The following is a 144,179-nucleotide window of genomic DNA, read 5'->3' as shown; positions in this document are numbered from 1 at the left end:
ACAACAAATGCTAAAGGAACTTCTCTAGGCAGAAAACACAAGAGAAGAAAAAGACCTACAATAACAAACCCAAAACAATTAAGAAAATGGGAACAGGAACATACAAATTGATAATTACCTTAAATGTAAATGTACTAAATGCTCCCACCAAAAGACACAGATTGTCTGAATGGATACAAAAACAAGACCCATATATATTCTGTCTACAATAGACCCACTTCAGACCTAGAGACACATACAGACTGAAAGTAAGGGATAGAAAACTATATTCCATGCAAATGGAAACTAAAAGAAAGCTGGAGTAGCAATTCTCATATCAGACAAAATAGACTTTAAAATAAAGACTATTACAAGAGACAAAGAAGGACACTACATAATGATCAAGGGATTGATCCAGAAGAAGATATAATGATTGTAACTATTTATGCACCCAACATAGGAGCACCTCAATACATAAGGCAAATTCTAAAAACCATAAAGGGAGAAATCAACAATAACACATTCAGAGTAGGGGACTTTAACACCCCACTTTCACCATTGGACAGATCATCCAAAATGAAAATAAATAAGGAAACACAAGCTTTAAATGATACATTAAATAAGATGGACTTAATTGATATTTATAGGATTTTCCATCCAAAAACTACAAGATACACATTTTTCTCAAGTGCTAATGGAGCATTCTCCAGGATAGATCATATCTTTGGTCACAAATCAAGCCTTGGTAAATTTAAGAAAATTGAAATTGTATCAAGTATCTTTTCTGACCACAATGCTATGAGACTAGATATCAATTACAGGAAAAGATCTGCAAAAAATACAAACACATGGAGGCTAAACAATACACTACTTAATAATGAAGTGATCACTGAAGAAATCAAAGAGGAAATCAAAAAATACCTAGAAAAAAATGAAAATGGAAACACGATGACCCAAAACCTATGGGTTGCAGCAAAAGCAGTTCTAAGAGGGAAGTTTATAGCAATACAATCCTACCTTAAAAAACAGGAAACATCTCGAATAAACAACCTAACCTTGCACCTAAAGCAATTAGAGAAAGAAGAACAAAAAAAAAAAACCCCAAAGTTAGCAGAAGGACAGAAATCATAAAAATCAGATCAGAAATAAATGAAAAAGAAATGAAGGAAACAATAGCAAAGATCAATAAAACTAAAAGCTGGTTCTTTGAGAAGATAAACAAAATTTATAAACCACTAACCAGACTCACCAAGAAAAAAAGGGAGAAGACTCAAATCAATAGAATTAGAAATGAAAAAGGAGAAGTAACAACTGACACTGCAGAAATATAAAAGATCATGAGCGATTACTACAATCAACTCTATGCCAATAAAATGAACAACATGGAAGAAATGGAAAAATTCTTAGAAATGCACAACCTGCCAAGACTGAATCAGGAAGAAATAGAAAATATGAACAGACCAATCACAAACACTGAAATTGAAACTGTGATTAAAAATCTTCCAACAAACAAATGCCCAGGACCAGATGGCTTCACAGGTGAATTCTATCAAACATTCAGAGAAGAGCTAACACCTGTCCTTCTCAAACTTTTTCAAAATATAGTAGAGGGAAGAACACTCCCAAACTCAGTCTACGAAGCCACCATCACCCTGATAACAAAACCAGACAAGGATGTCACAAAGAAAGAAAACTACAGGCCAATATCACTGATGAACATAGATACAAAAATCCTCAAATAAATACTAGCAAACAGAATCCAACAGCACATTGAAAGGATTATACAACATGATCAAGTGGGGTTTATTCCAGGAATGCAAGGATTCTTCAATATATGCAAATCAATCAATGTAATAAACTATATAAATAAATTGAAGGAGGAAAAACATATGATCATCTCAATAGATGCAGAAAAAAGCTTTTGATAAAATTCAACACCCATTTATGATAAAAACCCTGCAGAAAGTAGGCATAGAGAGCTTTCCTCAACATAATAAAGTCCATATATGACAAACCCACAGCCAACCTGGTCCTCAACAGTGAAAAACTGAAAGCATTTCCACTAAGATCAGGAACAAGACAAGGTTGCCCACTCTCACCACTCTTATTCAACATAGTTTTGGAAGTTTTAGCAACAGCAATCAGAGAATAGAAGATTGGAAAGGAAGAAGTAAAGCTGTCACTGTTTGCAGATGACATGATACTATACATAGAGACTCCTAAAGATGCTACCAGAAAACTAGTAGAGCTAAGCAATGAATTCGGTAAAGTAGCAGGATACAAAATTAATGCACAGAAATCTCTGGCATTCCTATACACTAATGATGAAAAATCAGAAAGTGAAATGAAGAACACACGCCCATTTACCATTGCAAAAAAAGAATAAAATATCTAGGATAAACCAACCTAAGGAGACAAGATACCTGTATGCAGAAAATTATAAGACACTGATGAAAGAAATTAAAGATGATATAAATATGGAGAGATATACCATGTTCTTGGATTGGAAGAATCAACATTGTAAAAATGACTCTACTACCCAAAGCAATCTACAGATTCAATGCAATCCCTATCAAACTACCACTGGCATTTTTCGCAGAACTGGAACAAAAAAAAAAAAAAATCACAATTTGTATGGAAACACAAAAGACTCTGTATAGCAAAAGCAATCTTAGAATGAAAAACGGAGCTGGAGGAATCAGGCTCCCTGACTTCAGACTATACTACAAAGCTACAGTAATCAAAACAGTACGGTACTGGCACAAACACAGAAAGATAGATCAATGGAACAGGATAGAAAGTCCAGAGATAAACCCACACACGTATGGTCACCTTATCTTTGATAAAGGAGGCAAGAATATACAATGGAGAAAGGACAGCCTCTTCAATAAGTGGTGCTTGGGAAACTGGACAGGTACATGTAAAAGTATGAGATTAGATCACCTCCTAACACCATACACAAAACTAAGCTTCAAATGGATTAAAGACCTAAATGGAAGGCCAGAAACTGTCAAACTCTTAGAGGAAAACATAGGCAGAGCACTCTATGACATACATCATAGAAAGATCCTTTCTGACCCACCTCCTTGAGAAATGGAAATAAAAACAAAAATAAACAAATGGGACCTAATGAAACTTCAAAGCTTTTGCACAGCAAAGGAAACCATAAACAAGACCAAAAGACAACCCTCAGAATGGGAGAAAATATTTGCCAATGAAGCAACTGACAAAAGATTAATCTCCAAAATTTATAAGCAGCTCATACAGCTCAATAACAAAAAACAAACAACCTAATCCAAAAATGGGCAGATGATCTAAATAGACATTTAGATATATGTCTAAATAGACATAGAAGATATACAGACTGTCAACAAACACATGAAAGAATGCTCAACATTATTAATCATTAGAGAAATGCAAATCAAAATTACAATGAGATATCACCTCACACCAGTCAGAATGACCATCATCAAAAAATCTAGAAACAATAAATGCTGGAGAGCGTGTGGAGAAAAGGGAACACTCTTGCACTGCTGGTGGGACTTTGAATTGGTACAGTCACTATGGAGAACAGTATGGAGGTTCCTTAAAAAAACTACAAATAGAACTACCATATGACCCAGCAATCCCACTACTGGGCATATACCCTGAGAAAACCATAATTCAAAAAGATCCATGTACCAAAATATTCATTGCAGTTCTATTTACAATAGCCAGGAGATGGAAGCAACCTAAGTGTCCATCATGAGATGAATGGATAAAGAAGATGTGGCACATATATACAATGGAATATTACTCAGCCATAAAAGGAAAGGAAATTGAGCTATTTGTAATGAGATGGATAGACTTAGAGTCTGTCATACAGAATGAAGTAAGTCAGAAAGAGAAAGACAAATACCATATGCTAACACATATATATGGAATTCAAGAAAGAAAAAATATCATGAAGAACCTTGGGGTAAGACAGGAATAAAGACACAGACCTACTAGAGAATGGACTTGAGGATATGGAGAGGGGGAAGGGTAAGTTGTGACAAAGTGAGAGAGAGGCATGGACATATATACACTACCAAACGTAAGGTAGATATCTAGTAGAAAGCAGCCGCATAACACAGGGAGATCAGCTCAGTGCTTTGTTACCACCTGGAGGGGTGGGATAGGGAGGGTGCCAGGGAGGGAGATGCAAGAGAGAAGAGATATTGGAACATATGTGTATGTATAACTGATTCACTTTGTTATAAAGCAGACAGCAACACACCATTGTAAAGCAATTATACTCCAATAAAGATGTAAAAAAAAAAAAGAAAATTAGCAAAGACATAAATATTTGAACAATATTGTCAATCAACTAGACATACCTGTCATCTATAAAATACGCCATCAACAAGAGCAAAATATACATACTTTTCAAGTTTATGTGGTATATTCTCCATGTCTTAGACCATATAACCGGTCTCAACAGATATATGTGTTGAAATCATGCAAATTAAGTTCTACTACCAAATTATAATCAAATTTGAAATCAATAACAAAGAAATTGAAAAGTTCCTGAACATTCGGAAAAATAAACAAAGTACCTCTATGTAGCCAATGGGTAAAATAAAGAATCACAGAGGAAATTAGAAAATATTTGGAAGTGAATGTATATGAAGTCAAATTATATTATAATTTCTGGGAGGCAGTCAAATAGTTATTAGAAGAAAATTTAAAACTTTAAAGGTCAACAATAGAAAAAACTGGCAAATCAATTCTGAAGTTTTCATCTTATTAAACCAGAAAAAGAAGAAGGAACTAAACCCAGTGTAAGAAGGGCAGAATTGATAAATATTAGAAGAGAAATCAATTAAATAGAAAAGAGAAAAACAATAGAGAAAATTTGTGAAATTGTAAGTTGGTTCTTCGTAGAAAAAAAAGAAAAACAACTACAAAATTGTTATTTGAACAAATAAAAAAAAGGAAAAAAGAACAAATACAAAAATTAGTAATGAAAAGGAAACATCACTAAGGATCCTACAGAAATTAAAATAATTTTCAGGAAATAACATGGACAACTTTATGTCAACAAATTAAACAATTTGGGTAAAAAGATAATTGCCTAGAGACACATTATAGAATTGACTCAAGAAGAAATAGAAAACTTGAATAGACCAATAGCAAAGCAATTTGATTGAAATTAAACATTTCCCCACAGAGGGAAGCCCAGACCAAAATGTATAATAAATTCTACCAAATATTAAAGAACAAATAATATCAATTATTCACAACCTCTTCCAGAATATAGAGAAGGATGGAAGATTTCCCAACACATTCTAAAAGGTCAGTATTACCCCCCAAAAAAGCTATATAAAGACTTTAAAAGGAAATAATAGATAAATATATCTAATGAATTTAAACACAGAAGGCTTCAACAAAATATTAGCAAACATATAAAAGAGACTATATACCATTGACCAACTATGATTTATACCAGAAATGTAAGACTTATTTAATATCTAAAAATCAATGTGATACATCATATTAATAAACACAGCTCAAAAAGTACTTTATCACCTCAGTAGATGCATAAAAAGACATTTGAGAAAAATCCAGTATCCATTCATGATTAAAGCTCTCAAAAAATTAGAAATAAAAAGGAACATCCTCAACAGTTGAAAGACACTTATGAAAAACCTACAGCTAAGTTTATAGTTCATGGTAAAAAAAAAAAAAAATTGCTTCATCTAAGATTAGAAAAAAAATGCAAGAATGTACACTTTTGCCACATCTACTTAACATGTTACTGGCTGTTCTTGCCTGTGTTAGAAAATAAGTAAATAATTATAGATTAACAGGACTTTGCAAAAATAGCACACAAAGGTACTACTTGTTACCCAATGGTAACATCTTACATGTCTAAAGTACAATATTAAAATGAAGGAAATTGATACTAGTATAACCCACATAACTTATTCAGATTTTTCCATTTGTACTTGCACTCATTTGTGTGTGTGTGTTTCTATGAAATTTCATCAGATGTGGATTTGTTTAATCATGACCACCATTAAGACACAAAACTGTTTGCTTACCATAAAGATCGCCCCTGTGCTATATTTTTATAGTCAATAGTCTCACCCCACTGTCCCAACATCCTTAACCTCTTGTGACTACTAATCCATTCTCCATTTCTATAATTTTATCCTTTGTATAATTTGTATAAATGGAATCATGGATTATGTAATTTTTTGAGATTGGCCTTTTTGCTTTTTGTTTTTTTTTTCTCAGATTAATTCCCTTAAAACATATTTGTTGTGTATATTAGCAGTCTGTTCCTTTTTTTATTGCTGAGTCTTATTACATGATATGGATGTAACAGTTTGTTTAATCATTCCCCCATTGAATGACATTTGGGTCATTTCCAATGTTTGGCTATTACAGATGAAGCAGCTATGAACATTCATGTATAGGTTTTTATGTGTACATAAGATTTCATTTCCCTGTGATAAACGTCCAGGAGTGCAGTGTCTGGGTCATATAGTGAACAGTGAACATATGTTTGGTGTGAACATGCTAAACTATTTATAATCTACATAGGAGTCATTTGCCAGTTATGAAGTTTGCAAATATTTCTCCCAATCTGCATCTTGACTTTTTTTCCCCTTAACCAGAGCTTTCACAAAATTTTTAATTTTGATGAAGTCCAATTTATTATATTTTATGGCTCATAATTTTTATGTTGTATCTAAGAACTCTTTACCTAGCCCTAGGGCCCAAGGAATTTTTTTCTATGTTTTATTTTCTAAAAGTTTATAAGTTTATATTTACATATAAATCTATTATCCATTCTGAGTTAAATTATGTATAAGGTGTGAGGTTTAGGTGAAGGTTCAATTTTATTTTATTTATTTATTTTTATTTTTTAATATATTTTTGCTTGTGGATATCTGATTTTCTAAGCTCTATTTATTGAAAATATTTTATTTTCTATTTCATTGAGCTTTCTGTCGTCTCTCCACTAACACCACCTTGCCTTAAATACTGTGGCTTACACTGTAAGGCTTAAAAATCTGGTTATTACTTCACTTTATTCCTTTTTTTATTTAATCAAAATTGTTTTAGCTATTGTAATTCTTTTGCCTTTACGTACAACTATTAGAATATGCTTATCTACATGAAAAATCTTGCGGGGGATTTTGATAAGAATTACAGTAAACTTATAGGTTAAGTTGTCAAGAATTGTCATATTTACTGTTTAGTTTTCCAATCATAGTACTTCTCCATTTATTTGATTTCTTTCTTCAGGGATTTTTAGTTTTAAGCATAAGTACTGATTACATTTTGCTAAATCTGTTTTATTTAGAGTAATTAAAATAGAATTTTATTTTATTTTGGTTTCCACATTTTCATTGCTAGTTTACAGAAATACAGTTGATTTTTCTATGTTAACATAGTATCCTATGAGCTTGCAGCACTCATTTACTAGTTCTAGAGTTGATATTGATTTTAAAAAATATTTTGGGTTGTTCTATACAAACCATCATGTCAACTGTAAATAGTGTAGTTTATTTCTTCCTCTACAATCTATATGATTTTTATTTGTTTTTCTTGCTTTATTGCAATGGCTAGGGCTTCTAGTGTGTATATATATATATATATATATATATATATATATTAATTTAGCTTATTGATAAGCTAAATTGTCTTTTGAATATTGACTCAGTCTTGCATCCCTGAAACAAACCCCACTTGGTTCTGATTTTTCACTGCATTAAATATAATAATATTTTGTTAAGAATTTTTGTACCTATGTTCATGAGGGATAATGAACTGTAGTTGTCTTATTTTTTTTAATTTTCTGTTTTTCATTTTGGTATTAGAATGATAAAATTCTATTTGACAGTCATAAAGTTAAGTTTGATAGTCTCCCCTCTATTCCCTTTTTTGGAAGAGATTGTGTACAATTACTGTTGATTCTTCCTTAGAAGTTTGGTAGAATTCTCCAGTGAAAAACTCTGGGCCTTGAGATTTCCCTTTTAAGAGTGGTTTAATTGTAATTTCTACTTCTTCAGTAGTTATAGATTTACTTATTTTATATTAGATGAGTTCTGATAGTTTGTGTTTTTCATGGAATTGGTCTATTTCATTTAAATTGTTAAATTTATGTGATTAGCCTTATTCATAATATTCTTTTTTTAACTTTTTTGTGCTTTTGTGTTCTATAGAGATGACCATTACTTAATTCATGATATTGGTAATTTGTATTTACTCTCTTTTGTTAGTCTTGCTAGAGGATTGTCAATTTTATTGATTTTTCCAAAGAATGAGCTTTTAATTTTATTTATTTTCTCTATTGTTTTTGTTTTTAATGTCATTGACTTGTGTTCTCTATTATTTCTTTTTCTTTTGCTTGCTCTGGGTTCATATAGTTCCTCTTTTTAAAAATTATTAATGTGGGTGCTTATATTATTGATTTAATCACTGATTTATAAATTAAGCACTGCATCATAAATGTTTGTTTTAGCTGCATTCTACATGTTTTTTTTGTTTGTTTGTTTTGTTTTTTTTGTTTTTATTTTTTGTTTTTTTTTGTGGTACACGGGCCTCTCACTGTTGTGGCTTCTCCTGTTGCAGAGCAAGGCTCCGGATGCACAGGCTCAGTGGCCATGGCTCATGGGCCTAGCCGTTCCGCAGCATGTGGGATCTTCCCGGACCGGGGCACGAACTTGTGTCCCCTGCATCGGCAGGCGGACTCTCAATGACTGCGCCATCAGGGAAGCCCTACATGTTTTGATTCTACATAATACATTTTCATTTTTAATCTGTTTCATGTATTTTTAAAAATTTTACCTATGACTGCTATTCTATACTGTGTGTAATTTAATTAGCTTTATTTTTTTAATATGTAGTTTAATAAAAGAACAGTACAGTGACTAAGTTTTAGTCATCTTGCCAGATAATTTGAATCCCAAGAAAAATCATGGAAAGTTTGGGGAATGACTCAAGGTAATTCATGTCTGAAGGATCGTTAGTTGATGATTTCTTACCAACCTATTCCAGTAGTTAAACGATTGTCCTAATTGTGTGGGGTTTTTTTTGTCTGTTGGGTTTTTTTGTTTGTTTGTTTGTTTCCAGTTCTTGCTTAGTGTTCTTTAAGAATTTTTTGATTCTTAACCATTTCAAAGAATGGACATTCAACTTCCCACTTATTTTGTGGAACTGTACTCCCACACCAATCATCTCTCATCAAAGTCCATGTTTAGAGAGTAATGATTTATAGTTGTCACAAACAAAACCTGATTGTGATGATAAAAGGATTTTTCTGATTTAAGGTGTGGAGTTGCTAGAAAAATAGTGTATTCTAGTGTTTATAAGTTCAGCCTGTCACATACTACCTGTGAAACCTTGGGAAAGTTACTTAGCCTTCTCATTTTTCAACTGGAATTATTAATACTCTATACTTCAGTGAGCTATATTGTGAGGATGAAATGAACTAATACTGCTAAAGAGCTTGGAACATTGTCTAACTCTTATTAAACATTCAGAAAATACCAGAAACCTATTTCTATCAGTTACTTATGAAAAGCTTCACAAAAGATACCAAATTTTAGAAAAATTTTGAATATAAGAGAGGGTAAAAACTTTTAATTATTATCTTAGGAGATGTTTTGAGTAAGAAAAGATGAAAAATATCAAAACATTAAAAAATTAAATTTCTTAGACAGACATTTAAGAAACTGAGTTAAATTTGAAACTAATCAGCAAGACTCTTCAGGTAATAAGAAGACAAGGTCAGTGAAAATAGGGAAAAACAAACTTTACTTCTGGTGCCAAGGAAATACTGAGGAAGATCATAAAAGATCCAACACATCTGCCTTAGGCATCATTCAAAACCAAGCTTAAGTCTGACTTCATTCCAGACCTTTCCCAACAATTCTACCTTCTTCTTGACCTCATAAAGCACAATTTACCTGGCAATTCATTATTGCCTGAAGGAAATCTCTGGTGAATTTTGGCTCTCTTTGTCCTCTCTCTTTGCATTTATTTACCTCTGAATTATCTGTCTATTCATTAGCTTTTCTTTAATCCCATTATTACTCCTATAATTTAGGCCCCCTTCATTCTCATCTTGACTTTACAATAGCTTCTTAACTCATATTCCCTCTCTAGACTTGATACCCCTTCCCCAATGACTTATCTTTATTTCTATTCCTTTCCCTATCTGTCTGTAGTTTGTCACCAGAATAATGTCACAAAATCCACAATTACCACCTTTCCTCCAAAACCTTTTCAGATGTCTGTCTCTTACTAAACAGAGCTGTTACATTTTATGTGCCCTCTTTAGCATTTAAATAAGAAGATCTATTACAAACTGAAAAAAAAAATTCCAGTTTTCCTACTATTTTTTGGCACATTTTGAGTACTTCCAAGCAAAGAATCTATCCTAGCACTATTTATTTCATAGAGTAGTATTGCCTAAGTTTACCCTAAATTAAAATAAATTGCTGTCTAATTGTTACTTATCTGTGTATCTTATCTTCTTACTTTTTCTTCCTTGAGGTAGGAGATCAGACCATATTTTCTCATTCCTTCCACAGCACCTAACAAAATATTATATCTAAAGACTCATTACATTGTTAAATTGAATTAAGTTGAATTGGAAATTTTAGGAGCTGGAAGAAGAGATAGTCAAGTTCTTTTTCTTTGATTTTGTTTCTTACTTATAGTAAATTTTTGGATCATGCACCTAAATACACAAAACTTCATTTTCCTCATCTCTTAAATGTCAGTGATGGTATTTCCTTTCCTTCCTGGGTCCTTTTGGAAATAATTAATGTATTTTGTAAGGGTTTGGAAAATGCTGGAGAAGAACACTATTAATCATCATCAGTAGCAACAGGAGAAAAGACTTGTTAAGTACTAATATATGAATGATTCTCTGCAGAGCAAGATAAGTAGGCAAGCTTCTTGTCTTCTCTGAGCCCCAAATTAAAAATGCACAACAAATCCAGGTGTGATATAGTCAAAGAAAAATATACTCAAGGGCACCCAAAGATAAATGCCAAAACCAGACTGTGAACTTCCTGAAGCCAGGAATTAATACACAATGCATTAAGAAAATTATTAAACTATATCTTGAGATAATAATTTCATCATTGACATATATTAGATAGACTTGGAACCAACTCATACAGACACTTTAGCAATGAAGGTTAAATGAAGTTAGAATCAAGGCAGGGAAAGAAGCTTCAGATTCATAAACAATCCTGAATTGACTAGGCTGCTGGAGTGAAACCAAAATGAGGTGTGTGTATATGTGTATGTGTGTGTGCCCTGAGGAGTGATGGTGGTGGGGGTGGTGATGAAGAGGGCAAGGATTTAGAACAAACATCAGGAGGAAGCAGGTTCTCTATATAAATGTGGACCATTAATGATTCTTTAAACACAATAAACTTGTTTAAAGAAAGAGGAATGCCCACATGGGTTAAATCTTGGCAGAAGAAGTTCTTTGGCAATAGTGATGTCATAAAGGATTTGGGTTTGAACAAGACTGTAGGGTAGGAGTAATAGGTATTAGATCCTAACCTCCTATTAGCTAAACAGTGAGTCTGTCATTCTAGTTCCATGCCTTGGACAGATCTCTGTCATCTTTAGGAGAATAAGGAATAATCAAGAAAGGGAATCTTTTACTGAACTTATCACATAATTAATTAGTTGCATAAAAGGAAAACAATAATGAAAAGCCAGACTGAATAGTTTGATAGAACCTTCAGTTTCTGACCAGTCATGCTAGCCATGTGTCAACACGTGGCCACTGCACTGCTTCCTATTAATCCTGGTTTTAAAATGGTTCATTACGGTGTTAGTCCCAGAAAAATTGAGTAGGACTACTTAGCCCCTGGCTACAATGGGCATCTCAGGTCCAAAGTGACTGCTTTTTGAGTCTATTCCAGGGGGCTGGCAGGACCCCAGGCATTTCACAACTGAATCACTTTGACCCAAAGTCATTTGTTCAATCATGGTTGACAAAAGGTAACAGAGACTTTCTACTGTTCAGAAAACAAATGGATCTCTTGGCTGTTTTCATAAAGATCGACGGGGACTTAAAGTAGCCTGAGGTTAATATTATAAATCTTTCTAAAAGAGATTTTCAGAACATATTCTTTATCCCAGCATTGGATCAATCTCACAAAATGACATATTTTCAAACTACAGTGAAGCGAAACAAGTTATTCTTGAAAAAGTTGAAAATATTGAGAAAGCTTTTCCTTTCCTGTTTTCTTTTTGTTTATTTAACCTTTTATTCTTGAACATCAGCTAAAGCAAGAGCTCAAACAGAAATGTATGTTGAATATGGATTGACCTTTTCATAAGCTTTGTGCCTACTCATCTAATCTTTATTGGTATCCATAGATTCCTTGGATGCTTACAATGGGTATAACTCTATGGTAGCTGGCGTGAAGTGTAGGCTTTTAAAACTGTATGGAATAAGAAAAACAAAAACAAAACATGATAAAAAAAATCCAATTGTAATTCATGTAATCATAAGCACCTACTGTAAAATTAAAATTCACTGGGAATGTTGACAAGTAAATATTTTGGCAGTATCCTATACATGTCAATTAAATAAGAGGAAAGTTAATAATAAAAAATAACTTTGAACTTTGGATTAAAGGATATTTTGAGGAGACATGAGGGAATCTAAATTAAAATTGAAAGAGTTAGCATACGGACAAGACTTCAGGAAAGTATAAATACTGTAGACAGAGCAAACTATATCGTATTTATACTACTTCCTGATAGGTCTTACAGTTTTATTTTGTAAAATACTAAACATTTGCCCCATTTTCTCTCTTGTATTTTTAATTCAAACTTGTTGGCATCTCCTCTTACACTGGAAAGTTTTTGGAAGCAGAATGATCTGACTTTCAGCTGTAGCAGCAGTACTTACTGGTATAACCAAAATGAATGAATGTTCAAATTGTCCTCTGAATAATATGAAGCCATGTTTACAGCCCTGACTCTGTTCCCCTCCTTACATGGCTCACAGTCTCAGTTTGCTCATTACTCCTGATCGTGTCCTTGTGTGTTCAGAGATATGTGAGAATTGTTCCTATCCCACCTTAAATCTAATTTAGGGCTGAAAGCAAGTTTCAATTTCATTCCCTTTGAGGTTGTAGGACAACATAGTAGCTACAATCATCAGTTATTTAAGAATGCTTTGTCTTTTAGCCAGACTGTCTGGCTGGGGAACTGTACCATGAAAGAAGTCTAGAGAGTATCTTCATCAGCCACTATCGTCTGGCCATAAGAACTTTGCTAGGAAGATGATCCTTCAATTCTTCTTATTTTGAAAAAGAAAACTTGGTCAAGAAAGCTCTCTATGAAACAGATAGATTAAATAAAGCTGTTTTTAGTGATAGTGACAAAATAAAGAGCCAGTAAAGAGGTCTACTAAGAAGGTGGATTTTATACAGAAAATATAAATTTTAGAAAATTTTTAAAAACTAGAATCAATTTGATGGTATTTTGGATTTTTGATATAAAATGAGCCTTCTGTATATGTGTGTGTATATGTGTGTATGTGTTTATGCACACACATACTTATGTGTATGCATATGTGTCAAAAATAACCTGGCCAGTATAAAAATTCTTGTCAAATAAGAGATAAAGGTTGATGAAAGTTGGAGATTCAATCTATCTATAGTATAAAGACATGCATAGGAAACTCTTATATCTCAATGAAAATGTAATTCAAGAGAAATTTATTTTAATGTCTTTAGTCTTGTATTTATAGAGTCACTAATGGTGTGAAGGGGTCCCTTAAATGTGTAGTATAGAGATGGGGGAATTTCCATGACAATAATATTATCTAATTTGGAAATTAAAGAATGATTCTCCTTTCCAAATATCTATAGGGAATGGTCTTTCTTTTCTGAAAATCTGCTCCATTTCTATAGTGTCTATTATAGGATGAAAGGAATGAGTTTTTTTTAATCAAGATGTTATTGACTCTAACAGAGCCTGAAAAGAAGTTGCTCTGACCCTCCTCCAATACTTTGAGATCAAAGTTGTCTTTAAGTTTTGGTTTCCATTCTGGCTCTCTTCTGCCTCTTCCTAGCCATTCTGAGTCTCAATTTTCTCATCTGCAAAATGAGGTAATTGGGTGTAATCATCTCTAAAATCATTCCTAATATCAAAAGAGAAAAATAAAAAAAGAATAAGAAGGAGAAAGAGGACACTTAGAAATACTTGGATACTTTTGCTTCATGGTCTGGTAGAGAGAGACACCATTTGTCATCCACAGATCGTGCACTGCAGTAAATGTGGCGAGGTAGCAAGTGCAACACATAGCTCTGAGGCTGAATGCATACTCATTGTTATGTAATTTTTCTTTGGGGCCAGGTGGGTGCACTGTTTGCCAGGAATTAATACTTCAAGAATACAACAGTGCATACCCAGACAAAGAGCTTGGTTGGGATGTCTTTGCTCAGGAAACAATTAAAATGTATTTGTACTGAGTGATAAAAACCTTCCCCAAATGTTAGGCACTGCAGCAAAGTACAATGTTTGGTTGTGCTTTTCAGGTAACAATGTAAATGCTATTCCCTTTCACATGTTGGATATTATAGGACTAAGTTATTGACATTAAAAAAAAAAAAAAAGGAAAAGTTTTAGAAGAACAATTCATCAAGTGCCCAAATGTTTAATATGTTGCAGTTTTTAACTCCACATGGAATTAGAGACTTATGAAACTATATGAGATAAAAGGAAGGGACATAAGATTGATCATTTGAGAAGCGTTCTTGATCCTAGAAGTTGTCAATTGGAATATTATTCTCCTTTGACAGGATAGGAACTCTTAGTCCATTTCAAAAGGGCTTTTGCAAAAACAAAGGTCTTGCAAAACCCAGGGGCCAAGATGGTCCTTTGACCATGTGTCTTGTTTCCTTTGGCAACTTTACTACTGAGACACAGGAATGCTTAGCCCCAGATCCTAGAGCTAATGAGAACAGAAGAAAGAACTGCACCTCCTACAGATGAGTCATCCTGTTATCAGTAAGGTAGGTTTTCTTCACTTCAGTAAGGTAGGTTTTCTTCACTTCAGTCACCATTTTCAATGTTGGCTCATGTTGTTCTAAAGTTTTCTAGGACTTTCTTGCCTATTGCAGCCTGAAAACAAAAGAGTTTTGGAAAAACTTTCTTGGATCTACAAAGCAAACCCTTCCAACATGATTAGTTTGTCAGAGGTTGTACACTTTGTGCAATGCTTGACAAATTATCTCAGTCATAGCCACCCTTTGTTTTCTTCAGAGCAAATTTTGCAGCATCACTTGTGATAGGAGCCACTGTGTGCTAACCCAAGCCAGGTAGTCTCTCATCCAGAAGGAGAAAATCAATTTTAATTCTTCAAAGAAGAGCAGTAAGTGGTATTTGTTATTTATATTTAAAGAAGAGTCATTAAGCATATTTTTTCTCTCCACCTAGGGGCTTAAAGAGGGAATTTACAGGAAACAAATAGATGTGGGTTAGATTAAACGTAAGACCAATTTAGATATAAAGGCCAAGTATCAGACAGATGACTTTGACATTCTGAGAATAATCTTAAACTCAGGGTTGAATATAAAGGGAGAGTCTATCTGAATATCTACTGTTATTTTAGTGGCAAATTTAGTAGGTCAGACCACTAAACTCAGATCTGGATTGTAGTTTATATTCTTATGTGACAAAATTTAGCTTTCACACATATGAAAATTTTGTTCACAATGGAATGCCACTTTCAGCAATGAAAATTCACGTATGTTACAACTTAGTTACGTTCAGTTACAGAAAATAGTAGGAAGTAGGCACTCAATATTTGTTTGAATGAATGCTTACACAATGCATGTTCTAGGGAATGTGGAATCTCAGGTGCCTTATTTTATGCTGAAGACAGTATGTTATTTTCAGCTTTAGTTAACATTCCATTCTTGATCTTAATTTTTTTTTTTCTTGGAGAGGCTATTTAATTCATCATCTAATGAACATGTGATAATACATAAAATATGAAAACATACTTATAGGCCTAAAAGTACTAACAGAGTTATGCGTTCATTCTGGGACAAGGCATTCCATGAACATATTCCAGAAATATGATGAGAGTTTCAGATAAATATGTTCTGTTGGTGTCAAGAAGTAAAATCCATGAAAAACAATCAGTATAACAACACAGAGAATAGTATAAACATATCTATAGGTGACAGAGAGCAAGATGAGTGGATCAATAATTAGGCAGATGTTTATGCTGAACACTTAATATATACCTGGCTTGTAGTAGGAATATAGTTAATATTTTTAAAGAATGAATAGGTATTTCAATAAATAGATTGATGACTGTCATATAGCATAGCACAACGCATGAGAACACAATTTAGTGTCAGACCTAAAAATTGAGTCTGAGCTCAGGTATTTCATACTTTTGCAATCTAGGGCAAGTGACCTTGAACTTTAGTAGTTCATTAACTATTTCTCTAAATATACATTCAGCATCTCCTATGAACAGTGTTCTTACCTATATGCTCACTGGGCTTCTGAAGAAATGTCCCAGTTTAGTTGAGGAGATAAAAACTAAACACATTAATCCTGTGAGACTCAGCCTGGAGTCCAAAAACCTCCTAAAAGATTCATGTGTAAATTTCAGTGGGTTATGAATTTGGATGGGGAAAAAATTGCATCTTTCTCTTCATTAACTTCTAAATAAAATTTAGTGTTTACTTCAATTGTGAATGTAGGCTACAAACCACAGTATTATTAACAGCATTATTAACTCAGGCTGTCAACAATAGGTACCACAGATATTTTCACATTGCATTACTGTTGCCACAGATACCTTGAGATTTCACTCAAAATTATAGTAGTTATTTGAATTGCTGTTGAATTTTGTTCTATGTGAGACAATCATACACAGAGCTCATCACAAATTTAGATTTTATAATATATTGTAACTGAATTTTAATGTAATTGGTTTCTTGTATAATCTTATATATTTTATTTTATCACTTAAAATTATTATTCTGGGAATGAGTCATAGCCTTCACCCAGCTGTTAATGGAATTCATGGCATAAAAAGGTTAAAAATCTCAGGAATAAAGAGATGAGTTGGAGGAGAAAGAAACATGATTATTGTCTAATGATTGAATTATACTATACAAATAAATTAGTATGCTAGGTAGCTCCAGAAGAAAACCAGACTTCCTGAATGTTGAAAAACAATGGCTACCTGTGAGTGTTAGGGTGACCTAAAAGCATTGGAATAAACTTAGCATAATTGGTAATGTGTTCTGGCAAAGGGATGTTCACATTAATTTGGTTATGTACTCCTTAAAAGAATACTTTAAGTTGGCTTCTATTTTTTTTATTATAAATGTAGTTAAAATGAGTATAAATTCTGGTGCACTGTAGGTAATAATACTTTTATATAAAACTATTAAAGATTTCCAATGAAATACAATGACAAAGTAGTTTAATACCCACCAGTGTTTATTTAACATGGTTTATGAATTAGTTATGATTCTATAGTTGGAAACTTTATATCCATCCTTTAACTTTTTAAAATCACATTTCCATTCCTCTTCCCTTGCAGAATTGTATTTTTAAAAAAATAGTACATATGTTATTATTGATTGATATTTTATTGATCAACAACATATTTTCAAAACAAATTATGTACATAAATTGAATTTTTAAAATATTTCTTTAAACAAGAGCTCTAAATTTTAAAATATTACTTACAGAACATGTTACGATGATTATTATTAGATACTATCAAAGCATAAATGTAATATAATTTTATTTTCATACGAAGATGTGTTTTTATTTACATTGTATGCTGGAGTAATAGAACTTTCTAAAAATACATTTACACAAACTTTTTAAACTTTTTCTTTTTTTGGAAATTATTGCTGTTGCTATCATTCAAAGTGTCTGATGTATTAGTTTCTCACGGTTGCTGTAACAAGTTTACACAAAACTTTTGGTTTAAAACACAGATTTATTCTCTTGTAGCTCTGGAGGCCAGAAGCCAAAAATCAGTATCACTGAGCTGAAATCAAGGCATCAATAGGGTTGCATGCTTTCTGGAGGTCTTATTGGAGAACCTGTTCCTTGACTGTTCCAGCTTCTGGTGGCTGCCAGCATTCACTTTGCTGTACAAATGTAACATAATTTTTATAAATACATTTTCATTAAAAAAGTAATGTACTATTTGAAAGACATCATTTCATAAGATGTTTGGAGGCATGTGGTGAATGGTTTGAAATGATGATCACAATCTTCCCTCCCATCCTGCAGCCCCTCTGCAGTGTGACTTTGTATCTCATTCCATTAAAAGGTAGAGTCTAATTTCCTCCTCTTGGGTATATGCTGGCTCAGTGACTGGCATTGACCATGAAATGCAGGTGAAGTATAGGCAACCTACAGGACTAAGTCTTGAAAGGACTTAGATTTTCTATCATTGCCTTTTTCAAACACTTCCATCACCAAGTTAGGAAGCCCCAATTAGACTACTGATTTCTTAGGAGAATATGGGGAAAGAAACTCTGAAACTACATGAGAGGGTGAGCCCAGCCCTCCTAGGATCTACACTGAGCACCACCCTTGCCAACCCATCAGCTGATTATAGCACCATGAGTGAGTTCAACCAAGACAGGCAGAAAGACAATGTATAAATGATCATAAGAAGTAAAAAATATATACATATATTGTTGGTTTAAACCACTAGGTTTGGGGATAATATGTTTCATGGCATTAGACAACTAAAATAAAAGAGCAATTACAGTTTCAATTACATTACTTGCGATAGGTCAGTTTATATTTTCTAATTCTTCCTGGTTCAGTCTTGGAAAATTGTACCTTTCCAAGAATTTGTCCATTTCTTCGTGATTGTCCATTTTATTGGCATATAGTTGTTTGTAGTAGTCTCTTATAATCCTTTGTATTTCTGCAGTGTCAGTTGTGATTTCTTCTATTTAATTTCTGATTTTACTGATTTATGTCCTCTCTATTTTTCCTGATGAGTCTGGCTAAAGATTTATCAAAATTGTTTATCTTCTCAAAGAAGCAACTTTTAGTTTTATTGATCTTTGCCATTGTTTTCTTCATTTCTATTTCATTTATTTCTGCTCTGATCTTTATGATTTCTTTCCTTCTACCATCTTTGGGTTTTCTTTGTTCTTCTTCTTCTAGTTGCTGTAGGTGTAAGGTTGGATTGTGTACTTGAGACTTTTCTTGTTTCTTGAGGTGAGATTGAATTGCTATAAACTTCTCTCATGCGTCCCACAGGTTTGGGGCCATCATGTTTTCATTGTGATTTGTTTTTATGATTTTTTAAAAAATTTCTTCTTTGATATCCTCAGTGATCTCTTGATTATTTAGCAGTGCACTGTTTAGCCTCCATGTATTTCTGTTTTTTACAGTTTTTTTCCTGTAATTGTTTTCCAATCTCATAGTGCTGTGGTCAGAAAAGATGCTTGAAAAGATTTCAATTTTCTTAAAGTCTCCAAGGCTTGATTTGTGACCTAAGGTGTGATCTATTCTGGAGAATGTTCCATGTGCACTTGAGAAGAAAGTGTATTCTGCCACTTTCTGGTGGAATGTCCTAAAAATATCAATTAAATCTATCTGGTCTATTGTGTCATTTAAAGCTTTTGTTTCAGGAGAGACCTTCAAGATGGTGGAGGATTAAGACGTGGAGATCACCTTCCTCCCCACAAATACATCAGAAATACATCTGCATGTGGAACAACTCCTACAGAACACCTACTGAATGATGGCAGAAGACCTCAGACTTCCCAAAAGGCAAGAAACACCCCCAAGTACCTGGGAAGGGCAAAGGAAAAAAGAAAAAACAGAAAAAAAAGAATAGGGACAGGACCTGCACCTCTGGGAGGGAGCTGTGAAGGAGGAAAAGTTTCCACACACTAGGAAGCCCCTTCACTGGTGGAGACAGGGGCTGGCGGGGAGGAAGCTTCAGAGCCACAGAGAAGAGGGTGGTAATGGGTGCAGAGGGCAAAGCAGAGAGATTTCCACACAGAGGATCACTGCTGACCAGTATTCACCAGCCTGAGAGGCTTGTATTCTCACCCACTGGAGTGGGTGAGGGCTGGGAGCTGAGGCTCCAACTTCGAAGGTCAGATCCCAGGGAGAGGACTAGGGTTGGCTATGTGAACACAGTCTGAAGGGTGCTAGTGTGCCACAACTAGCCAGGAGGGAGTCCAGGGAAAAGTCTGGAACTGCCTAAGAGCAATAGACCATTGTTTCCAGATGCACGATGAGAGGGGATTCAGAGCACCACCTAAATGAGCTCCAGAGACAGGCATGAGCCACGGCTATCAGTGCAGGCACAAGAGATGGGTATGAGATGCTAAGGCTGCTGCTGCAGCCACCAAGAATCCTTTGTGCAAGCACAGGTAACTATCCACACCACTCCTCCCGAGAGCCTATACAGCCTGCCACTACAAGGGTCCCGTGATTCAGGGACAACTGCCCCGGGAGAACACACAACACACCTCAGGCCTTTGCAATGTCACTCCGGCCTCTGCCACTACAGGCTTGCCCCACATTCCACACCCCTCCCTCCCGCCTGCTTGAGTGTGCCAGAGCCCCCTAATAAGCTATTACTTTAACCCCATCCTGTCTGAGGGAAGAACAGACACCGTCAGGTGACCTACACGTAGATGCCAGGCCAAATCCAAAGCTGAACCCCAGGAGCTGTGCAAACAGAGAAGAGAAAGGGAAATTTCTCCCAGCAGCCCCAAGAGCAGCGGATTAAATTTCCACAATCAACTTGATGTATCCCGCATCTACAGAATCTATGCAATACCTGACTAGACAATGAATCATCCCAAAATTGAGGCAGTGGACTTTGGGAACATCTGTAGACTTGGGGTTTGCTTTCTGCATCTAATTTGTTTCTGGTTTTATCATTAGCTTAGTATTTAGAGTTTATTATTATTGATAGATTTGCTTATTGACTTGGTTACTCTCTTCCTTTTTTTTAATATATATATATATATATATATATATATTCATTTCCTTTTTCTCTTTTTGTGAGTGTGTATGTTTATTTGTATAATTTTGCCTGTATAGCTTTGTTTTTACCATTTGTCCTAGGGTTCTGTCTGTCCGTTTTTTTTCTTTTTTTTTCCAGTAGTTTTTAGTGCTGGCTGTCAGTGGTGGGTTTGTTTTTTATTTGGTTGTTCTCTTCTTTCTTTCTTTCCATTTTTTGTTTTTGACTACTTTATTATTTTTAAAATGTTTTATTATATTTTTATATTAATAATTTTATTATATTTTATTCTTTCTTTCTTCCTTTCTTTCTTTCTTCCTTCCTTTTTCTTTCTTTCTCTTTCTTTCTTTCTTTCTTTCTTTCTTTCTTTCTTTCTTTCTTTCTTTTCTTTCTTTTCTCCCTTTTCTTCTGAGCCCTGTGGCTGACAGGGTCTTGGTGCTCCAGCCAGGTGTCAGGCCTAAGCCTCTGAGGTGGGAGAACAGAGTTCAGGACATTGGTCCACCTGAGACCTCCCAGACCCATGTAATATCAAACGTCAGATGCTCTCCCACAAATTTCCATCTCAACTCTAAGAACCAGCTCCACTCAACAACCAGCAAGCTACAGTGCTAGACACCCTATGCCAAATAACTAACAAGACAAGAACACAACCCCACCCATTAGCAAAGAGGCTGCCTAAAATCATAATAAGTTCACAGACATGCAAAAACACACCACCGGACATGGTCATGCCCACCAGAAAGACATGATCTAGCCTCATCCACCAGAACACAGGCACCAGTCTCCTCCACCAGGAAGCCTACACAACTCACTGAACCAAACTGTAAGAAACTGCTGAAAGAAATTAAAGATGACACAAACAGATGGAGAGATATACCATGTTCTTGGATTGGAAAAATCAATATTGTGAAAATGACTATACTACCTAAAGCAATCTACAGATTCAATGCAATCTCTATCAAATTACCAATGGCATTTTTCACAGAACTAGAACAGAAAATCTTAGAATTTGTATGGAGACACAAAAGATCCTGAATAGCCAAAGCAGTCTTGAGGGAAAAAAATGGATCTGGAGAAATCAGACTCCCTGACTTTAGACTATACTACAAAGCTACAGTAATCAAGACAATATGGTACTGGCAGTAAAACAGAAATATAGATCAATGGAACAGAGAGAAAGCCCAAAGACAAACTCACACACATATGGACACCTTGTTTTTGATAAAGGAGGCCAGGATATACAATGGAGAAAAGACAGCTTCTTCAATACATGGTGCTGGGAATACTGGACAGCTACATGTAAAAGAATGAAATTAGAACACTCCCTAACACCTTACACAAAAATAAACTCAAAATGGATTAAAGACCTAAATATAAGACCAGACACTATAAAACTCTTAGAGGAAAACATAGGCAGAACACTCTATGACATAAATCACAAGATTCTTTTTGACCCACCTCCTAGAGAAATGGACATAAAACCAAATATAAACAAATGGGACCAAATGAAACTTAAAAGCTTTTGCACAGCAAAGGAAACCATAAACAAGATGAAAAGACAACCTTCAGAATGGGAGAAAATATTTGCCAATGAAGCAACTGACAAAGGATTAATCTCCAAAATATACAAGCAGCTCATGCAGCTCAATATCAAAAAAACAAAAAACTCAATCCAAAAATGGGCAGAAAACCTAAATAGACATTTCTCCATAGAAGATATACAGATTGTCAACAAACACATGAAAGGATGCTCAACATCACTAATCATTAGAGAAATGCAAATCAAAACTACAGTGAGGTATCACCTCACACCGGTCAGAATGGCCATCATCAAAAAATCTACAAACAATAAATGCTGGAGAGGGTGTGCAGAAAAGGGAACACTTTTGCACTGCTTGTGGGAATATAAATTGATACAGCAACTATGGAGAACAGTATGGAGGTTCCTCAAAGAACTAAAAATAGAACTACCATAGGACCCAGAAATCCCACTACTAGGCATATACTCTGAGACAACCATAATACAAAAGGACACATGTACCCCAATGTTCACTGCAGCACTGTTTACAATAGCCAGGACATGGACACAACCTAAATGTCCAAGGATAGATGAATGGATAAAGAAGATGTGGTACATATATACAATGGAATATTACTCAGCCATAAAAAAAGGAATGAAATTGGGTCATTTGTAGAGGTGTGGATGGACCTATAGACTGTCATGCAGAGTGAAGTAAGCCAGAAAGAGGAAAACAAATATGATGAATTAATGCATATATGTGGAATTTAGAAAAATGGTACAGATGAATCTATTTGTAGGGCAGGAATAGAGACATAGGCATAGAGAATGGACATGTGGACACATGTGGTGGGACAAATTGGGGGATTAGGTGTGACATAAATACACTACCATGTGTAAAATAGGTAGCTAATGGGAACCTGCTGTATCAACAGGGAGCTCAGCTCCATGTTCTATGATGATCTAGATGGGGAGGGAGGTGGGACAGGGTGAGGAGGTCCATGAGGAAGGGGATATATGTATGCATATAGCTGATTCACTTCACTGTACAGCTGAAACTAACACAACATTATAAAGCACTTTTACTCCAATAAAAATATAGAATAATAAATAAATAAAATTGTAAAATAGCTAAAATACTGTTTAATAGGTGATGGTTAAACAAATTGCAGTACATCCATACTATGGAATATAAAACAATACAAAAAGAATGAAGTATTCATACATGCAACAACTTGGATGGAACTTATACATTATTATCCTGAAATGACAAAATTTTTGAGATGAAAATTAGATTAGTAGTGGTGAAGGGGTTAGGGATGGTTGGGCAGGAGGTGAGTATAAAAGGGTAGAATGTGGGAGATCTTTGTGTTAATGGAAACGTTCTGTATCTTGGTTTCAGAGGTGGTTTTAAGAATCTAGACCTGTGACAAATTGATAAAGAACTACACACACATTGTACCAAAAAAAAAAAAAAAAGCAATTACAGTACCCTATTAAAGACATGATCTAATTGCCCTGTTTTTGGTGCTCTGCTGGGTTTCCTTTTGTCAATGAACCAGATTATGACTGTGAAATGGAGATAGGAAAGGAGTAGCTACATCACAAGTAGTTGAGGTTCTGTATACCACAGTGAGGATCTGGAAATTAATTCTCTTAAATCTATCCATGTCTTTTACCTCTTAGAAATTCTTTATACATCCCCAAGTTGAGCACCATTCTTTCAGTCCGACAGGCTGATAAAACAGGCTGTATAATAGTGATAAGGCATTTCTGTTGGAAGAGTCATAGAAAAGCAACAGGGTCTGAACAATTTGTTCCATTGAGGAGATAACCCTGAACTATTCAAGAAAAAGTTCAGAAGCATGAACTACATTTGGGCAAAGTATAAGAAACAGAGGGGTAGAAGCAACAGCGTATTTGATTTTACCCAAAGATTTACTCTGTATTGGCTAGCTTATATCAGACAACACCATGAGTACAATGGATACCTTTCTTAGGGTAATGTTGCAGACACCATGGGGCATCAAATCACAAGTATATTGATATAAATCATTGCCATTTCTTAATCAACTACTTGAGCACAAAACATATATTATTTTTATATTTCAAGACAATTCTTTCTTATGGTGTTATTACCATTCCATAAGTGAGAAGAATCAGAAAATTTTAAATAACTTATCCAAGAAAACACAGTCAGTGGCCAAGATGGACTCAATTCCAGTTTTTTATGATGCCAATGTCATGCTTATGCTACTGTGAGTAGGAGATTATATTCACTCACTTCTAGCTTCTTATCAGATAGAAAACCTATCTTTATGCCGAAGTAGATAATACGCCAGTGTAAGGGAATCATCATGAGCATATGGTGCTGTGTGAGGTCAGCTAAGGACAAGTAACTGTAGGTTGGCTGTCCTGGAGAAGTTTTCTGGAGGCTGTGTGACCTGAAGTACAGTGTGTAAATGGAAAGCCATAAGGACAATTCAGAAAAAAAAGTGATACAGTAAGGATAGGCATAAAACAGAAATTAACCTTGCTTTCTAGAGGATTCATTGAGAATACTGGCCTGACTAAAAAAAGAAGGAATGCATAAGGGAAAGAGCGAGGTTACTTATGATAAACTAAGGTTACAGAGGATCTCGACAGCTAGGTACTTATAGTCATATAAATGAAGGGGGGAATTCGACTATTGAAACATTAATGATTTTAGTTCAGCAGACAGATTTTTTTTATTTTTTAATTTTTGCCAAAGAACTCAAGGAATATTTCATTCAAAAATTTTATTTTCACTTCAAATCTAAGGGTAATGCATAGTGTATAACACCATCAATTTCCAACATTTTATACATACACACAGACACACACATACATATATTTGATTTCTGTTCTTGGAGCAGTGGGTTTGCTCCTGTACCTTTAAGCCATTGAACAGATGAAATCAGCTAAGGGAATTTAAGGTAAAATAAACATAGAATATCTGCAGTCCAAACAAAATCAGGTATTGAAGAGAAAGAAGCCAAGTAAGATTGTGGTAGGTCTCAGACAAACGCCAGGATATGGAGAAGAAAGAACTGCAACAAAAGGCAAGAAAGAGCCAGCAGGTAGCAGTGCTGGGAGCAGCTAAGGAGAGCTCAGGAGAAGGCCAAAATGATTACCACTGTAAAGCAAAGCAATATATTGATGATTGTTTTCTTTTTTTTCGGTTTTTTTTTCGGTTTTTTTAAATCTGAATCTTCCAAGATTAATACGAGAAAAAAATCATGCTGGTTTGACTTTTGTGGGTAAAGCTTTAGGTCTTAAATGATGAAGATATTTTCTTTTGTTGTTCTATGTTTTGCAAGCCCTAAAAACTCCTATTTTAAAGTATGCATTACTTTGTCTTTGTAAAGGGAAAAATAGGTTCCTTTTGGCCTGCTTTTCTGAAAAACAGAGGACCACAGAGCTGAAAGTAACCTCAGAAAGTTATTCTGTCTCCTGCAGAAACGACATGGAAGGCCCTAAAATTTGTCTTTCTGCACACATGTTCATTATTTCACACTATGTATTAGCTTCCATTAACTGAACAACTGGTTTTTCTAGATACCTTGCTTATCCTTTAATTCTCACCATTGCACTGCAATGGGTATATCATTCCCATTTAAGATATCTCATACCTTAAATTCCCTTAGCTGATTTCACTTGTTCAATGTCTTAAAGGTACAGGAGCAAACCCACTGCTCCAAGAACAGAAATCAAATATATGTATATGTGTGTGTGTATGTATAAAATGTTGGAAATTGATGATGTTATACACTATGCACTACCCTTAGATTCGATGTGAAAACAAAATTTTGGAATGAAATATTCCTTGAGGTCTTTGGCAAAAATTAAAAATATAATTAACTTCAGAGAATTAATAAGGCAAAATAAATAGCTACATTTTGTAGCAGAGCTGAGACTGGATTCAATGACAGCAAACTTTCCACCTGTCATGTTGATACCACACGGGGTGACCCATCTTTGCGGTCCCTTGAAATTTCCTGTGCCCTCATGTTCTGGTATTCCTATCCTCCTCAACTCTCCTCTCCTCTCTTACAGGGATGAAAGATCCATTTTGCATACATTTCAGTGAATGTGGTTACCTCTATGAATGTTGCCTGTTGTTTTAATACTGTGTAATGCAAGACTTGACTCTATGCTTTAATTTTAAAATTTCCTAAATCATCCTTGTTTTGAAAGATCCTCAGGGATGGGGTTGCTATATACTCCCTCGGTTACCTTTCCAGTCTTTACTCTTCAGACCAAAGCTAACAAAGCTGTTTTAAGCCACATTCATTTGAACCTAGGGTTGTTCCTGCAGGCATAAGCCTGTCCTTGAAGTGCTATTGTCAGCCCATCCATCTGGCTGACAGCATCTTCAGACTGGCATAGTTCCTGGGTCTGCTTTCTTTTCTATCAAAATTTCTTTCTATTGTCAAAGTTGATCTAGGAAAAGGGGGTGGGTATTCTTGTTAGTATTTGGGCCCCCTTCTGTTCACCAGTATGTAGAACTTACTACATTCTGCCTTGTTTGGAAGTTAGCAGTTAGTTGTTTATTAGTTGATCAGGTGTTTTCTTGCCTGGAAATAATCTCAACACTCTTAAGATGTCTGAGCCCTGCCTGAATAATTTAGGTAGTAGCTATCCGGGTATACAGCAATCTTTTAATCCCATCCTATGAACTATGGAAATTCCTATGATTTCTTTAACTCCCAGGGGATTGTGGTCCTAAGGTCTTCTTTCATTCACATCTCTGTTTCTGATGAACTCTTCTCACTCAAGACACCATCTCCCATAATAGTGTATTCTCTTTGTGTCTACACTTCTCTAAGATGAACCCAAACCATCCTTGGCACAAGATACTTATTGTATTCAGGCAAATACTTCTGCAAGCATGCACGTAGAGAAAGGGAATTCAATCCATGAATAACAGGGCATATTGCAGGACATTTTGTAACACAAATTCTGCTTCAAAATTCTGCCTCCCACCACCACAGGCCTGGTCCTTGGTCTTCATCTGTGGGGATGCTGTTTCTGTCATATTGCTCAGGCTTCAAATGTTTCCTTCCTTCCTCTTAATTTTTTCAGGTGTTCCTTCTTAACCTTCCTTCCAAGACATAATCACTCTTCTCTCCCAGGGCATCTTAAAGATATGTCTAATTTTAAAAAGTGGCAATAATAAATAAATACACACATACATAATAAAACTTTGCAAAAATAATTGTTTAGAACAGTTTTCTTTCCCTTCTCTTCACTTTTCTGCCTTTTCTACCCCTTCTCTGACTGGCTTCCCACAAACAAAACAATCCTTCAAGGTCTTTTATTCTTTCCTTGGTAGCATTATACTGATGATGGAATTTTGTAATCATACTAAAATGGACAACAAAATAATTGTGGTTACATATATTCTATTGATAATATACCCATACTATAAAGTATTTTGTAGCTCTTAAAATTTGTTCTCTCAAATAATAGTCAATTATATTGAAAAATATTATATATATATGTATATATGCCATACCTATGTATTCCACAAAGATATAGGTATATAGTTTTTTCTTAATTTTTCAAATGAATTAAATATTCTATTAAAGAAACATTTAAACTATTAATAAAAGGAAATGTGCAAGTAAGAAAATATATCATTATTCACCAGAACATACCTACCAATTTATATGTCTATCTGTATCTTTTAAAAGTACAGTTTGTCTAAGCACTTACCACAATTGTTTTTGTAATTTGGAAATGTAAATATTTGCCAAACTGATCGCTGGAACTGATTTGTTCTCATAACTTAATTCTTTGATTACCAGTGAACATCCTGAAGATTGAATAATACTTCAAGAATATTGAAAGTTTATATTCCTTCTTTTGTGTTTTGTCTACTCTTTTCCATGAATCTTTTAAGTGGATATTCAAATTTTTTAATTGATTACTAAGTTTTCTATATTGAAAAATGTTAGCTCACTGGCAGCCATGTATATTTACTCATTGCCTGCAAGTTAGTTTTCTCTGTGTGGGCATATAGTCAAATGTATCCAGTGTTTCACTTATAAATGCAATGGTAATGATATTTACAAAGGTTTTTTGTTAGCCAAACACTCTGTGAAGTGCTTTACACTCATTGTCTCCTAAGAACTTTATGATGGAAGTCCTGTTATTCCCAGGTAGCAGCAGGTAGATGGTTTAGAAAGGTTAAGTAGTTTGTCCAAAGTTATATAGTTTGTCAGTAATAGAGACAGAACTAGAATGAATTAGAATGGTTTGACCTCTGAGAGTATTTTTTTTTGAGAGTATTTTTTAAATACTATACAATCCTATCTTTACAGTATCTATTTTTGTGTCATTGATTAAATAAGTTCTTCTTCATCCTAAGATTGTATACAGATATATTCATTTCTTTCTAGCTTTCTATGGTTTGTGTTTTGTATTTCAATATTTAAAATATTTTGTTTAATGTTGGTATAAGCTGTAAAGCGTATATTCAAGTTTATTCAAAAAATTATTTTGGGCAAACCAACTGACCTTGTAGAAGAAAAAAATATCTATCATTTTTGCATTGAAAAAAATGGGAATTCAGTAGAGACGATGCATTAAAATAGAGATAGATATATGTGATAGGATACTTTGCAGTTAGGGCTTTGTGTAAGCTGAAGCACACGATAAATATGATACTATGAAATGAGAAAACTGTAGAAGCCAGCTTAAGTGACATACAGGATTGCACATTAATATTGGAGAGTTAAATTGTAGCCTGGTGTTAAATGCAGCCTTTTCTATTGCATTCTGATTAACTGAGCATGCTACTTGGAATCCATGAATTAACAATTATTCCATGTGTATGCCTAGATCCCTAAAGCAAAGTTAGAGATACATGTATAATGTTTTTGATATCTCCTCTCTCAGTAACTCTAGGAAATGTCTGTTCCTATTTGACTAATCTCAGGCAGAAAATAGGGTAAAGAGTGACCTCCCAAGAGAAACAATTTATTTGGTAACATGAAACAAAAATGGAACTATAGAGTGAATGAAAACATTGGCCTAATATCATTTATTCATGGAAATAAATATGTGATTTTTATGTATAATCATGGCTTATATTTAACATTGATTTTTGGTTTATTTTTTTCTTGAGACCTCTACCAGCATAGTGAAATATGGTAAGAAGCTTTTCTAGTTCTCTATTCCCTTCCTCTTCTTTCCTAGACAAGTAAATAAAGGTAATTTTGCTTCTGTGATCCTGAAAAGTTTGGTTGCTGCTTTAAGTCCTGAGCTTACCTCTCTGTCAGAACCTAAAACACACCTCACTAATTGTAGAGGAATTCTTGCCTCTGGTTATATTTTTAAATATGGTCCTGCAAAGTCACAACTGGCCCTCCCAGAGGCAGTGACAGCTTCCAAATTCATGGCAACCATAAGAAACACAAATCTGCACTCACGGCTTTATAGACTGAGAAAAGGAAACTATTTCAAGTCAAAAATGACTCAGTAAGGCAATTTTTGTTGGGCTGGCTGAAAGGAGGACATAATTTCTATTAGTCACCATTTCTTGAGGAACTTTTCATTTCACCTAATGCTCTGTTTCTATTATAAGTGGATTGTTTGTTTTTAATTGGCTCAGGATATAAAGGCATTTAATTAACACATCAGAATAACTCTGAACAACTTACCTACTATGATGCATGATTTTAGGAAACCTGTGTTGTCATCTTAGGCTGTCCATGCACTATTGTCACATCATCAGTGAGAACAAGTTTTACATTGAGTTACCTCTTGTAGCTATTTAGGAGCATTGTGACAGGGCAACAGAAAGACAAAATCTTTTTATTGAGAGAGAAGGGATTAAATGAAAGAAAAAGAAAAAAAATATGAGGAAAATATTTACTCTACTTTAGTGGGCTGATTCTCACTCAAGAAAAAAATCTTGGTTGAAATGTTTAAACCAGAAGTTGACATGACAGTAAAGCAGAAAACTCAAATCTTATTTATTTCTGTTTGGGTTAACTTTAACTATGTTTGTATACAAAGAGGCAGTACAAAGCAGAATGTGGATCTTAACCTCAAGTGTTTGTTAATGTAATTGGCCAATACGGAGATGGCAGATAATCCTAAATGAGCTCTGTGAAGCTACAGAGGCAGTTTCTTTAGAGAGATATGCCATTTGCATGTCATTTTTTTTTTGGATTGTAATTGCTTCACAGTGTTGTATTAGTTTCTGCTGTACAGTGAAGTGAATCAGCTGTATGTATTTGGCTACAAGAACAATATTATTTTTTCAAGAATAAAAATTTTTCTAAGAAGTAAAAAACCCTTTCTAAACTTCCTCCTCTGTAACCCAAATTAGACTTATTAAAAGTTTTAGACTCTGAGTTGGCCTTCAGTAAATATGTGAGATTGAATGGAATGTGCTGAATCCCCAGTTTTCTAGAACTGGAATGGAGGATTCTCCTATCTCTAACTTTCACTTAGTTCTTTGTTTCCTTAATTTTTTTTCCTACTTTAATTTATCATGTGAAGACAAGCTAATTTCCAGCAAGTGGGCTAATATTTTTCACCCATATGTAGGTAATCAACAGGAAGGGAAACAGACACACTTGACAGCCCCATACTTTTTAAAACTTTTTTTTCCTAGGGATTTTCTTTAGGTGTCTAGAATCATAGTAAAATAAACACATGAACATAGGTTACTAAGTAATTAACAGAAATGTAATTACAATAATAAAACTCACATAGTTCTCATAGTTTTTTCTATCTTAGGGATCATTTCTATGTGAGTATAGAAAATCTGTAACCTCCACTGGATATGTCAGTATAACATGGTGCTTACTGGCAGGATGGAATCTCAGAGCAGGCAAACCACCATGGAGGGTATTCTGATACAGTATAGAAAAGTCATTTTATAGAGGCAATGAAGTGGATTTCTTTTGAAGTCCAGAAGATGACCTGCAGTGGACTTTTACAGTTAAGTAGTCTAAGACTTTGCATAGATAATGAAAAATGGCCTGCTTACAGTGCAAGAGTAGCAATAAAATATGTGTGTGTGTGTGTGTGTGTGTATGTGTGTGTGTGTGTGTGTCTTTTGGAGTCAGGAAAGACTGGAATGACTAAGGAAAACATCCTTGAACAAAATTAATACATATTTTTATCACCCTCAATTTCTAACAGATTGTAAGAAATGACTAGATGAAAAGTCAGTGCATCTCTAAAGAACAGAGAAAAGTAATACTAGGCCCTGGTGAGTTATTAGGTATGGTTGAGTTGAACTGATATTATACAGCCCTTAATATATACATCTATGTCACAGGATTTCTAGCAGATTTGATAAATGTAATGCATAAAGTGAGCCAAGAAGATTTGTGCAAAATAAGATAAGGTACAGGGGTGGAGAATAGTTAGATCCGTTTGAAAGTGTATTTAGATCAAACATATATTATCTGGCTCCAAATTAAAAAACAAACAAACAAACAAAAACCTAGAGAGTACTGTTTTGCTGACAATAGTTTATAAGTGATATTAGAATCTGTCCATGTCACAACTGTACTTAGTACAGTTCCCGTCAGGTCAATGTGCTGCTCTTACTTTCACCTACAGACTAGGGGTTTAAATATATATATTTTTGAGTAGGTGACTTATTCTTGAACTCTTAAACTTAAGATGACTTATTCTTAAACTCTTTTCATTGTGGCAAATTTCCATCAGATTCCCGACCACTCTTCACCCACGTGCATTGGCTTGACCTCTGAGACTTTAGTATTTCTAATCAATAAGAATATATTCTGATATGATTATTTACTTTGAATCTTGAAACCTACCTGTTTCTAATTGCTGCCTGCCTGCCTGCAGCTCCCGATTCTGTTCTTAAATAAAATTCTAAGAACTCCTTGGGTATGGTTTATTCTCATGATAGGTCACTTCATTTTATTTTCATCTCTGCCTGGCAACGTTCAACTGGTAATTGAGATCACAGATGTGCCATTTTTTTTTTTTTTTTTTTTTTTTTTTTTTGTGGTACGCGGGCCTCTCACTGTTGTGGTCTCCCCCGTTGTGGAGCACAGGCTCCGGACGCGCAGGCTCAGCAGCCATGGCTCATGGGCCCAGCCGCTCCGCGGCATGTGGGATCCTCCCGGACCGGGGCACGAACCCGTGTCCCCTGCATCGGCAGGCACACTCTCAACCACTGCTCCACCAGGGAAGCCCAGATGTGCCACTTTTATTAAGCAGAATATATAAATAATTTTAGCTAAATTGATATCCTATAATAGACATTCCTGTTGTGCTGCTAATTTTTATCCAAAACAAAGCATTATCATTCTCCATCTAATCATTTGCTTACACTGCCTCACCTACCTGAAATAATTATCTTTTAACTCCCTTTATATAACTTCTTTATCTTCTCTTTTTATCTCTTCTCCCCCGGTCTTCCTACCTTCCTTACTCCATTCTCCTCCAACACTTTTGGCGATTTACTATTTCATGCCCCTATTACCTCACTCTACCTTGATTGCAGATGTACTACCTGGAGCTATAGCAATATCGAGTAAACGAGAGGTAGTAGTCATGGAGCAGAATCCAACACACTTAGAATGTGACTACTGATAAAAATGATCTGTGTCCTTGATGGCATAGCTAGACCTACCATTTGTTCTTATTATGGAAGAATAACAACAACAACAGCGAAAACTATTTATTTTAGCCAATCTTACATTTTCCATTAATTTCAGACAAATATATTTCTAACCGATAAAATAAAACATTGTTGAGCAGATGAATAAATGAATGAATGTAGGCTTGTCCATTGTTCTCTTTAGCTCCCAATGATGTCTCTTCCATAAACTCCTGTGCATTTTGTTTGATATCATTCTATATAGAATCATTACTGGGTCTTCTATGCATATGTGCTATCCCTTCAAAATGACTTTTCAGAGGCAGAGGATGGGATTTAACTCTTCTTTCTATCTCTAATAGCTCAGTGTGTAGCAAGAACTTGACGATTATGATGAGAATGATGGCGATGAGGCTAATAAACATAATACCAATAAAACATCTGCAGTGAAAATAATTCTACAATCAACTGCTTCAAACCATGATTGACTCTATTCTATTATTTCCAAACAAAGCCATTATGATACACATTGGAGTTTGTTGTAACTATAACAACAGCAGTTGACCTTAAATTTGCTTCTTCAGTCCCATGTTGACGAGATCTTAAAACAAGTTATCTGATGGAAACCAGCTTTGGCATGACCCTCAAGCCTGCAAAGATGCCTGTACAGGCTTACAGATAGCCTGGTGATCTTCAGACAAAACAACAGTTAGTCTGACTAAATTTATTACCAGCACAGCCTATTCTTTTAATTAAAGGGTTTTTACTCTCAGTTTTGCTAGTAAAAATATGGTACTTTTTTCCACTCTATTTAGGGTCATTCTGCCTTGCATAGAATAAACATGAATAATGATGGATACAGAAATATAGAAAAATGAGAAGACTTCTTCATTGAAATATGCCAGATAAATCAGAATTTTTTTTAAAGTCAGTGTCTGTTGAAAATTATTCTATACTTTCCTCATCTCTCAGTCTACCACACATTATGTCACAGTTCCGTTACCCACAAATAGTTCTTAACTAGGTTAGGTTAAAGAGTTAGCACAGCTTTCAGTGGACATTTTTAAGTCTGAGTCTTTTCATGAAACCTACTCTACAAATACCAATTTAGAAAAAATGGAACCTTCCAGAGTCACTACTTAAAGTCATTTAGAGGGAAAGGTTGTGGGTTATTGATTCCCTTTCGCCTTTTCTGTTAGTTCTTTTTGTAAGGTATACATTAGGCCTTGTTAACTTTAGACCAGACATAGTCATCATAAGTTCTGTTCTTGACCAGATAATTTTACCCCAAGTGACTATTAAACTCTAGAAATAAAGCTATTTAAGGACAAGAGGTTGTTGGGTTGCTTAGAAAAGACTGAGGATGAGGTTTTAAAAGTTTGTCAATTTGGAGCAAGATTTAATCTTGCTAATCAACTCAAAATGTTATCTTAAGCATGAAGCAGATGTTTCTCTTTGCATTTACTGGTTTACCACATTCACGTAGTACAAATACAGGCAGTTTTTCTCCAGCTGCCAGAAGAGCTTGGCCACCTCCTATTCTACCCCATCACATGTCTATTTTCTTGTGACTTCTAAGAGTTATGCCTTTTCTAGTTCCTGAAAATAAGCAATTTCTGAGCCATTGTAAATGGCTCAATATAAATTTTGAACTTTTAAGAGACCAAAAGACAAACAAATGAATTTAAGATATTATGAAGCAAAGCACATGTGCATTGAGGATGATAATGCCTTACTCTATTCTGTCTTTTAATAAGCCCCCCACAAAAAAAGTTTCTTTTTTGTTTTTTTTTTTGATCCTCAAAACAACTCTGGGTGATAGTTAAAGAAGAAAAGCTATTCTGAGACTCTAGCTGAGGAAGCTGAGATTCATAGAGGGCCTTTTCAGAGCCTCACAAATATTAAGTGGTGCAGCTGGAACATCACCTTGGTCCTTCTGTTGCTGAAACTGCTGCCTGTGCCACAACCTGTGCTGCCAGTCAACCTCCATGAGACACTGGAGTGTTTGCTCTCAAACATCTTGAAAAACAAACTGCATTTTAACTACTCTTCCATGATTCATAAAAGCCAATAGTTGTTCTTTTCAGTCCTTCACAAATAGCAGGTGTTGAGAGTATACAACCGTCCCAAATACTTAGTAAGACACTTACATTAAAGTAGTTTGAATATGCAAAATTGCACACCACAGAATTCAAATTCATCAGCATGCTTTTTGTGCCAGATCATAGCAGGTTGCTGATGCCCCCTTTTCTGTTTCTTCTTAAAGTTTTCCAGGAAGAAAACAAGGCCACACCGATTCTAAGTTGTCAATATAGTCATTTCCAGACTGACAAACCAGTTGGAAAAATGGCCCTTAATAAAAACTGTAACAGTTAATCTCTCTTCTACTATGTGTATGTGGGGATACGTGTGTATAATTATTACTATTTATGTAGGTGATGCAAATGATAATTAATGTTCCATTACATTAATTTAAAATTTTTAATTGTTTAATAAATGAAAATAGAAAAGAGTATTAATTCTGTCAATGCAATTTCTATAAATGTAAAAAAGGTTTATTTGATGAATAATTACATAAAATCAATTAGCATTACCTATAGAAAGTTTATTTTCTTTAAGTCAGTTTATCATAGTGTGTTACAAACAGTATATAAATGGTGGGACAAAAATACTGAAGGCAGAGGGCAATTTTCCATTTTTCCTGATATCTAGTGTACTTCTTCATCACCTGTTCACAACAAGCATGTACTATTTATGTTCAATGCATAGGTAGAATCATATAATTTTGAACTAAAAAGGACCATGGAAGTCTTCTCATACAACCCTTCACCAGAGCAACACTCCTTCACAACTCTACACACACACACACACACACACACATATATGTGTGTGTGTATATATATATATATATATATATATATATATATATATATATTCTATCTTTGCTTGAATATCTCAGAAAGAGTAGTTCCATTCTGCATCATACAGAGGACAAACTCTTCAATTGTTGAAAATTCATTTGAGTCAAATCCAGAATCCTTGTAAATTCCTTGCCATGGTTTAAGATAAGTTGTTTGGAAGAGAAGAAATAAAACATTTGCCTTTCTTTTTGTCAGTGTTTTTTTTATATTAATGACCCTTAGTTTAATCTTCAGGCTGAATATACCCAGTTTCTTTGATAATAATTAGAGCAATATAATTTCTAGACAGTTTGCAATATTGAGCAACTTCCTCTGATTCCGACTCTTCATTTTGCCAGTGCTTCCCTAAAATGCAGAACCACTAGTGAGGCATGAGCTTCAGAGGTGATATGATCTATGCAAAATGCAGCAGAACAATGACTTCTCATTACATCAACAAAATCCATACATTAATGAAGTCTAAGTTCAATTTCATTACAATATGGTTTCTTATTCGTTGGCTGTGAGCTAAAAATCTCAGATCTTTCTACATGACAGCTTTTAAACCAGTTTTCACTACCCAAAACTTTAAAAATTAATCTTTTTGGAGCTAAATTTAAAACTATGAAATTTATTCCAATTTTATGGTATGCTATTGATGATGCGTTAATACCTCAGTCAGGAGAACAATTTTGAATTTAAAATCACCTATGGCATTATTTATTTTTCTTATAGTTTGTATAACCACAATTTTGATAAATAAACCTTTGATATTTTTATTTAAATTTTTGATGTATCTTTGTTTTGCAAGGCGAAGGGCAGAACTGTAGTAACTCTTAGGTTGGTAAAGACCTATTTATGACATTTTTTTTTTTTTTTTTTTTTGTACGCGGGCCTCTCACTGCCGCGGCCTCTCCCGTTGCGGAGCACAGCCTCCGGACGCGCAGGCTCAGTGGTCACGGCCCACGGGCCAAGCCGCTCCGCAGCATGTGGGATCCTCCCATACCGGGGCACGAACTGGCGTCCCCTGAATCGGCAGGCGGACTCTCAACCACTGCGCCACCAGGGAAGCCCTATTTATGACATTTTAAATGGGAGAGAAGCTGGAGTAAATTTTTCACTAATTATGAATCTACATATTGGTTCTGTCATATAACTCACATTTTCCCACTTAACAATAAGGATGTTACGTGAGACATTGGGAGAAGTTATACAAAAGCAATACAACCTAGATCTAAGGAATTCACTGTTTCTAACAATGTACCTTAGAAAATGTTTGCAAGGACAGTTTGCCATAACATATCCAAATGAATTCATCAATTATCTATTTAATAATATACTATAGAATTTCAATATAATAAAACAATACAGCCTTTCTAATTCCCAATATCCACTTTTTTGTTTGTTTCTTTATATTTTGTTTCAACAGGGGATAAATTTGTATAAAGTGGAAGTGATATAATTGTTGTTTGACATTTTCTCTTCTCCAGTTATTAATCTTTTTTAAGAAAAATATCTTTCTCTTCAGGATTTAAAAACTTTTTGTCAATGATCCTATAATATAGTATTGTCAACATTTATTTTTTATGTTTGTTTTTAATTTGGAGAGTTTAAGCTGATTAGATGCTGAACAACTTTCCATTTCCTGGTCTCAATTTTTCCTACAGCATAAAATGTGAATAAAAACTTTGTTGTGGGAGAGATCCATATGCTTTCTCTCTAACATGTTTTGAAGTTACCTTGTTTTCTTCAAGTATTAGAAGAGGTTTTCTTCTTCCCTCTAATATAGGCTTGTTTGGCTTTAACTAACTAACCAACCATAAAAACAACACCACCTCAGCATTACCATACTTATTAAATCTTTCTCAAAATAGTCAAAAATAGTACCTTAATCTTCATATATATATATATGTATATGTAAATATATATATATATATATATTCATATCAGATTATTTGAGCATGAAATATGAAACAGGGAAAAAAATATCCTCTGCACCTTTAAAGTTCATTTTTGTATCGATAAAGATAAGAGTAGAAGTAAAGGAGAAAAAGCATGTATACCTACATGCACAGATTAGGTGACCAGGTTAGTAATATAAAACTGCTTAGAAAATGTGAATGATGGATGTTCACAGCATTACTAGAAAGTACAGGTGAGAGGTCTCTTTTGGATATGTATTGGCAGGTGAACATTTCCTCTCCACTTTATGCCCTGGTACTGTGATGAAGTGTAGTTTTGCAGAAAAGGCAGCAGGGCCATGGAGGAAAGTAACAGAAGAGGAGAATCAGAGATGTGTCCATATGTCTTTGTGTCTCAACTTTCCAACCATTATTAGGTCCAAGTTTATGCTGTGGGGCAAATGGATAAGCCTCTAGAGTCCAAACGCTAAACAAACTGCTGTGGTTTGGTTGCAGAACTCTAGTTTTTCAATAATTAGGACAGTATCCAAAGAGAATGTAAATAACTCATCCAGTAGTTTTACTGATAATGCAGCAGGAAAAGGAGGCAAGCAAGGAGGCAACGGGCTGCAAAAACATTGAAAAATACATGGTGAAGAGGAGGAAGAAAGATGACTGCATAGATCTAGGTAAGAAGCAGAACTGAGTGTCATCTACTGAAATACTACAAATCTATATAACACTTCAAATATTTTTGGACTAGATTTCTTTAGGGGTTAAACTTCTTGGCTTTGTGTAAAATTTGGTGTCTTATACTGGCATTGCAAATGGATTTATCTGTGTTATTATCTTGATTTGAACGCACTTATTCTTCTCTTTCATTGTGCCCCCAATTTTGCCAAGAAAATTCACTTTCAATTACACATATATCATAACACTTAAACATTAATTTCACTTGCCTCTGGTTAATAACTCACCTTATATTCAAACATCCATCAATATAATATCAGCACAACAACTTTTATGAATCCCTTTATCATCAGCACATTCTAAATGCTTAAACAATTCACTCTCTGGATTCATATAGGAACTTGCTTAATAGCCCTTAAAGTTACTATAAACCTTGGTTGCTTTCAATAATAGGAATATTATTCATGTTTTAAGAGTGAGCACAATTTTGGTAATTGTTAAAGTTTAAAACCACTGGGATGTAGACACAGTTACGCTTATGATACAAAAAAAAATCATTTTTTCAAATGGTTATAGAGTCTCTAGAATTTTCAGGTGCCTTCCATCCACAAATAATTCTTCACATGTGTTCTTGAATCTGGAGATATATATATATATATATATATATATATATATATATATATATATATATATATATATATATAAATGAGAGTTTTCAATGGAAGAAACTTCTGAATGTCTTACATTCTGGTTTGGTAGAACAGTGGAGCAGGAGGTTCTGTTTTGACTTGAGATTACCTCAGTTGCTTCATGGTGGAAGGAACATGTTCAAGTGAATTGGTTTTCAGGTAGCCAATAAGCATTAAACAAGCATTAAGTGTGGACAAAGGGATATTTCTGGAAGGATTAAAGGAGCATGAAAAGGGAACACAGAAAGATAGCTAATGGCATACTTTTCTTTCTTCATTTATACACGGGGCCATTCTTGAATGATACTAGCTGTTTTTCTTGAGTTTCAGCAATGATTCATATGGAAATGGTGTAAGCTATTTCAAAATAAGTACATTCATTGAAAATGGCAATAAATATGACAACAATAGATAGAAAATAAATTTTACATGTCATAATTTTTCTGCCTGCCACTAGCATTTTACTTTATCTAGATTGTCAAAGAGTAAGAAATAATTTACAAAGTATGATCCATATAATCCAGTTGTAATATTTCATATTAAGCTCAGTCTATATTTTCAAGATGACATGTAGAAATTGCGTGGGAAGAAATGGAACAAAATATAAAAATTTCACGTTTTCCTTCATTCTTTCAACAAAAACTTGTGAAATAACCCATTGCGTGTCCACTCTATATATGCTTGGATTAACTACTATAGGAAAGTTAAGGGAAGTTGATGTCGAGGTCCTCCTCTTTGAGGTCTTCACAGTTTAACAAAACAATATTTAAACTGGATATTATCATAATCAATGAAATATGTTTACTCTATTGATACAAACTAGTGTGATGACCTTGGGCTAGTCACAGCTCATGTCTGATTTCAAGTTTTCTGTCTCTAAGTTTCCTCCCATACCTAATTTTGATGCTTATATGCTTTTATATCCTGATGAATATTATGTGCAAATGCAGTGCTAATTTCTGAAGAAACAAAGAAGATACTTAAGATAATTGCCTTTAGTTAGGAAGAGAAGATACATGTTTTTCTTCTCTTGTTGTTTTTATTTGCCTGTTCTCTTTTAGCTTTTCTTTTTTTTAAATGAAAGGGTTGTATGAATAATCAGATTTTTTTACTGTAAAATGGGTAGGCTTCCACTGTTTAAAGATAATCTTTAAAAAATATATATATTTCATGACTCAATCAGTGTTTCCACTCTCTGAGACTCATGGTAAATGAAACTGCTTTGCAAAAAAGGTGAATAATTTTGCCCAAAGAGTTTCATTTTCCTAAATGTGTTCTAGAAGTGAAGATTTTTGATTCCTAATGCCCAAGATTTGAAGAAGACCTAGTCACTGGACAGGGTGATTTCCCTCAAAGTTTGTAGAAGGAAAAGACCATGAAACTCTTGTATAAATTGCCCTGAAAATCAAGAAATTGATTCTAGACCTTGGCTTAAGGTAAATGTATAGGAGGCACTGGGAGGAAAGCTGGTTCCAGTCAGGGAAGTGGCTGAGACTGGAAGTTATCTCCTAGCCAGTCCTTTTGGCTAAACCAGACCAAATGTGGTAAAGAAGGGTAACTAAGACTAATCCATTATTTTGTGATTGTCTTGTAACAGAAGAGAATGGGGGTATACACGGGCCTGTAATACATAGAGAGTTTGACAATAGTGCATTGTTGATGAAACTTAGTCTGGAGGCACTGGATCTTTTTCCTTAAGGAAACCCATTGCCTACACAATAAACTAAACGAGTCAGGGAGATATTGCTGCAAGACCCAGCTCTTAAGGGTCACTCTTTAACTGTCACATCATGTGAGAGTAAGAAACAATGTTGGAGGTAGTCTTATCAGACTCAGTCCCTACTCTACCTCCAGGATTGGGTTATGGGGATGCAGGGTGGCTGAGACTCAAAAAAGAGAACACATTCTTGTTAGGAACTCTTGAGAGAAATAAAATCTTAATTAGAAATATTAAAGTGCTTGAACTGTATTTGTGGTCCATGTTGTGAAGCAGATTGTAACAGTTGTAAAGTTGGACAACCAGATGTATAAAAATAGAGTAAATGGTCTACCTTTAATTGTTGTTCAAGAATTCAATAAGGTATGGATGTTGAGTTCTAAAGCTGCCCAGGGAAGAAGAAAGAAGGCCCCCTGATGAGACTGGAATTTGGAAATAAGTTTGTCTCTCAAAGCCTGGAAGAGTTCAGAAGAGCAGAGAAGATGTGGAAGAATATACTTATCAGGAGAATGACATAAAGAAAGGTACAGAGAAAATAATGTATATACATATATAACATATATTTAGAAATAATGAGAAAATAGTAAAACATAAAACACAGAGAAGTAGTTTATGTGTAATTGCCAAAGAGATAGAACATAAAGAAAATTATGAAAAAAATTGACCAAAATAGATATTTTATTCTAAAATACTATAGTACATAGCACTGATATTACATGTGGTGTATGATTTTACCATCAATGGGCTTTATATATTGTATACATAGTATCCAATCATGTACCAGATTGATATTTATTCATATCACTAGACCAAGCCCCAATTCCACCATTTGAATGGAATAATGACCATTGTTGATTTCAATAATTCAGAACCCAACAGACCCTATTCGGGTAATTACTTTCCCCAGTTTCAAAGGGCATCACTCATCTTCTGTTCTATGTGTGCAGTGCCCCTGGATTGAGCATCTCACACCATGTGTGTCAGTGGGTACTGACGCTGAATGCAACACCTCTTTCGTTACATGTGTGTGTATGAGTGTTTGGGACACCAAAGAAATAGATCTGGCATTTCTTGGACAAAGCATTCTTATGAGCTTTTTACAGATGGCATTCTATGTAATTTTCACAAAATCCTTATTGGGTAGATAGCATATCCCTCATCTAACAGATGAAAAACTGAAGTTTGGGCCATCTCTTGGTCACAATCACAGTTTTGTGCTTGGTGAAACTTGGTTTCATACCTAGATCCACCTTAATCCTTGATATATCAAGATATTTAGTGTGTGTGTTTTCTCAGGAGATGGGTTGCAATTATTATATACACAGTATTATTTTATGGTATGAATAAGATTACAAATGGCATAGAGTAGAATTTGTTCTCAAAAATCTTACCCAGAGAAAACAAACAGATATGATGTTTAAATTACATTGTGAAAAATTGAAAAGAAAAATGAAATTATTATGGAATGAACCTTAGTAACATTAACTATTATGAGGTTATGTCTTCAAAGAGAAAGGGATCATTTATTCATCTAACCAATCACTCATTTCTTGGGTATTATATTGTCATATAAAGATTAGCAAGGCATTTAGTAAAGAATTATTTTTGCTGTTTCTTTTAATACAGAAGTTAGATTTTTCTTAAATTTTTGCATGAGGATATTACTTGAAGGCTAGAAGTCTCAATAGTAGAAGCAGCACTGCAAAATCCCTATTCTCCTATTTTATCATTTTATTGTTGTTGCTTATTTCTTGCAAACATAATGTCCACCTGTAGAGCAGATAAAGCTAGCACAAAGTAAGTTTGTAAATTGAATAATACATACAGCAATTTGTGCTTACAACCATCTAATGTATTGGGCACTGGATGTTTGTTACTTGTCCATCTCTTCCACTAAACTGTAAGCTCTTTAAGGAAAGAGATTGTGCTGTATTAATTTTTTAAGTCTCCCTCACTTTTTGCAGCAGTTACTGATAAATATTGTCTTAATACATAAATGAGCCAATTGCTTGTATGTAATTGGCGGGGCTTTTACTCCACACCTCTCTGTTCTTTTCCAAGTCTTTGTATTGGGAGTTTTTGAGTTTCTGAAATAATAAGTCTATGTTACTGAATATAATATGCAGCTATGTATTATTTTTCCAGTTTTTTGATTTCATGTGCATGCAATTGTCTTCTAATTAAAAAGCAAGTTCTGTGGACAGTTGAGTCTAAGTGATGAACTTTCCTACATCTCCTACCCCACTGACCCTTGTACAATGCTAGACATATGGTAATATATACTTTGGTTGATTCTTTCTATCTCTGTCTGTCCCTCTCTCTATATGTATATATATATACACACACACACACACACACACACACACACACACACACACACACCCCATATATGTACATTTGTACTTGTATATATTTTATACAACCTGAACATAAACAATGGATTTTAACTCAATTATCTGATAATACTTTATCTTACAATGATTAGTGCTCTTTTTGAGTTAAAATAGAAGAGAGAAGGCAAATGAGCAATGCTCTTATATCAGTGTGACCTCCATGGGTAACAATTCTCCTCAAACTGTTTGGGTTTTCATAAACTTGTCTGCAAGACTTAAAGTTCTTTGATCCTAAGGCTCCAGAATATAACAAAGAAAATAAGCAATTTGGTGCACAGGACTGCTGGCATAAATGTGAATTAGAGCTTTGTGATATGAGTAATATTGTGTCTTTTTACAGTTAGCCCCATCTTCGTACGATAAAATTGCCTTATCTGTTGACAAACTGATCCAATCATCCTTGCAGTACACATCTTTTTAAATGTCCTCTGGCCTGAAACAGAGAAATACTGTCATGATCAAATCTTGTTCTCTAGTTTCCTTCAATGTAAACTTTTTCTACTTCAAAGAGAATTTTGTCAAATGAGTGTTACAGTAATTATTCAATTCTTGGCCACAAGCACTATTTCACCAAGACAGTACTTTTCCAAACTGGTGGACAGTATTTTTATAGTTACTTATAGAAAAATGAAGTCACTTACTACAATTTGATTTTTCTGTTGCTATGGTTTAATAGAAGTTGGGGTCAGCCACCTTGCTTTCAGAATTGAGCTAATCTGAAACAGTTCACAAAAGCTGATGTTCTCACAAAGGAAAGAAATAAATATAAACACAAGGTCTGATTATAGGGCAATCAAGACTCTAAAATATACAGCCACAACATGAATACTGAAACCTGTTTTTATAAATTTGAGCTTACTAAACGCATACCTAATTTGATTTTGAGGTGCCATGTTTTTCAAAGTTATTGTCTTTTTTTTATTAAAGTATAGCTGATTTACAATGTTGTGTTAAGTTTCAGGTGTACAGAAAAGTGATTCATATATATATATATACATATATATATGTATATATATATATATTCTTTTTCAGATTATTTTCCATTATAGGTTATTACAAGATATTGAATGTAGTTCCCTGTGCTATAGAGTAGGTCCTTGTTGTTTACCTATTTTATATTTAGTAGTGCTCATCTGTTAATCCCAAACTCCTAATTTATCCCTTCCTCCCCTTCCCCTTTGATATCCATAAGTTTGTTTTCAATGTCTGTGAGTCTGTTTCTCTTTTGTAAATAAGTTAATTTAAATCATTTTTTTAGATTACTCATATAAATTATGTCATATGGTATTTGTCTTTCTCTGTCTGACTTACTTCACTTAGTATGATCATCTCTAGGTCCATCCATGTTGCTGCAAACGGCATTATTTCATTCTCAAAGCTATTGTCTTAAATCTTCCTTATCTGACCATGCAATGTTCATCCCTGCTATAAAGATAGTAACTTCTGGCAAAAGAGGTTTATTAAAATGAAGTGATGATATAGATAATGATTCTGGAAATGGAAAGGGTTAGAGGAAAATGTTGGTGTCCAGGAACAGGGCTCATTGGGATAGACTGTATGGCTTTGGTTACTCCTCCAATTTTTAGGATGAAAACCCTATATTCTTCACTGCATACTCTCTATGCCACAGGATCACTAGTGCGTACCACATCAAGTGTTATATATACTTGGAGTTTGGAGTCAGAGTTTTAGCAATTGTATGTCCTTGTGTGAGTTACTTTCTCTCATTGTTGAGTCCTTATAATATATGTTTTTTGTGAGGATGAAATAAAATATTTATATTAAATAGTCACAGTGTCTAGTTTATGATAGGTGTTCAAATGAATATTTTTTCTTCTTCTTTTTTTAAACTTTAGCTCCTTCGGTAGCTGGTGGGGTGGTTGTGCAGCAGAGATTAAAAGCAAATTGGGTTCAATTCCAACTTCTACTAATTATTAACTCTAAGACTTCAGGTTACACATCTCTGAACTTCAGTTTTTTCATTTATAAAATGAGGAACATAAGACTTTCTATCTTATAAGATTCTTATGGAAAGTCCATGAGGTTACAGGTCTTAAATTCTGATAGTAGTTACTGGCACATAGTATACAACATAGAAAGGCTTACTATCTAAGAGAATGATTATGTGCCCCAGGACCCCATGCTCAGAGTTTGTGATTGATGGGAACAGGAGAGTGGCCATGAATACGTGCCCAGATAAGTCATGAAGGAAACTTCAGGAACTGAATAGAGCCAGGATCCTGAACCAGGAAAAGCAAAGTATTTTAGTCACCTCTCTTTGCAAATTAGTTGAGAATTCAAGATTTTAGAAATGCAGAAAATTGGCCTTATGGAAAGGTGGATGAGAATGCAGATAGGAAGACTCAGAAGTTTTCTGATCGCTGTAAAGAGTTTATGTTGAAGATAGACCACGGTTCAGATAAAACCTTTCACTGCGTTACTTCTTTCTTAGGAAAACTGAGCTACATACAGCCTAGAAGTCCAGCTGAAGAAGCTAGACATCAAAAAGGAAGAAGCTCATCTGGGACAATAAGATTTGAGCAAATTATGCTCAAAATGTGCTTTTGGGTACATGAAATATTGAATCAAGGGCAAAATAGGATTTCTAGAGCTCAGACTCAGATACACAACACTGAATAAAACAATACAAGAAAAATAATGACTTCATAATTTGGGGCCATGAGTTAGATGAAACTGAAGTTGCCTTGGGATTAAGCAAACACACACACACAGACACACAGACACACACAAAGCACTAGAACAGAAGTTCTGGAGCTAGTCACAAAACTATCCAACTTGCCTTATCTAGTGTAATGTTGAAATGAACCTGAAATGGATATTCTTTAAAGGATAATACTGAAGGTAATGTGTGAGATGCAAAGCATTTAATATGCAAGGTCTAACAGTGAAAAGAGATGAGAAATGAGATGACATCAGGATTCAGGTCAAAGTCAAGTTACTTAATCACTCTTTGCCTTATCTTCCACTGTAAGAAACAGAGGTTATCTTTTCCCTCTGCTCCTCCCATACTGACTGAGCCAAGGATGTCTTCCAAATAGATTGTGTGATAATCATACGATCAATGATCATATGTGATCTCTCCATGATGTATGATGCTCACATTTCCACAGGAGACTCTTAGGAAAAGGGCAACTGTTTAAAACACACAAGAATACCCTTGTAATGGACTTCAAAGCAGAGCATCGCCATTTGGGAGGAAGGTGGTCCTTCCGGTCACATTCACTCTGCCTTCCCAAAAGACCAGCTCCAACTCTGGCCACCTGCTCTCTCCTCTCACAGATCCCCTCTTAGTGAGAGAAGAGCATTTAGGTCATTCAGCCTGGAACATTAAAACAAATGCTGATAGTTCAAGGTTAATAGATTCATAAAACAAAAATAATTCCGTGTCAAAGCTGAGATGACAGGCGATTTGACTTGAGGCAGCCTTACAATCACTCTTTTACATGTGCTCCATGCTGAGACCAGGCAAAGGCGTTATGTTTCTGACATTTACTTGTCAGGAAGGTATGACAATAGAGATTGTTTCTATCTCTGCTGCTCCCAGATGTTAACCTTCCAGCTTTAGTTTGTAATTGGGGTTCTGTGGAGCTTTAACATTTTCTATTGATTCAATGGAAGCGATAACATTTCCAATCATAAGACAGCATTATAAAGATATCAGGCAATTCACATATCAGAATGTTTGATAGCTGGGCTCACCACATTAATTTCTGTCACCTTTGCCAGGAACACTTTATCCTCTTTTTAATTCTGAAGGACACCTGGGAGTAGTTGCTGCCACTTTTATTGTTCAATAAAGTAGGCAAAAGTTTCAATTAACAACCAAGGGGCTTCTAGGAAATTGTGAATGAGAATATATTTTACTATATTTCTTTTTTCTAATGGGCCAGCTGTGACTTGGAGGATGTACCTTACTTAGAAGTCACACACACACACACACACACACACACACATACACACACACACACACACACACTCACAGTCCTCCTAATTCCATTTACATTTTATTAAAACATTCAACCAAGGAAAGCCAAGTCAGGTCCAGTGAGGATATGGAGAGCAGTTGGAAGTAAGTAAAAAGCTCACGCAAGTACGGCCAGAGCAATGGAGTCTCCAGATTTCCAGGACTGTGAGGCAAGAGGTTCCTGAAATCCACATCCTTGCCTTTGACCTCGAGACTAAGGTACCCAGGAATCCTCTTGCTCTGAGTAACTGGTACCTCTTCAAAAAGAAAAAAAAAAAAAGTATCCTGTGTCATTTATTCACTTAGATTCCCATTCTTTTATTAAAGATTTGTATTATGGGTTTTTAGAAAATTATTAACTGCATTTTGAAAATAGTTAATAAACAGGGAAAAGCTCTGAGATTTAAAAAATGAAATTAAACATGTGACAATGTTATAATTTTTTAGGTTGCATTGCTTTGACTCAGTTCAACACAATATTTGCATCTCCTTATGGGTAGACTCTTGCATGTTGCTACAGAAGCCATGCACATTTTGATCCTACACCTTTCCTTGTTATATTCCCTTCAATTTTAACTAATCTAAACAAGCACTGTCACTTGTCCATTTGTCCATCAATTCCTTCACATGGACAAACTCCAGCCCCACCTCTTTGATGGAACACATCTCAGCTCTCCTCTCTGTCTTCATATCTTGGACTATTTAAGAATGATTCTTAACTTTTAGAGGAAAAAAACTCGTCTGAGAATCTGATAATTTTTTCCTCATAAAATTATGCATTTGGTTATATGAGTTAATGTATTTAAACTTTGTTGTTGACTTCAAGATAAGAACTGTTAAATAAAAGCATTAATTGCTGTTATTTATATATAGGTTTAATATATGACTTATTGTAACTATTAAAACATCAATCAACTGTATGTATCAGTATATCCACAGCACCTGTTAATAACTTTGCTATCTCTCACAGATCAATGCTATATACAATTTTTGATGCTAATGTCTTTTTTATTATAATTATTATCAAATACATTAACAAAATGTTAAGTAAAAAGAAACATACATAACCCATTATTCTAATTCTAGAAACTTCTATCCAGTCTAACCAATTAATCACCCTCATTTTGATATGATTTTTCAAATAATAATTGGTAAAAACAAATTTCCTTTATTCTTAAATTTAATGAGAGAGACATTGTCGAATGTCTTGTGGAAATCTAGACTTGTTATGTCCACTGCCAAAGAAGCTAGGCTATTGGGATATGACTTGTGTTTAGTAAATTCTCAGGAAGTCCTCCTTTTGTGACTTAGGCACTTACAAACCAGACCTTCAATAATTATTCTAGAATTATGTCTGGAAGTTAGATCATTCTTACTGATCTATATAGTCTGTAATAATTTCTTTGATCCCTCTTTGGAAAATAACAATGACATTTTTCATCTCCTTTTTTTGTATGAATGAAAAAAGCCATGCCTAAGAGAAAGTAAAATAATAATGCCATTGCCCTTGAAGAAGTGGGATTTGATATTGGCATCAGTACACAGAGATGAACTTTGTGAACAGATATTGGAATTGTAGCAAAGAAAATGGAACGTTGTTTTTACTTTGTCAAACTTACTTATTAATACATTATTTTGCCTTATTCACTGTGTGGTGAAGATACTGTACATGGATTTCAAGTTCTTTGTAACATCTCACTTTCTTCAAGTGTGCTGAATGGGCCAGTACCACTAATAGCACATGGGAACAGGTTAGAAATGCAGATTCTTGGGTCTAACTCCTGAATAAGAGTTTGGATTTTATCAAGATTCCCCCAAAGAGTATCCACATTAAAGTTTGAGAAGCACTGGTATAGGTGGTCTCTCTGTCTGTCTTCAAACTTGTTACGTTCACTCTAAATATCCCTGCAACCAATCACCTTCCTAACCATGTTTGATCTGACCAACAAATTTGTCTGCATTGTATAACATGTTCTATATATCGTCTAAACAATCCTCAACAAGAACAAGTCATCCTCCCCAATATAATCTTTACTGCATAATTAACTTCATGGTGGCCTCCCAGAAAATCTCTTTTAACCTCAGGTAAAGGCCAGAGGCTAAAGTCCTGGTTGTTCTTTTGAATTGCTTGACCAGTTTTCCATGAGATAATTCTCTCTTCAAAGGTTAGTTGTACTGATTTAGCCACTGAGAAATCCAGATCCTACATCTTTAGGTTGAACCACATAAGAAAAATATTACTTAATATGATCAATGTTTGGGGATTATGTTAAAGGCAAATTAATCATGTCATTATAAATTCTCAGTGCTCAGAGGATCTTAACAATAATTATGTGCTCAATAAATGCTTATGGAAATAATTAGAAAACTTAGGGGGATTTGGGGATGTAGCAATATAGTTAAGACACAGCATTTCAGATGGAAATACTGTGTGTGGACTTATTCCATTCAATAGTAATTACATAGATAAAGGATCTTTTTCTTTATGGTCCATTCAGTTGGTCTCTTCCACCTTCACCAAAGAGAGAGCTCCTATATCTCAGAAGCTCTGTAATGCAGGAGACAGGCATTTCCCTCAGTCATACTATAGAAACCAGACACCATTTTTTTCAAACCAAACAAATACACAATTTGTCAGTCTGCAGATAGATATTTCTGCCTTCGGATTCAAAATAGTTTTCATTTATTCATGTAAAAAAGAAGAATTTCAATTATAGTTGTAATATTTACTTATCTGGTTTCCTCATGATGGATAACAAATGTATTCAGAACTTCCATGCTTCAGAAAGATGCCACTTCATAAAATGGCAATACAATTCCATATTACAATAAAAACAGATACAATTCAAAATGCCTCAAATAGTTCCAAAAGGAATTATGCCATTTCAGAAGTAAACATTACTTACAAATTCATAACCACCCATCAAAATTATTTCACTAGGGTAAGTTAAGGAAGCATCTGCTGCAATTTATGCATTTGAGTCTTTCTTATTTTTCATAGCCAACTATGAAAAATGAATGCTTCCAGCAAGTACTGCAGTTCAGAGTGAAGTCAAACAGTTTTCCGTTTACCTAGGAATACATACTCCTTTTAAAGTTACAGTTCAATCCTTTTACTGTAGTAAAGGCATAAAATTCACATTTCATCCACAGGAACTAGATCTGTTCAGTACCATCTGCAGGGGAACAGTGTATAAGATTAGCAATTATTTCTTTGCCTAAAAGAATAGCAGAATAAGTTCCTTTTATATGCTGAAAAGATTCATTCTTCATATCCTGTCTAGAATAATTCTGAGTTATTTCTCAAATACAAGTAGTGTTTCATAAATCATAAAAAGAATAAATCTTATTAAATCAGTTGTAGATTACAAAAACCTAAAGGCAAGGTCCTTTCTCCAAAGGACGGTGCTGTTCTCACTGATATTTTATCCTTTTACTTACTTAAGAGGAGACAGCTTCTATGAGACATGCTCAACTGAAGTAAGAGTGTTTTTTCCTTCTTTTTATAAGGTGTCAAGTGACAACCATGGTAGAACAGTTCATCCACTAAATGTCTAAACATTACAAATTTCAAAAATTCAATAGATATGTATAATGGAGAGTGTATATATAATGTATAAAGTCCAAATAGATAATTTTAAATTAAATTTTTGAAAAATTAATTGCCATGTCTGCTCCATTATTCAGAAGATTAACAGAACAAAAAATTGATATACTCTAAGTATGTTGGGAAAAATAATCTTTACAATTAACATAAAATGCTATATTAATATCTATTCTTTAATGGTCAAGATATTTTGTAATCTAGCTCTTAGTCATGCAGTGTTATATTCACAAAAGTCTAGTTTTTATGTTTTAGGAAAAATAAACTCACTTTTACATGTCACAGAACAAAATATGAAGGCAAACTTATGGTTCTTTTAGAAGTGTGAACTTTGCACATTACAAATAACACATTCAACAGGGTAGATATTTTATAGTCAACTTAGTGATGAAAAATTCAATATGCATATATTTATGAATTGAATAGATTTATAGCTAACACACCCACTGCCACTTGGCCTCAGTTCACTTTCACGTCCTTGAAAAGAACACATTTCACACATTTTAAAAAACATTTAGAAAATTTAAAAGCATTTGCCAATGTCACAAAGCAACAGCAAATGGTGTACGCATCTCTAATAACTTAGTCTAGGAATATGGAATATGAAATGTGCGATGAGGTGTTCTGTATTCTGAACTGAAAGTCTTTCTAGCTTTATTGACTCGCATTTAGGGTGATGACTGGTTTCACAGTTTTAGGGATGTATGGGTTTCATTTTGCTCCAACCTGGCACAAATATATCTGCAGTTGAGAAGTGAAGCTTTACTAAGGATACTCCTCCATAATAGGAAATGGTTTGCAACTAGTTTAGGATCATTTTTCACGGCATACAGTATGCTTTTACTCATCATTTTGAAATGATGATGTAGAATGTGACATAATAGAGATCTTTATTGTAAGGTATACTCACCACATATGTAATTAATACTAGCATATAGAAAAATATAGTTGTGGGAAAAAGCTTAACTTTTTCCTCCATTATCAATCCTATCAATGCTTTAACTCTACTTGTTTGCCCACAGTTTATTGTCCTGTTATGTTCCCTGATTCCCTTTGTGATCCAGAGAAAATGTTTTCCCCATTAATGCATTCAACAAACATTTATTAAGCACTTACCTTGTTTCAGCCACTGTACTAGACTTTGGGGATGGAGTTATGAACAGGCCAGTCACAGTCCTGCCCTTAAAGTTTACAGCATAATGAAGAAAACACACATATAAACAGACACTTAGAATATGGGGTGTGATGAATGCTATGTCAGGAGAAGTACGAGGTCTTATGAGGGACAGTTGAAGGGGCACATAACAAGAACTTGGAGGATGAGAGTAAGATTTCTTGAGGAAATAACATTGAAGCTGAGAAGCAGGGGTTGAGTAAGATGAGGAATCATCCAGATGAAAAAAGAAGAGAAAGAAGCATGTTCCTTAAAGAATAGTTGGCATGTGCAAGAGAAAGATGATTCAGAGAGAATGTAACCAAACTGAGATAATGAAAGACATTCCATAAGGCTGGATTTCAGCAGTCAAAGGGAAAAGTTAATAAGAAATTCATGGAGGAGGTGCAGAGAAGGGCCAGATTAGGAAGAAATACTGAATCTAGAATTTTAAAAGTATAGAAGATGTCATTAAGATAGGGAATAAAACAGTGATATGACATGATCACATGTATTTTAAATGGTTCTATCTTGCTGCAATGTGGGGAGTAAATTGGTGGAAGCAGACGATGAAAGGCAATGTAGAGGTAATTTTTGTAACTCAGGAACATATTATGGTGGTCTAGAAAGAATAAAGGCAAAAAAAAATGGAGGAAGGAAAGGAAGACTGTATCACACATGGTTGTTAAGGTTAAGGTTGGAGGAGGATTTGACTGTTAATGGGTAACTAGAGGGCACTTCTTTGTCATGATGCAAGTGGAACACTATAGTATCATTTTTAAAAATTTTTATTGGAGCATAGTTGATTTACAATGTTGTGTTAGTTTCAGGTGTACAGGCAGTAATTTTTGTAACTCAGGAACATATTATGGTGGTCTAGAAAGAATAAAGGCAAAAAAAATGGAGGAAGGAAAGGAAGACTGTGTCACACATGGTTGTTAAGGTTAAGGTTGGAGGAGGATTTGACTGTTAATGGGTAACTAGAGGGCACTTCTTTGTAATGATGCAAGTGGAACACTATAGTATCATTTTTAAAAACTTTTATTGGAGCATAGTTGATTTACAATGTTGTGTTAGTTTCAGGTGTACAGCAAAGTGAATCAGTTATACATGTACATATATCTGCTCCTTTTTAGGTTATTTTCCCATATAGGTCATTAAAGAGTATTGAGTAGAGTTCCCTTTGCTCTACAGTAGGTTCTTATTAGTTACCTATTTTATATATAGTATTTTTAAAAAATAAAAAGTGATAAAGAGAGGAAGAGAAGAATTTTACAAAAAAAGAAATTTGTCATGAGCCTAGTGCAGACAGTTCTAAGTTGCCTCTCCCAGATCTTTCTCAGCTAGACCAACCCCTCTTGCCAGAAGAGGTTGAGGCTCATTCCACGTTTGCCTGCTGTTGGACAGTTGAAGAGGGACCCAGAGGAGGGAACCCTGAAAGAGAAACAGACCATGACTTGATACCTTATCCCAATAAGGGACCTTTACCCTGATCCATTCTTGTCCATGAACCTCCTCATTACATCTGAGCTGGTTAGGGTCAGGTGAAGAGGAACAGGCTGGCGCTTTCCCTAGTGACCTGAATAATGGAAGGGGACATAGAGAGTTACTGAGGAACATTGTAGAGTTGTAGAGAGGTTTGTCAGTGTTTCTAATTCCCTCAAAACCAAACCAAAACAAAACAGTGATGCCATGGAAATGAAGAACTGTCACATTCTTGATGCAAGTTGTATCTGTGCTGCATCACTCATACTAGGTTGGTTTATTCACGGAAACAGACTTTTGTGAAAATTAATTAATTACAATAATAACCAGATTACCTGATGATATTTTTAAACAACCTATTATTTTTCTAAATTTGAGATTTTTTTTTCTTTAAAATATTTCCCATGGAGAAACCAGTAGAGAACTAGAAGTCTAACATTCTTCCTCCTACACTTTCAGATTTGCTAGCAGTCTCAGTTTCTCCAGGGCAGAAGCAAGAGCATGAGGTTGGTCCCAGGGGAATATGCTCTGGAGCCATTCTGAGGGGTTACTGACTGCCTACCTTATGGGTAGGACACCTAATACAAATTCATTTTGATACTTGAAAATCACTCACCTCTCAGTTTTGTTTCTTTCTGTTTGTTTTTTGTTCTTCTGTAGGTCCAGTCCCATGACCTCCTTAGTGAATTCCTTTCCATGGTTAGTAAATTTACACAAATTTCCAGCAATGTAGTAGAAATACTAGCTTTCATAACTATGAATTCTAATACGTAGGAAATATTGTTCTAGTGTGTTGCCCCTGTAATAATATAAATGCTAATCACTTTTTTAAACTACTGAATTCCTTTATTTAGTGAAGAGTTCTATAGTGAGATTCCAAAGGAATAATATAAATACTAATTATTTTGATTAGCACAAAAGAGAGAGTCTATTAAAATTTCCTAACAATAGTTACTTCTTTAATTTTATATGTTTTTGTCTTCTTTTAAAGCCAAACTCAAGCTCTATGTCAGAATTTTTTTTTTATGTAAATAGTTTCACTCAAAATGTTCTCCCAAGTTCTTATTTTAAAATGGTCTCTATGTGAGAGACTGAATCAATATCTATTGTGTATTTCAAATCTCCATAATTGTATTGAATAGAATGAACAGTTAAGTGGAGAAATTGATGAATATTACTTTGGGAGAAGGAGCTGGTATTATCTGAAAATTTGTTTGGTGTGTACATGTGATATGTGATTGTTTAAAATATTTCTAATGAAAACTTCAAAGTATTTAGGATTTTTTTTTACAAAGAAAATCTGCAGGCTAAGAGTATGACTATACAGAGATAAATGTTCTGGGTTTAAATAAATCCAAAATAACACGTAAGTTTGGTATTTTCAATTAAAAAAAATGAGCTGTTCAATGAAAATATAATTTAAGTAGGACTGGGAAGAGGTGGATCAGGGAGGTGTGATAATTAATGGTTAATAGAATGAACTCTGGAATCAGACAGCCATGGACTGAATCCCAGCTTCACCACTTTCTGTGTGATTCTGAAAGGTGTTTTTTCTTTTAACTCTTTAAGTTTCAGTTACCTTATCTGTTAAGATCAAATGGGATAATTCAAGCACCACCACCCCCAAATTACACAATATCTGGTACATAGGAAGTGATTAGCATTTGTGTTACTATTGCTAGTTACACTATGACTAGTGTTAGCATTTGATATTGCTAATATTGTTGTTGTTGTTATCGTCACTGCAACTGCTTTACCATTAGCAAAGTACCCCCAATGGAGCAGTCCTTTGTCTACCTTTTTATTTCCAATTTTCAAGCACTTCTTTTGGTTTTACCAACTTCAATACAATTCATAAAGTATAAATTACTGAGCACCTACTACATGTCAGGTTTTCTGATAGGATGCACATTTACAAAGACACAGGAGATGGGGAACAACCATTTAGACAAACAGCACACTTTGAGAGGTGTGGAATGGAAGTATCTGTGGGGATAAGGAAATAAGAGAGGGCTATCCTAAATCGATCCTTGAAAAATGATAATGAGAAACTCCTTAAGGTAACAAGGGAAGGAGTGGGAATCTAGGCAGAGGGAACAGTATTTTCAAGGCCTTGAAGTTTAATAAAGCTGGCCTTGTTTAAAGCATGTACTGTGTTTAATTGTTATTAAAGAAAACATGCAAGATCAGAAAGCCGTGGCACATGCATTTGCAGACTTAATCTGGGACCTCGTTGTGGAAGGGGTCATGATGAAAGGCTTAAGTTTACTCAATAAAAATACAAAGTAATTGAAAAGTTACAAGTGGGCCAGTTAATGACTGTGGATGACCCTGCAGAAAATGAGGTGAAAGATGTGTTTTGGGGGCAGTACTTAAAATGGAAGAGGAAAAAATTATGAAACTATGATAAAAATCTTGGGGAAAAAAAACAAAGAAGAGAGTAACAGTGAAAGAAAGTAATAGAGGAAGATTCCAGAAAAAATTAGAGGTTGATATAAACAGTCCATGATGGCTGACTTTGCATCAGGGGTTTGGGAGTCTGAAAAATGGAGTGGAACTCTGGTACCAGTCACAGTTAGCAGAACAGGAGGAGTATTTTTAAGTCTATGGCTGGTATGAAAGCCTGAGCCCTCCCTTTCCTCATGCTGAGTAGGGTTTAGGCTGTAGACTGTGAAGCCCAGAGAAGAGGTCTGAACCAAAGATTTAGCTCTGAGAAATACTAGAATGAAAGGAACTGCACTGGGAAAGAATGGAGAGAAAGAAAGAAAAAAGGAATGAGGTTGATACTGTTACTATCACTGAAGCCAGCAACGCAGAGAAAACTCAGGCAGCCATGAAAGATGGTCAACAAAGCCTAAAAAAGGAGTTTCTGAATGCAAGGAGTGGTCAGCCGAGTCCAGTCCCACAAGATGAGATGAAGTTAGGTGTGAAAAATGTCCATTAGGCAGATAGTTAGTGTGATCTTGATGAAGACAGTTTCAGTCTAAAAAAAAAAAAAAAAAAAAAAAAAGTTACTGATGAATCTAGTGGCAGGGCAGGAATAAAGATGTAGACATAGAGAATGGACTTGAAGACACGGGTTGAGGGGAAGCTAGGGTGAAGTGAGAGTAGCATCGACATATATACACTACCAAATGTAAAATAGTTAGCTAGTGGGAAGCAGCAGCATAGTACAGGAGGATCAGCTCGGTGCTTTGTGACGACTCAGAGGGGTGGGATGGGGAGGGTGGGAGGAAGGCACAAGAGGGAAGGGATATGGGGATATATGTATGCATATGGTTGATTCACTTTGTTGTACAACAGAAACTAACACAGTATTGTGAAGCAATTATACTCCAATAAAGATCTGTTTTAAAAAAAAAAGAGAGAAGGGTAGTGAGAAAAATACAGATTGTCACATTTAGCAAATGAATGAAGGGGACTGAGAATGCTGGTAACTCCTGGACATGAGGTTGTAATTCAGTGTCAAGAATGGCACTAACAGAGCTCACTCTGGTTGAAGCCACACATCTGATGTAGCAACTGCTGTGCTGAATCTCAGCTCACTTTTTTTATTGGTCACCGTCGCAGCAAACTGTCAACAAGAGCACTGCTTTGCTGTGTCATCTGCCATTAAGGAAGGCTAGAGGATGGAGGTAAGTGTTCTGGCTTCCAATGTCAATCAAAGATTTGAGTCTCTGGTTACTTACTATTAGCTGTCAACTTGAAAATAGCTGGTCTGGAAATGTTTAGATCTACAGCCATAATCCCAGTTGGAATGTCCACACTGAACGAAGTGTGTCTTTCTAACTTTTCAAACTGTTTCATTGGCCTAGAAGGGTAAAGTACATTATCTCCTGCTCTTTCATTTTTATTAAAACTGTTTGAACTTGGAAATGAAGCCTGATGGTCCCATTTTCAGAAGGCTGAAGGTCACTGGGTGTTTCTGTTCAAAAAGAGACAACAATGTGTAACCCCTCTGGCTCCATAATCGAAAGAAATAGTGCAGTGATTACAGCCCTGCGCTGAGCTGGCGGCTGCTACAAATACTGGAACCGAATTTGATAGGATCTAGTATTACCTTATAACAGAGTATCATTCTTTACAGTTCCAAGGTCAATGTCTCTTTCTCAAATAACATTTTGGACCTATAATTGTTCATATACATGCTAGCAATTATGGGGAAATTGATCAGCCAGTAATTAATGCCATGCTATTACACTTTTTAATTTGTAGATTATGCAGCTGCAAGCATTCTCACATTTTTAATTTGTATATTATACAGCCACAAATGTTTACAATGCCCTTTTTAATCTCCTTACACTACCACTGCCATTATTCACTATAGATTAATGATACCCCGGATGCTGGGGTTTATTTCACTTACTACTCTTACCAGGAGAGCAGTTAACATTACTGTGCTCTATTACTTAATGTCTTACTGCAGCTGCTAGTGAGCATTGGTTACCCTTTAAAATATTACCAGTTAGTTATTTATTCCTTATTGTTTTAGCTCTCTTGTCACCAATATGACTGTGGTAATATTACCTTTATTTCCAAATTTATTTCAACTGGTTCTATCAGAGATATTTAAATAATTCATTCTAAATAGCACAAATGATCTGAACCCCTCTTTATCTATTTTTGTCTGTCTTAGAGCCTATTTGGGGTTATGTGACCAATACAAATTTTTCTTCTTTCTTCCAACTCCTATTATTTCCCTGTACCAGAAGCCAAGTAAATATAAAGAAACATTGAAAAAGTACTTGACTTCTTTTCAACTAGCCAGAAATAGATATTCTCAATATTGACTGAGCATAATAAGTCTTAATAGTTGAAGTTGATGCTGCTGACTGAGGCTGGGGTTATTGTCGAGCATGTGTCTCCCTTGGTTTTCCTCAAGGTGATCCACAGTTTCAGGGGGTCATATCTGTTCCCTTGATAAGAAGTAGTGACAACTTTAATGCTGGCAGTACCCTTAGCCATCAGGACACACAATGTGCACATCACAGCACAATTCTATGAAACAGATCATGTACACAATATTCTATTAGTTACTGAGAAGGATGAACAGAAGTAAAAAATAGAGTATCTGTCAACAGAGTATTGATATGAAATAGAATCTCATATAATTATGAAATTATATGAGAGCACAGTAAGCAGGTGGTACTAAGGCATGTGATAAATGGACAGAAAGGCTTTATGACCAAGTAGAAGGATGGCTTTTCAGAGGGAGGAGAGAGTGAACCCAGGATGGTCAGCTTGAGCTGGACTCTGAAGAAGGAGGTGGGGGGAGGCAGGCTGAGAGTGGAGAGGGGCTTTCCCTGGAAAGAATTCAAAATGAATAAAAACTTCAGGTGTTAAATGTTTGTTATACAGACAAGGGGCAGTAAAGAGATGAATACGGCTTGAAGAAAGTTCTTGCTGAGGAGTAATATGACTTGAAGCCAGACATTCTGACATTTAACAATGGGCCTAGACCACCAATGTAAAGATTTGCAGCTTTATACTGTACAGAATTTCTGTGGGGCATTTTTGATTGGGTATTTTTTGTTTCTGTTTTTTGCTTTTTTTGTTAATTTTTTGGTATGGGAATGCCATCATCAAAGCAGTATTTTGAGGAAAATATAAAGGTAAAGGCTGACATTAAGATCATTTAGGAGGCTGATGAGTTAATTTAGGTGTGTGGGGATAAAGGGATGAACGCTGATAGTGTTTACCCAGCAGGGCCCAGACACTTGGAATGTTCCTCCTGTCTCCTTCCTGACTCTGCACTTCTGACCCCTCAGCTCCTCTACAGTTCTATAAATCCTGTCCACTTTTAAAGCTTCAGAACTTGAATCCTTCATGACCTTTTAATCACTAAGAGATTAATTGTTTTTGTATTTTAATGTAATATTACACATGTATATGTCTTGCTTCCTAAAATAAAGTAATATAATCATAATAATGATTATGGGTCAGGCACTATACTAAACATTTTATGTGCATTATTTTATTTCATTCGTACAATTGCCTCAGAGGTAGGTGCTTTTGTTTATTTATTTATTTATCTATTTATTGATTGATTGATTTAGAAATTAACTGAGGTTTAGTAATTATCACTCAGTAATGTAAATGGCAGAGTCATAACTTAAACACCGATCTACCAATTGTATTTATTTCTTTGCTTGTGGATTTGTTCTTTCAATTATTGATTCATTCACAGATATTCATTTCATTAAGTGACTAGCAGTCTTTGATACCAGCTTTGATCTTATGTTAGGAATACTTCAGTGAACAATAATACATAAGATCCCTGTTTCTTGGTGCTTATGGCTGAGCAGGAAGTAAGTGCAACCTGTATGTTGAACAAGTTCTAATAAGAGTGTAATTGGAAAATACATTTATTGTCTGTCTCCCTGTATCTCTTTAAATGTATTCTCATACTCCTGGTAAAAAGTATGTAAATTCCCATGATTTGGGGGTGATTTTCGAGTAATAAAAGGTCCCCTTTTAGATAACTAAATTTTTTTCCAATTTTATTGAAGAATAATTGACATATAATTGTATATATTTAGTGTAAAACATGATGATTTGATGTACATATACATTGTGGAATGATTAACAAGATCAAGATAATGAACACACCCATCACCTCACATAATTAACTCTTTTTTATTTTACTTTTTTGGTAAGAATTCTTGAGGTTTCCTCTCAGCAAATTTCAAGTATATGATACTGTATTACTAACTATAGTCACCATGCTGTACATTAGAACCTCAGAACTTACTTAAACTGAAAGTGTGTTCTCTTTGATCTACATCTCTCCAGTTCCTCCCCACAGCTCCTGGCAACCACCATTCTATTCTCTGTTTCTTTAAAATTGACTTAAATTTTTTTAATATTACACATATGTGATACCATACAGTATTTGTCTTTTTCTGTTTGATTTTCACTCATCATAATGCCCTCCATTTTCATCCATGTTGTTGCAAATGGCAGAATTTCAGTAGCTTTTTTGACTGAATAATATTCCAGTGAATGTGTGTGTGTGTGTGTGTGTGTGTGTGTGTGTGTGTGTATCACATTTTTATCCACTCATCCATTGAAGGACATTTAAGTTGTTCCCTTATCTTGCATATTGTGAATAATGCTGCAATGAATGTGGGAGTGTAGATATCTTTTTGAGATACTGATTTTATTTATTTTGGATATACACCCAAACAGGAACACTACATAAAAGAAAATTACCAGCCAATATCTCTGATGAACATAGATTCAAAAATCTTCAACAAAATACTAGCAAACTAAACTCAGGAGCACACTAGAAGGATCCTACAACTTGATCAAGTGGGATTTATTCCTGGGATTCAAAGATGTTTCCATATATGCAAATGAATAAATGTTTTATACCACATTAACAGAATAAAGGACAAATATCATGTGATCATTTCTATTGATGTTGAAAAAGCATTTGACACTTGCATTTCTCTAATGATTAATGATGTTGAGCATTCTTTCATGTGTTCGTTGGCAATCTGTATATCTTCTTTGGAGAAATATCTATTTAGGTCTTCTGCCCATTTTTGGATTGGGTTGTTTGTTTTTTTGATATTGAGCTGAATGAGTTGCTTGTATGTTTTGGAGATTAATCTTATGTCAGTTGCTTCATTTGTAAATATTTACTCCCATTCTGAGGGTTGTCTTTTTGTCCTATTTATGGTTTCCTTTGCTGTGCAAAAGCTTTTAAGTTTCATTAGGTCCCATTTGTTTATTTTTGCTTTTATTTCCGTTTCTCTAGGAGGTGGGTCAAAAAGGATCTTGCTGTGATTTATGTCATAGAGTGTTCTGCTTATGTTTTCCTCTAAGAGTTTGAGGGTGTCTGGCCTTATATTCAGGTCTTTAATCCATTTTGAGTTTAGTTTTGTGCATGGTGTTAGGGAGTGTTCTAATTTCACTCTTTTACATGTAGCTGTCCAGTTTTCCCAGCACCACTTATTGAAGAGGCTGTCTTTTCTCCACTGTATATTCTTGTCTCCTTTATCAAAGATAAGGTGACCATACGTGCATGGGTTTATCTCTGTGCTTTCTATCCTGTTCCATTAATCTATATTTCTGTTTTTGTGCCAGTACCATACTGTCTTGATTACAGTACTTTTGTAGTATAGTCTGAAGTCAGGGAGCCTGATTCCACAACTGCAATGAGATATCATCTCACACTGGTCAGAATGGCCATCATCAAAAAATCTACAAACAATAAATGCTGGAGAGGGTGTGGAGAAAAGGGAACACTCTTGTACTGTTGGTGGGAATGTAAATTGATACAGCCACTATGCAGAACAGTATTGAGGTTCCTTAAAAAAAAATACAAATAGAACTACCATATGACCCAGCAATCCCACTACTGGACATATACCATGAGAAAACCATAATTCAAAAAAAGTCATGTACCAAAATGTTCATTGCAGCTCTATTGAAAATAGCCAGGACATGGAAGCAATCTAAGTGTCCATCAACAGATGAATGGATAAAGAAAATATGGCACATATATACATGGAATATTACTCAGCCATAAAAATGAATGAAACTGAGTTATTTGTAGTGAGGTGAATGGACCTAGAGACTGTCATACAGACTGAAGTAAGTCAGAAAGAGAAAAACAAATACTGTATACTAACACATATATATGGAATCTAAAAAAAAAAAGAAGAAAAAAAAAGAAAATGGTCAGAAGAACCTAGGGGCAAGATGGGAATAAAGATGCAGACCTTCTAGAGAATGGACTTGAGGATACAGGGAGAGGGAAGGGTAACCTGGGACAAAGTGAGAGAGTGGCATGGACATATATACACTACCAAACGTAAAATAGATAGCTAGTGGGAAGCAGCCACATAGCACAGGGAGATCAGCTTGGTGGTTTGTGACCCCCTAGAGGGGTGGGGTAGGGAGGGTGGGAGGGAGGGAGATGCAAAAGGGAAGAGATATGGAGACATATGTATATGTATAGCTGATTCACTTTGCTATAAAGCAGAAACTGACACACCATTGTAAAGCAATTATACTCTAATAAAGATGTTAAAAATAAATAAATAAAATAACAATTAAAAAAAAAAGCATTTGACAAAGTTCAATTTCCTTTTTATGATAAAACTCTCTCAAATTAGGTATAGGAGGTCTGTACCGTAACATAATAAAGTCTATATATGACAAAATCACAACTAATATCATACTCAGCAATGAAAGTTAAAAGCCTTTCCTTTAAGAACAAGACCAGGATACTTACTCTCACCATGTCTATTCAGTGTAGTACTAGAAGTCTTAGCCAGAGCAATTAGGCAAGAAAAAGAACTACAAGAACTACTAAAATTTTCTGTTTGCATACAGCATTATCATATATATAGAAAACATATATAGACAATTAAAAAGTCCAGATACAGTAAGAATCAAAACCTTACATTTTATTCAGTGTTATAGTTACTCCTCTTTCCTAGCCCAGCAGGCTATAGACAAAACCTTTGCAATGCACAAAGAGTAGCATGGCTGGCATCTGCATGTCCCTGGCTTACAAATAGCTTATTCATTTTCCAGTTTGTTAACTTTGACTTATGCTGATATTTTCAGGCTCAGAGCTAAGAAAGGAGGAGCAAGTAGGTGAGTGGAGTACTTACTTGACTAATAATGTGAGATAGGCCCACTCTCTGTGTCTGGGCAGGTTGGTAAAACTGATTTGTTCAAGTGGGCTGCTGGGAGACCTGTCATTCCGTTTATGTGGTTGATTCTCTCTCCTACAGCTGGTTGCTCAGAACACCCTCTTTAGACTAAGGCCATCCATGAGGACCTTCTACTTCTTTCTATGAGGTTTTTTTACCTTTCTGGAAGAACTTTAGTGTGGTATTTAAGTGTACACCATGTGGCCTAAGAGAGATGCTTACCATACCTGTTTTTCCTCTTCAAGTCTAGGAGCACAGATCACCCAAGTTATCCAACTACTTTTCCACCCTTTCACTGCCAGAACAAGTAACAAGCCCATCTCTCACACTTGAGATTCTCTCAGACACAAACCCAGTGTTCTACACATGGTAATTCTCAATTCTTTGAGGTCTTCTGTTGTCATTTGAGATGATGAGGAAAACATGCCCATCCTTACCTAAGGAAGAGGGTGAGACCCAGAGCACATCAGCCACCTCCTCACTTAATCTTTCTATTATACAGTGCTTTTCCAGGCATCTCAAACTTCTTTTATACACTGGAGTTGAATGATTCTGCAAGCATACCAAATAGTTTTGTTTTGTTTTTTCTATCCTCCTTTTACCAGTCCTGTGGCCAGCCTTGCACCCCGCTTTAGAATAAGGCATTTATTGTCTTAGGACTTCAGTTTCAGTCTATTATCATGATAGATACACAAACAAATAAGTTAAAATAGTAATGATCACTATTAGGAAAATTAAATTTAACATGGGAGAAAGGGATGAGGAGGACAACATTGAGTGTTGTGGTCAGGGGAACATCTCTGAAGGGATAGTATTTTACAGGAACCTGACTGGCTAGGAGAAAGCCATGCAAAGATCAGGAGTAGGTACCTTCCAGGCAGATAAAGGGTTATAGGTCCTGACAATAGAATTGTATTCCCAGGTTCAAAGATCAGAAATAAATTATGTAGTGTTGGGAAAAACACAGCAAGGAGAAAAGGGCTGTGGGTCAATAAGCCCAAATTCTAACATGCATCAGAATCACTTAGGAGGAATTGTTAATATGCCAGTTCCTGGGTTCCATCCCAGTGATTCTGACCTAGAGTGATGCTGATCCCAGGCGACACTGCCTTAACTGACTGGTAGTGTTATGAGAAAAAGCAAAAAAAAAAAAGATAAATGATTTGGGATTTTATTTTAATTCATTGGGAAAATTTAAGGCAGTAGAGGACCATGATCTAATTTGAAATTTCTAAAAATGAATCTGGCTGCTTTTGGACAAATGTACTACAAGGATTGGTAAGCAGGTGTTGGGGGAGGAAGGACATTCACAAGGCTATTTCTTTTGTCCTGGTAAAGGATGATAGTGGTTTGAATGAGTATGGCAGTGGTGGAGCTGTAGAGAAGTAACAGAACTAGAAATATATTTTGGAGGGTGTGATGACAGGAATGGATTATGGATTGGTGTGAGTAGAACATGGGAATGAGGAATCTTCTCTAAAACCTAGACTCATGACCACATCTAGTTTGCTTGTTTGTTTGGGTTTTTTTTTTAGGAATAATCATTACAATTATCATTGCCTTTACCTCTGCACAGTACCTGGCAGATGGTTTGAACATAGTGAACACTCAGTAAATGAGAAGATTGAATCAAACAAAACTCAAATGATTTCTACATTAACAGTTCATTATATATAGTGTTTGCAGTATTTTTAAATATAAATAAATTAAATTAAATAAGAATTAATCCAGAAAACTTGGTGGAGTTAGTCCAAGTGGAATTTGAGGACAGATTATTAATGTTAGTAATTTGGGAAAAGTAAATACAATAGAGTCAAGCAATGGACTAATTTCAGGAATTGTTAAAGGTTGATATTACCTATTTCTAAGGAAACCACAGTGGTAACAATTTATTCCACTGGAGGGAGAAAGAAAAGGCTCTGGACAAACCTGAAGCATTTGGCCCAGAGCATATAGCACAGTGGGCTCAGCCTTTGCATCCTTCTTTTTTCCAGTCATATTTGTTCTTATATTTCAGGTAAGGGGAACATCAAGATCAATGTTAGGACTTAAACCATGAATAAAAGAAAAAATAGATTGTAAATAGTATATCTAAAAGGTTTTATTTATGAGGAGAGGTATGACACCAGATATAGATATGAAGAAAAAGGTTATGGGTAAAGCATCTCAATTTCTAGGGTCGTGTGGCAGCTTCATATATGTTGTACTTCCCAGCCTAATGAGCTCTGGTGGAGTGTAACCTTCACTGTGCTCAGCTATTTAGAGTTCTCAGTAAAATATTTTAGAACTGATCTCATTAAGAAATAAGACTATATTAACATTAAACTCTAGGAAAAGTTTTGGACCTTATTTTTTCAAGTTTGCTTACAAAACGCTAGGGAACTACTTTAAGAGAGATTGAAAAATAAGACAATTCTTTAAGGACATCACTGCAATGGTAACAAAATTCTATCCCATTGCCAATATGTCCTCTTAAGGACTTAAATTTCTAAATCAAGGCTATAAGATTTATATAGATAGTGTTATTTATTTTAGCATATAAACCTCAAAATTATGATTCTGAGTAAAAAGGCACAAGTCGCCCCAATCACCCAGATTTTCATCTTTAAAACTGTATCTCATTAAAAAGCATAGAAAAATGGTCTATATATATTTTTCTATTGGCTTATAATTTTCCTTTTAAAGGAACAATGTTTATTCTATCAATTAGATCTTGACCTGGGAAATATTGAGAACAAAAATAAAAGTTGTAAAATTAAAGAACTAAGTAATTAACCTCACTTCTACTGAAGTAGTCATTACAGGTGAGTCCTAAGTGTCTTTGAAATCACCAAAGGTCCCAAATCAATGTGACAAAACAGAAACAGGAAATCAAAGTTTTTGTAAACTGTTGAATATTATAAAAGAGGGTATGTGTAGGTGAAAAGAAAAGAGGTAATTCAAGTAGAGGATAGAATACAAGTAACTGAGTTTAAAATTCAGATCTTACAAAGATAAAGAAGCAGAGCACACTTAGACCCAGTCCCTGCAACGCAGGGACATGAGAAAGAATAGCCAGAGTGCAGGGCTGAAGAGTCCTGTGGTGCCCTGACACTCCCTGGTTTATCCCTGGGTGAAACAAAGTAGACATGCATTTCAATCTAAAGTGTTCTTGATGTTTCATGTGCTTTGGCCATGAGCTGGTCAAAGAAAATTTCAGAGTGATTCCTTGTCTTATCCCATCCTTCGAGATAAACAAAAGAGAGTTCTCATTTAGTGGGGAACCTCAACAGGGGCTTGAAATACTTGAGGAAGCATTTAAGGAGGCACATAACTAGAAGTGAAGTAGTACATTCCGTGAAGCAGTGTCCTGCTAAGCGAAGGTAGAAAAAGGTTTTGCATGTTTAAGAGAAAATGAGTATTCCAGCTTGTTTCTAACAGAGAGTTTGTGGAGGAGAGAAATGGGAAATAACATGGAAAGATTAGATAATGCCAAATCATGCATGACCTTGAATGTCAGAACAAGGATTCTGAACTTTATTTTGTTAACAGTAGATGCCTTTAAAGACTTGCATTTCTGTGATGCAAGTCTATAAAGGCAAAACTGGCAAAGGAGGAAAAAGGGAACTTCTTTCTTCCTTCCCTCCTTTACTTTCTTTGCATAAAGTTGTCTAATGTCACACAAATAAGATGACATGTAGCTCAGCCAACTGAGCTTTGAATCTTGCTTAGAAAGGCAGTTTCATCTCCTTAAACTTACAGCATGAATTGAGTTGATTTCTAGAGTGTCCCCAACAACAAAGAATATACCGAATGGGATGGGCTAAATAGGTTCTTAAAGAGCACTGTGCTGTCACTAAAAGTAAGACTATTTAATAAAAAGTTTCATTTGAGAAATAATCTATATTTTGGAGTTAAGTTGTATATATTTTATCCCCCAAATTGCATTTATTTCAGGATGTCTCCTTATTAACACCACCCTCATCTACTTTCATCCTCCTACTCTTTCTTATCTCTATCAGATTTATCCAAAATTTGTGACTCCAAAATTTGTTGGCTCCTTCTTGTGACAGGAAAAGGAAATTAGCCCCTGATGATGCCAAATATCAGGGAACCTCATTCAGTTCAGCTTGAAAAATCACAAGTCACCATTTTTTCACTGAAATCAGTTTATGGAGAAATGTTTCTATCCACTCATCTTTTAGCTTTTCAGGTTTGAACATGTGAAGTTTTCAATTATGATTCATACCAGTAGTGGGATTTTTAGAACATCCCCAAGCCCCTTAAATTGGTTTCCTTCTCACCCTCTCCCATCACCTCCTTTCCTACTGAGATTAAGGAATTTATAAAATACAACCTGTTACTGCCAGGAGGGATTACTACTATATATTATCACTCACAGCTCATTAACCTCGAAGCCCTGCTAACTAAGAAAATCCTCTCTAATGAGGTTTCCCTTGACTGCACTAAAGAACAAAAGGTCTAAAAGTTTTCCCCATTACCAATGTTCCTCAAATTATTGCACTGTAATTAAAATGTAACTTTGAGGCCAAAGGAGAAAAAAGATGTTTTAAATTTGATTTAAAGTCTAAAAAAGACCTTGTAAAAGACTTCTGCATTGTCCTTTGGTAGCAGCTAAACCATATAGGAAACCATTCAGTTTGGGGCAGCTGATTTTTCGCAGTATATTTGGATTGTACCTACATCACTCAAGAGAGGTAGACATGGATCCATATCATTCAGACAGAAATAGTTCTGTAATATAGAAGGTAAAAGTAAATTTCTCACCTCAGTGATCTAAACAGACTCCTTCTTTTGGTAAAGTAATCCCTTAGATAATAACACAAGTCTACTATCTTTTACAGAGAAAGACCTAGAAACCAGAATTGGGATTAATAAATTGATGGGTCTTAATGTATTTCTTATTCAGAGCCCTAGAGTCATGTTACCTGAATGGTTGTATCACTGGAATCTTAAGGAGTAGAGATGTAGATAAAACAAACAGAAGGAGCTGTGTTCCCAGGAGAAATTTATAATCTGGTGAAGTAGCTAGAATTAAGTATCCTCACTTCTGAGCTTTGAGTTTTTAAATGCCCAAAATGTAAATAATAATTACCTCCTTTAGCTTTCTTGGAAGCCTGAGGAAGAGACTAAAGAGTTAGGGACTCTTAGTCTGGAAAATGAAGGCTGAGAGGAGAATAAAACTACTGCTTCTAAAATGGTGAAGGGACCAGCTTGAGGGAATACAACCTTGACCACTGAATCCTGGAAGACTAATTAATAAGCTGAGATTCTCTTGCAACTCAAACAATTTAAATTTAAAACATTAAATATGTCTTACTCCACAAAGGAAGAGTAAATACATGACATTCATTAAGCAAAAAATCCTTGCAATTTGAAAAAAGAGAAAACTTCCAAATTTGGGCCATACTCTCATAACAAGGTTCTAAAGGGTACTAAAATATTTAGGACACATCCCTGATCTTAGCATTCAGGTCAAGAAGAAAAACCTATGGACCATCCTATGGTGCAGCAAGAAAATTCTGGGTTATACCCTTGGAACTGCAGAAATGGTCTGTTAAGAGATAGTGCTAAAGCAATACAATGAGAGATGTCTTCACCATGTGCTCATGAGGGGAAAAGGTAAAAATTGAATAAGCAGAAGCCATGCTAAATTCTAATCACGTATACCACTGGCTTCATGCACACAGGTTCTTTAATCAAAACAATTTTTTCAAAGTACAAATAGGTAATGAAAATTGAAAATGAAACTTGTCTCCTGTCAAAGAGCTTGCAATTTGTTTCATTTTGTTAAAAAGTGGATTGTGAAACCCAAAACATTCATTTGAGTCCTAGTGTTAGTGCTAATTTATACTAATACAAGAAACTGCTTTGTCCACATTGGGCTAAAATTTCTTTATGCTTTATTAGAGATAATAATACCTATCTTCCTATATCACCAGATAAATTTAAAAACTAAATACAACTAAATACAATTAATCTATACATAATTAAATAAATTTTAAAAGAAAAATGCAGTTGAGGTAAAACTGACATAGAAATTTTAAAAAACAAAACTAAAACTAAATATAATAAACACTATGGAATACTTTGAAATGTAAAAGACACTCTACAAACACTATACAAATGCAAAATGTACCTGTTAGTAACATTATTATCGTATTTCAGAAATTTTCCTTTTGCTCTACTTATGCAGGTATTTTATTGAAAGACAAAAGAAAACAAAACCACAACTACAACAAGCACAGAGAATTTGTGTGCTATTCCTATACTTTTAAAAAAGTAAGCAAATGTTTATGACAAATTCAGACTTGGAATTCTAGGAACTATGAATACGTGAAACTTACCCTGGGTAAACCTAAGGTTTATGAGGAGAGTCCAAATAACTCTTTAGTTAGAATGAATAGAATAACTTGTTAGACATAATGTATTCAGAGCTGCCATTTTGCCATTGAGCCCTGGTGCATGATGTAAATACTAGGGATTTGATAGGATGGGACTTCTCCATCAGGAATGGAAAGCGCCTTCACCAAGCCCAGGACTGTATTAGGTACCTAGAGTGATTCTGTAACAGTAATCATGGTCCTTGACTCATAGTTGTTTTTAATTTTCTATAGAAACAGCCAACCACCCCCAAATGATTAGAATCTGATATAAGAAAGTGTGTAATTGCATACTAGTCTTCGTAAGATAAATTTTAATGAGTTAGAGAGGAAGAAATTTTGAGAAATTATAGACAGCTAGGTAAACTCCAAATGTTTATATTTCCAACTCCTTACTTTCCCTTTTATAGTGAGTTGTGGCAGGAGGCAGATGCCCAGCTGGGGTATTTCCAAGCCCCCTTGCACGCAGGGGGAGCTGTGTGACTAGGAGCGGAATGCAGGCATGCCTTCTTCCCAGTCTCTTACACCTGCCACCAACTGGCATTCAGCACAGAACCCATAAGTTAATAAGAGAAGGTGGAGTCACAAGGCACAAGACTCCTTGGCCTCTGGATCACAGCCCAGAGGAAAGCCACCTGTAGACAAGAAACACCTGCACCAGTCTCCTGCCTAAGTCAGAGATTATCTTTTACCATGTTAATCTAGCATATTTTGGAGGTTTATTTGTACAGCAGCAAGATTCCCCTATTTCATTGGTTGTTAAAAACAAAATAAGTTGGACATAATTGTTCATTAAATAGAATTCCCAAGATAAATTATTCCAAAAAGTTAATTTTCACAGAGCAAACAAGTATGAGCCAATTTACCAAAACTGAGAGTTTGAGGGAACTATTTCTTCCATAAAATGAAGGTATAACTATAGGGATTAAGATGATTCAGACAGAAATTAAGAAATGGAAGTCTAATCCAGAATTTAATTACTTTAACAACTTTCTGAGTAGGGTGTAAAGTAGAAAATTCTCAGTCAGCACAATGGCCCTTGTTCTAAGTACCAGCCAAGGTTCCTTCTGAAGTATGATTCCAGTGCCCCTTTGAAAGGCTCCTGAGTCCTGGAGAGAGGGGTAAGACTGACACTGAATGAAGAGTTTAGGGCAAGATCCAATGTAGAAAGCACAGATGTCGGAAAAAAAAGCAAAGCACAAAATCTGAATGATACATTACACAATATCAGGGGCAAGGGGTGGGAAGGTGGATTTTGTTTTAGGAACAGTTTTTCCAAGACAATGAGTGCTGCTTCCCCTGAGGAAAAACACTGAAAGGGAATAATGGTAGTGGGTTTGAGCCCTTTTAGTGCAGGACCCAAGAAGTACCTCACGTCTGCCTGTGTCTCACACAACCAGTTCCATGTTAGCACTGACCCGGAATATTGAATACTTAAGGAGCCCTTGCTAGTTCTGGAGAGCTTCTCACTGCTTGATCATAATCAGCCCCAGGAATACTGTCTGGATTAACAAACTATTGATTAAAATACAAGCTAGATATACATACATATTTTTATATAATCATACATATGTATGTACATACATTCATATACAGGTATGCTGCTTATAATATTTCTTTCAGTTTTAAATCATTTTCTGGTATTTCTCATAAATACAAGGTCATGCTCTTTTGTTGGCAAAGTGTATGATACCACACACATATGCACACACACATTATTAACTGAGCATACTTAGTCTCCAGAAAGCTGCTATAACTTGGCATTGGGTGTTTACCAGTTAGAACAGATGATTGTTATTTTTCTCTGTGGCAAATATTTGCTCCGTGGTACAAAAAGGTGTGAAAGCAAATGCTGGGGAAAACCACAAAGTCCTCTATGAATTTGTACAGTTGCCCAAGGAGGACGCAGGTTTTTCAGGCTTTATGTGTAACGATGCTGAGCTAGTCTCAGGAGAACAAATTATTTGTGGGGATCTCAAATTCACCCAGCCTAGATGCCATAAATTGTTTGATTCTTTCAGCTCCCTGGAAAGTGGAGGATGGGGTACTTTCACCGAGGGGGGAATACAATATTCTCAAACAAAATGGTATTGATGCTCTTTCTGATACACACACACACAAGCATACAATTACAGTCTCTTTTCTTTTCATAATTTTTCCATTAAAAGGGCAGGAGAAATCCTAAACATCTGTGAAGGAGGCAACTGCTCAATGACGTGAAGACCTTAAAATATATTTTTACTTTCACTTTAATTGACACATGCTCCAATCTTTTCTACACATCTTAACCTTTATTAGTGTTGATATCTTCTAAAATGGCAATAATATAGACATCTGCCCCCACCCCTATCAGTGTACCTCACAGCATTGTTGTAACTTTGAAATGAGATAAGACAGGTACAAATTCTTGTCAGTTTTCACTCTTAGAATTGGGATACATGACTGACTACTCTTGCTCAGGCAGAGAATATGGACTGCAACAAATCAAGATGTAGTCTCAGTTATTGATTTTATGGAAATGAAACCATGTAAATGTACATGAAGGAAATAAAATTATTTAATGAATAAAATATCTCAAAACTTAATAGCTTCAAAAACATTACATGTATCACTTCTGTTACTGTGGGACAGGAGTCCAGGAAATGATTAGTTGAATCCTTTGCTTCAGGGTCTCTCACGAAACTGTTATCAGGGGTTGGGGTCTCATCTGCAGATCACCTGCAGAAAGATCTACTCCCAAGCTCACTGACCTGGTTGTTAGGAAGACTCAGGTCTTTGTAGACTGTTGGACTCAGGGCTGCAGTTCATTGCTGGCTATTGGCTAGAGATTGCCCTCAGTTCCTTGCCATGTGGGCTTCTACAACATGACAGCTTGTTTTATCAAAGCCAGCAAGACAGCAAGTCTACCAGCAGAATGGAGGTCCCAGTCTTATATAGCTGAATCACATAAGTAGCATCACATCACTTTTACCACATTCTATTCATTAGAAGCAAGTAACCATGTCTATCCCACACTCAAGGGTGGAGAATTGCACAGGACATGAATACCCAGAATCAGGGATCATTTGAACCATCTCAGAAGCCACCTGTGACAAATAGCATAGTATTATGATAAAATCACAATCATAATACCACGTTTTTCTTTCTAAAATTCACTTACTGCTAGAATTAAGCAAATTTAATGTTACATTTCTTGTCTAACCAATGCAAATTTGGAACTATGATTGTTTTTCTATGTTCAAATTCTGAACTCGTAGTCTATACATAAAATTAAATCAACAAATAATTATAATGCATTCACTAGCAAAGAGCCACAGTGCTAGAGGCTATAGAGAAGTCTAGTACATAAGGCAGTGTTCCCACCCTCATCAAGTTATAACTGAGAAGGAAATTGAATTTTATATATTTTTAAAATTAAATAATAGTATAAGATGTTTATAAATCCTAAGCCTCTACAAGGTAAGTTGAACAAAAAAGCAACAGAGATATTAAATGCTGTGATTTCCAGGGGTAGAATAATAGGGTAGAATAGTCTATGAAACTCCTTGGAAGGGAGAGTAGTATATGGCTAGATTATCAGACTATTTTGTATTTTAAAACAAGTGGACAAAGAATATCCCAGATGAGATATGATATGTATACAAAAGCAGCCAGAATGAAAATGTGCACAGTACCTTAGGGAAAACAGTGGAAGGACCATTTTAACTCCATCAGAGGGGTTATGCAATGGGGTAGTAGAGAGTAAGAGAAAGTTAGCACAAGTCCAGGTTGTGGAATATCTTAGAAATAAAACTACAGAATTTGACCTTAGGTCTTTCAACATTGTGGAACTACTAAAGGTATTGAGATATTAGATGTCAAGGTAAACTTTAGGTAGCTTGAATGGATACTACTCTGAAGGATGAATGGTTATTTGCATGAGAATAAAGAAGATTTTTCTGTAAGTACAGGCATAGCATAGTGTTAAGAAAGGTGATTTTTTGTGTCAGGTTGACTTGAGCGTAAAATGTGGCTATGCCGTTTAGTGGCTGTGTGATCTTGAAAGTATGTATAATCTGTATAATAAGGCTTACTTTTCTCATCTGCAAAATGGGGGACAAGGGCTTCCCTGGTGGAGCAGTGGTTGAGAGTCTGCCTGCCGTTGCAGGGAACACGGGTTCGTGCCCCGGTCCGGGAAGATCCCACATGCCGCGGAGCGGCTGGGCACGTGAGCCATGGCCGCTGAGCCTGCGCTCCGCAATGGGAGAGGCCACAACAGTGAGAGGCCCGCATACCGCAAAAAAAAAAAAATGGGGGACAATAGTTGTATCTACCTTTTATTATATCATATAGTAAACAAAAAGATGGATTCTAGGATCTTAGTAAAATATGTGAACTAAGTAAGTTCTTAATAATTGTCACTTCTTATCACCGTCCTCCTCCTCATTATTATTAATATAATTTTAAAGAGTTAAGCAGAATTAAACACTAAGGAGGTAGACAACTAAAGAATTATACATTAGGCAGACAAAATTCAGTTTTCTATATGTGAGAACTCAAGCATTAATAACCTAAATAGAAACTAAAAGATGACACTCACACCTGACTTTTTTAAGTGGAAAGAATGTGTACACAGTGCCAGATGGAACTTGGTTTAGGTTCTAGCTCTGCTGATTATCAGCTGGGTGATGCTCAGGCCGTCTCACCCATCTCAGTTCCTTCTAGGGCATTATTTTGTTTTCCCCAGTTCACAGGAGTCAAAGAGGTCTCACTACACTAAGTAAAGTGTTGTTAGTAGAAACTAGGAGAGTGAACTATTTGAATTTGACATAAATCTGAATCTTTCTCAAAATCAGTGGAAGCATATATCTCTTGATGAATTCAGATGTTGTTACATAAGTAAATATTCATTGTTTATGGATTGAGATTGTGACTATATCTTTTGTTTTCTTACATATGTTTGGTTTTCTTTTCTTTCTCTTTTCCTTTTCCTAGTAGTGTGGTTTAACCCAAAGCTCAAAATGTTTTAAGCCAGATAGATCATGTTACTTCTTTGACAGGTTTCTTCTTTCTCTTATGTACTTTGAAATGTACTTTTAGGAATAGGAGTTAAGAAGAGGCAGTTTGTTGAGAATGAAAGAGGGTAAGAAGAGCAAGTAGGATGGTTTCCCTTGATTATAAAGTTACCATCTCAGGATGCTTGGTGTAAGTAGATTTTGGCTTTTGGTGTGCTTTTGTAAACCAGTGTAGTTGACTGGGTTTCAAATTTTGAAGTGCAGTGTTAGCCAGAAATAGAATAAAAAAGTGTCATCCATGGTCAGCAGCATTATTGAAAACATAGGCACCCCTCTGGTACTTCCTTCAGCCTATATGTAGTAGAAACAAGGGTCAGACTCTGAAAGCTTTACGGAATGTGGAATTGCTTTTACTATAATTTGACACAAAAAGGAGGTTCTCAAATGGTATTTCTGTTATAGTTAGTTTGAGTAGATATTAAAGAACAGACAATAAAATGCTTTTGCTTCACCATCTTTGATACGTGATTGAATGTCTAAATCACTATACTGGGTCCACTAAATAATAACTATGATGTTCAATACAGTAATTAATGAGAAATATTTTTATTTAAGTTTAATATTCCAATGGAAATAGTTTTCCATATTCAAGTGATAAGGTTAGTCTTCCTGCAGCCCTATGTTCTTTATCAAAACTGAAAAGAAGTTCCTGTATAAAGTTTATCCCATCACTGTTTGTCAGCCACGTGGAAGGTGAGAGTATCTTGTGACATATCAGGGGAAAGAAAGTTGTCAAGACTACTAGAAGAAAATATTTAAACTGAGTGTTTACCAAGTAACTCAGCATAAGTATGTGGCAGAAATCTCAACAAAACTTGTTAACTAGAATTTCACAGGCCCACACAGGGAAGTTAAATAGGTAAAATCTGTGCTCTTTTTTTTAAAATTTATTTTATTCAAGTATAATTGATTTACAGTGTTGTATTAATTTCTGCTGTAAAGCAAAGTGATTCAATTATATATATATATATATATATATATATATATATATACACACACACACAACATTTTTCATATTCTTTTCCATTATGGTTTATCACAAGATATTGAATATAGTTCCCTGTGCTAATCAGTAGCACATTGTTGTTTATCCATCCTATTTATACTTGTTTGCATCTGCTAATCCCAAACTCCCAATGCATCCTTCCCCCCACCACCCTCCTCCTTAGCAACCACAAGTTTGTTCTCTATGTCTGTGAGTCTGTTTCATAGATAAGTTCATTTGTGTCATATTTTAGATTCCAAATATAAGTGGAGAATCTGTACCCTTGATGTGTGAACTTCAAGTCAGTTTGTCTCTGCTGTAGCTTTCTCCATCACTTCCTTGATTATGTTTCTGAACCGAGTCTGTGAGCCTCTCCAATTCCTTCTCATATCTAAATTAGTCTTCTTACCTCTATTTATATTTACTATAAAATTTTTACTCAAGATTATATTTACTGTGCTTTCTACTTGTGCCAGGAACCTGAACTAAACAATTGTCTATTTGGTTTACCATTTGATACTGTTTTTTCTAATCCTTAACTGTTCCCCAATGTCTGAGAGTCATTTTGTTAGTTATTACAAGAAATGAAAAATGTGAATAATTCCAGGCACAAGAAACAACAGGAGACAATACATGGATGGTGGGATAAGATGATGTAACTGAGAGGTAATTCACCTGGTTTGAGATGACTAAGCCAGAAATATGGTGGATGACTTGTATTACCCCTCACTATCTCCACATTATAATGATATATTGTGGTGGTTTGATTTAGCTTAGAATAGTTGGGCTGACTTACTTTTCTTGAATTTGTTCAGAGGTTGGAAGTACATCACAGCATTCTTTTCATAAATGGTTAAGATACAAACTCATTACACTATATTTTTTGTACTAAAAATGTCACCTTGATATTATCTGGGTCCTATTTTCCAACATGTCCTTTTAAAATTGTTTGATACGATGTCAGTTGAAAATTCCAAAGTGACTTTGGTGGCTATTTGCTATCTGGATATCCCATGGACGTCTTTGCCAATAGGAAATTTTTTTTCCAGGAAGCTAAGGTTAGAACCTCAATCCTGTTGGAAATACCTTAAGATAATTCTAAAGATCAAGGATTGATGAATCAGGAACAATTTCAGGGACAACCTACCTATGGAACTAGAAATTCTGAACTAAGAAGAAAGCATTCTGTTTATGCCACTGGATAAAAGTATGCTACCAAAAGGAGCAGAGTTTTACAGCTTTTTAAAGCAATGTCTTGAAATCAGCAGATAAAAGGCTTTTCTAAAGAAGTAAGTATCATTGTTTTCCACCAACATTAATGTTTGTGGGAAATTTATTGCAAAACTATTGGCAATATCTCCTTTCCCTGAATTTGCAAGTCTCATTGATTCCTTCCATTTGGTCAGTGTATACAGAATCAAATGGAAACTTTTACAGCAGTCTGCTCTATATTTTAAACCATTTTTTCACCTTTTTCATCTGATTGGAAAATATAGTGATTTCAAGTCACTGTCAGCAGATGCTGTCCACAAAGTGCAAAGATTAGTTCTGTGCCTGACATCACCCTCAACCCAAGTCCAAAGGAGAATTCATCAAGGCCTTCCACCATTCCAGATTTACAATGCACATTAGTTTAAGAGAATTTTTAATTCTGAAAGAATTGCTTGAACATGTATTACAATGGTCAGCAAACTTTCCTGTAAAGGACCAGATAGTAAATATGCAAATATGGCATTATGGACCATATAGCTTAGTCCCGACTACTCCACTCTGCTATAGTAACACAAAGGCAGCCATCAACCACAGGTAAAAAATGAGCATGATCTTGTTCCCCCCCCCAAAAAAAACCTTTATTTATAGGGACTGAAAATTTGAACTTCATAAAATTCTCAAGCATCATGAAATATTATTTTTTGTTTGTTTTTTTTCAACCATCTAAAAATGTAAAAAATATTATTAGCCTGTGGTTGTACAAAAACAATCAGGTTTCACTTGTGGGCCGTAGTTTGCCACTCCCTTATGTGTTCTAATGTGGTATATTAAAATTTTCTTGCTCTAGCGCTTATGGCAGCTGTAAAAAATTAACCAATTTAGGTACATTATATAATAAAAAATGAGAATTATGACTGTGCACAAAAGTAATGTGTATAGGTAGAAATGAAGGTATGACTCAGAACCCTCAAGAGGTTGAATTTGTTACCTCACTCAGTCTTCCATCTCTAGACAAGTACTGTTACCCAAGGATTATATAGTCTTCTTCCAAAGACCATTGTCTTAGTGGTTCACCTGAGAGAGAAGAACTCCCTTAGGTTCCAGAAGAAGGAAAATTTGTATGGTATAATGTGAAGAATATCTCTCTTGGATTTAGTCTTTCTTCAAAAAGTAAGACATACCCTTTGTTCTCCAGCAGGGTTCTTATTTTGGGTTCAAACTAATGTCATTCCCTTCAGTTGATTATTTTGTAAAATGAACATATTGCTTAGTTTTCTTCTTAAAAAATCTCTATTTTATGATTAAGTACTCATCAAGGTGACCTTCTTTTGAATTCCTATAGATTTTGTCATTTATAGTCTATATTATTTATTTGGCAAACTGCCTGGTACTGCCACGCTGTAATAAGGATAACACAAATGAACATGCCTAACACAAGGTTGGTCACTCAGCAAATGTTCAACAAATGTGTCTTAATTTTTATCCTGACAGCAGTGTATCCCAAGTATTCAACAGTGTGTATTTAGCATAGCTTAAGGAATTTCTAATGTTGATGACAATGAAAGAAACATTCCAAATTCTTTAACATAAACAATTTAATTGTGTGCTTGTGTGTGTTGTGTGTATGTGTTGTCGGAGGAAAGACATAACATAAAACAGTCTGGTGGAACGGTGACCTTTCCTTTCCATTTTCCATGCCTATTATTGTCCAATGAGAACAATCCTTAAAAGGGAATTTGACATATATTTATTTTAGGGTCAGTTTAGCCTTTTTTTTTTTTCTCTAGTCCCAATCTCATAGCCTGAATGTAATAGTCATAAAACAGTTTATTCTGATCCTTGACAATGTTATACTATAGATTACAATGGAGTAATCTATAGAAGACTAGAAAAAAAAGTTAACAAAAAAAGGACTTTCTGTATCAAATAGAGAATTTTTTTGAGTTGAGGTTTACTTCACAGGTTTTCTATCAGTGTTTCTACATTTCTGTGGCTGCTCTTTGCTTTTATTCTACAAATAGGACAGAGTTCAGAGAAGGTCATAGTCTTGCTTTTTGCCCAGTCTAAGTATATTTCTGGATTATAATTGGTCAAGAATCCTACACAATTTGTAGATTTGATAAACTAAATTTCAAGACAAAAAAGAAACAAATAACATATGAAAATAAAGTTTGGTCAGGCAAATTATTTTTTTACAAGGCAAAAATAATATTCTATGCTTTACAATTTTTTTCTTGGCTACATAGTTATCAGGCTCAAGTATGAGAAGAAACAGAGTAAATGTTAATGGAGCCTTATCAGAAGACATTAGAAGTGAAAAACTATATGCTTTTTTAGTATACTGCAAATGCAAATGTTGTGAAATCTGTAAAGAGTTGGAGGAAATCGAAAAATTTATCCTGCCATCTTTTAGGGAATAATTATGGGTAAATTAAGAAAACCAATTAAGATATAAAAACAGCAGGCTTGATGGTTTCAAGGCAAGACATAGCAGATAAAAGTTTCAGGGAGAGATAGAAAGATCTCTTAGCTTGCAACAAAGAATAGCATATGAAGTTTGTCAGCTTTAGCAGAAACTAATAGAAGGTGAAAGTGTAAAAAATGAAATGATCAGAGAAAATGAACATGGACCTTCAGAGTAGCTTCCTACTCTTGGGAAAATTTTCCTGTAGTTAATGGACAGCTACAAAGAGAAAGATACAAAGAACAAAAGTTGTATTAAGGATAAATGTTTTGGCAAACATCCAAGAATCAAATAAATTAGAAACATCCAAGTGTACCACCTAGGAATTATGTTTCTTTTCCTCAAAATCATATCAATCTTTTGAAAAAACAGAAAACAAAGGATCAAAATATGTTCCAAGTCTTCTCCAATCAACAATATGTAAATGTATAACCCAGATCACCACCTTTATTTATAGGTTTGTGGCTGATTGTACAAGCTAAATCAATCCAATTTGAAAAACCTGTGCTAGAAATCATATTGCTATTTGAACATTCCCCGTGGTAGATTAAAGATAGCCATGCATTATTGGATACTGCTCCCATTAAGAAATGGAGGGTCTGTGCTTTTGAATCTGGGCAGTTTCTGTGACTGTTTCACCAAGAGAATACAGAGAAGCGATGTTGTGTCAGTTTCTGGGTCCGGTCTTTAAGTAGCAGATAGCTTCAATTTCCTGTTCCTCGATCTTAGAGTCCTGAGCCATCAAGTGTAAAACCCAACTACTCAGTTGAACGGAATACTGAGAAAAGCCCTGAGATTCCATGCAAGAGAGAGGCTCATATGAGCCAATTTTCCAGCCATCCCTGCTCTGGTGCTAAGCCTGGCTGTCCGTTTAACATCAGCTGAGCCTTGACATGTTCCTGAGGCACAGAATGATAAGATGAAATAAAATCATTATTTGAAGTCATCACGTTTGGGGGTTACTTCTTACTCAGCAATAGACAACTAAAACAAACTTTGTTTCTGGAAATGGAGTGCCACTGTACACAAATCTAAACTATGTGCACTGCAGGCTTGAGAAAAGAGGTCCCCCTTTAGGAAGTGGTCAAAAGATTGTCATGGCAATTGCCTATGGCAACATGGGAAATAGAGAGCCCTGATGAAGTCATGGATAGATTTCACTGGATAGATTTTCAGGAAAAGACATAGAAATTGCCAACTGAATTTTTCCAGCTGCCTAAGATAAAATATGAGAAAAGAATTTAAGTACTCATTAAGTTATTGAGCAGAATTTAGAGGAAATATAAAGAACCCAAGAGTTGATGGGTTGGAAATAGGAATGTTTCTCATTTCTGGTCTCTACCAGAAAATAGATTCTCAAAGTAAGAAATGGCTTTAGGCAAATACCAAATACAGTGGACTATCAGAATAGAATGGCCTAATGCCATTCAATGTTTCCATGAATTGACTGTGAGACCTTATTGTTTTAGACCTCAGAAAGATTTAAGGGTATGACTAATAGGGCATCTAATATTCGTAAGGGCGTGTTTTGTAGTTAAGCAATAGGGTTTCTAAGAATATTAAAGAAGTTGTTCCACTGTAGCCTATTTGGGGTCCAAAAGAGCCCCAATTGATAATATTAGCTTTGAATAGATTTTATTTGATTCATAGAAACTCTCCTAATTCTTTTAAAGTAATTAGCTAACATGGACTAAAAAGTACAGAAATAGGATGAAATGAAAAAAAAGTCTTTTGAGCACCTAATTCTCTACAACAAAAGAAACTTAATAAAACCACTTAGCTGCCAAAATGGAGTATTTCTGATGGAAAGTAAAGGGTGATTCAGAATGTAAAGCCAAAGCCGTGGTGAATCATTTCCAGAGAATAAGACTGAGAACTAATCAATGAACTGACAGCATGTACCTAGCTATGATTCAAAAATGCTGTAAGCCAACGACTTTTATGTATATCCTAATACTTCCTTTACTCAATGGAAAGGTCTGCTGTAGTTATCCTCTCTCACATGATATGTTATGGATGTAGGGTCAGATAACTTTTCTTTAAAATCATGAGACTTGGAGTACAACTTCTATGCTGCATGGAAGCTCCAGCAGCCCCTTGGGGAAGCTCTTTTGTAGAAGAACAAAGACCACCATTCTAGATGTCAGCTGACAGCCAACACCAACTTTCTAGGCATGCATGTAAACCATTTGGAAATTGATACTTTAGCCTCAGTCAAACTGCCCAGCTGATGTCCTGTAAAGCAGAGATGAGCCATCTCCACCGAACCCTGCCCAAATATAAGATTCATTAATAAAACAATGTACTGGCATAATATTAAGCCATTGAGTTTGTCATATAACAATAAATAATCTGCAGAGTTTTCTGAGGTAGAGGAGAGAACAAATCTACTGTCTCCAGGATTATAAGCAGACAGGACAAGAAGAAAGTCATAAAAATGGACAGATCTCCACATAAACAACACAAACATGCAGTTGAAGAAGTAAGGGAAATAAGTGAGGTGTTGATATCAGTGTAGATAACATGACAATTACCCATGAATACAAGAACAAGATATAATAGATATAAGGTGATTCAGAAGTTTCATAACATTATAGATAAAAGGCATTACTATGGCAAAGTTGAAACTACTACGTTAAATGGTTCTCATATATCTCTGAAGATCTGAGTATCTGTAGACAATAGATTCTATCAATATTGGATGCAGCAGAGTAGAGAAGCCTCTAATCTGAGAATGGATAGTCCTTACTAAAATAAAGGGGGGAAAAAGAATGTCCAAGAAGGAAAGGTATTATAAGCAATCCTGGGGCCAAAATGCATTTGGTTGTAGGTGGAGGAGATCACTCTTGTCTTGAAGAATACCATTTCCTTAGACAGATGATAAGAAATTATCTAGGAGAAGAAATTATATAAAATCTACTAGTAAACAAGCTGGAGGCTTTTGAAATTCATGAAAAATGAAAGTGAATTGGGTCTGTATACCAGGATAACATAAAATGTACTGTACCTAGGAGTGTAAAGAATAGACTTATTTTATATACAATATAGCTTCTGCCATTATTTTCTGAGGCTGTCACCTGGAGGATTAAGAAAATATAAGAGAACAAAATGAACTACAAATATAACTATATTGCTTTAAAAATTCTTAATCTTTGAAAAAAAAGCTTCTCCCTGATAATTATGGTAATAGAATTTCAGAGAAGAATGCATGTCTCTTCATAGCCACGTTCCTCTGGGGAGCAGACATGTCCTGTACTCTCCCCAGCTAAGGTTAATTCTATTGGGCAGCTGGATTTTATTTATCACTTAATCTGAAGTATATTTGAAGGGAGAATTAAGGGACATACTTTACGTAAGATTGTGTTTAAATACAATCAAGGCTAGTATGGAAAGTAAATGTAAACACAAATGACATGTGTTGGCAATAGTCACTTTGAACTCATTGAGCTCTTTTAGGAATAATAGGCCATGCAAATAGTCTCTCACTGAAATTGCTGTATATCTTTAGTTTAATAATAGATGGAATGAAAAGGTACTCAGTTAATTTAGAACATGTGGCACATATATACAATGGAATATTACTCAGCCATAAAAAGAGACGAAATTGAGCTATTTGTAATGAGGTGGATAGACCTAGAGTCTGTCATACAGAGTGAAGTAAGTCAGAAAGAGAGAGACAAATACCGTATGCTAACACATATATATGGAATTAAAAAAAAATGTCATGAAAAACCTAGGGGTGAAACAGGAATAAAGACACAGACTTACTAGAGAATGGACTTGAGGCTATGGGGAGGGGGAAGGGTAAACGGTGACAAAGCGATAAAGAGGCATGGACATATATACACTACCAAACGTAAGGCAGTTAGCTAGTGGGAAGCAGCCGCATAGCACAGGGAGATCAGCTCGGTGCTTTGTGACCGCCTGGAGGGGTGGGAGAGGGAGGGTGGGAGGGAGGGAGACGCAAGCGGGAAGAGATATGGGAATATATGTGTATATATAACTGATTCATTTTGTTGTGAAGCTGAAACTAACATACCATTGTAAAGCAATTATACTCCAATAAAGATGTTAAAAAAAAAAAAAAGAATCAAACCAGATCCCACAGATCAACAAGAAAAAAAAAAAAAAAGATTCAATTACTGAAAATAAAATGAATTAGTTTTCTATTTATGAAACTACTCAAGGTCCTGATCTAAATCAACTAAACTAGAAGAATCTAGATGCTCATGTTTTTATCATGTTTTTTAAAAAAATCTCATAAAAAACACATTAGACGTAGGATAGTGATGGTACGTGAGTAAGTTGGAAGGAAATGGTTCTGTATCTCCTATCCAGTGTCATATTTGTATGGTCCAGTCACTCAAATTAATGTGTACTGGGTATCAAATATTCCCACATTCCTTCTCCAGTAGCTATGTTCCATCTAGAATTCCATCTTCCTTGCTCTCTATATCCTTAAGTTTTATCCATAAGACACAGCAAATGTCACTAAACTCTGAGAGGCCTGTTCTGGCTACTTGTTCTTGTGGGATTATTTTTCTCTTCTAAAAACCTAGAATACTATCACACATATTATGTATATGTCATTAATATTTATAACTTTGTATAATTATTTGATGGTTTTGAGTATGCATCATCTTCCCAAAGACACACAAGCAACAAATATTTCTGAAATGACTAAATGGCCAACAAATAGAAATGTACTATAATTAACCAATCAGGAAATATTTACTGAAAAATCTACTATATGAAATTACTAGATAGAAGTTGTTTTCTTGTCAGAATTCTTATATATATCAATAAATGCATGATTCTGTAGTAGTGAATTTTCTTCACAGCCTGAGGGATACTAGACATAGTCTTTTTCTCCGAAGATCATCAGTTTGAAGGGTATAAATGTTATTTTATTGGTGTTTTAATTTTCTTTTTTTGATTATTGAGAAGATGAACATTTTTAATGTTCATCCTCTCAATAATATTTATCATCATTCTCCATTCTACTCCATAGAGGAGACAAACATTACATTTTATGATTGTATTTGAGAGAAAACACATCCTTCTCCATTTCTTGTTATTTTTCCCATACTCTAGGTTTTCATTAGATCTGGTCAAGAAAGACCAGATGCCCCCATAAGACTCACTACTCTTATGACTACAAGTTTCCCATGATTCTCTGAGAGCTCATCAACTTTCGCTGTCCCGTGAGCCCTCTTCGTTTGATGTGTATATCGTGGATTTTACCAGTTTTCAGAGAATAAGATTGCCTCAGAGTTAAAGTCAAATGAATGTGCAAAATTTCATGCAGGAGAATAATTAAGTCAATACTAGATAGCTTAAAAACAACCTTGAACATGGGGGTGGAAAGAAAGATGAATATGTTAGAAAGAGAAGTAAGCACCTAAAGCACCTAAAAAAAGTTATAATTTGAACATCTAGAAAGAAGCTTAAAATTTAAATTTACCATTGGTGGATTATGAGCCTAGGCTCCCTTTTGTGTTAAACAGTGACCATTTTAGTGCCTGGCCAAATTTCCCCACAGGGCTTATTGCAAGGTTCCAATGAGAAAACATCATAAAGCTGCAAAGTCTCAGAACTTAAATATATGTTAGACATGATTAAGTATTGAATGATTAAAGCAAAATCATGGGAGCATAAGTTGGAAGGAAAAGTGATGTAAAATCTTTCCGTCATATCTATGGTAATAAGCAGACACACAAGGAGTTAAAAGTTGGCAGCTTTAACTGTCATATGTATTCTTGGTTGTTCTAATGAAACACAATCTTCTTTCATATCCCTCAGCATGAGATGGGTAAATTCAATGGGATATTGATACTTTTCTATGCAAGTTACATCTGTTATGATTTTTAGCATCTGCCACCAAGGTTGTTAGTTTCATTTCAGAACCATAAAAGAAGATGTGGTATGTTGTGTTCTTGGCAGAGCTGGGTCAAGACTCATCTCCAATTTCTGTTCTCTGGGAGGTAAGAATGAAGAGTTTCTATGGAGCAGAATTATTTCAGTAAAGCCTATTGCCATTTAGTATTTGGGAATCAGGAGAAGGTATACCATTCCTCTGCTCCAGTCTCTAGAGTCTGAACTAGCGTTATCATTTGGGGAATACATTTGCCAATTAGTCCTAAACACAAAATGTTATTTGCATAAAGCAAATTTTCAACTGCTCTTGAGGGGGGAAATGTAGTCTAGTGTTGTTTTCTGCTGTGTCTAACACAATGCAGCATTTAAGAGGAGCTCATGGTGGGAGAGTTGGAGTTGCTCAGCTTGGGAAAGGAAGGAACTCAAAAGTCAGATCAAGAAAGTTCTAGATACTCACTGGATGCATGTTATTTCAGTTATATTTGCCCTGATTATAAAGGAAAAACAATCACAAGGGGAGCTTCCAAAAGTGCAGTATCTTCAAGAATTTAAGGTACTGGCATCTTCCAGGGAAAATGATATAATGCACAGGAACCACAGAAAGAAGGCACTGGGGAGAATATAACCAGGCTAGAATCAACCTTAACAATTGTCTTTTGAATATATTTCATGAAAAAAATTTTTTCCAAGATTTAAAAGAAAATGGAGCAAAAAGATATCAAATGGGAATGAAGGAAAGAACTCCATGGTTTATAGTAAAAAGAGGCCATGATAGAAGTGAAAGGTGGCACTGCCTAAGTTCTGGAGTAGACATATTTGGAGTCTGGATAGGAAACTCTCATCTTCATCTGGGAGTCAGATTTAATTTTGGGGGAGTTACTGGGCAGAAAACAAAATGAACCCTGCAAGACAGAACAGCCTAGAGATGAGGATCATCGGTGAGAAGGGTGCCCCTCTCTCCAGGTTCTGTTTCCTGAGGACCTCAGAGAAAAACAGCTGAGCTATGAAACAGAACTCTGTCCTTTTTGGACCACTCAATGTTAATATTAGGGTTGGGGTTTTTTGCCCTGGAAACAGATTTCTCATTGGGCAGGTTGTTCTAATTAGGAGAGGTGAGATACACAGTAATCAGGGCAGCAAAAGCAAAGGGTCTTTATTCACTGGGGCTCTTAGCAGGAAATCTGGCTCTAGGTGTTTCAGCAAACTTCAGTCCAGTTTATGTTTGAATGAAATCCAGACACAACTATCTTCATATTTCTTGGTACTTGGCACCAGTACTATTGAATTATTTTCACCAATTTCCATGACTCTTTTCAGTATTTACTAGTAAAACCCTGTTTGGTTCAGAGAAAGATAGCAAGTTAATAAAGCAACTAGAAATATTCTCAAATTTTCACAGACTCTTAGAAGAAATTAGTTTATATTGACTATACAGAGTGGTGAGAGATGATTATGCACAACTCTTCCAACTTTGCAACGTGATACATGTTGGCAGCTTGAAGGCCACAGTGAGAGTATTCACACCAAAGAGATTGGGAAATGCTACATATCAGTATTTCCCCCCAAGAGACAGAGAGTCAGTTTTAAATATTTATCAGTGTACAACTGATGGTAGATGGCAGCTAGAAGGGATCAGATATGTCAATCACCAAAGCCTGCAGTCAAATTGATGTCACTGATTCAAAGACATGTCAGGCCAGTAAATAATCTAAAAAATGTTTAATGTAGGAGACTACTCTTCGAACACCAATAAACATATAAATAAATAAATTCAAACAAAACTGTGGCTAATTACATAGTTATAAGAGAAAAAGCAATGTTTATCTTTACATTACACCTATATCCTCATATAGCAGTTTGCAGAGTACAGATACCAATATCATCTTAATTGTTACAACAGTAAAACTAATCATACTGAAAGTTATTATTTTCCATATTTTACAGGGGAGAAATCTTAGGCTCATTAAGGTTAAATGTTGCCCAAGGTCAGATAGCTGGTATATGACATAAACAAGAGTAACATTTTTCAGTTGATTTTTATATTATTTGGGGGTCAGAGGATATTATGTATATTACAACTCAAATGTTTTCCTAGAAGTCAACTATTTTTATTTAAATGTGTTCTTGGCTCATTCTATTTTCTTAGGTATGTGTGAGGAGACGAGTCACAGCCCCACACTCATCCCTTTTCTACTGCACATGCTCAGCTTCATTGAGGTTCCGCACTGGTTGTCCACCAGATGTTCAATGTTATCTCCCTACTGAAGGTTGTGACAAAACCCGAGAGTAAAATGATGGCAATCTGTCAACCAGTTATCATTATTTTTTTTCATTTTGCATTATTCTCCACCTTATGTCACTGTTTTTAGTGTATGAAATCCTCATTGTTTATTTCTGCTCATTTCTTTCATCACTGTTTTTAATTTAAATGATATTCAACTGCTGAGGATATTCTTCAGAGCAAAGCTACACTTGTCTCCAGTAAAGAGAAAGACAACAAGGACATGTCCATTACTCTGAGAAATCCAGAGATGTAGAATATTTGCCATCAACAGGAGGAAGTGTGATGGATGCCCTGATTTACATTTTAATCCCATCAGATTGTTGCTGAAAATTATGATAGAATGGTTATTTACCCACTAAAACTCTCACAATTTAATTGAAAAGCATTGAATTTGAAACATCCTTCAAGCAACCAGAATTTTAGTTCAGTACTTAGAAGTGTGAAATGTTGAACTATTATCTCATATTTTGTTCTTTTCTGCTTGCCTACTCTTTCTAAATCTAATTCAATAAATCAACAGACTTTATTAACCAAAATTAAATACCAGCTAAGTACAGGATGTACAAACATGAACTTATCAACAAAGTCCTATCCTAAAGGAGTTCATGCTGTGTCCCAAGAAAATTATAAATAAAACTGTTTATAACAAAATGATCACAAAATAGACACATTAGTGATAGGTACCCAATGACTATGGGATAACAGAAGAGGAAGTGATTAATTTTCAGCAGGAACTTAGAAAGTCTTTATAGAACTAATGATATTTTATCTGGACTTTGAATTATGAAAGCATTTTTTTTAATATATGTGAGTTAAGAATGGTGTTCTGAATATTAAGTGAAATATGGCTAAAAGTCACAGAAGAAATGTATGTTGCCCTGATAAAATAACATGCAGTGGCTTTTCTACAATGGTAGGAGATAAGGATTAAAAATTTTGTAAAATATAAATTGTGAAGAATTTTGAATGCTGGGGTAGCTTTGCAGAAATTTATCTAATAGGTGTTGTCCCAGTTGGAAATTTTAAATCATTCTCCTTGTTTATTTATGAGTCCCACAAAAGATTAGACTTTAATCTCTTTCTGCTATATTCTGAATATTAAGTAAAAATGTAACATATCCTTGGTTGAGTAAGTCTTGAATAAAAATCCTCTGTTCAATTAATTTATATTACAAATTGTTTTAAAGTTTTTCCTCTCTACCTCAGATTATACTTGGTAATGAAGTATAGGGGGAAGCAGTACAGAAAAGGTTTGGGACATGACAGGATTACTCTTTGCAACATTAATAAAAACTTTATTCTGAGTATTTATCTAACTATACAGAATGGTTTTAGCTTGAATATTTAGGATTTAGAAAAGGCTTTGAGATTTTTCAAAAATGATTTTTATGCTTGCTTGCTCCATTCATTCCACTTGGTATATGTGAAACCAACTTATTGCTGCTGAGTCAACAAGCAGTATGATGAATTTTCAAAATCGGTTGGTCAATAGAGGTATTGATTATTACCAGAAGATTAGCACATATAGTTGCCTACCATTTATTGCATGACTATTAGAACCCAGGCCCTGTACTTGTTAGAAATGAGTTAAGATGACCTTATAAGTTGGGTAGTATTGTCACCTCTACTTTGTTCACCTGTAACCTAAGGTTCTGAGTGATTACATAAATTGGCTTCCTTGTTGTCGGTAACTTCTGCAAGTAAATTAAAACTCAAATTTGCCTGGATCCTAAGACCAAACCTTAATGTTTTATGCATATATTTCTTTGTGTCTGTTTATTTGTTTGTATGTTACATAGGGAGAAGAATAAATCATTGAACAGGATGGAAATAGGTCTTTCCATTTATATCTACACAAGTACTAGTAATCAAATAACCATTAAATCTGAATTAAACACCCACTAATCCACCTCAAAAATATGAATAAAATATTTCAAAAATATTAAATAGAATCTAAGTGATGTAATATTTTATTGTTTTTTCAGGAAATGACAGATAATTTTTCCCAAACCAATCAAATCTGTTACATAAAACCAGGTCTCTATCTCCCTTTTAATAAGAAAATTGTGCCTCAAAAGATTCATAAAGGGCTTCCCTGGTGGCGCAGTGGTTGAGAGTCCGCCTGCCGATGCAGGGGACACGGGTTCGTGACCCGGTCCGGGAAGATCCCACATGCCACGGAGCGGCTGGGCCCATGAGCCATGGTGGCTGAGCCTGCACGTCTGGAGCCTGTGCTCTGCAACAGGAGAGGCCACAACAGTGAGAGGCCCGTGTACTGCAAAAAAAAAAAAAAAAAAAAAAAAAAAATCATAAAATCTTACCCATTTGATGTAATCTAAGTAAGTCCTTCTAATTAACATTCAAAAATTAATCTTATTACTCCAATTAAGTGAAAAATTTTGCTAATCAATAATGTTTCTTTTAAGAGCAAAGATATTTATTTAATAAAATCAATATACTAAAAAGCAACATAACACCTAACTGAAAAATTATACAATGGAATGTTTCTTCTTAGAAAGCATGAAAAATGCATGCAAATCCAATGTAACTGTTTTGCTTCTAGAAAGAAAGTGGAGTTTCACACAAGCATCTAGTTTCCTTTTTCAATTAAAAAAATAAGAATTCTGACTATATATATATAGTTAGAATACACAGGTGGATGGATAGATGAATAGATATTGAAAAGATGAAATCCTAGCCATTAAACTATCCAGAGATAGTTGCAACATTCTACTATTAACAGATACTTTTTCTAATAATCTTCATTTTGTGTTATAAATTGTGTACTTTTCATAGGACATTAGCTGAAACCTTATTTACACCTCTTTTCTGTCTCAGTTCTTTAAAGCTCTGTAGACATCAGGACAATTCTGCTATTGATACTGACAACAGGAACTTGAAAAATGCATTTTAAATGTAGATGCAAATTGAGTTTGGTAAGGAAATTCTTCTGCTTATCCATTCACTGTGGACAAGCTTTTCTTGTGTGGGTATTGCAGGGTTAAAAATGGGACGTGTAAATTTATACCTCCGATATTATGATCTGTGATCATTATAAATAATAACACTAGAAACCCTGGATATCAAAATAAAAATGTCCCTACTGGGCCTATTACATGAGCTCTTTTTGTTTTCTTTTTCTTGAATTTCCCATTATTTGCTTATCTGAGATTACATAGCATAGCTCTTTCTGACCAGCTGCTGACCTCTTAATAGGTGATAAGATAAACTGCCAAAAGACAAGCTAAATATATGGATTTTTAACCAGGAACAGGTTTCTACCTTTAAAAGGTATTAAAATGAGGAGTATACAAATAATCAATGGGTTCCAGCCTGTGAGACGGAGATCTGATATTGGATCTCAATTAGCTGCTAGTAGGTCTTCAGTGAAAGTTGCTTCCTTTTATCCCCAGAGATATCCTGTAACCATGAATATCAGGCTATTTTAACTCCATTTCATGATCATCCTAGGAAAGGACATAGTGTGTTATTCTCTTTGCTGGACTCTTCAGATTTATTTGCATGCATTAACCTTCATGGTATTTGTTGAGCTATTCGACTCTTTGTATATCATGAATAATTTCATTAAACATTAAGAATTTACCCACACTGTATCTTTGTGTATTTTTAAATATTTACAATTTGTAATACCGAATAAATATGTAATAGGTGGGGCAGTGTTTTCAGATTTCAATATTGCTTAAACCTGTCATGTACTATAACCTTTGGGGGCTTATATAATATTCAGCTCCTTAATTCAGCGTCAGAGCTGTTATTATATGTTGATGGGAAAATAACAGCCATGTTGAGGCTCTCCAGTCACTAATAATTCCTATTCTGATTTGATTAGCATATAAATGTTCCTAGATTTATGCAGTGTCAGGGGAAAATGTATTAAATATACTCCTCAGGGTTCTCTCTTTCTCTCATTTTAATCAGGCAAGAGAGAAAGAATATTGTCATGCATGAAGCCTAACATGCCTTTCTTCAAATCCTTGACTCATGGAAGTTTCCAGAACTTTTGGTAAAAGATGGCATGAAAGGAAATTTTATTTTACAGTTTATGAGCAGGAATCACTGATGAAATAGACCTTTCCTGAAGTTTGGCTTTCCCAGATGTCCATAATGTGGTGGAAGAGTGGTTAAAGATTCTGCTTATAGAGACATCTCAACTAAGCTCTGACCAGATCACCTAACTAATGGCAAAGTTTTTCTTGTAGTAATCCTAAATAATGAGAGCCCAGTCGACCAAACTTATGGAATAGTTTTGTGCACATTTCTTTCTATAATACATTGAAAAGCCAAATGTATTGGTTGTGTCTCCTGTCCCAAGTTATAAATGCTCCACAAGTATGTGACCAAATAGAATTCTGTGAAACCATAAATACATTGTTACAGTTGTAAAGACACAGCCCCTTAAAAATATCAGTATTCATTGTATTAAGAAGAGGTGAAAATGGAAAGGTAGAGGCAATGCATTGATAAGCATCAAGTTTTGATGATCATCAAAGCACCCTTGTTCTGTAAGTGCACTCGCTAGCTCTCAGCACTGAGCCCTCTCCAAAAAGAAAAATTTTAAAGAAAAATTTACCCAAAACATATGAATAATCAAATATAAACTAATATATTATAATATACATAGGGATGAATAGGTCATCTCTCAATAAATACACCAGATTAAAAAAATTCTAATTCAGATGAAAAATAAAATGCAAAACAAATCAAGGATAGAGATCAAAGTAAGATATAGTTTAGAAAGATATGCTTTAAAAATGTGATTTGAAAGTTATGTTTAGAAAAAAGTTCAATGAAATTTTTATCTCACCCTGTGCAATTAAGTTTATATTTATCTTTCTGACTAGTCTTATACTTTTATGTGTTTTCTTGATTACTGAACATTTTAAATGTTCTTGTTCTGAACATATCTTTAAGATCAAATTTTAAAGATCCAAGAGTTTTTATTCCAAACTTTATCTCATTTTGAGTTTAATCCAACACTATTCACTGAACCCTTTGGACATCATTCAGACAGATATCAGCACATGTCAGACAGATACATGATACCTGCTTATAAAGTTATTTTGCTCTTTTTCTTCTTGCCATGTGAAACACTTGCTCTTTAAAAATCAGCCTTTTTTTTTTTTTTTTTTTGCCAGGGGAACTTCATTGTACTCATAGGCTACTCCCAATTCATTCTTCTTACCAGTGTCATTTAACAAGTGTGTTTTTTTTAAATTTATACTCATAAGTATAAATCTCTTTATGAGAATTTTGTTACTCTTTTGAGTTTTTAAAATTAAATACATGTAAAACTACCTACCTTTTATTTGAATGATTTGCAATTTATCTTCATAAGTCTAGGGTAAAATCTATATTTCCTGTCTGGCTATCAGAGACTAAAAGATTTCATAACTTTCTCCCAAGGTTCTTATCATCTCCACTCCACCAACTTATTTCTCCTTATTATGCATAATTAGGGCTAGAACCATAGTTCTCCCATCATTTCTTTACATTTCTGAAAAATGAAATTATTAACTGGTATATTAAGAACTTGTCAGATTAATCAAGATACAGCCCCTAAATTGAAAACCAGGCAGACATTTTACAAATATTTACTACATAAAAATATGAATATGCCTAATGGCACAATTTCATAATAAATAAGAAGGTGTGGGATTTTATGTGCAATATGTAGAACTTTTTGGGAATAAATTAAGCTATGCATAGCAGAAAAGCCTAGGTGTATGAGTTCAGGTACAAGACAGCATGCTAAATACATGCTATATGTTTTCCCTATATACTGGAAAAGACAAAAAGCATTTTGGCGAAGAAAGGATCATGTGTCAAAACAGAACAAGATGGGAAATATCAGAGACACAGAAACTGAGCTGGCAGGATTTGGTTAAAGAGAACAGCCTAGACACTTGAAGCCATTTCAGGAGAGTAAGAGTTGTAAAGACAGAAACAAAGCTAAATATTTCATGTCTACAGGAAATAGAGGTCATGGATATGACTGGCCTGATGGTCAATTAACAGAGGTAGGGATTCCCGTAGTGGTTGCAATCAGGCTGAACAGGCCCCAAGTATAGTTGATTCCTGAAAGAAATCATTTTCAACAAGATTTCATGATGTCTGGCAGGAGCTAGGGATACAACATTGAGGGAATGCCTTATGTTATGGGATTCCTTGGAAGAAATGAGAAACAGTTGACCTTAAAAGACCATCAATGGAGGCATCTACATGATACCATATTCAATCTTTTCCCCAATGTTCTAGAACTCAGCTAGGACCATTTGCCCTGACAGTGGATTTTGTTCCATATCCCAGGTGGACTGCACAAAAGGAGGATGATGACGTCCTTAAAGAATTCCTTAAGTGTATGTATGAGCTCTTGTAGAGGAATCAAAAGGTATCTAAAAACAACCAGTGCATTCAAAGAGAAAAGTTTATGCCCAAGAAAAAGATCTAAATGAACAACCATGCAAGGAAATAAAATGATTAAAATTAAGTATGAGGTGTGGCAGATACACAAGATATAGAGTGGTAAGAAAGGGAAGAATAGGGAAAACTATATACAAGTCAAGAATAAGTAATTTAAAAAAAACAGCTTAATACCTTATAATTCAAAGATACTGTTGCTTATGAAAAAATTGAATAGATGGGTTGAGGAGCACAACACACAAACCTCAATGGGTTTGTTCAGTTGATGAATGAGTAGTACAATAGAACAAAAAACAAAGTCCAAATTAAGTAACTAGAAGACAAGATCAAAGGACACCACAAAAATAAATCAAGTAGAAATAGAGAAATGGAAAGTATGAAAAAAGGCTAAGGATATATATTGCAATGCCAACATTAACCTAATAGACATACATAAGGAAATAAAAGAAGGAAATAATAATTGAAAACTACCAAGAAATTCATCAAGATGTGAGTAGAATAACAGGGACCTCCAAGTAGCATGTGATAATAAGGAAAAACACATACAGTTTTATCATAGTGACATTTTAAAACTTCAAGCTCAAAGAGAAACAAACAAACAAATATATATATATATATATATATATATATATATATATATATATATATCAGAGTAAAAACAAAATGTATTACCATAAAGTTACAGGGATTGACAACTAATTTTTCTATCAGTAACACTGGCTATAAGAAGATAGGGAAAAATTGGCACAGTATTAGCACTTTTGCCATTATTTTTTCCATAAAGTCTGCATCTAAAATTTCTGGTAATATTAACATTAGATTAAAATGGAAGAAGAGAGGGACAAGATAGAGATAAACTTGAGTTGTTGCATTATATGATAAAGGATAAAGTTAGTTAATGAAATGCTCAAATAGCACTTTAGGAAGAAAAATAACATTATGTATGTTTTAACACTGTGTATGTCAAATTCTGTTTCCAGTAATGGTAGGATAAGTAATCTGGACCACTGTTTTTACTAAGAATCATAAAACTATGATGAAATAGTTTTTTAAAATATATTAATACATTTAAAGGCACAGGAGAATTATCAAAAGAGTGAAGAATTACAGGGTCAAGATCTAGGAGATGAAGAAAATCTAGAAAGGAGAAACAAGTGCTTAAAACCACTGATTCTTAATATTGCCCAATATCTAAGGAAGGAAATTGAAAGGCTGAGAAATTAAACACAACATTTGATGGGTCAAAAAGGGCTCAAGTTTCAACACTAGAGCTTGGTGTCTCACACTGTGGAGTGAGGGGTTGTGGGAAGATTAAACCTGAAGCATAAATATTCTCTCTTAGGAATTGAAACCCAGATTAGAAAAAAATTTGTATTTTATTGAGGTTAATTAGCATTGTAAAATTCCATAGGCACTCAGCTCCTCCTTCATCTTTGGACTGTGCATTTTGCCCAGTTTCCACAATGAGTGCTACTTCAAGGAGGCAGCCCTGAGAGAGGAGTGTGAGGTTGAGATCATCTGGACGGAGTACACATGACTCAAGGCAGCTGTGTGACTGACAGGGTCTTGGGGATCCAGCCTGGTGTAAGGCCTGAGCCTCTGAGGTAGGAAAGCAGAATTCAAGACATTGAACCACCAGAGACCTCCTGGCCCTATGTAATATCAATCAGCGAGAGCTCTCCCAGAGATCTCTGTCTCAAAGCTAAGACCTAGCTCCACCAAACAGCCAGAAAATTCCAGTGCTGGAGCCCTCATGCCAAACAACTAGCAAGACAGGAATGCAACCCTACGCATTAGCAGAGAGGTTGCCTAAAATCATAATAAGTTCACATAATAAGTTTCTGCCCACCAGAAAGACGAGATCCAGCCCCACACACCAGAGCACAAGCACCAGTCTCCTCAACCAAGAAACCTGCATAAGCCACTGAAACAACATTACCCACTGAGGGCAGACACCAAAAACAATGAGAACTATGAACCTGCAGCCTGTGAAAGGAAGACACCCGAACACAGAAAGTTAAGTAAAATGGGAAGACAAAGAAATATACAGCAGATGAAGGAGCAAGGTAAATACACACCAGACCAAACAAATGAAGAGGAAATAGGCAGTCTACCTGAAAAAGAATTCAGAGTAATGATAGTAAAGATGATCTAAAATCTTGGAAACAGAAGACAGAAAATGCAGGAAACATATAACAAAGACATAGAAGAACTAAAGAGCAAACAAACAATCATGACCAACACAATAAATGAAACTAAAAATTCTCTAGAATGCATCAGTAGCAGAATAACTGATGCAGAAAAATGGATGTGACCTGTAAGATAAAATAGTGGAAATAACTACCACAGAGCAGATAGAGATTGAAAAGAATTGAGTAAAATCTCAGTAAACTCTGGGACAACATTAAACACACCAACATTCGAATTATAGGGGTCCCAGAAGAAGAAGAGAAAAAGAAAGGGTGTTAGAAAATATTTGAAGAGATTATAATTGAAAACTCCCCTAACATGGGAAAGGAAATATTCAATGAAGTCCAGGAAGCACAGAGAGTCCCATACAAGATAAATCCAAGGATAAACAGAACAAGACACATATTAATCAAACTATCAAAAATTAAATACAAAGAAAAACTATTAAAAGCAGCAAGGGAAAAGCAACAAAAAACATACAAGGGAATCCCTATAAGGTTAACAGCTGATCTTTCAGCAGAAACTCTGCAAACCAGAAGGGAGTGGCAGGACAGGTTTAAAGTGATGAAAGGGAAACACCTACAACCAAGACTATTCTATGCAGCAAGGATCTCATTCAGATTCGACAGAGAAATTAAAACCTTTACAGACAAGCAAAAGTTAAGAGAATTCAGTACCACCAAACCAGCTTTACAACAAAAGCTAAAGGAACTTCTCCAAGCAGGAAACAAAAGAGAAGGAAAAGACCTACAAAAACAAACCCAAAACAATGAAGAAAATGGTAATAGAACCATACATATAGATAATTAACTGAAATCAAAATGGATTAAAGGCTCCAACTAAAAGACATAGACTGCTTGAATGGATACAAAAACAAGACCAGTGTGTATGCTGCCTAAAAGAGACCCACTTCAGACCAAGGGATACATACAGACTGAAAGTGAGATGATGGAGAAAGATATTCCATGCAAACGCAAATCTAAAGAAAGCTGGAGTAGCAATTCTCATATCAGACAAAATAGAATTTAAAATAAAGACTATTACAAGAGGCAAACAAGGATACTACATAATGATCAAGGGATCAATCCAAGAAGAAGATATAACAATTGTAAATATTTATGCACCCAACATAAAGGCACCTCAATACCTAATGTAAATGATAAAGGCGATAAAAGGGGTAATCAAAGGTAACACAATAATAGTAGGGGACTTTAAAACCCCACTTTCACCAATGGGCAGATCATGCAAAATGAAAATAAATAAGGAAACACAAACTTTAAATGACACATTAAAAAAGATGGACTTAATTGATATTTAGAGGACATTCCATCCAAAAACAACAGGAAACATTTTCTCCTCAACTGCTCATGTAACATTCCCCAGGATATACCATATCTTGGTTCACAAATGAAGCCTTGGTAAATTTAAGAAAATTGAAATTGACCAAAATGCTATGTGACTAGATATGAATTACAGGAAAACAAAACAAAACAAAACAAAAAAAGATACAAACACATGGAGGCTAAACAATATGCAACTAAATAACTAAGAGATCACTGAAGAAATCAAAGAGGAAATTTAAAAAAAAAAATACCTAGAAACAAATGACAATGAGAACACAATGATCCAAAACCTGTAGTATGCAGCAAAGGCCATACTAAGAGGGAATTTTATAGCAATACAATCCTACCTCAAGAAACAAGAAAAATCTCAAATCAATGACTTAAACTTGCACCTAAAGAAATTAGAGAAAGAAGAACAAAAAAAAAACCCAAAGTTAGCTTAATTAGGATAAATTAGGATTAGGATTAGCTTAATTAGCTTAATTAGCTTAATTTGGATAAATTAGGATTATCCTTAATTAGGATAAAAAGTTAGGATAAATATAAATAGTAAAACTGCCAGAATCCAAAAGCAAAGAGAGAATACTAAACATAAAGAGAATGAGAGAGAGAGAGAGAACCATTAAAGGTACAGCAGTAAGATTTAAAGGTGACTTAACAAAAGAAACAACGAAAGAAAGAAGATAATAGAGTAATAAAATATTACAAGCAATGAGAAACATATTAACATCAAAAGTGCATCAGTAAAATTTAAGATTGTTATAATTAAATGCTTATGTTAGAAATAAAATCTAAGGCCAGCATCAAAAAATCTACAAGCAGAAACTGAGACAGAGATGTAGAGAACAAACCTATGGACACCAAGGGGGGAAAGTGGTGGGGGGGTGGTTGTGGTGTGATGTACTGGGAGATTGGGATTGACATACATACACTAATATGTATAAAATGGATAACTAATAAGAATTTGCTGTATAAAAAAGTAAATAAAGTAAAATTCATTTAAAAAAGACACAGGCACCCCAGTGTTCATTGCAGCACTATTTACAATAGCCAGGTCATGGAAACAACCTAAACGATGTGGTACATGTATAAAATAGAATATTACTCAGCCATAAACAGGAAAAAAATGGGTCATTTGTAGAGACGTGGATGGACCTAGAGACTGTCCTACAGAATGACATAAGTCAGAAAGAAAACCAAATATCTTATATAAATATATATTTGTGGAATCTAGAAAAATGGTGCAGATGAACTGGTTTGCAAAGCAGAAATAGAGGCACAGATGTAGAAAACAAATGTATGGACACCAAGGTGGGAAGGAGGGGTGGGGTGAATTGGGAATTTAGGACTAAAATATATACACTAATATGCATAAAATAGATAACTAATGAAAACCTGTTGTATAGCACAGGGAACTCCACTTCGCTCTACAGTAGAATCTAACACAACATTGTAAAACAACTATACCTCAACTAAAAAAAGAAAACAAAACTTTTTTACCTTATATATGGTTTATTCACAAAATTTTAGATTTTTATGTAATTAAATTCTATTAATACTTTCTTTTATGGGTTCTTGATAGGCAAAGTCCTTCCAAACCCCAAGAACTCATTCAAAAACAATTATGTTCTTCTAGTCTTTAATGATTTTTTTCTTATATTTGAATTTTGTTCCATTTGGCCTTTATTTTTGGGTCAACTTGAAGTAGAAATTGAACTTATTATTTTTTCAGATGACTATTCAACTGCCTCTAAAGCAAATATTGAACAATCTTTTTTTTTAGTAATTTGAAATTTGATCTTTACCATATACAAAATACTGATGTATAAGCTAACTTAAGAACACTCACGAGAGACCCAGCCTACCCTCAGCACTTTCCATTTAATAGCTTATTGTATTCTCCAAATTATTTCATTCTAAATTTCTATGTAAGTCATGACATGTTAGAGCTGGCTTATATTGGTTCCCAAGAACAAATTATTAAATTTCTAAGATTTATTAAGCCAGTTTTCAAACACAGCCATTATTAAAACTTAAATTATATCAGCATAAAATTAAACAAGTAATTAAACAAAATATTAAGCAAATAAAAATAATAAATATTAAAATCATCTCTTTCTAATAATTTTACTATTATTTATGCTCTTGAGTTTATGTCCATCTGCAGATATGTATAATAAATATACTATAGATTGATGTGTTACTGCACATTTTTCCAGTTTCGTGTTTGGTAATGTTTTTAGCTTGGAATTTACCATGGTGGGAGTGTTTATATCATACAAATTGGCAAATGCTAAAGATCACGCCTTTTTCCTCCTCTGTGAGCTTGTTAAATATTTACCAGACTACAATTGTACAGGGACATGGTAACATCCTTCTATCTAAGTATATGCTATGTATATGTGTATAAGTGTATATGTATTTGAAGGTATGTGTATAGTTGTCTATATATTTTCAGGTGTTCTAATCTCTTTCTTTGTTACCTATTCTGCTAATACCAACTGATTTTAATTATGTTACAATAATTAATTTTTAAGATGTTACAATATTACATGAGAGAGTCACTACTCATTATTCTCTACTTTCAGATTTTTTCCCCTGGGTGTTAATGCTTTAATATATTCTGCATTGTTTTTCTTTTATTTTAATCTACTTTTCCTGATAGTTTCTGTGTTATTTGGTTTTAGTTGGGATTAAGTTAAATTTATAGATTACTTAGGGAGATTGGTATATTTAGGAAGGTGAATATATTTACCAGGTGCACAATATCTGTTTTCATTTGCTTATATCTTCTTTTGCTTTACTCAGGGATTCTCAGTTTTTGCTTTTCATCTGCACTCTTTTTTAAATCATGTTGATGTTATTTGTTCCTTAAAGATTTGGTTAAATTCTTCTTTTGAACCTTGGGCCAATTTTTCATGTTTGTTTTGTTTTCTTTTCAAGTGTAGGAGTTGGTAATAGGGAAAGTAAATCACTTGGCTATTTTCTCTTTTACCTCTATGACAATGGGTCTGTTTAGATTTTATTTTCTGGGTTCACCTTTAATAATTTTGTATTTGTGCTGGAAATAATCAATTTTCTACACATTCTAACACAGATTTGAACAAAACAATGCAATGAGCAGCCACAGTCAGTGCCCCGCCTGTATCCCTCAGCACTTCTCCAGTCAGCATCTGCACTTCTTTGCAGGAAGATTTGTCTAAGCTGTGGAAGGCAGCCTGGAAATGCCTAGGAATTAATTAATAGCTTCTGGGAACAACATTCAAACAATGACTGACAGAAGTTGGTGTACATATATTTCAGCTTCCTTACCCCATGTGCGGTAAATTTGAGGCTTGTGCTTTAAACTATCTCCCTAAAAAACTTAAGTTACCTCCCCATGGTGATAGCTGTCTTGATGACAGTCCTTTATGGAGTATTTTCCCTTTGCTTTTTCTCTTGGCCACCAAATAAACTACTTGTACTGGAATCCTTCTCTGAGGATCTGCCTCCGGGCAAATGCAACTAACAAATACATTAATTTTATTTTTTATCTGTATCTCTGATTACTTCCCTAAATTTATGTTTATTTTGTTAAGGTATCCATTTTCTACCTCTCTAATTTTTATTATTTCATCAAAACATTTATCTTAAAGGTTCTCAACTGGGACACTCTCTCGGAAAGCTTTGAAAACATGTAGGGCTTCCTGCAAGAAAAAAAACATTTGCTTCAAAGGTTGGCAATGCTAAATGCTCTTTATTTAGCATTACAGAGCTTTACAAAACAAATGACCAATAGCAACCCTGTTGAAAGGTCAATGTTTTTAATTCTTCCAAATTAATTCTTCCAAAGAACCAAAATGCTATTGATTTCCATTTTTCTAATTCACCGATTTGTACTCTAATAAATATGATTATTTCTTTCTTCTGTTTACTTAAAATTAATTTTTCTATTTATAACATATGATTAAATTTGTAGGACTTATTTACATTATAAATGCTTAAATCATTTTTTATTAAAATATTTATGACTATATATTCATTAGCTATATCCTATATGTTCTGCTATGTAATATGTTTATTATTATTTTCTGGATATTAAGAAATTCATTTTGATTTCTTGACTACTGCCAATAATTTTTAAGATTTTTAAAAACATTTTGATACAGTATAGTTGCTGTCCTTATTTTTGTGGCTTTTTTTTTTTAACTTCTAGCTTTATTGAGTAATGATCATAGAATAAGCAGTGTATTATTTTTATTTTTGAAAACTTCTGATTTTAAAGAAATACTACTCAAGATAATTAGTTATACCCACCCTATTAATATGTTATTTTTATCATATATTGTTATTTTAATCTTATTTTTATTCCTTTTTGTCTGTCGTGAACTGAAAGTGAACTAAAGTCATCCAACCTGCTTTTCTCCATTTCTCTCCATATTGCTTTATGAATTTTGATAATATGCTGTTTGTTATGTAGATAATCATAACTGATCAATCTTGTTTGTGTAGTATACTCTTTGCCATTGTAAATCATACTTCATCTCTTTTCAACACTTTTTACCTAAATTATATGCTTTCTGATAGAATGACTTTGTTTACTACTTTCATTTTTTTACCATTTGTGAGTAGCACTTTTGCCCATTATTTTGTTTTTCTAACATTTCCAAAGTCTTGAGATTTCCAGAGTCTTGTATTCAGGACTAATATTAATTATACTCTATGATCAATTCTGAAATTCTTTTTATTTTAATAGTTAAGCTTAGAATATTTATATTTATTGATATGATATATATGTTTAATCATAATTCTGTCTTTGTATTTATTGATATTAAAAGTATATACTATATATACATATATAGTTCAACTATCATGCCCACATTTGTTTTAGTCTTAATTTACATTAATTAGAGTTCAATACTCAGCACCATTTCTTTTGCCATCGTTTCTATCATTTTTTGGCATATTCAAGTTTATTCTCTTGTAGTTTCTTCAGGAAGGGTTTGTGGTAACTATATTGTCTGAATTATTGAATTTCTAAATATGTTTACCTTTTACCTTTACACTTGAACTATTCCTCCACTACCTTATAGGGATGAATATTATTGTCTGATTGCAGCCTTTGTTTTCTCCTTATCTTCTTTCTATCAAGACATTCAAAGAACTTTTCTTTATCTTTGATAGCAAGATTTTGTGAAGATATGACTTGTTGGTTAATTATCCTGTGTCAGTTATTCTTGGAATAAATATATGCCCTTTTAATCTGTTAATTCAATTTTATAGAATTTCTGGGAAAAGTTTATTTAGCTTCATTTTAAAATATTTATTTCCATTTATTTTTTATTTTGAAAAAGTCCAAAGTGACAAATAGTTCAAAAGAATAGTTCAATTAGCAACTATCCACATTTTAGTCATGTTCACTAATTGTTAAAGTTGTGCCTCAGTTGTAATCTCTCTATATATTTCTTCTTGCTGAACCATTTAAAAATAAATCAAAAGATCATTCATCCTGAAATACTTTATTATGTTATTCCTAAGTACAAGTATAATTTTCTACATAACCACACTAACATTATTATATTCAAGACATTTAATATTATTCACAAATTCTAATATGTCTTTCATAGTCATATTTTTCCAGTAGTTCAAACAAATGCCCTTTATATCTATATAGTTCTTTTTGATCTGGAATCCAGTCAAGGTCCATATATTTGTACTTGGCTGTCAAGTTTTTTAATCTCAACCAGTACCTCAACCATTTTTGTTTTTCAAAATATTGCTATCTATTGAAGAATTCTGACCACTATCTAGTAAAATGTCCTACATTCTTAACTTGTTTGAAATGATTGTTTCTTCATGCTGACATCAGGTTAAACATTTTTAAAACAAAGTCCTTATAGATGTTACACACTTCCCATTCCTTCTCATTAGGAGGCCTGTAATGTCAGTTTTTTCCAAATACTGATGATACTTAAATTGACTATTCTTATAATGTGGCTTCTGGCAGACAACCCTAGAGTAATGATACCATTGTTCTTTGTCATTTAAAAGTGGTCTGTGGAGTCATACTTTGAGACTGTGTTAAAGTTCTCTTCGCAAACAACCACTGGTTTTTAGTGTGTATCTATACGTCAGGGCTGAAACAATTATTTTATGGGTCAAGGGGATGGTAAGTGTTGCCCAATTATTTTTCTGGTTGGTCCTTTGCTTTATATTAATTAACTGTCAGTTTTTGAAAATTAGAGCTCTCCTCCTTTATTTTTCCTTATTTTTATCCCTTCTTTTTGATGTTATACATATGCATACATCCCTTTTTAGATATATTTTTTGTGTTATAAATATTACTATTTTTAATGTTCAAGTGTCACAAATGTAGGAATGTTTGCCTCTCTTGATAAGTCCCCACTATTTTCTGAGCACTTCCCTGCTTTCTGACACTTTTCCTTACATAGAAGCAGACATTTTTTCCAAGAAGCCCTGGTTTCTTCTAGGGAAGAATGGCACTTAGAAATGAACCTATAGATGCTAGGTTTGCTCTTGGTAGACTCTTTTAGTGAATAGAAGTAGATATTTTTGAAATTGTAATTTCATATCAAGATCACCGATTCAAATCTATCAGCACAGATCTCTTCCTCACTTATCTCTTTCCATAGTTCTCTTTTCAATCATAGTGAAAACATCATCCCTCATAGTATTATTTTTTCATTTGATCTTTTATACAATAATCACAAAATAGTTTCAATTTACTACCAATACCAAGAGTAAGCATTTTTGTAAAATTGAAGATTTCTTCATAGATTTCTTTGTCCTTAAAATATATCATATAAAGGAAATCATATAATCACAGGACAGTGTTCACTAATTACTTGAATTATTTTTATTTCTGTATGGAGATATTATGAAACTGAAATACTGTTTTCTTCATTTGTTTCTGTTTATATTTAGTTTTAAAGTTTGCATTTCTTTTCCTTTTTATATAATATTTTTAAAAATATAAAATAGCTATGTAAAAGTCATAATTTTACAAAAATGTATGTTCAGAAAATTTTACTTTCATCTATGTTATTTCCACTGTGTTACTACCCACCTCTTATAGGTAACTACTTTTTGTTCTTTTTGTATTTATTTTTCAAAAAATAACCAAGTATACAATATTATCTCCAAATAATCTTTGCTGATGTAATTCCCTTTCTTTCTTACACAAGAAGGTAGTATTCTCTCTATATATTCATATGTACCTGGAAATCACTTCATAGGGATCATTCCCATTCTATGTTACAGTTCTTTAGTATCCATTATGAAAGTTTATTTAAATGGACACTTATTGATGGACACTTATAGTATAGAAAAAGTTATAATATTAAGCAATGAGTAAACTTGTGCTTACATTGTTTTGTATTTGTTAAGTTATATACTCAAGATAATTTCCTAGAAATGAGTTTGTAGGGGCAAATGGTAAATAAGTATATAAATGCGTAGGTTTTTTTTTTTTTAAATATTGAAAATCCCCCTCCATAAAAGTTGTACCATTTTATACCTCTACCAATAATATTTGAGTGCCTTATTCTTTCTCTATATGCTTTTTTTTTTTTTTTTTTTTGGCTGCGTTGGATCTTTGTTGCTATGCGCTGTCTTTCTCTAGTTGCGGCTAGTGGGGACTACCTTTCGTTGTGGTGTGCAGGCTTCTCACTGTGGTGCCTTCTCTTGTTGTGGATCACGGGCTCCAGACACTTGGGCTTCAGTAGTTGTGGCTTGCAGGCTCTATAGTGCAGGCTCAGTAGTGTGGCACACAGGCTTATTTGCTCCACGGCATGTGGGATGTTCCCCGACCAGTGCTCAAACCCATGTCGCCTGCATTAGCAGGCAGATTCTTAACTGCTGTGCCACCAGGGAAATCCCTCCATAAGCTTTTTGATAAAGTGTATTCTGAAGCTGTTTACTTTCTGCCAATTCAATAAATGAAATAATTAATAATATATATTATATTTTATATTATATATTACATATGTTAATAATATGTATATATTTCTTTTATTTTTGAGTGCAGTATTTTCCTATGTTTAAGGGTAATTTGTATATCTTTTTTCTGTGAAATATGCATGCCTGTTTCTCATTATTTTATAGGGCTTGTGGTTTTATTAACTCATTATGTATTATAGATATTATCCCTTTACTCATTATATAAATTGTAAATATTTTCTCTCAGTTTATCATTTATCTTTTCACTTTACTCACATTGTTTTATTTCCATGTAAATTATTTTTTAATGATTTGTACTTAAATTCATGATTAAAATAATTAAATGTGGATTTTTAATTAAAAGGCCTTTCCCCACATCTTGGTTATAAACAGTTCCCCTGTGTTTTCTCCTGGTATTTATACATTTTATTTTTAACCTTAATTATACATACATGTGTAGTTTATTCTTGTGTACAGTGTGAGGTTTGGATCTTATTTTATTACTTTTTAATGGTTATAGAATTGTTCCAATACTACTATCTAAAAACATGTTTCTCCAATTTATTTGAAACTTTAGTACATACCAAATAATTTATATATATTTGAACCTATTGGTAATTCTGTTCCACTGGCCTGTCAATTCATGTTCCAGGAACACACTGGTTTAATTATAGGAAATTTTTAATATATGTTAATATATAACAAGGCTAGCCTCTATTCCTTGCTGTACTTTTTCAGGTCTTTCCTAGATATTCTTCCAGGTTTATGTTTTGATATAATCTTTAGAATCACTCTATCTAGCTCCAAACACAAACAATGTTTTGATATTTTTATTAAATTTGTGTTAAATGTAGATATTAAGGTTGGGAGAATGAAAAATCTATCCAAGGAAAGAGCATGGGTTTCTTCTGTTCAAGTTCGTATTTCCATCTTTCTGTAGTTTTGTTTTCCTCATATAGTCTTTACTTCACTTTTCAGTTTTTATTATTCCTAAATATTTCATTTACTCTTGTAGGTGTAAATGGCATTTTGTCTTCCATCATATTTTTAAGTTCATTATTGTTCTTACATATTAAGTTTATTGATTTTTGTAGGGTAATTCTATATCTTGCTATCTAACTTAATTCACTTATCATCTGTATATTTTATCATTTATTTTCTTAGATTTTCTAACTATACTATTATATTATCTGTAAATGAAGATAGTTCTACTCATGGTATGTTGGCAAAACTTTATCAATCGACTGTCAGGAAAATTTAAAAAAAAAGAAAACACAGAATCCTGATTTGTAGGATTTGCCAAGTTCCATGATGCAATTCTCATCACAGTTAATTTCATGCTACCCATGTGTTTAACAACCAGCTCAGACAATTCCTGAAAATTTAACCTTTGGTTCTAGCCAACCAGTATGACTAGGTATGGTCAAGCTCCCATATACCAACTGGTTATATTTCTTCCTTCTCAATTTATTAGTATATAATTATTTTATTTTATTCATATATTTGATTAATGCATCTACCAAAATTTTAAAGAATAGTGGGTATTGTGAGCATGTTGCCTGCTTTAGCAGGAATATTTCTAGTGAACACAGTGTATAAAACCTTCCTTCTCCCAAATGGAGTGAAAATATTCCATCTGTTGCCTTTTCCAAGCTGCAAAGAATATTTACCAATGACTTAATCACAGCAGTGTCCTTTCCTCTGCACATGGCAACTTTTGTTCAGTAGGGCAGATTGAGAATAATCCAAGTGTAGTTCCTTGCTCCTATAGCCTGATTGTTTTTTGCTTTCCCTAGGTCTGTGACATATAAACACATTAGGGTTCTTTCTGATCCTTTCTTTGCGGACCCTGTTGGGTTCCTACAGAAAAAGCCTGCAAGACAGTGTGACCCACCCACTTTATAGGCCCCAGATATTTTACATTCTCCTGCTCACCCACATTGTGCTTTCACAAGTTTACAAATCTATTATCTAAAATTTTCTTACTAGTGTTAGGTTACATCTACTCTAAATGAGGAAGTCCTCGACTCTCTTCAGTACCCTCAGGAAGGATCTCTCCTTTTATCTTGGACACAGATGGTTGTTTTTCAGTGGTTTGGGGAAAAGTCTTAATTTGAACTTAGTGTGGTTCCATTCTGCTGTAAGGGTGGGAGTCACTCTCTTTCCTGTCTCTACTTACTGGGGCTGAAGATAGAAACTCCAGTATGTTCTCTTTTAATATGTTCTCTATTTAATACCAAAAAAGAACAGATTAAAACACTTAGAAATACTATTTACACATATATATATAGTGTATATATGTGGGTGTGTATGTGTATGTGTGTGTCTATTCATGTGGTTTGATCTCCATATCATAGAATGTACTGAAGAATACAATACACTTATATACGTGATAGTGTGTGATTATGTATGTGTGTGTGTGTGTGTGTGTGTGTATGCTACATACATCTGTATATAAATGCATAGACAATTAATAATCTAAATTATATATACAAAATTGACAACAGTATTTAGATCTAGGGAAGAATGAGATAGTTTAAGTGAGGGAAATACAGTAAAGTGGACATTATATTTTTCTGATATATTACAACTGATAAGTAAAGAAAACAGGAAAAGTGTTGTTTCCAGATGTTTCTAATTCTGTTATCTAAAAGGATGGTGTGGGTGATGATAAGAAGATAATAAGGACTTTTTTTGCAGATATACATAACTCATATTAAATTTTTTTATGTAAAGCAAAAGAATTAGAATAGTCCAAATATAAAAAAAAAATAGGAGTACTCACACTATCTATTTTTATTCTGTAAAGCTTCTATAATCAAGACAGTGCAATATTTTGGCAACAAGATACATAAATCAATGAAACAGAATGGCGTCTAGAATTACACCCACACAAATATGGTCAATTTTTTTTTTGACAAACGCAGAGGCAATTTGATGGAGAAGGAAAAACTTTTTAAGATTATTGTTTTGGGACAATCAGACATCCATACAAAAAATTTTAAAAAAATTATAATGCAAAACTCATGAAAAAATCAGCTCAAAATAGGTCATAATAGAAAAAACATATAAAGATAAAACATAAAACTCTAAGGAAACAAGAAAATATTTGTAACTTTGGGTTAGATAAATAGCTCTCAATGAAACAGAAATAAATATTCATTAAAAAATTAATGAAAAAAAAACTTCTCTAAAACTAAAAGTAGACAAAATTTCATTTGCCAAATATCTTGTTAAGAGAATGAAAAGACCATCTACAGACTGGATGAAAATATTTGCAAATCTCATATCAGACAATGGACTTGTACTCAGAATATAAAAAATATTTAAAAAGCTCAACAATACAAAAATAAACAGCCCAAGTAAAAATAATGGGCAAAGTGTTTGGAAAGACATTTACCCAAGAATATATAAAAATAGCAAGTGAGCCTATGAAAAGTTGGTCAACATTTATCATTATGGAATTGCAAATAAGAAACACAATGTTGTGCCACTTTTAGAATGGCTTTAAGAAACCCTGACAATATAAATGTTGACAAGGATGAGAAGTAACTGGGATTCTCATACATTGCTGGTGGGAATAAAAAATGGTGTATTCATTTTGGAAAAGAGTTTGGCTGTTTCTTTTAACGTTTTACTTACATTTACGATTTGACCCAGGATTCTACACTTAGGTGTATATCCAACTGAAATTAAAACTCATGTTCATGCAAAAACTTGTATAAAAAATCATTGAATTGTATATGTTAAATGAAGGAATTTATAGTATTTGAAACACAATAAAACTGTTCCATAAAAAAAAAAAAAGAATGAGACACTGATACATGTAACAACATGAGTGAATCTCAAAGGCATTATGTTGACTAAAAGAATCCAGTATCAAAATGTTACATACTGTATGATTCTATTTCTATCATGTTCTGGAAAAGGCCAAACAAAAATAAAAAACAGATCAAGTGTTAAATCTCATAGATTGCATAACCAAAGGCAAAGAGATTATTTTTTATATACAATTTTTAAATAAAGAAGATGAATAATATTTGATTCAAAAATTGGACATTTAAGAGAATTTTATAAGACCCACTTCTCTTGACCCATACATTTGAAGATAACCAAACTGGGTTAAATAATATAAAGTACTAGGATCTAATCTCAGCTTTGCTACTTACTTAATGTTTGATTTCAGACATAATATTTTATCTCTTAATCCCCACCTGTAAAATGAGGATACTAAGTCCTACTTTACAATATTATCATCAGGATTAAAAATATATGTGAGTGGGTGTGAAAGGGTGTATTACGTGCATATAATAGAATTGGTATATTTTCTCTTTATATTACTTGAAATATAGTCTATGGGAACCTATTAAATTGCAGCTGCTATCATGTTATTGTTATTTAAAAATTTATTTAGAAGAATAAAGAAGTTTTCTTCATAAGTGGTGAGTTTTTGTTCTACTTATATTTGTGTCTTAGGGCACTATTCATAAAACAGAAATATATGGTACCAGATATTGTATGTTGCCAGATGAGTCAGGGTTTATTTGTAAGATATAAGGGGAGGAAAACTTTGTGGAGAGCTAAATTGTTCATATTATTTATTGATATACATGCTACTCTCTCATATACACCAACTAGTCTAGATATTTGGTTTACTTTTATAAATGAACTTGATAAATAATTGAATATGTAACTGCCCCTGTTATTCTGTCCTTGGACTCCTGGGGCATTAAGAATTCATGCTACTCTTGACCTGTAAGCTTCTACTCCTATTCCAGCAGTGCTGTGTGCATCTGAGGGGACTTGTCACTTCAAGCTGAATTGTATAGTGTTTCTCTGATGTGCAAAATGTTGGCCCTTGGGAAGCCTCTGGACTCATTTTCATTAGTTATCTAAACACATTTGGAGAGTAGGGTAGGTGGTAGGCAAACGATTGTTTGCCTCTCAGCGCGGCAAAACTACACTTACTGTCACTGCCCACTGGCTCAGAAGAAATTGGCCTCCAAAGTCCGATTGTCCCTTGTTCTGCTTTGCAACGGGCTGATTTGTGCTGCTATCTGGTTGTTGGCAGCTGTCAGTGAAAGCCAGATTCCCACTGATTAATCAGGCAAGACAGAGCCCCGAGGAACAGGGCTGGTTCTTTGTGTTCATTTTGAGTTTTCATTTGCACCTGTCTTGAGTTCTGTTCAGAGTAAGAAGGTCAGCTAGTTTTTAATAACATTGGATGCATCCTTGTGTTGAGTAAGTTATCCGATTCTTTGTTACTTAATTATTTAATATCTATGAACCAGCCATTAACATGTTAGAAATTGGAAACCTTTTTCTTTTCATGTGGTTTTTAGGAATCATTATCCTTTGTTGTAGAGAAAGGGTTGAGGACCCAGCTTGACTGTAGCACCCTAATATAAGTATTGTAGTTTTTTGACCAACTATAGCCTGAAGGAAAGCCATGAGGTTAGGTATATTGTAGCCTCAAGTTAGAAAGCAGTAGTTGTGGAAGAGGCGAGCTCAGAAAGGATAATATTCTATAATGGAAAATGTTGCCCTGGATATTATAAAAGCCAGACACATAGAGCAGCATCACTTCCAGACAGAATGTGTTGGATAGTTTCCCATTATTTGCAAAGGAGAAAAAAAAATAAAAACTTTCTTCTCTTTTCTTCCAGAAAAGAATTCGGTTTTCTTTCTGAAGCAGTTTCTGTCATTTATTCCTGTCTTTCATCCATAGAGATTTTTTTCCCACTAAATAATTTCTTTAAAAAGCCCAAATAGCACAATGGAACACAATTGTTTAAAGTCCATTGGAGCACCCATCATATTAATTTCCAAATTGATCCTGGGATTGTTGGAGGTCTCACATCAGTCTTGGGCAGGGCTGTTGAACAAGTGGGTCGTGCAACAGCAGGGGCTCATCAGGCCAATCCTCCTCTCAGGTCCCAGGGGATGATCACTGGTCAAGGGCTTCCTGCTGACCTCTGCTGTGTCTGCTTACACTGTCTCACAATCTCTCTCTTTCTCTCTCTGTGTCTCTCTCTTCAGCTTTTTTTTTTCTTTTTAACAAAAAAAGAAAAACTTTTATTCTAGATCTCACTGTTTTTGAAACAACTGGGGTTTAACTTTGCTGGGTGGGTGGCACATTCCCCAGGCTCAATCCACAAAGACTTTGATACAAAATGGGGAAGTGTCAAAGAATCTGCATTTTAAAAATTATTTGAGTTGATTCAGATATGGAGCAAAAATGCTTTAAGGGAAGGAAACATATTTAAAATATTTTTTACAAAGTTCAATTTTGTCAGGATGGTATAAAATGATTTATATTCATTACCTCATTTAATACTCACAAAACCTCTGTGAGTTAAGTATTATTATTAACTGTATTTATCAGGTGAAAAAAAAAAAAACGTAATGTTAAGGAACTTTAAGTACTTGCCCAAGGTTACACAGCTAGTACACAAGAGAGCTGAGATGAAAACCCACGTCCCTTTGATTAAAAATATACTGTGTCATGCTGCCTTCCCAGATAAGACATTGCCAAGATGCTTGCCAATGAATCTGGCAACCTCTTACTCTGGCATTCTCCCACTCTCCTCTCTATATCTTTCTGTAACTCTATAAGGACTAAATACTCATATATTTTTGGGCTTTGCTGAGGCCAAAGAAGATTGAAACTACATTATCTGCTCTCCAGGATTATGGATTTTATTGGCAAAGACAGGTGTCACACATAACAGTATACACAGAGAATAAATTATAATAAATGTGATTATGACTTGAGACTAAGTTTTGAGATAAATATTGGCCTGATTTTTATTTAAAATTGATGTTGATGCTATAGAGATTTCCTGTTTAGCAGTAAAGGCATGTGTCAAGGTCAAACATACAAGTTTCTAATACTGGCTTTATTAGTAAAATCTCTAAAAATATTGTGTCTCCTAAAATTTATAGGGCACATTACTTCTGAAGAAATCCTTTGAAAAAAGGAAATCTGAGCAGCATTTCACAATTAAAATCATAACATATCAAAGATAAACATTATTAAATTAAGGAAATACTGATCACCCTGGTAGACTGAACTGATGAAGAAAGGACCTTCCTGACCATACAGTAAATGAGTCACAGGCAACAAATACACATCTATACAAAAAGTGTCAATGGCACCTGTACAGAAACCAGGAGTTTTAGAACCCTAAAAATGGAACATAATAAAATGATCTGAAAGACACTATAAAATAAATATGAATGAAACACAAACTTAGAGCTGAACTCTAAAGAAAGAGAAATACCAAGGTGCTAAAATTCAAGAGAGAAATCAAGGCAAAAACATTAAAGAGTAGCTGAACTCCTAATATGTACAATAAGCTATAGACAAGTCTTCAGAGTTACAGTTTCCAGCACTAAGAAACCAGGCAAAGGAAATAAGAGTTTGAACCTGAACAGAGTGATTACATTAGAATCTCTTGAATAAACCCTAGGACTCCAAATTCCACCTGTTATTTTGAGAAAATACTTGTTGACACTGCACTGCACTATTGAGATCCTTCTAGGAAGGGAACTCATGTTCCATTCCTGGGCTGATCCATGTCCAGTGACTGGACATAGGGCCATATAGACCTGGCTTCTCAACCCAGCTCAAGACAAATCTGTGGGGGCATCACACCCTCAGAACTTCTCATTGGAGGAGCCAAGTCTTCCGTTGGGAGCTTGAATGCTCCCTCTGCTTAATCCTGCATTATTCTCTTCCCTGCAACTGGTGCTGATTTCAAGAGCACTCCTTAATAAACATTTTTTTCCCCAGGAGAAAACACCTGCAAAATAGCTAAGGAGTACTTCCACTATTTTGTGCTCTAAGAAACGGCTAACTGCAAAGGACTGCCCTGTTCTTACATGTTCAGAGATCAGACCTATCTCTATTCTTCCTCCTGAATCTCATAAAGACCATTTTCTTTTGCTTTGAAAAGTTTCTAATTAATGAATATCCTCTCTATTATAACAGCCTGAATAAAATTATCTCCTTAATTGTCTGCTGTAATCTGTCTCTCATTGATTTGGTGGCATGATTCAGGTAGCCTTGGTACTTGGCTTCAGATCACTATTTACTCAGCACAGGTAAGGAGCCATCTTGGAGTCCCTTTACTTTGTCTCTTGACTGGTGATCTGGGAATCCAACTGTGAACCCAGCTGTGCACCCTGTGTTCCTCACATTTTCTTTCATCTGCTTCATGTTGAGGAATTGATTTTGATTCCTTCTGACTAGTCACTTGCCTTCAAGTACCAGTACTTTTTCTTGTTGTCTAATCATTTTGCAATATCTGTAAATAGATTGATGGTTTATAGAGATTATTCTACTTGTTGGGAGAAAGACAGAGGATCTGGTTTCTTAGTGTTATATTTTTGTTTATATATTTACTTTGAGATAAAACAAATGAAGAATTTCATGTCCATCTGGAAGTGTATATATGGATGGATAAGATTGATTTTGTGTGTTTAGGTTTGACCCATGGCTAAATTTTAGAATTAAAATAATAGGCCTTTGGAGACTGGTTCAAGACGGTGGAGTAGAATGGTGAGCTCTCGCTCCCACTTGTGAGAACACCAGAATCACAACTAACTGCTGAACAATCATCGACAAGAAGACACTGGAACTCAACAAAAAAGATACCCCACCTCCAAAGACAAAGGAGAAGCCACAATGATATGGTAGGAGGGGCACAATTACAATAAAATGAAATCCCATAACTGCTGGGTGGGTGACTCACAAACTGGAGAACACTTATACCACAGAAGTCCACCTACTGAAGTGAAGGTTCTGAGTCCCATGTCAGATTACTGAACCTGGGGGTCCGGCAACAGGAGGAGGAATTCCTAGAGAATCAGACCTTGAAGGATAGCAGAATTTGATTGCAGGATTTCAACAGGACTGGGAGAAACAGAGACTCCTCTCTTGGAGGGCACACACAAAGTAGTGTGCTCATCGGGATGCAGGGGAAGGAGCAGTGACCCCATAGGAGACTGAACCAGACCTACCTGCTGGTGTTGGAGGGTCTCCTGCAGAGGTGGGGGTGGGTGTGTGTCACTGTGAGGACAAGGACACTGGCTGCAGAAGTTCTGGGAAGTACTCCTTGGCGTGAGCCCTCCTAGAGTCCTCAATTAGCCCTACCAAAGAGTCCGTGTAGGCTCCAGTGTTGGATCAAGCCAAACAACCAACAGGGAGGGAACACAGCCGCACCCATTAGCAGACAAGCAGATTAAAGTTTTACTGAACTCTGCCCACAAGAGCAACAGCTAGTTATACCCACCACCAGTCCCTCCCACCAGGAAACTTGCACAAGCCTCTTAGACAGCCTCATCCACCAGAGGGCAGACAGCAGAAACAAGAACTGCAATCCTGCAGCTTGTGGAACAATAACCACATTCACAGAAGGATAGACAAGATGAAAAGGCAGAGGGCTAGGTACCAGATGAAGGAACAAGATAAAACCCCAGAGAAACAACTAAAGGAAGTGGAGATAGGCAACTTTCCAGAAAAAGAATTCAGAATAATGATAGTGAAGATGATCCAGGACCTTGAAAATGAATGGAGGCAAAGACTGAGAAGACACAAGAGATGTATAATAAAGATCTAGAAGAATTAAACAAAAAACAAAGAGAGATGAACAATACAAAGACTGAAATGAAAACTACACTAGAAGCAATCAGTAGCAGAATAACTGAGACAGAAGAAAGGATAAGTGACCTAGGAAGTAGAATGGTGGAATTCACTGCTGTGGAACAGAATAAAGAAAAAATAATGAAAAGAAATGAAGACAGCCTAAGAGACCACTGGGACAACATTAAATGCAACAACGTTTGTATTATAAGGGTCCCAGAAGGAGAAGAGAGAGAGAAGGTCCCGAGGAAATATTTGAAGAGATTATAGTTGAAAACTTCCCTAACATGGGAAAGGAAATAGCCACCCAAGTCCAGGAAGTACAGAGAGTCCCATACAGGATAAACCCAAGGAGAAACACACCGAGACACATAGTAATCAAACTGGGAAAAATTAAAGACAAAGAAAAATTATTGAAAACAGCAAGGGAAAAATGACAAATAACATACAAGGAACTCCCATAAGGTTGACAGCTGATTTCTCAGCAGGAAATGTACAAGCCAGAAGGGAGTGGCATGATATACTTAAGATGATGAAAGAGAAGAATCTACAACCAAGATTATTCTACCCAGCAAGGATCTCATTCAGATACAATAGAGAAATCAAAAGCTTTACAGACAAGCAAAAGCTAAGAAAATTCAGCATCACTGAACCAGCTCTACAACAAACGCTAAAGGAACTTCTCTAAGTGGGAAAAACAAGAGAAGAAAAGGTTCTAAAAACCAAATCCAAAACAATTAAGAAAATGGTTATAGGAACATTCATATCAATACTTACCTTAAACATGAATGGATTTAATGCCCAACCAAAAGAGACAGGCTTGCTGAATGGATACAAAAACAATGCCATATATATGTTGTCTACAAGAGGTCAACTTCAGACCTAAGGACACATACAGACTGAAATGGAGGGGATGGAAAAAGATATTCCATGAAAATGGAAATCAAAATAAAGCTGGAATAGTGATATTCATATCACATAAAATAGACTTTAAAATAAAGAATGTTACAAGAGATAAGGAAGGACACTACATAATGATCAAAGGATCAATCGAAGAAGAAGATATAACAATTATAAATATATATGTAACAAGCATAGGAGCACCACAATACATAAGGCAACTACTAACAGCTATAAAAGAGGAAAACGACAGTAACACAATAATAGTGGGGAACTTTAACACTTTGTTTACACCAACGGACAGATCATCCAAACAAAAGTAAAAAGGAAGCACAAGCTTTTAATGACACAATAGACCAGATAGATTTAATTGATATTTATAGGACATCCATCCAAAAGCAGCAGATTACACTTTCTTCTCAACTGTACATGGGACATTCTCCAGGATAGTTCACATTTTGGGTCACAAATGATTTGTGACCTCAGTAAATTTAAGAAAATTGAAATCATATCAAGCATCTTCTCTGACCACAGCACTATGAATTACAAATCAATTACAGGAAAAAAAAAAGTAAAAACACAAACACATGAAGGCTAAACAATACTTTACTAAATAACCAAGAGATCACTGAAGAAATCAAAGAGGAAATCAAAAAATACCTAGAGACAAATGACAATGAAAACACGATGATTCAAAACATATGTGACACAGAAAAAGCAGTTCTAAGAGGGAAGTTTTTAGCTATGCAAGTCTACATCAAGAAACAAGAAAAATCTCAAATCAACAACTTAACCTTGCACCTAAAGCAATTAGAGAAGAAGAACTAACAAAACCCAAAGTTAGCAGAAGGAAAGACATCATAAAGATCAGAGAAGAAATAAATGAAATACAAACAAAGAAGCAATAGGAAAGATCAATAAAACTAAAAGCTGGTTCTTTGAGAAGATACACAAAATTGATAAACTGTTGGCCACAGTCATCAAGAAAAAGAGGGAGAGGACTCAAATCAATAAAATTAGAAATGAAAAAGGAGAAGTTACAACAGATACTGCAGAAATACAAAGCGTCCTAACAGATGACTACAAGCAACTCTATGCCAATAAAATGGACAACCTGGAAGAAACAGACAAATTCTTAGAGAGGTATAACCTTCCAAGACTGAACCAGGAATAAATAGAAAATATTAACAAACCAATCACAACTAATGAAATTAAAACTGTGATTAAAAATCTTCCAACAAAGAAAGTCCTGGACCAGTTGGCTTTACAGGTGAATTCTATGAAACACTTCAAAAAGCAGGCTGTCAGGAGGGTGCTGAACCCCAAGAACTTAGTGGTTGACTGCTTTATAACTGAAGGAAAAGTGGAAAGGGGGAAAAGACCACCTTCTTCCTCATTCTTGAATAGACATCATACTTCCATCATCAGCTCCTCCTCCAGGTTGGGCAAGGGAGTTTTCTTGTCCCTACATGGTCAAGCTAAGACTGTCACAGCACTATCGAAAAATGTTTGCTTATTAGACTAGAGAGAATAATGGAGAGGTATTTGAAAATATAGTAGTTTACAACTTTTGAAAATTGTAGAACAACATGAATTGCAGATTAAGGATTACAGTGAATTCTGACTAGGATGAATGAAAACAATTCCTTTAAAGTATGATTTATTAGTTAGGGTACATTAAATTGTTCAATAAATATATCCTAAAATACAATGGCTCAAACTCTTCGAGACTTATTTCTTCCTCACAAAGTCATCCAGGGCAGTGATCTTGGTTTATGAGTGGCTCACTTCTATGTGGCAATTTATGTACTCTTAATCCTACCATTCTGTAGATCTACGTTTGCTTGAACTTGTTGTCATCCAAAGCTAGACAGTATTACTTCTTCTTTTCCGATTTGGATTCCTTTTATTTCCTTTTCTTCTCTGATTGCTGTGGCTAAAACTTCCAAAACTATGTTGAATAAGAGTGGTGAGAGTGGGTAACCTTGTCTTATTCCTGATCTTAGAGGAAATGCTTTCAGTTTTTCACCATTGAGGACGATGTTGGCTGTGGGCTTGTCATATATGGCCTTTATTATGTTGAGGAAAGTTCCCTCTATGCCTACTTTCTGCAGGGTGTTTATCATAAATGGGTGTTGAATTTTGTCAAAAGCTTTCTCTGCATCTATTGAGATGATCATATGGTTTTTCTCCTTCAATTTGTTAATATGGTGTATCACGTTGATTGATTTGCGTATATTGAAGAATCCTTGCATTCCTGGAATAAACCCCACTTGATCATGGTGTATGATCCGTTTAATGTGCTGTTGGATTCTGTTTGCTAGTATTTTGTTGAGGATCTTTGCATCTATGTTCATCAGTGATATTGGCCTGTAGTTTTCTTTCTTTGTGACATCCTTGTCTGGTTTTGGTATCAGGGTGATGGTGGCCTCGTAGAATGAGTTGGGGAGTGTTCCTCCCTCTGCTATATTTTGGAAGAGTCTGAGAAGGATAGGTGATAGCTCTTCGCTAAATGTTTGATAGAATTCGCCTGTGAAGCCATCTGGTCCTGGGCTTTTGCTTGTTGGAAGATTTTTAATCACAGTTTCAATTTCAGTGCTTGTGATTTGTCTGTTCATATTTTCTATTTCTTCCTGATTCAGTCTTGGCAGGTTGTGCCTTTCTAAGAATTTGTCCATTTCTTCCAGGTTGTCCATTTTATTGGCATAGAGTTGCTTGTAGTAATCTCTCATGATCTTTTGTATTTCTGCAGTGTCAGTTGTTACTTCTCCTTTTTCATTTCTAATTCTATTGATTTAAGTCTTCTCCCTTTTTTTCTTGATGAGTCTGGCTAATGGTTTATCAATTTTGTTTATCCTTTCAAAGAACCAGCTTTTAGTTTTATTGATCTTTGCTATCGTTTCCTTCATTTCTTTTTCATTTATTTCTGATCTGATTTTTATGATTTCTTTCCTCCTGCTAACTTTGGGTTTTTTTTGTTCTTCTTTCTCTAATTGCTTTAGGTGCAAGGTTAGGTTGTTTATTCGAGATGTTTCCTGTTTCTTAAGGTAAGATTGTATTGTTATAAACTTCCCTCTTAGAACTGCTTTTGCTGCATCCCATAGATTTTGAGTCGTCGTGTCTCCATTGTCATTTGTTTCTAGGTATTTTTTGATTATCGGAAAAGAAGAAGTAAAGCTGTCACTGTTTGCAGAGGACATGATACTATACATAGAGAATCCTAAAGATGCTACCAGAAAACTACTAGAGCTAATCAATGAATTTGGTAAAGTAGCAGGATACAAAATTAATGCACAGAAATCTCTGGCATTCCTATACACTAAGGATGAAAAATCTGAAAGTGAAATCAAGAAAACACTTCCATTTACCATTGCAACAAAAAGAATAAAATACCTAGGAATAAACCTACCTAAGGAGACAAAAGACCTGTATGCAGAAAATTATAAGACACTGATGAAAGAAATTAAAGATGATACAAATAGATGGAGAGATATACCATGTTCTTGGATTGGAAGAATCAACATTGTGAAAATGACTCTACTACCCAAAGCAATCTACAGATTCAATGCAATCCCTATGAAACTACCACTGGCATTTTTCACAGAACTAGAACAAAATATTTCACAATTTGTATGGAAACACAAAAGACCCCGAATAGCCAAAACAATCTTGAGAATGAAAAATGGAGCTGGAGGAATCAGGCTTCCTGACTTCAGACTATACTACAAAGCTACAGTAATCAAGACAGTATGGTACTGGCACAAAAACAGAAATATAGATCAATGGACAGGATAGAAAGCCCAGAGATAAACCCACGCACATATGGTCACCTTATCTTTGACAAAGGAGGCAGAAATGTACAGTGGAGATAGGACAACCTATTCAATAAGTGGTGCTGGGAAAACTGGACAGCTACATGTAAAAGTATGAGATTAGATCACTCCCTAATACCATACACAAAAATAAGCTCAAAATGGATTAAAGACCTAAATGTAAGGCCCGAAACTATCAAACTCTTAGAGGAAAACATAGGCAGAACACTCTATGACATAAATCACAGCAAGGTCCTTTTTGACCCACCTCCTAGAGAAATGGAAATAAAAACAAAAGTAAACAAATGGGACCTAATGAAACTTAAAAGCTTTTGCACAGCAAAGGAAAGCATAAAGAAGACCAAAAGACAACCCTCAGAATGGGAGAAAATATTTGCAAATGAAGCAACTGACAAAGGATTAATCTCCAAAATTTATAAGCAGCTCATGCAGTTTAATAACAAAAAAACAAACAACCCAATCCAAAAATGGGCAGAAGACCTAAATAGACATTTCTCCAAAGAAGATATACAGAGTGCCAACAAACACATGAAAGAATGCTCAACATCACTAATCATTAGAGAAATGCAAATCAAAACTACAATGAGATATCATCTCACACCAGTCAGAATGGTCATCATCAAAAAATCTAGAAACAATAAATGCTGGAGAGGGTGTGGAGAAAAGGGAACCCTCTTACACTGTTGGTGGGAATGTAAATTGATACAGCCACTGTGGAGAACAGTATGGAGGTTCCTTACAAAGCTACAAATAGAACTACCATATGACCCAGCAATCCCACTACTGGGCATATACCCTGAGAAAACCATAATTCAAAAAGAGTCATGTACCAGAATGTTCATTGCAGCTCTATTTACAATAGCCCAGAGATGGAAACAACCTAAGTGTCCATCATCGGATGAATGGATAAAGAAGATGTGGCACATATATACAATGGAATATTACTCAGCCATAAAAAGAGATGAAATTGAGCTATTTGTAATGAGGTGGATAGACCTAGAGTCTGTCATACAGAGTGAAGTAAGTCAGAAAGAGAGAGAAAAATACCGTATGCTAACACATATATATGGAATTTAAGAAAAAACAAAAATGTCATGAAAAACCTAGGGGTGAAATAGGAATAAAGACACAGACTTACTAGAGAATGGACTTGAGGCTATGGGGAGGGGGTAGGGTAAACGGTGACAAAGCGATAAAGAGGCATGGACATATATACACTACCAAACGTAAGGTAGATAGCTAGTGGGAAGCAGCCGCATAGCACAGGGAGATCAGCTCGGTGCTTTGTGACCGCCTGGAGGGGTGGGATAGGGAGGGTGGGAGGGAGGGATACGCAAGCGGGCAGAGATATGGGAACATATGTATATATATATAATTGATTCATTTTGTTGTGAAGCTGAAACTAACATACCATTGTAAAGCAATTATACTCCAATAAAGATGTTTAAAAAAAAAAAAAGCTAGACAGTAGAATGGGAAAGGTAATGAATACATATGTATTCTCTTTTCTTCTCTTTCTTTTTCTTCCTTCCTTTCTTCCTTCCTTTCTTTCTTTTTTTCTTTCTTTCTTTCTTTCTTTCTTTCTTTCTTTCTTTCTTTCTTTCTTTCTTTCTCTCTCTCTCTTTCTTTCTTTTTTTTCTACAGCAATGTCTAGTTAACATCTGTCCCCATACATAATTACATTTTTTTTCCTCTTGTGATGAGGATTTTTATGATCTATTCTTTTAGCAACTTTCAAATATGCAACACAGTATTATTAACTATGACTACCATGAAGTACACTACCATGACTACTTTATTAAAATCTGCTCCATTCTAGAGAAATTTGTCCTTGGCCATACTTAACCACCAGGATGGCTGTGAAATATGGACTATCCATGTACCTGGCTATCATATTATTTCTCTAAAAGTAGGAAAAATAGATTTTGGTAGATACTAAGGGTTTTTGCCTCATGCACCATTATTGGTATTATAAAATAAAAATTGCAAAGGTAAAAAAAAACAGCAAGAAACAAAAAAGAAATCCTGAAAATGTATTATGTATCAGATAGAGAAATATACTCTTTACAAAGGAATGTAATACTATTTACAAAGGAACTATTTACAAAGGAACAATTAAATGACAAGATAATTTGCATTAGAATCAATCTTCAAAATTGTGTGACCTTCCCATTATGAATTTTATATCTAAATGATCAAAGTAAAAGGTAAGAGTGACATTAAGCATTTTTACTAATGAAGGCATTATATCAAATATATACTATTGAATGCAAAAATATAGAGTAATAAAGAAAAATGGGAGTGACTAAACAAGTTGTATCTGGAATGGTTGAAAACGGTAAATATAGTTTCCCATGTCAAGAATTTGTTTTCTGCTATGTTGGGGGATATGTGTTGTTTTAATGAAAGTATTTGAATTTTATCAAATGGATTTTCTGTATCTCTTGAAGCCATTTTATGATTATTTGCCTCTAATTGTTTAGTGTTTTGGATTATATCAATCTTCTTTCTTATAGTAAATTATTTTCCATTTAATTAAATCCTCTGTTAACTTTTAAATATATATCAAACATAGAAATCCCAAAATAGAAAGTACACCTCTGTTGTGGTATGTATAAAAACATTGACAAATAATTTTCTCCACATATTTGAGCACAAGGAAAACATTAAAAAAGCAGAAAAATTGAAACAATAAAAATAGTAACCAGAAAAAATAGTAATTGATAGCAATCTTTTTCTAGAACTATATAAAAATGAAAATAAAAAAAGATCAGAATTTCTAGAAACTAATGATAATAAAATGGCCATGTTACAATCTACAGGATATTGCTAAAAAAATGCTTAGAAGAAAATTCCTCACATTAAATATCTGTATCAATGAATAAAAGAAAATTAAATATCCAATTCAAATATCTGGAAAAAAGAAACAAAATAACCAAAGGAAGCAGAATAAAAATATGCTAATAAAAACAAAAGCAGAGGGTTTCCCTGGTGGTGCAGTGGTTGAGAGTCTGCCTGCCAATGCAGGGGACACGGGTTTGTGTCCCAGTCCGGGAAGATCCCACGTGCTGCAGAGCGGCTGTGCCTGTGAGCCATGGCCGTTGAGCCTGCGCGTCCAGAGTCTGTTTCTCTGCAGCAGAAGAGGCCACAACAGTGAGAGGCCCGCGTACCACACACACACACACAAAAAAGCAGAAATTATGAGCTAAAAAATACAAACTTAAATTTAATAAGTAAATTAAAAGCTGACTGTTAAAAATCAACAAAATACAAAATTTTACTTTAAGTTATAAAAAAGAAAATACTGAAATTAAAGTAGAGAAACTTTGAATAAAATACAAAAGGGGAACTCTTTACAAAAAAAATTCTGTAGCTCTTTTGCACAATTCAACTTATACATTTGAAAATCTGTATGAAATGGATTACTTTTTAGGAATATGTAATTAACCAAAATTAACATCAGTGGAAATAATCTAAATGGAAAAAAACACCAGAAAAGGATTTGAGAAACTATATTATGAATGGCATTTCCATAAATAAGATGCATATAAAGTTTTACAGGGAAGTTCTGTCAATTCCATAAATGTCACATAATCCAAAGAGGAGAAAAATAATAAAAACTTCAAAATTCTCATATACAGCAAATATACTATGGTTACAAAAATATCATTGAGAATGAACACAAAATAAAATTGATGAAAAATCTCAAATATCAATATTTTCTCTTAAATATTAAATAAAATAGAAACAAAGATAATGCAACAAAAATAATATACTTTAACAGACTGGTATTGATTATAGAGATTTTTTAAATATTTTTAAAATATTATGATTTTTAATATTAAGACTTTTAAATATTAAAATATTAATTTAATATTAATAATATTAAAATTAATATATTTTAAAATATTTAAATATTAAGATTTTTTAAATATTATGAAACCCCAAAATACAATGTATCATATTAATAGATCTATGAAGAAAAAGTATCAATGATTACCATAAATTCTTACAAAGTACTTGACAAAGTTCAACACACTTATAGATTTTATCACCAAAGTATTTTAGTAAAATATTTAGGAAAAAAAAGTTAACAAAAAATTTGCATAATTTATATAAGGAAAATTTAAACCACTGTTGAAACGAACAAAACTATATTTAAGAAAAATGGAAAAAAAGCTTGTTTTTGTATATTGTGATTCAACAGTACCACAAAAAGTCAATTCTTTTTGAATTACTTTTTGAGTTAACCTTGATTGAGCTCTACAAAAATACCAATATTTATTTTGCAATTAGAGAACTTGATTATAAAGGTCATATATAAATTTGTATTTATCTTTATAGATATAAATCCCAGAATAGTCAGAAAATTCCTTAAAAAAACATGTTCAGCTAGAAATTAAAATATATTATAGAGCCTCTATTATACACACAGATGCAATATTTATGCATCTATCATTAGCCAGGCCAGCGAAGTAGAAAAAGTCCAGGTATAGAAATAGACTTGAGTGAATTTAATAATTTTGTATGTGATGAAGTTTCAACTAAGCCGGGGGTTAGCCCCACCTACCAGCTTCCCCATAGGATTGGTGCTGCCTCAACAGAGGGCCCACACATAGGGGGAATATAGAGCTCTGGTGACCATGGTGGAGTGTGTGCAACTGAGCTCAACAGGACATGTCCTACATGAGGTGGCTTCCTCACGGTCAGGACATGTAACCAACATACCTAGTACACAGAAATAAACACAGAAAATGAGGCAAAATTAGGACACAGAGGAATATGTTCCAAATAAAGAAATAAGACAAAACCCAGAAGAAAAAATAAGAAACATGGAGATAAGCAATCTACTCAATAAAGAATTCAAGGTAGTGATTATAAAGATGTTCAACGAAGACAGAGAAGAATAGAGTAACCCAGTGAAATTTTTTTTTTTTTTTTTTTTTTTTGTGGTACACAGGCCTCTCACTGCCGCAGCCGCTCCTGTTGCAGAGCACAGGCTCTGGATGTACAGGCCCTGTGGCCATGGCTCATGGGCCCAGCCACTCTGTGGCACGTGGGATCCTCCCAGACCGGGGCATGAACCTGTGTCCCTTGCATCGGCAGGCAGACTCCCAATCACTGAGCCACCAGGGAAACCCACAGTGAAATTTTTAACAAAGAGAAAATATAAAGAAGAACCAAACAGGGCTGAAGAATACAATAACTTAAATTTAAAAAATACACTAGAATGGGCTTCCCTGGTGGCGCAGTGGTTGAGAGTCCACCTGCTGATGCAGGGGACACGGGTTCGTGCCCTGGTCTGGGAAGATCCCACATGCTGCAGAGCAGCTGTGCCCATGAGCCATGGCTGCTGAGCCTGAGCATTCAGAGCCTGTGCTCCACAACGGGAGAGGCCACAACAGTGAGAGACCAGCATACCACAAAAAAAATAAAATAAAAAATAAAAATACTAGAATGAATCAACAGTAAATTAGATGGTACAGAAGAATGCATGAGCGAACTGGAAGACAGAGTAGTAGAAATCACCCAGGCTGAACAGAAAAAAAGAAAAAAAAATTAAAAATGAGAACAATTTAAGAGACATCTGGGACAACATCAAGAATATGAACATTGATATTAGAGGGGACCCACAAGGAGAAAAGAGAGAGAGAGAGAGAAAGAGGTAAATGGTTTATTTGAAAAAAAATAGCTTAAAACTTCCTTAGCCTGGGAAGGAAACAGACATCTAGTTTCAGGAAGCACAGAGAGTCTCAAACAAGATGAACCCACACCAAGACAGATTATAATTAAACTGGCAAAAAATTAATTATAAAGAGAGAATCTTAGAAACAGCAAGAGAAAAGCAACTGCTTACAATCAAGGGAACTCCCATTAAACTATCAGCTGATTTTTCAGCAGAAACTATGCAAGCCAGACAGGGTGGCAGGATATATTCAAAGTGATAAAAGAAAAACATCTACAACCAAGAATATTCTACCCAGCAAGGTTATCATTCATATTTGAAGGAGAGATGAAGAGTCCTACAGAGAAGCAAAAGATAAAAGTTTTCAGCACTGCTAAACTGGCTTTACAAGAAATGATGAGGGGACTTCTCAAAGTAGAAAAGAAAAGGCCACAACTAGAAATATGAAAGAATATATCTCATTGGTAAATGCAAATATACATTAAATGTAGATCAACTACTTATAATACTAGTAGGAAGATTTTTTTAAGTAGCAAAATCATCTATATCCACAATAAGTAGCTAGGTTATAAACAAAATATTATAAAATATGATATAAAAAAATAAATGTGGGCAGGGAGAGTAAATATGCAGGGTTGTTAGAATGTTTGAACTTAAGAGATAATCAAATTAAAACAGTCACATAAGTATATAGGTTGTTCTATATGAACTTCATGCTAACCACAAACCAAAAATCTATAATAGATACTTATGCAAAAAAAGAGAAGGAAATCCAATTATAATATTAAAGATAGTCATCAAGTCATAAGGGAAGATAGCAAAAGAAAAAGAAAGAAAGAAAAAAGAAATACAAAAACAAACCCAGAACAATTAACAAAATGTCAGTAAGTACATCCCTGTCAATAATTAATTTAAATGTAAATGGACTGAATGCTACAATCAAAAAACAGAGAGTGGCTAAATGGATTAAAAAAAAAAAGACCCATATTAATGCTGCCTACAAGAGACTCATTTCAGATCTAAATACACACACAGACTGAAATTAAAGGAATGAAAATTGGTATTCCATGCAGATGGAAATGAAAAGAGAGCTGGGGTAGAAATACTTAGACAAGATAGACTTTAAAACAAAGACTATAACAAATGACAAAAAAAACCAAAAAACATTGCATAAGGATCAAGGGATCACTCCAACAAGAAGATATAACAATTGTAAATATATATGCACCAAACATAGGAGATCTAGATACATAAAACAAATATTAACAAACAGAAAGGGAGAAATTATCAACTCAATAGTAATACAATCATACTAAAAGATTTTAACATCCCATTTACATTAATGGACAAATCATTTAGACAGAAAATCAACAAGGAAATACTGGGCTTAAAGGACACATTTCACACATTAGGATGAACTTAATGGATTATATATATGGAACATTCCATCCAAAAGAAGCACCATACACATTCTTCAGGAATAGGTCACATATTAGGTCACAAAACAAGTCTCAATAAATTTAAGAAGATTAACGTCATATCAACCATTGTTTCTGAACACAATGTTGAGAAGTCAACTTCAAGGAAAAATGTACAAAAAACACAATTATGTGAAAGCTAAACAAAATAGTACCAAACAACCAACTGGTTACCAAAGAAATCAAAGAGGAAATTAAAAAAAAAAAAAACCCTGGAGACAATTTAAAATGAAAACACATCTATCCAAACTCTATGGGATGCAGCAAAAGCAATTCTAAAAGGAAACTTTATAGCAATACAAGCCTACCTCAGGAAATTTTAAAAAAATAATCAGTAATAAGGGCTTCCCTGGTGGCACAGTTGTTGAGAGTCCACATGCCGATGCAGGGGACATGGGTTCATGCCCCAGTTCGGGAAGATCCCACATGCCATGGAGCAGCTGGGCCCGTGAGCCATGGCCACAGGGCCTGCACGTCCAGAGCCTGTGCTCTGCAACGGGAGAGGCCACAACAGTGAGAGGCCTGCGTACTGCAAAAAAAAAAAAAAAAAAAAAATCAGTAATAAAAACAAGAAAACAATAAACGTCCAAGACCATGTGTCTTTGCAGGTGAATTATACAAAATATTTAAAGAAGATTTAACTCCTATACTTCTCAAACAATTTAAATAAAATGAAAAGAAAGAAACTCTTCCGAATTCATTCTGTGAGACCATCAGACAAAGATATCACACACACAAAAATTACAGGTCAATTTCACTGATGATAAAATATACAAAAATCTTCAACATAATATTAGCAAACTGAATTCAACAATATATTGAAGGCATCATACACAATTATCAAAGTGGGATTTGTTTCAGGGATGCAAGGATCATTGTTTCAGGGATGCAAGGATCATTTAATATCCACAGGTCAATCAGTGTGATACCCCACATTAACAAATTAAAGAATAAAAATCATATGCTCATCTTAACAGATGCAGAAAAAAATTCTTCAACAAAATGCAACATCCGTTTATAACAAATTCTCAATAAAGTGGGTATAGAGGGAATATCCTTCAATATAATATAGGCCATATATGACAAACCCAGAGCCAACAGTATACTCAACAGTAAAAAGTTGAAAGCATTTCTTTTAAGATCAGGAACAAGACAAAGATGCCCACTTTCATCATTTTTATTCAACACAGTATTGGAAGCCCTAGTCACAGCAAATAGACAAGAAAAACAATAAAAGAAACCCATATTGGAAAGGAAGAAATAAATCTGTCTCTATTTGCAGATGACATGATAAGAGTGTATCCTAAAGACGTAACTAAAAAACTATTAGAACTCATCAATGCAGGGTTCAAAATTAATACACAGAAATCTGTGTATTAATACACTTAATACACTTCTATACATTAATACACTTAATACACTTCTATACATTAACAACAAACTATCAGAAAGAGAAATTAAGTAAACAATCCCAGTTACAATCACAGCAAAAAGAATAAAATACCTAGAAATAAACCTAACTAAATAAAAGACTCTGAAACTGTAAGACACTGATTAAAAAAAAATAGAAGATGACACAGATGAAAAGATACTATATTCATGGACTGGAAAAATTAATAATGTTTAAATGACCATTCCACCTAAGGCAATCTATATCAAAATACTACTGGCATTTGTTTGAGACCTAGAACAAATAAACGTAAAATTTGTATGAAACACAAAAGACACGGAATAATTAAAACTATCTTAAGAAAGAAGAAAAAAGCTGGGGGTATCATGTGGTCTGATTTCAAAATAAACCACAAAACTATAGTAACAAATGCAGTATGATACAGACACATAGATCAATTGAACCAAATAGTAATCTCAGAAATAAACCCACACTTATATGGCCAGTTAACCTATGACAAACAGGGCAAGAATATACAAAGGGTAAAAGACAGCTTCTTCAATAAATGGCGCTGGGAAAACTAGACAGTTTCATGAAAAATAATTAATCTGGACTATTTTCTCACACTATATACAAAAATAAATTCAAAATGGATTAAAGACTTAACTGTATAATATGAAATCATAAAACTAGAAGAAATCTTATGCAGTACACTCTCTGACAAAAATCTTAGCAGTTTTTTTTGGATCTGTCTCCTTAAGCAAGGAAAACAAGCAAAAATAAACAAATGGAACCATAGCAAAGTAAAAACTTTGAATAGCAAAAGAAACTTAACAAATGCAGAAGCAGCCTACTGAAAGGGAGAAAATGTTTGCAATGATCTATCCCATAAGGGGTTAATATCTAAAATATACAATGAACTGATATCTAAAAAAAATACAACCTGATAAAAAAGTGGGCATAGGACCTAAATAGACATTTTTCCATAGAAGACACACAGAGACCACAGACATGTGAAAAGACATTCCACATTGCTAATCATCAAAGAAATGCAAGTCAAAATCACAATGCTATATCACCTCACACCTGTCAGAGTGGCTATTACCAAAAAGAAAACTATAGCATGTGTTAGTAAGGATGTGGGGGAAAGGAGACAGTCATGTGCTGTTAGTGGGAATGTAAATTGGTATGGTCACTTTGAAAAATAGTATGGCATTTCCTCAAAAAATTAAAAATAAAACTACTTTGTGATACAGCAATTCCACTGGGGAGTATTTTTATGAAGAAAACAGAAACATTAATTCAAAAAGTTATGTGCACCCCAATGTTCATAGCACATTATTTATAATAGCTAAGATATGGAAGAAACCTAAGTGCCCATCACTAGGTAAGTGAATAAAGAAGACGTGAGATACACACACACACACACACACACACAATGGAATATCACCCATCCATAAGAAAAATGAAATCTTGCCATTTGTGACAACATGAATGAAACTAGAAGTTATTACACTAAATGATATAAGACAGACAGAGAAAGACAAATACCATATTATTTCACTTATATGTGGAAACAATAAACAAAACAAATGAGCAAACCTAACAAAATAGAAGCAGACACATACTTATAGGTACAGAGGACAAACTGATGGTTGCCGGGGGTGGGGAGGGATGGGGGAGTTTAGTATGATAGGTGAGAGAGATTAAGAGGTACAAACTTCCAGTTATAAAATAAGTCATGGGAATATAATGTCCAGCATAGGGAATATAGTCAATAATAATGTATTAACCTTGTATGGTGACAGATGTAACTAAAGTTATCATAGTGATCATTTTGTAATGCATAGTAATATCAAATCACTATGTTGTATACCTGAAACATATAATATTCTGTTATTATACTCTAATAAAAAGCCAAAAAAATAAAAAAAGGAAATTGAATACTTACCTAGAATAATATGTAAAATCATGGTCAAATATCACACCATATACCAATGTAAATTTCAAATAAATTGGAAGTCTAAATGTAAAAATGAAAATATAGGAGTTTTAGAAAAAAAAAATGAGAGAATTACATCATTATCTGAGACAGAGGAAAACAGGAGTCAAACAGGAAGATAAAAAAGAGAGATTTGATTATATTTTAAATGGAAAACTTTTGTATGGAAAAACACTACATGCAAAGTCCAAAGAAAAAGGACAAACAAGCAGAAAATATTTGCAACATTTATTACAAATAAAGGGCTTATATCTTTATATGTCAAAACTTCTACACATTAAGGAAAATGTGGCCAACAATCTAATATAAAGTGGAGAAAACATATCAATATAATCCGTTCACTGAACAAGAAAGAAAAATTCATAATCATGTGAAAGAAATATTCAACCTCATGTATAATAAGAAAAAAGCATATTAAATCATATTGATAATACTTTCACATTATCTAAAATATCAAAATCGAAAAGATTGGGAAACAATCCTATTTACAAAGCTGTAGGAAAATGGACACTTATATATTGGTTTTTTGAGAAGATCAAACAAATTGTGATAACATTTAAGCAGACAGAACAAGGAAAAAAAAAATAGACTGCCAAATTAGGAATGAAAAGAGGACATCACTACAAACCCTACAGAAACTAAAAGGGTTATAAAGGAATACTATGAACAGTTTTATGTCAACACAGTAGACAGTTTAGATGGAATGAACAAATTCCTAGAAAGAAACAGATTAACAAAAACTGAAAAAGAATTAGAAAATCTGAATGGTCTGAAGTAATGAAATAAAATAAAATAATAATTTAAAATGTTCTCAGAAATAAAAGCTCAGGCCCAGCTGGCTTCAGTAATGAGTTCCGCCAAATATTTTTAAATGAAATAATAACAACCTTTCTCAAACTCTTCCAGAAATAGAATATGAGAAAACACTTCACATCTCATTCTATGAGGTCAGTATTACACTGATACTAAAGTCAGACAAAGTATTAAAAAAAGAACCTCAGATCTATATCTCTCATCAATACAGGCATGAAAATCTTCAACATGATAATAGAAAACTGAGTGCAGCAACATACTAAAAGATTATATACCATGGCCAAGAAGAATTTATTCAAACAATACAAAGTTTTTTTTTTAACATCTGGAAATCATTTAATGTAATGAATTATATTAACAGAAAAAGAAAAAAAAATAACATGATCACCTCAATAGATAGAGGAAAAGTATTTGACAATGTCATAAAAACACTCAACGAATTAGAAATAGAAGTGAACTTTCTCAACATGGTAAAGGACATCTATAGGAGACCTAAAATCACAGTTAATAATGAAAGACTGAATGTTTTCCATGTGACATAGGAACAAGGCAAAGATGTTCACTTTTGACACTTCTATTCAACACTGTACTAGAATTCTAGCTGTAAAGTCAGGAGACAAAAAGAAATAAAGAGCATTTAGATCAGAAAGGAGTAAAACTGTCTTTATATGCAGATGACATTATTCAGTATGTTGAGAATCCTAGACAATCCACAGAAACAATCACCCCCCTGCCAAAAATAAAAAAACTATTAGAACTAGTAAACAAGTTTAGCAAGGATGCATAATACATGATACAACATTGTATTTCTATATTCAATCAATTAACAATCAGAAAACAAAAGTAAGTTATTCCATTTTCAATTACATCAGACTAAAAACTTTAGGAATAAATTTAATGAAAAGTGTATGACTTGTACTCTGAAAACTATAAATCTCTGCTGATTGAAATTAAAGTCTAAATGGATGGAAACACATTCATGGATTTGAATGGATTTCAAATATATTCATGTATTTGAAGACTCATTATCAAGATAAGGAGTCTTCCAAAATTAATCTAGCTATCTTTATATATAGATAAGCTGATCCTAAAATTTACATGTAAATACAAAGGACCCCAAGTAGCTAAAACCATACAGAACAAATTTGAAGGACTTATACTTCTCAATTTCAAAACTTACTATAAAGGTACAGTAATCATGATAGTGTGTCATCTGCATATACATATATATACATATATATATGCAGATCCCTCTCTATATGTCTACAAAGCCTCTATTTGTCTAGAATTCTAGAAAGTCTAGAAATTAATTCTTACACTAACAGTTGACTTGACATAGATACCAAGGCAATTCAACGGAGAAAGGATAGTCTTTTCAACAAGTTTTGCTGAGTAAATTATATATTTGCATGCTAAAATACACACATATAATACATAATACACAAAATATAAATTATAGTGAATAATAGAATTAAATGCAAGAGCTAGCACTATGAATACCTTAGAAGAATACATTGGAAAAATATCTTCATGACCTTGGGTTAGGCAAAAATTTCTTAACTACAAGACCTAAACACAATCCTTTAAAAAAAAGATTAATTAAACTCTATGAAAATTCAAAATTGCACTTCAAAAGACATCATTAAGGAGTTAAAAAGATAAGCCAGACCTGGAAAAAGTATTTACAAATCATTAATCCAATAAAAGACTGTGTCCAGAATTTGAATTTGAATAGGCAATTGAGTAAATACTTCACAGAGGAAGATAGACAAAAGGTCAATAAGCTGATGAATAAATGTTACACATTATTTGTCATTAGGAAGTACAAATTAAAATTACAATGATATAACGCTTCACACTCACTGGAATAGCTGAAGTCAAAAAGACAGGGAGCATCATGTATTGGTGAGGGTCTGGAGAAATTGTAACCCTCAGATATCCCTGGTAGGAAGTAAAATAGTGTTTACCTACTTCGGAAGACAGTATGGGATTTTCTCTAAAAGTTAAATATAAACTTATCATATGACTATCAGTTCCACTCCTAGGTATCTTTCAAGGAAGTGAAAACATACATCCACCAAAAAAAACCCCTTATATTCAAATATTTACAGCAGCGTTATTTATAATAGTCAAGAACTGGAAACAATTCTATCAACTGGTGACTGGATAAAGGAAACGTGTTATTTGCATACAACGGAATGCTATTCAGTACCAAATAGGTAGGGAGTACTGAAATATGATACAAAGTGATGAACCTTGAAGACATGCTAAGCCTAGGGTAGACTTTTTCTCTAAAAGGACAGATCATAAAGTCTTTAAATTTTGGAGTCCATAAAATTTCTGGTACAACTATTCAACTCTGACCTTGTAGTGGGAAAGTAGCCATAGATATTATATAAATGAATGGGTAAGGCTGTAGTCAACACAACTTTATTTATAAAAAAAGGGGGTTAGGCAGGATTGTCCTGTGGGCTGCAGTTTTCTGATTTCTGTGCTAAGGGGAAAGAAACAGATGCAAAAGACTGCTTACTGTATGATTCCATATATGAGATGTCCAGAATTGGCACATCTCGGAAGGGGGATTGGCTGTGAAAGGCATTTAAGAGATTTTGGGTCGGGGGTGATTTAACGCTCTGAACTTGAAACTCAGATTTTGGTGATGGTTATACAACTCTGTAAATTTATTAAAAATCTTTACATTGTAAAGGTAAAAATCAATTTTATGATGTACAAATCATATGACAAAATATTAGCATTTGTTAAATATATGTAGTAGATATATGATTGTAATATCATTTGGTACATTTTTCTATATTCTTACAATATTTCATAATTAAAACACGAAAAGATAATTGTTATGTTCCAAACCCACATATTGAACAGAATTAAAATAAGACCCAGAGAAGCTACGTTACTCATTCAGAATTATATAACCAATTAATGCAGTCAAGACTTAGATTCAGGCCTCCTTATGTTTATTTCTTTTGCACTGAATTCCATTGCTTTATTTTCATAGGGAGGAAAGAAACATGGAGGCAATAGAGTATTTTATTCTTTGTTCTCTATTTATTTTCCTATTTTCTCCATGTTGAGCTACTCTATAAGAAACTAACTCACAGAAACAATAGTAAGCTCCTAGAATTTTACAAGGGTAAATGTAAACATCAGATATGTAAATGCTGTGTTTAGGTGGCGTCTTCGGTCTTTGATAACTCTCTGTAAATATTATTTGTTAATATAATAAAACTTTGGAAAGACATCATCTTAATAGCATACTGGATTTTTTTTTCTTTTTTATCATCTTCCTTCAAACAGTGACAGGCTAGATACAAATTCAATGAATCAGTTTCCCAAGGGTTAATATCTTTATTAAACATGTGCAATCTTCAAGTACTGTTAAAGAAATTATTTTTGGAAAATTTATCAACTGCCATGACATATTAGTGCTTTGTGTGTGTGTGATTCTTTCAGCTTTTAAACACCTGCCCCTTCAAAAAAGAAGCACTTTAATTCATCCCTATTTACACATTTTAAAAGTTTTAGAGTTATTTAAATGTTAGAATATGCCAGAACACGAAAATAAAATCTTGATGAAAAGTTCAGTACCCATGATAGTTATTTATTATTATTCATATTGATTGCATCCCATTTATATGTTTGCCTTTGACATTCCTTTAAATTGGAAAAAGTCATTAGTGCAATTACTTTCTGTGTTGATTTATACAGCTTGTTTCCTTGCTTGGCTCTAGGATACTGACTTCGTTTCTCATGAAGGATACTACAGACCATTAAGTTTAGCGATCTGGATCCCAGTAGTTTTGAGCCCAAATTGCATTTTAAAAAAATTTTGTGAGAGACTGTTTTGCCAAATTTTTGCATATTAGTTTTTAAGAAGGAAAGAGGAAGCTTTAGCAAAAACATGAATCAATTTCTGTAGACCTCAACAATTGTTTCTCCCACTGTGTATATCTATTGGTAGAGCTATGCAAAAGGAGTGAGATTTGGGCCATATTTGGAGCAATTTCCCATTCCATACTTCTCATCTTTCTCTATTAGAAAGTAAAAATATAAAGTGAAGTGAAACAAAACAAAAACATTAAAATCAAATAAATGCAAATCATGGGAATGTGTACAGGTGGTCAAGAGAAAGTACTTAAAATTTTCTAGAAGAGACTCAAGCTCATTCATTGACAAGTTGAGTTGATTGGGATAAAATGCTGTTGTTTATGTTATTCTAATAGGTTGGATTTGAAGTTGTTACTGCAGGAGATTGAGTTAGAGTATACTATAACGCCAGCCAAATTTCATCTAAGTTGTTTATTTTTACTTCTCTCTTTAAAATATGTATGTACATATATACAAAATAGCTGACTGCTATTTTACATTGGTTTTAAATTGCTCTTATTTGCTAAGAGTGTTTAGTAGCCTGGATAGCCAAAAATCTGTGAATTAGTCCTTGTCCTAGCAAAGCTTTGTTAAATTTAGAGACACTCTGTTGCCTTCCCTACACAAAATGAGCACTGTGACTTTGGCTCCTCTTTATATAGTAAATAGGCTTTAAAATATTGGGTCGGACTTCCCTGGTGGCGCAGTGATTGAGAGTCCGCCTGCCGATGCAGGGGATACGGGTTCGTGCCCCGGTCTGGGAAGATCCCACATGCCGCGGAGAGGCTGGAACCGTGAGCCATGGCCGCTGAGCCTGCGCATCCGGAGCCTGTGCTCCGCAATGGGAGAGGCCACAACAGTTAGAGGCCCGCGTACCGCAAAAAAAAAAAAAAAAATTGGGTCGTTTAACTGGCAGTAGCTTTTAAAGAAAAGCAAAAAAAAAAAAAAAAACAAACACAGCAAAAACAAACAAAAACATTTTGTTTTCTGCTAAGTTTTAAGGTTATCATTTAATTATCTATGGAGAATGGAAAAATGTCTGGACACCTCATAACGCTGTTTCCTGAATGACTCTGAAAAGGGTATTCAGTGTAAGTTCACAAAGTTGGGAGGTGTTTTCCCCCAAGAACTTTTTTCACCCCTTGAGATGATGTTATAAGTCTGGCAAGAGAAGAAGCTCTGGATGAAAATAGTGGGGAAAGTGGTAGATGATAATCCCAGCCACATAAATGCTAACAGCTTGTGACTCCTGACATATGTCTCGTTAATTGTTTTGCACCAAAAAAATGTACTGCTCAATTTAATTACCCATATTTTTTCAGCAGTCCCCATCTCAATTCTAATATTAGCTAACTTTTTACAGAGGTTTGTTTGTTGTTGAGCACTATTTGAAGCCTTTAAAGTTTTAAATATATTAATTTATTTAATTCTTCCAGTGACTCTAGGAGGTTGATACTATTTTATTCTAACTTTACAGATGGGGAAATTGAAGCACACAGAAGGAAGTGACTTGCTCAAGTTCATCCCAATCTTAAGAGACAGAAACAGGACAAGCATAGGCTTTTGCATCTAATTTTTCCTTTTAAAAAAACTTGTAACTTGGTTATAATAAGGACTATTTGAAAAGAATACATCATCAGCTCAGAATGAAACATTCAAAAGAGCATTCAAACTATGCTTGGAACAATGTCAGATATTTAGAAGTTTATATCCTCTCAGTTTCCCTTTTTTTTTTTTTTAAGAACAACACTCCTATGGATGCAGAGGACTCATTTATCTTTCAGAAACAAAAGCTGCATCATCTTTGTCATCCCTCTGATGCTTGTACAAATGTTTCTTTCTCTGAGAAAGTATCTTTCACCAGGCTATCCCTCCAATCCCAACACACACACACACACACACACACACACACTCCACTCCAGCCCATCTCTCTGTGTCTTTCTGTATGTGAGTGGTTGTGTCAGATTCTCCTGCAAACTCATTTGCTCTGGGAGACTTTTTTAAAGAATCCCACCTCACTCCAATTAGTAGATCTGAACCCTGCAATTTGTCACTAAGGTCAAAGTTCATGAGGACATTGAGAGGGACTTTCTCTAACTTAGGTCTGAAGGCTGCCCTGCCCTGCCACCATGTCAAATAGGCCAGAGAGTCAGCATATACATGTCCAGATTCTTTGACCTCTGGCTAATCAGAAAGGAAGCCTGGATAATGAGAGCAGATTAATGCAGATCTGGAGATCTGCATGTATGGACACTGATCTCCCACTCTGGTCTAAAAGCATTAAGACTCACGGGTGGTAGGGTCAGTACTTACTGTTGATCTCAGTAGCCCTCAGCTTTTAGCTCAAACCCACCATATTACACAAACATCATTATTCATTATAAAACTGCCTAGCCCTTCTACAGCACATCCTTGTGGTATTTGACTCTGTGACCTATTCCTAAAGTGACTCTTAGGGGTTGACTCCATGCTGTGTGCAGAGAACAATGTTTTCCCTTTATTTGTTAAACTTATTTCACTCATTAACCTCGTGCTGTAACCCTTTGATCTCCTCCTTCCACTATTTTCAGTATATGAGTAAGAAATAATTGACCTGTTGTCTGGAACCATCCCAACAGGAAACCCCACAGTGAAGCCTTCTTGGAAGATATTTCCTCAGTTGAGCATAAGCTCTTCTGACCAAAACCTTGCCTTAATGTTCTCTTCACTGGGGGCCAACTCATGCCCCCAAGCTGTCTGGCTGCTTGGCAAATCATCCCACAGTTTTCTACGGAGGGAAATGATCACATATATGGGGGTCTGGGTCACATTCTCTACTCTTAACCTACGTTTCTGACTAAGTTTTCTGTAATAGAAAAAAAGGACTGTATTTTCAAAGAGAAAGTTAAATAAAATCCCTTTGTCAATGAAATTCCCTGGTTGAGGTGGAGGCCTCCAAGAAAGGAGAATGTACAGGTTACAGGACCCAGCCATGTCCACCGGCAGATGGATCATGGGTGGGAGGGCAGACCACTAGGGCTGTCACTTGGTGTCAGATCGTCCTCCTTAACCTGAAAGATGTGCAGAAGTCCTCTGAAAGTGTCCATACAGTGCATTTGGAAAAGTATAATATCCTCCTCAAAATGTTGGACAGTCACTGTGCTGCATTCTGTTAGTGGGAAGAACATTTCCTTGGCACTGAGTGGTTGATATATACTTTTGTCCTGAAAATAAAAGTATCACTCCAGAAACTCTGAATGTTTCCAGTCTTTAGTTATTTATTTTGACAGAAGATGGATTAGGACCAAAGATTCTTAAAGTCTGGAACCCAGAAGACAACAGCAGCAGAAACATCTGGAAACTTGTTAGAAATGCCCAATCTCAGGTCCCACCCCAGATATATTAAAACAGAAACATTTTGAATCCTTATTTCCCACCATATTTTGGAACCCATTTTCCATCTGGAAAAACACTGAATCTCATCTTCCTGTGTCAGCTCATTACGCCTACACCTTAATTACTTTCAAAATAACTCCCTGATGATCTGTGGTTGATAAAGACTTTAAACATTGCTTGAGCCAAACAAAACCTTGAGATTCCCAGGGGAGCCATGCTATGGTAATAAAGGTTATTGGATGTGGGTATGTCTGGGTGTGTGAGTGCTTAGCATGTCAGTGTGCCTATGGTGACGGTAAAATGGAAGAATTTATTACACAGAGTATAGTACGTAGAATAAACAATTGCCTACTCTGTTTTCTTATAAGTTCAACCTTCAACTGATTTGGATCTTAAAAAATTACTTTTCCACCTATCCATATTCTCGAGTTAGCCTTGATAATTACCAGGTGTGAGGCTATGAAGCTCAGAGATACTTCTCACTTTCTCTGGGTTCTATAAACCATCTGGCATCACTGAACTAGGGAGCCAGAATCTCATGACTACCTCTAATGGCACTTTGGGGTAGGTGATATGGTTGAGCTACTTGTAGGCCATGAAATAGTTGCATTCTTCTTGGCTTGGGACAGGTTTTATGAACCTGTTCCCACTTAGTTCATTGGTTGCTAATGGCATGAAAGAATGTAGGAAATTAGGGATTGAAGAAGTCTGGAAAACAGCTTGGATACTTTTATAATTTTACACAACCTAGAGGTTGTTCATCCTGGCTTAGTAAGGACTGACTAGTCATTCAACACTTAATGTTAAGTATACATTAAATTACTTTTATGCCTCAAAAAATGAAGTTAAGAAGATGATGCTTAGTTCTCTCTCATGTGTTGTTCTTCCTGCTTCTCATGTTTTTTCCTTCTTGCACATCACTTGTCCTGAGGCCCCTGGACTCCTAGGTCTACCTCTTCTCATTGTAGTGCACGGCCAGGCTTGAATCACACCCAACTCCTTCTGGTAAATTCCATATCCTAGATTTTTCTTTTTCCTTCTCCCCTGCTTGCTTTCAGAAGGATTAGTTCTTTTTCTCCATCCATCAGCACCAGTTTTGTTAAACTCTAATAATTTTCCTAATTTTATTAATTTCTTCATTCAAGTAGGACATATTGAACCCCACTTCATGCAGAGTATTTTCTGATGATTGGGATTCTCAGAGAATCAGGGCATTGGTAGGGTGATTGCAGGGAGAAGCCTACTTTACACAGGGGTCAGGAAAGGTCCTTTCTTTAGGATGACATTTGAGATGAGACCTGAATGTTGAGAAGGAGTCAGCCAAGTGGAGATTTTGGGAACAGAACTCCAGGGAGAGGAAACAGCAAAGTCAAAGCTGTTGAGGCAGGAACAAGTTTCTCATGTTAAAGGAAAGGCCTGCAAGTGGGCAAGTGGGTGGAGATGAGGGAAGGTAAGAGTTCAGGTTCAATGCAGCAGGTCAAGGTAAGTAGTTTGGATGTTATTCTATGTACTTGGAAAAACTGCTGGAGAGTTTCAGCAGGTGGCATGATGTGATTTAAAGAATCAGTCAGATTACTGGTGGAGGAAGGTGGCAAAGGGGCAACTAAGGAAAACATGAGACCAGTTAGGAACATAATACAAGAAAACAGACAAGACACAATGATGGCTTGGCTAGATTGACAGCAGTGGAAATGGAAGTGGCCAGATCCAACACACATTTTGGTGACACGGTTTCTAGACCCTGCTGATAAATTAGATGCACAACAACAAGACAAGCGAGTTACATCCCAGCGGAATTAGCCATTTAAAGGAAAACTATTTAAACCTGAAATGCTTTAACCAAGATGAATACATTGTTAATGGTGCAATTCTATTTAGGGGCATTTTAGGGCAGGTGTCTTTTACAATCTCTCAAATATCACCCATAGCTGGATTGAATGCACTATTTAATGCTCAGTAACTCACTTGACCATATCCAGCATTTTCATCATCTGCATGACAAAGGCTAATTACTCTTGCTAAATGAATGCAATTCACTGAGAAATAAATAACAAAAAGCTAAGTTACAAAACAAACAAACAACTAAAAAATGGGGGTAGAGAGAAATAAAGAAGAAAATCAAAGTCCACCAGATTGGTGCATCCTGATTTAGGCCTTAACAGGTCTCACGTTCCTTGACCACAATGATCTGCCCACAGCCTGTGGTCTGGAGGCAGCTTGCCCAGGAAAGAAGCAAACCCTGTTAACTTTGGTTGACCTTCCAATCACTTTCAAAAAAACACAAAACAACAGCAGCCGCAGTAGTAGCAGCCATAAAATCCCCTGGCCTGACTCTCCCTCCCTTTTATTTTCCTCCCCTCCTATGGCAGGAAACACAAAGGACAAATCTGTCATTAACTATTTGCAAATGATCAGTTACCCACTGCAGCTGTTTGCTCACCAGATCACCATGCCAAGCACAGCTGCTCAGATGCGCCAGCCCAGTTTGGCTGGGCCACTCACCACCCACCCCCGACTGCCCCCAAACTGCCTCGGGAAGAACGGGGCAGGCTGAACCCCAAATTGGCAGGGTGAATTGTGGTTTTTCACTTCCAGATGATCTCAACTTTTCCACTTCCTCGGCCTTCTTGGACACATGGTGAGACTGGCTGAGAAGCGCTTGCCAGCAGTCTCACCTCCATGGATGCTGCTGGTCTGTAGGCTGAGAGGTGATAACTCTTCAGAGGTTACCGGTCAGTTCCTAAGAAAGGCAGCCTAACTGCTGCCTGGGTCCTCTGGTCCCACTTTTTAAAAGCAAGCAGCTTTGTGCTTCCACTTATTAATTTTCGCCAGCTTCTAAAGGTCAACGACCTGGCAAGCGGAGATTCACAAATAACAGGTGCAGAGACTCTGCCGCCTGCCTCCACGGGACATGGCTCTGTCACTTTTATTTACTGAATCAATCCACCAGTGTCCAGCCGGAGAACAGCAGCTAAATGGCCATTAATTGTGGGCTGATGTGCAGATGAAACCAATCTCCAAAGGGACTGTAAACCTTTGTTCCTTCACCTCCTCCTGCTCTTGCTATGGGATTAGCAGTAAATCATTCAGCAGCCTCATCTCCTTATTATATATTTGACATTAGGGGCGTCCCAGGTGAGCTAGTGCTAACCTAGCTCTCTGTCTCTTCTCCTCTATCCTTTCCTCCCTCCCTCCCTCCTTTCTCTTTCCTCTTTCCCCTCTTTTCTTTCTTTGTCTTCATCTTTTTCATCTCCCTTTTCACAATCCTTCTGTCTCTATTTCTCTTTCTTGCACACACATATGCTCATCCCCAAACATAATGGCCTTTTATGAAAGTAACCTCACTGTCCCAGGGAGCATCATTTTCTGCCCACGCTAACATCTATCTTTGCCCTTTTCCCACATGTGTATATTTAGAGAAAGAGTATGGATACAGCTGGGATTCCTATGCAATTTAAAAAAGACAGAAAAAGTTATCTTCAAAAGGAGTTCTTCCTCTCCTCCTCCTTTCTGTCATTGCTCTTCAGAAAAGCTCTTTAACTCCTCAGAGTCCAAAAGGAGTTTAATTAAAGAGTAAAAGGGAATTTGAAATTAAGCAATAGACAAAGAAGAAATACAATGGATCTGAGCTCTGTCAAAGAGTCTGGGGAATGCACTGTGAGATATTTTTTAAATTTTTTTTATCATCTCTAGGACACGCACAGCACCGACTTGGCCCCTGGTGGCCAGCCATTGGTACAGTTTGATTTGGGAGGCATTAGGGAGGCAACCCTGAGAACCAAAATGAATCCCTAAACTGGTCTCCATAATAAGAACAAATCTATAATGGATTTCAGTCTGATTACATATTTGTATTAAGCATCCTCTTTTTCATGTGTCCTTTAAAAATAATGTATATTTTATGTTAATCAGTCATCTATACCTTAATTTAAAGATTTCTCTGAAGTCATAGTAGGATTGAGGCGGGGGAGGACTGACAGAATGAACGGGGAGGAAGTGGGTAGGTCTCCAAGAGGACCTGTCCTCAAACAGAGAAATGGTGTAGAAAAGCAGGAAGGGAGAGGGGGGCCAAAAGGGTACACTTTCCATAATTCATACCAGGGCTAAGGAAAAACTCTGGGAGTAAGTCCCAGTAAAGCCAGTCTCCAGAGTTGGGGAAGGGAGGAGGGTGTAAATCACACTTGCTTAGTGATCACTGCTATTAATAAAGTTCAATTACTGATATTCATGACACACATTTTTGTACCTGCATGACATGGCACATTGCCTGGGACACAGGAGAAAGCAAAACTAACTTGCACAAGTGTGTATTGAGGGCTAGACATATTCACAGACAGGATTTCCAGGTTATCCAAAATTCCAAAGTAACTGAAGAGTAACCAGATTTTAAAAATTCATATTGAAACTGTGTATTGAATAGTTTCCTTACTAATGTTTATAAAATATTTTGGAGAGGAAATGTAATATAGTTTTAAGAATATCATCTCTAAATCTAGACATCCTGGATTTATATCTACCTCACTGTGGAACCCTAGGTATTTTGAGCTTTTATGAATTTATTTGAGAAATAGTTAAGAGTTTCTAGAACTAACACGGTGAACAAAAATGGACAGTGGCTGTGCATCCATGAGCCTAAAAATAAAATCCTAACTCTATAAAGTGCTAAGAGGTATAAGATGCCATAAGACAGGATATTTTGGTCTTGACCTACTGAAGAAAGGTGAGTTCTTAGCAATATTTCCCACATCTGGGCTGAGGGTATAAATGGGTTACAGGTGCCAAGACTTTGCTCTCAGAGTGACTGCCTAGGACTCTGGCTGGATGAAGACCCAGAGACAATTGCTTCTCTTTCGAGTAGACTCCTCATTTTTCTTCAGTGTTTTTGTTTGTTTGTTATCATTATCTGGGAATACCATCCTGTGAAAAAGTTTGGAAACTACAGAGTGAAGGAAAACTTCCCTGACAGATTGATTATCATGCTAAAATCTGAAGTGATGACTCAGCATTGACCAGCTCAGGGTGCAATCTAAGAAGAACATGTTTGCTGGTCTGGAAGCCAAGTGATTAGGACTTCTCCAGGGACTGTGGAAAGCCAGCATGACAGGAATGCCAAGTTAAAGGTAGCAGGAATGGAAGGGGCGTGAGAAGAGGTGGAGGCCTGAGGATGCAGGGCCTGTGGAGGACACTTTGGAGACCTTGGCCTCAGGGCAAGGGTAAGAATTTTAAACAAAAGTAAAGACTCATGGAACTTTCCACAGCCTCATAATCATTGAACACTATGGGACATTACCTGGGTCTCGATACTAGCTCAGTTATAAAGCAACTTTTTTTTTGTGTGTGTGTGGTACGCGGGCCTCTCACTGTTGTGGCCTCTCCCGTTGCGGAGCACAGGCTCTGGACGCTCAGGCTCAGCGGCCATGGCTTCGCGGCATGTGGGATCTTCCCAGACCGGGGCACGAACCCGTGTCACCTGCATCAGCAGGCAGACTCTCAAGCACGGCACCACCAGGGAAGCCCTATAAAGCAACTTTTTAAATTTTGATCAACCACATAACATTCTTGTTACTGTTTCCTCCTCTCCAAACTCAGAGATTTTTAAATACATTTTCTCTAAATTGTTTCTAGCTCAACAATTCTGATTATTAAGGTTATTGACAGAGATTCAAAAGGGTCA

The sequence above is a fragment of the Tursiops truncatus genome, chromosome 13 (genome assembly GCF_011762595.2).
Source record: "Tursiops truncatus isolate mTurTru1 chromosome 13, mTurTru1.mat.Y, whole genome shotgun sequence".
NCBI lineage: Eukaryota > Metazoa > Chordata > Mammalia > Artiodactyla > Delphinidae > Tursiops > Tursiops truncatus.
This window is presented reverse-complemented; position numbering follows the sequence as displayed.